We start from the raw sequence: 144,179 nt of genomic DNA, 5'->3' as shown, positions 1-144,179 counted from the left end.
AAAGGAATAAGACATACTTCCAAACGTACCACTGCTTTTCTTAAAAAAATGAAGACTGATGCAGGTATTGCAAACATACTTTTCCGATGCATTCCTGAAAGTTTCTTGACTTTTGTATGTCTATTCTGTTTCTGGATCTTGAAAGACTTCTTTCTAAGCGCAGTCCCACCACGATAAGCCAATAAAAATAGGGGTAATTTCTTGTCCCAGGCTTGTTTGTTTTTGGAAACCACTAACGAGAGGTGGTTCCAGACTTTGCAATGTAGTAGAAGAGGCATGGAAATCAATACCTCTGGAAATGTTACCAAAAGATATCTGTCATGGGTAATCACGATGCGAAGTTTTTGTCCAGAAAATACGCTATCAGGTCGATTATTTAAAAGAAAATAACTTTTACATTTAAAACATTAATTAAACGGCCCCGAAATCATTTTTAAAATGTGTAAACAACTTATGTAGAAATCCCTTCAAGTTGTTGATATTAATCGAAATTCCTCGCTGTTCAGAAAAGAAAAATGTTAAGATAAGAATTTCATTAAAAGATAAATTTAAGTTTTTTTTTATATTTTTCATTTATTTTCTCATTTTATAGAACATCGTTGAAATCATCTTCTATTATTAAGCAGAAGTGAGATCAAATTAAAATTCATTTTACATAAATAAGAACTGTTAATATTCTTTCACATAACGGAAGTTATATAATAAAAACATCAGGTGAGAAAGCGTAGGTTTCCCCTAAACTTAATTTCTTAAAGGTAAGATACTTCTAATATAATCAACCCCATTATTAAAATTCCATTATTTTCATTACGCTTAACTACTAATATAGATGTGTTTACCGCCATTTCTTTAACATTTTGTTTTTTTAATTTAGCGAAACTTTCATTTTCTGTAATATTAATACTTAGAATTTTGAAGAATCCTAATTTATTTCCTCATTGAAAAATATGATCTTTTTTCGAAAAATATAGAGATTAATATAACTAAAGACCAGTTTTTGATTAATACGCAGAGGAGCCTTTGATAACGATTCTGTTAATAACGAAATTTTTCTGTCTTATAAAGACATATATAAGACATATTAACTCAAGAAGAGCCTGCAGCTGCGATTTTTACGAAACGCCATTAATTCAAAAAATAACTAACTTCTGGAAGACAAACTCAACAGTATAAATTTAAAATAAGATTTAAAAGCAAATTTAAATTTATTAGTACAATTTTTTAATAAAATTTCATTGATTTCTAGGGTGATCGGACATAGCTAAACCCTTCTTCAGCAACATAAATGTTTGGAAAAATGGGTTGATACGCTAGAGCATATGCTTATTTAGTCTTTTGATACGGTAAAAAGCTTACAGCGGACAGTCAAGTCACAATCCAAACTCCAAAGCCATATGGCTATGTCGTTAAGTTGTGTGAGATGACAAATAAGTAATTAACTTTTTCACAATAATACAAATATATCACAACTTCACGATCAGTATCAGATAATTGTAGAGATTTGCCCTGAGCCTTGTCATCAAATCGTTTAGACTTCTGAGGTCTGACTAACTAGTGATTTTGAAGTCTTCAGATATCATCTGCAACTATAACGAATCAGAGAAAAACTAAAAGGGTACGACTAATTCAGTCTTAAAATGTACCAAATGGAGCATGTACAGAAGAAAGCTGCTCTGAAACTTTGAACTACATAAACTTTTGCTGCTAGCTAGATCCTCACATATTGAGGAGAATAAATATTTTGGAAGCTTAAGATATTTAAGTAATTGCTTCTGTGCATTTTCCAAATATTGATTATCAGTTTGTTGGACATATTTTAGTAGTGTTGTTATCATATTAAACTTGGAGTAGATTTATTAAAAAATTTTTAATTTCTATGTTGTAATTATACACGCAACCTAATCAAAATGCAACCAAATAACCAGTCACTGCAATGGAGTCGCCGCGTTATCACCTCAAGTTAACTAAAATGATTTAGCTCGTATAGGCACATTGCAATTGAAACAGCATGAAACTTTTCTGTGAGGAAAGTAAGAAATAACGATGAAAAAGCAGAATGAGTGACAACCATGTTTATAAAGAATGCAACCTGGAGGTAAAAACAAAGAAATGTAGCGCTATCTACCTAAAAAAACAGTAATAAAACAGGAAGCTACAGGCGCAATATTGCCTCCCAGCCACAATGAATTTCATGGGCTTGTTTGGATATTAGACAAGTGAGGTTAGTCACAACAACAACATGAAACAGCTCAGACTATAGAATTTTGAGAAAGCTGGGATTGGGATTGATATAACTAACTAAAGGAAGATTATTATGAACGCGATAGACTTTAAAGATTGGATTTGCCTGGATTATTTAGATTGCGACAGAGTTATGACGATTTATCTGCCTAAGAGGATAAAGAATTCGTAGAAGACGTTTCCTACGAACTCCTTTATCGCCAGAAATTTAATCTTAGACGAACTACCAGGTTTCAGCGTCATCTGTGTGGGTCGGAGAAGCAACTACTGAAACTTAGTGAATATTTTTCTCAGAAACAACACTAAAATTGTGGATAAGTGTCTAACTATGACCAATTATAAAGAATTGTTTCTCTTTCTTTTCCAAATAAAGGCTTTGTGCTCTTGTATACCAAAATTTAAAGCTGTTATAGTTTGACCAATTAATGTCAAACCTTCTTTACAAGATTTGCTATAAGTTACGGAATAATTCAAATCAGAGATGGAATGTTTAAGAATCGAACAGCGAATGTTCCTGATGGCTGAGAAAATCCCTTAAACATTCACTTTGTGGAGATATAAAGCCATTCTTTAACTAACAGAAGAGTGCCAACAAAGTTATTATGAATATTTGTAGTACCTAAATGTCTATTATGATTGCAAGAATAATTTGTTTTATTTACTTTTAAAATAATTTTTCCTCTCACCATTTTCAAGATATTCCCACTACTAGAACTGAACATAATAACTTTGTTGCTATCTTATTTATCCTTTCACCAATTGAAAATTTCGTCATATTCTCCAGAAGTTATTCTGAACATTTTTTCATATATCAATGTATTTTGTTGACATTTCACTATTAGGAATAAAATAACAATCTTGTGGTCATTCATTTTATTATTTTATCATTTACAAAATTGGTCCTATTCTCCAGAAGTTCATCTTCCGTCATTTTCGCACCTATTAATATATTTTGTTGCTCTACTTTAAAATTTCACTTCTGATTTTAATTCTTAATTTGATATATTTTGGCAAAACTAAAAACGTGTTAACATTTCCATCGAAGAACTCCAATTTTATTCTTGAAAAGAGAAATAAATAAACTTCAAAGGTTAATCTTAGTTAATCGCTTAACTACAGCTTTGTTTTTCGCTTTCAAAAAATTGTATATAGAGCTTCTTAATTTGGTTAATTGGATTTCCGTGAAATCTTTCACATTCACACAAATTTCTGGTCTTTAAATTACATTACATTAATATAAATTTAGTTGTTTTCGATACTTCTTGGCTTATATCTTAGCTTGTTGGTGCTTCATTACTATTTTCCTCGAAAGACAGCTCTACGTTCGATTTTGCTTTGTTCCGCCCTTTAATTTTGGTATAAATTTAATCGGTGCTCCTATAAAATTTTGCAAACGTTTTGCTTTCAAAGAAGAGGAACCTATGTCTGACAGCTTTCGAAATCGATGTAATTTTATTCAGAATTTACGCAAGGTTAATTCATGGTTGTCGTTTTACCTAATTTTAAAGTACTAGTAAATTATTTGAATAATCATTCAAAACTCTACAGATAAATTCACGGATTACGGCAAGAATCAGATTGCTTAAGTCAAAGTGTTTCGTTAAACATTTTTATTGAAATTACGCATAAACTCAAATAATTATCATTGGGATACGCGTATTAGATACTTAAGTGCTATTGCTAGACTGTAGTTAAAACATATGCCTTTCTAATTAGCCAGATTAGTCTATTTTTCTTCAGAAATGGTTTAAATATTCAGCTACTTCATTTTCATTAATAACTTAGTTGTTCAAATAATATTTTGGCCACACCACGACGTATCTCATTGCTCTTCGTCAGAAGATGGTCTCATTGTTTATTAACAGTAGTATAAACCACATGATTAAGCTTAGACCAGTCAAACCATTGTAGCCATGAAAATTTATTCTACATTATTCTACTTATAAAAGTTTCTTTGATATTCGAAATTTCTAGTCAAGATTGTTGTACTAAGCTAGAAAAGTTAAAATTAATTTTAATGCTTCAAAATGAGGGGCGTTCACCTACTAGATAACTAAGAAAAGCAGATTTAATCTTCATTTATGAATAAAGGATTATATATTCTAAGAAGAGCAGAGTAACTAAGTTTTTCAAATGAAAACGAAAACTTAAACATGTTTTAAAATTATTTTTGTGAAGTTTCTCTGATCTCCTTACAAAACCAGCCCAAGATTAATCTTCCCTACTTATATTTCAGTAAAGTTATTTATTTTGATAAGCGGAACATACAGGAGCTCTAAATTAGAAGTTGTCAGGTTGCTATGTAGTAACTTCTTTTTTATCATCTCCGTAATATTTTGTGGTGCGTGTTGGTAGAAGAAATTTGTAGCATTGTTTTTCTGCTCTCAAATATGTAACGCTGTTTCTCGGCTGTCACATAGGTAGCACTGTTTCTTGGTTGTCACAATTAAAAAGTCTCCTACGAAGGTATCCCTCCCCCTAAGTTAGTTATCGTTTGTTTTGCCATATTCAAAGAATCTAGCCTTCGATTTTATTTAGATGTGTCTAGTGGCTGGTCCTCCAAACTGTAACCTCAAAAATAGGTAGCGCCCTCTAGGCGGGAAAAGGGTAAGTTGGAGACCGACTTTCGGACCAAGGACCAAGGCGTTTGGTTACGGAGTACCTTTTGCAATTAGTTGTAATTACCTCCACATCATCATTAATGAAAATTGAAAAAAATGATAGAAGAAGCATTCGCTAAAGGTGAAAGGAAAAGCTGATAAGCTGAAGTCAAAAAGTCGCTAAGGAGTCCTTATTGTTAAGGACGCAGGCAGAGAGTACGAGAATTTATCACAAAGAGGAGCGTTTAGTCCCCTCCCCGTTGTGATTCAACTGCAGGTAATTCAGATACAACAGGAGAGAACAACCAATACGCATTCAGCGTGAGTGGTTGTTATGGAGACAAAACAGCTGATGGAGTGGGATGCGATTTTGAAAGAACCGGTGTCCAGGGAAAGGTAAGAGACCGACTTTCGGTGGGAGAGGTCGAATGCTCAGAATGCTGAGTGAGGTAATTTTATACATTTAAACAGTTATATCAACCGATATATGTATGTTTGTACAACGTGTATATAATTTACCTTGCGTGTGTGAATGAATTTATAAGGTTAATCCGAATCCATTTATTGCGTATGAGACTGCACACCAGCCACGGCTGGGTCTTACAATGTGTTTCCGCAATATCTAATATGCGCAACGTTCTATACTTCTAGAAAAAGAAAATGCTACAGAAAAACGGAGAAAAGGAAACTATACTTTTGAGTTATAAAGAATAGATGAATAGAGACCATCTCCGTTGATGTGCGCCACTTTTTGGCGACTCTTAAACAGAGCTTTACTGGCTAGATTACTGTTGAGGCAAGGCTTAAAGCGTTCAATGCCACAGAAATCTAATCGCTAGTAAATGAAAGATATCAAAGTGGCCTTCAAGCAGGCATAACACGCTATAAAATGACCTTACAAAATCTTTCCTTATCAGGCTCAGTGTTTCTCCTTACTTTCTTTGGGAACATTCAAAAACCTGACTCGGAACAGGGAGCTTACTAAAGCTATGTTCAATAAATGTGGGAAGTAGACAAGATACACAGGAAGGGTATACGGAACCCTTTATTTTTCACTCTTTACAATGATTTCCGGACTTCGGAATACAGAGACCAACCACTTGTGGTCTGAACGTAAGAATATAAAAATATTAACTAAACTCTAACTTAACTTTGGAATAATAAACAAGGGCCTACGTGGAAGATTGGCCGTATATTAACAGGAAGCCGTATGTAGTACAGAGAACTGTTAACACTACAATACGTTTAAAATTATTAAGAGGATTAAACCTCTGGCCTGGAAGGCAACCAGCAACCGAGTAAAACTGCTAAGGTAAGCGGCCTGCTTCTACTAACTCCTTCCTCTCTCTTGCTTGGCAAAAAGCCACAACTTAAGTACTTGGCGTTCGCCAGACAAATTTGCATAAATAAGTTAAAGCTTTTAATTCTGGCCGGAAGTAGAAAATAAGAAGTGATAGTAAAGATTTAAAATAAAATAAACGTTAGTAAAACTTAAGATCCTTACATCCTTAAGTACTACTTCTTTCTACCTCATTTGAATATAAGCGCGCTAAGTCGCTAACAATCTGGCAAGAAAGCGTGGGTTGAAAACGAGAATAAAAGAAAGTTGCTTTAAAATGAAATTAACTGTTAGACAAATCAAATGAATTCCCACAATTTGTATTTTTATACTCTTGTATTTGACTTGACATTGCATATAAAAAAATAAAGAATAGCCCTTCTGCCTTTGATTTTATAAGGGTCATGTTAATTTTATTAACAGTTAAAGTTTGAGTTAAACTTCTTTTCCTGTCGATTCTTAACTTCAACTTACCACTTCCGGCCAGAACGTAATTTTAGAATCCCATCTGAATACATAATGAAGATAAGCGAAATTTAACCGCGAACTTCTTCGGTCTTAGTGAGAGAGATACCAGGTATGCTAGGTGCATGCGTCCGCTTTTTTTAGGCTACTCTCTTGTAAGCTGTTATTACGCTCGGCCGTACTTTTGGGCCTTGATAGCTTCGCAGTCTATTAACGTTAAGGGGCCAACTCTGTTAGAATCTTGATAGCTTCGGCTATATCTCTTTAGTTAAGTTTAGTTTAGTTTAATTCTTAGTTTCTTAAGTTCAAGCCCATGTGTCGGCTCTATTGTACACTCCAAGACGAAGTTTTGTTAAGCTTTAGTTGGAATAATAAAGGGTTAGTTTACCCTTCTATCTTGTTGTTTCCTGTCACACGGAATCAAGCAATTATTCGCTTACCTGTTCTTAAGATTCTTCACTTCCAACAGTAACTTATAATTACAAAGTGAAGAACTCTACAATTTGTTAATTACAGGTAGTAGATTTTAGTAAATGTTGCGTGAATCTATTTCTTGCTGTTCTTATTTTGCCCAAAACTCAAAGAATAGATAGGTACTAGGGACCTATACAAGCAATGTAACTATTGGACACTTACACCGTTAACTGAGAAGTGTGACGTGTTTTATAATAGGCTAAGTTGCACTTAGGATTTTATTAAAAATAATTTAAACCAGTAAAAACCTTAGCATAATAGTTTGTTCCAATCTACATATTGCGAATCAAAATGTTTCAAAACACACTTCAGCAAATTTGAATATATCGCTAGTTTTGATCATGATATTGATCAACTTGAATTTGATTCAGTAAAATATATTATAGTAATAAAACATTTTAGATGAAACTTTTAATTCATTAAGTTGAACATTTTAGCTTAATAAGCAACTCAGTTGAAAGATATTGCTTTTTTTTATTACTATACCAGTATTACTACCAAAGATTTCTAAAGTAAAAGAAGTCCATTAGTGATAAAGGGAAAAGTTAGTGTTTTATATACCAAATATTGAAAAGAAAATGTTCGGGCCCGTGGTAAAAGACGTTTCTTTGACCTCTTGGACTTCTTTCAAAACTGTTTCGCATCAAGAAAGGTTAATGTACTTATAAAGTTGTTTTGGTTCTCTATTATGTATGGAAATCCGGGATCTAAATCATCCCTTTCTCTTTTAAAGCTAAATGACAGACTTCTAAAAAGCTAACCTTTCACAGAATTTCTTATTTTTTGTCCATAAAAAAGTTTTCCTTTTAAAAACCAGTCCCCAAAACTATTTTTTTTTTACTTTTTTAGGCTGATTTATACTTCTAACATTACCATTTAACAAGTCAAAAAATGCACTTAGTAGTTCTTTAAAGTCTTGAATTAGAAATAAAAGTATTAATGGTAAAAAACTATAAGATATGCAGAAACTTCTGGCGATAAATGAAACATGCAAATGTTTGTTTCGTAAAGTGATTCTTGAAAACTTTTTAAACTGCGTGTTTCGTTTTCATTCTGACTTGTCCAAAATGTTTTTAAAGAATGAATATATACAGATAATTATTCCTCTGCTAAACTAAAACTGGAGTTTTAATGAAAGATAAAAATACTTTTTTGATTCAAATTGCTTGTTAGACATTAGATATTTAGATATCCTTAAATTATAAGACAGTTAATTTGAGATCATTGAGGATGTAAACTGCTAAGTTTTACACTGTAAAAAATTAACCGCTACCGTTCTGCAGAACTGAAATATTTGTTAGCGTCACGTTGTATAGCGTCACCTTACACAGGAAAAAATTATTTTGTTCTCCCTTGCTTCTTATAAGAAAATTAACAAAGACGGTCTTCTAAAGACACGCTTCCAAACGAGTAATAGTTTCCATTGCAATGCCAGCTGAAAGGGGAGTGGAAATGCATTCCTATTTCACGTCTTTTTAAGTGACTTCGTTTCGTATGATCTCGACAGAGCACAGCTCTGGAAAGAGCGTTACAACTTAGGCCATACCTCTCCTCTTTTCATTTTACACACATTTTGGGAGTTCGAAAACACGGAGCAACGAGTCTCCTTCGGGAGTAACGATCCACGCAACATTCAACTCTGGTGATACTTTCCAAATAGACGACTCCTCTCGGGGAAAACGATAAAATGGTTAAAAGCACTTCTGTCGTGTCTTCATCGAGTGTAGTGGCTAATAAATTAAGTTAATATTTGGAAAATCTTGGATTCGATTCCTTGTGAGGTTATGGCTAATATATACAGCCAAAAGTCTGATAACTTTATTATTCGTGGAATTTTGCATTAAATCTATTTCAGAAATTTACGGAATCAAAAATTTGCAAATGAATCCTGCATTCTGGAAACATCAAATAATAAGAGTACTTTGTGTAGGAATATATGTAGTAGTTTAGGTACGTAATAGTGTACTTCACTATTTATTGTTAAAATTATTCACAAATCTATAATAGAAAATTTTAATTTTCAGAAATAATACTTTTATAGTCTTATTTTATTAATCAATTATTTTATGTTAATTCTTTTTTCACTTTTATTTTTTTATTTTTTATTTTTATTTATTTATTAATTTTTTTTTTTTTGGACCAGAATGCAAATTAGTAGTTTCGAAAAAAAGGGGGTGTTATCAAAATTGAAATATCACTGCACGTCAACAAGCTTAAGCCGTGTGCCATGAATGGAGCGATTTTTAAGTTGATGAATAATATTATTTATCTGTCACATTTACCTGTGTGGATCAAAATGAAACCTATCGAGCTCATTTTGATTTGTGAATTAAATGCCTTGAGTTAGTCTGAAATCCTGCCAGCAGCTGGGAATAGTTTTGTTATTTTAATCTTTAATAATACTAAGTAGTAGCAAACAAATGTATAGTTGAATTTCTTTTAATCTTGCATTATTAAAAATAGTTCACATGTTCTAATTGTTATCAATTTCACTTGCCTGACGATGGTGAACAAAATCCTTCGGCATTTATCGCGGCAAGGAGTCAAATGCGTGTGTCGTTGACAAGTTTCTTGAGCACCATACAGGTGACAGCCCGACTTTAGATGAAGTTCGTCCAAAATTTTGAAAACCTGCACTCTGGGGATATGGATCCGAGGGTCTGCCACCCCTTTTTTCCTAAAAATAAACTCTTGAATTGAGAGGACTTTCGGTTCGCGCCATATTTAAAGTGTCCCATATCACACGGACACTATACATTTACAATTATCTATGCGCTCTCTGGGATTTAAACCTCGATCCTTCAGTACGGCTGTCAGAGTCCACCACTATTTCAATTTGGCGGCGATATTGCACTTTGCATGGATGATAATTCATCTAAACAAAGAAACGTTCAGCAAGTAAGAAAGCTAAACTAGCCTAAACTTTAAAGATTTTTTTATAATGCGAGACAAAACTGATGTAAGCAGAGGCAAACAGATGATTAATCCTTCAGCTAAAAGATGTAAAGTTAATAGAAGTAAATACACTAAAGTATTTTAAATCGTCCTTATTTTCTTATTACTATTTTGTAGGGAATACAGAATCTAATGCATGCCATAAACTTATACATCATATGTTTAACGTTATTTATAATGTTTGTTTTCAACAGTAAGTTCTGGAAACCCCCTGAGTGACATGACCATCTTCACCCGGTCATGAGACACTTTGTCACTTGGTATGTATTAAATTTCAATTTAAAATATTCTGATTTCTTTAATACTGTAAATATCATCTTAATTAATGGAAGTTTATGAAAACAGACAATAAAATAAGTAATTATAAAAATTTAGCTAATAGAAGCTGATTTTCATGAGCTGATCCAAAAAGGCTTGCTTCTCAAAAGGTCAAAACTTAAAGTTTCTGAGATTCAAATATTATGCGTAGCTTCCGTTAGTGCTATGCATAATATTTGAATATCATAATAATTTGAGTCAGATATTTCCATGGATGTTGCCCTGACCCATTTGTGATATAAGATTAGTTGTATACGCTGCATTCCATTATTGTAGGACAAACCTTTTGTTAATTAAGAACTCGGAAATGCCTCGACTGTCAAATATCACTTTCATAGTGAATGAGTCATATGTAGACATAAGTATCGCAATTAGGATCAGACATCCAATTGAGCTAGGGCTGTAAACTCTAAGCCATATTACATAGATTCTGCTCTAACTTACTTCCGCTATGCAACGTTGCTTTGGAGATTTCATGTAGTTTTAAACTGTGGTCAAAGAGCTCGCCATTTGTAATTCGCCAGGAAGCTCACCAATGGAGATCAAAATCTCCGTTTTTAACACTTTTTTAACTATCTACTGAACTTAAGTAGCTGATTATTTTAGTACATGTCTCCCTGTGGAGAGGAACATATACAAAAAAACGTATACATAAATCCTCTTCACGTGGAGAGGATTTATGTATGCGTTTTTAAAAAATTAAGAGTTTAAGGTATGGAAGACCTTCCTTATTGACTTAAAGGCGGATTTATAATCTTCTGACTAGATTCTTTCTAGTTTAAAAAAACTATAACTATAGCGCATTTCATAGCAAGAGAATAACAGTTTTGAAGCTAAATCATAGATACATGTTGCAAAACTGTGTTTCCAATTTTGTTGATTTTTGATAAAAATATAGATTATCGACTCTTGGTGGTGCGTTAAAAATTCCTACTATCAGCAGTCCTCTTTGAGTCATAAGTAGACTCAAACAGCACTGTTTTATGACTTTAAATTAATAGTAAACTGAAAGAGCACACTTTTGTAACCTTAAGTCATCGGTAATCTCAAAGAGTACTGTAAAAACTCAAAACACAAAAGCACACCAGTTTGTAATTTTAAGTCATTAGTAAACTCAGCATTATTTCCTGACTTTGAGTCATTAGTAAACTCAAAGAGCACTGCAGAGAGGCTAGATGAATAGCTAAGCAAGAAAAATGAAATACTTTTTTTAAAAGTAATTTTACAAGTAATCATTGAAATTAGTTGAATGGCTTAAATTATGTTGTATTGAGGAAATTTCATGTTCGGGTTTAAAAATAAGCATTTCAAGTTGAAAATATTCATTTAAAATATAATTAATTAATCAAATTTATTTTAAAAAGCTCTTTTATTTATCTACCTACAAGACAATTATAAAAGGAAAAAATTATATGTTTTTAATCAAATCAAATTTCCTTTTCTTTTCTCTCTCAAAAGAGTTCCTATTATCGTATTTCACCACATGTTTTACTAATTTTATCGTCCGAAAACTGAGAGGGGAAAGTTATGCGAATAATTGTGAGAGGGAAATACGCGAGGAAAATACAGCATTCCATTATGTCCATATTTACTTATGAATTGTTTAATGATGATGATATTTATGATTTGATGATTAAAATCATATTATTCACATCGATCTCTCTTCTAAAAAACTTCCGTTCTAAAAACTCTTCTAAAAAACAAGCATTAGTTTTAATTAGTTATGGGTTGCTATTACATTAGTATATATTAAATAAATGTTATTATAAATGAAGTTACGCACAATCTTTCCGGAAAAATGCTGCTCTCCTAAATTAAGGAGATTCGAGATTTGTATGATTTTTCAGTTATTGGCGTTAGATGCTTGGTTTATGTGCCGATATTTAATATTCAGTGCTGCGAGAATAAATTATTGCTGGGTATTACTTTGAAAATTGCATTCTTAAAATCCAAAAAGCATATTCATTTCCGAAAAGCGAAAGCGATCGTTTGGCGAAATTTTATTGCATATTCATACATAAATCAACATTTCCGCAACAAATGAGGTGCATCCGACGAGAAAAGAAAACGGATTGCGGAAATAGATTGAAAGTATGATTGCATAGAAAAAAATAGGTGCTCCTGATATAGAAGCTGTAACCGTGACCACTGGAGTGAACTTGATAAATTACTAGGTGCTGTAACTTGATCCAGAGAGGATTGAGATGTCACGTCATGACTGTACCCGTCGTTGCTATGGCTACCAGATCTGACCTTGATCAACTTGCTTCTTCATCGTATGAATCATTTGTAACTTTTTATTCTTAGGTTTTGATTTGTGGACGGAAGAACCAATCTCGAGGCTAATATTGTTCTGTTTTTCCGGAAAAGCTGTTCAAAAGCTTAATCAATGAAACGTATCTACTACAAATATAAAGATAGAAAAAATAAGTAAGCACATAAAAGGCAATGGCAACCAATTTTGGGTCAATCATTCTGAGTATTATTTTCTGACATGAGGGGAGAAAAAGTAAAGAAAACATTGCTTGAAGAGTTTAATCTGGTTAGAAATGAATTACTTTCTGTGATTGAATTAAGATAAAAGTAAATGTAACATTTGTTGTTCCAGATTTCAACATGGCACAACATTGAAAGGCAAAACAGAAATACGGTCTTTGAATTCTGTAGCATTGATTCCTTAATTAATAAAACATTACTATGCCGTTATCTAGTTCTAAACTTAGCCATCCTAGACTGGTAGCTTAAATACCTCATTTTTATCTATCTTTATGTTATATTATTAACCAAATTTTAATTCAATATCTTGTAAGAACACCATCGAAACGAAATAACAATTTCTGTAGTTGTTTCAATCAAAGTCAGTAGCATACAGTCATCTACTGAGTTTGATTAAAAAATTTGATACTCAGCCAGCATACAATAGAAAACCGACTTTTCTCCCTAAAAGAATGTGTATTGAAAAAGGCGAAAAATCTGTTGAATGAATTGTGAGATTATTATATATACAAGAAGAAACTCTAAAAGTTTGGTTGTTATACGAAGCAGGAATTCGTTAGCTTCCTGAATAAAAAGAAAATTTCTTCTTGAAGTCTACTTGAACAGTTATTAAACATAGTTAGTATTAGTCCATACTATGAAATATTTGAATTGATTTGTCTTTATTTTTCCCTTGAGATAACAAATAAACTTGTGCATAAGTTAATATCTATACAGAGATTCGCTTAAGCGTGTACAAATTTCATGAAGGGTAGGTTACTCGAAGATGATTCCGAAATACATAGCAATGTATGTATGGAAGCACATTCTAGCGCGCTAGAGGGCATTATTGTGGAACAGGTAAAATCACCAAGCACGAGCAGCGAGTATAGCAACTGCTTCTTGCTGAGTACGAACCATGAGTTACATCTTGAATAGAAAGTGTACAACGGAATCCTATTTTTCGGCTGGTATCCTGTTCACTGACAAGACATACGTTAGTACAGAAAGATGCTACAATGCACATAACACACATGTATGGGCAGTGGACAATGACAGGAGTATCCGATCATGTTGCACAGCACCGGTTTTTCGTCAATGTTTCGTTGGACATTGTTCGCGAGCATCTAAAAAAGTCCATAGCTCATGACTTTCTCATGCTTCGTTCGGCAGCACTTGAATTCAACATTTGGTGAGTATTGAATTGATCTTATTGGTTCTATTCATTGGCCTGCATGTTCACTGAACCTCTCGGGGTTACTTGAAAAGCCTGGTCTACACCGGTGGTCAGAGGAGGATCTTGTCGCGCGTATTAGAGGTAGCTATTTTTTATCTGCTCCGTTAACGTAGATAACACAATCATCCCTGAGACTCTCGGTATATTCCCAAACGTCCATAATTCCTTGCTGAGCGGGTGTCACGCTTGTATCGCAACTGGGTGTAACTTCGAGCACTTACTGTGATCTCTGAATATCGCAACAGCTGTAAAGATTTGCTGATTAAAATCACATTATTCATATCAATGTCTCTTTAGTTGTGTTTTCTTCTCTCCATACTGGCACAAGAACTTCCGAATAATTCTTTGAATAACCTACCTCTCCCTGAAGTTTTTAAACGCTTAAGCTGAAGTTTTTATCACTTTGTATAAACGTTAGTAGTATTCAAAACATTATAACTTAAATATTAGGAATAATTAATTATATGAACTCTAGCACCAACTGTACCAGGTTCAGGTACAGGTGGGCGAGTGATTGGGATTCCACCATTTGTTGTACAGATATAGCCCCACCGTTCTAACAGTGCAGCTCCACTCCAATGTTGATTGAGACCTTGAGAGATAGTCTGACGTTTTTCTATCCCCTTTTTCCTACCATTAAAACCCTCGAGAGGCATTTCGGCTCGGCAGCCGTGCTCCACAGACACTATACACTTATAAACTACCCTCCCCCGGGATTTGAATCCTCAATAACCGATACGGCAGCCAGTGTCGCTAACCGCTATACCCATCACTTCCGCGACATCATCAAATCCACCAACGGAGAGATTTTTTTCGGCAAATCAACAACTTACTAACATAACTGACTAATTTATTTCATCCGGACATATACTAAAACGCGAATTTCTTAAACCAAGCACGATATGAACATTGAGCTAAATGATTTTAAAATTTGTAAAGGTTTCCTTTTCAGACTTGAAAACTGGTAATTTTTAGCACCAGAGGTACTTTTCGTATCGCCCATCACATTTTTGCTCGCTTTACTCCAAATAAAAGAATGGGCTAAGGATCTAAATGACCCTTTTATTAAGAACTCAGTAAGCTAAACAGAATGCACTTCTGGTGCTTACAAATCAGCCAGCACTTATAGAGCGAACTCAAAATGTAGAATTTAAAAATTAGAGCTAAGTCTAGTCTTTATGATCCAAAGACTATGCTGAAATATTTAGACACGCAAGTTGGCTCCTTATTTACATCGACGTGACAGCACTATCTACAAGAATAAAGCAGTGTTGTAGAAAGGAATGCTTGTTGTAGAATAACAATTAGAAACGTGGCTTTAGCGGGCAGAACACGCTCTGCCTAAAACAGTCTCAAATCCTCGCTTAACTACACGCCAGCTAATTTGCATTCTAGCAGGAAAACGGAAAGAGAGCGGTAACAGTACAGATTCGCAGGATAAAATACCTGGATAATTAACATAAATACCTTACAAATGTTTAATACTTCTATGTAGCGTAACATATTAAAAATTCATTATACTTATTTAATTTAACGAGAAAGAGATCATGTTAAATTGTCAACTGAAATTTTGAATTCTTAATATAGTTTCTGAAACATAAGCACAGTTCTTTGAAGGAAAACGGACTGCACCATGCTGCAAATATTTTCACTTTTAAAATAATAATATTCAATATTGATTTTGAAATAAATTATCGCAAAGTTATATATTTATAATAGAAAATGAAATGTATAGCATATAAATGAAACATAAATCTAAATAGAATGCAAGTAAAAATTAAATCAAAATATATATAACTAGTCATTTTTATCATTATCATAAATTTTAGACTTTAAGAAATTATAATTATGCAAATGAATGACACATTTTTCTATTACTATATTAGCAATATTTAGAAACTCAATCAATTCATCAATAAAAATACTTTATTACCTGCACATCTGAGCTTTTCAGTAAAAAACATTGTCATACACTTATACCTTGTTTTTGTGGGATGAAACACAATGCAGACCTGGCAATTTAAAATTTTCATTACTACTGACGGTAATTCCATTTTAATTGCACTGAGCAGTTAGCTCTCTTAAAAGATTGGCATCATATGTTGCATTTCTCGGTCACTACATATAACGATAAAACCACAGTGAAAAGATTTTAAAAGGAATGCTTTTATTACATCTGGGACAAGTTTTTCACTTTTTCTAAAATTTCAAAATCTATTTTCACAAAAGGATTTAATTATTAATTAATAATTTAATTAATTTAAATGAGTTTATATCATAACCGAATAGTTGCAATATGCACTCACCTTCTTTATTGGTAACTAAACATTCACTGTTGCAGATAATACTTGCATTTTTATAGATGACACTAAATATCATTAGCGTCATCTATAAAAACCTTCATTGAGTTTAGATGAAAAATCTTGCCATCACAACACCTCGCGTCATGGAGTAATAAGTTGTTCTGCTCTACGTATTTTCTAATATGAACATGTAAATGACTCTCAAAATACTAGATGGTCATTTTATATCCTCATCCTGGGATCCATTGCTTGATGCGCTCTGGAACGTAAAACTGAAGTGTGCAGAGTTTGAGGGATAAGTCTTCGCATAATCTAGGAGCTAGTCATGTTCCGGGATATCACTGATGTCTTCTTACATCACTCATTTCTTATATTTTGGCATAACGCTAACGACACACAATGCCTTTCACAAAATCTTAAAAATTTCACCAGAGTTTTACTTCCCTGCTGAGATCAGGATGTTTAAACAGATCAGGATGTTAAAAACAATAATTTTATTTTTCAACGTGAATCTTCTTGACAGACTTCGACTATTTATATGCCATTTGCTGATACGTAAGGAATATTCTATTCGTTAGCTCATTAGAATTGCATTCTTCTGATCCGTAATGCCTTATTAGATCTACTATAATGAGCAAATTAATTGAGACAAAGCGATGTTTTTTATAATTTATGTACATACCTTCATATACAGGGATAATAGTAAAATTAATAGGAAATATGTCCTTCTTCAGCAAAAATGACACCTAAAATAAGCTTATGCATTAAGTCCCAATCGCATTATGTTTCCGCTACGAGGGACTCGTCGAAAGGGACAATTCTCAGAACCCCCACATTTCCAGGAAATCCACTTAGATAGGTTACCAATATTACTACATAGACTTGAACGCTAAAAAGTAATCGATTATTCCTCAGATTGGGATCACGTGATCCTTCAGAATCAGAACTTTCGTCTGATTGGTTGATCTCTATGCGGGACAGAGCTGCAGCCGAAACATTTCCGGCGAGGTTTCAAAATATCCCGCGTAGCCGATACATCGTTTCCGTAGCTAGGCGGGACTTCGCTGCCAGCGGAGCTGTTTCTTCTAGGAATCCTCCGTTTTAAACCAGTGTTATCAGAATCTCGTTTCTCAGAAAAGTCCCGTCTAGCAGGGATCGTCGCTATATGTGATAAGGACATTAATCTTGTGCATTACCTTTTACTTCTTTATCAAAGAAACATACTTTCTTAGCGTTCTTAATCATGAATTTTTTGTGTTAGGATCCATTCTGATAAGATGTTCCTTGAGAATGCGCTACAAGTTTTCGGTCGGATTTCAGTCTGGTGAATTTCTAAGCCAGTCAAAAACAATAATTTTATTTTTCAACGTGAATCTTCTTGACAGACTTCGAATTGTGACGTGCAGCCAAGTCATGCTGAAATGTTCCTGCAAATGTTTTCAATAATGGTACAATCCTACGTTTTAAAAATTTCTATATATTACGGTAAATTCATCAATCCGTCAATAAGAACTAGAATTCCAGTGCCATCCGCTGGGAAAAACGACAAAATCATTTGCTTTTGAAGGTACATTTACGGTTTGTTGGATATGTCGGGACTTATTGTTTCATCCTTGCTTTGTCTCTTAAATTCGTAAATATGAGTCTCATCGCTGAATGTAATATTTTCTCAGTCATTTATAATCCAAGATTTGTATTTATTTGGCTTATCGTTTTTGCTCCATTTGACGTTTCAAAAGTTTCTATTTAATTATTTTTATCGCCTTCCGACCAACAACGAGAAGCTTACACAACACATTTGAAGAATAAATATCAATACCAATAGACAACAGATCTGGTTTAAGGTCTTTGCTGGTTTTTGTTGGATTAATAATTCGACTTCGGAGTTGGAATGGTTCAGATTTGGGAGTTGATTTTGTTGCTTTTCACAATTGATCTTCCTTTCTTGAGAAAATGTTCCAGTTTCATTGTGTCTCGTCAGAGTTTCTCGATTTTGCAACACCAACCGCGAAAGCAATGTTTCTTACTGTCATGCATGTGCGATTGCTAATTACGGTAATCTTTGCTACATTTCTAGAGACTATATCCATTTTCAGTACTTGAGTAATATAATTATACTTGATTAATAAAATGAGCGAATGAAAATCATTTTTAAAAATATACAAAAGTAACATCCTCTTCCCCATAAACAAGATTAAAAATGGTGCAATAATCCTAATTTAGTTCCTAATCCAATTCTAAGTAGTCAAAAGCAGACATACAGCCGCCATTAAGACAGATAAAAGTGCTTTAAGGAACCTGCTGGGAACTAACTCCAAATTCTGTGAATAAAACGCTTGTCCCAATTTATTTTCACACTATAGTATTTCGGTAACATCCTTTTTTCCAGGGTGATGCCAAGATACCTAAGCTTATCAGAATTGATTAAACAAATGGGTAGTTACATTATTTTAAGATGGTAAACATGCGTTTAAGGAATTGATAGTCTATTAAACTTCCATGTACATATCCTAGTAACCGTAGTAAACACACTTCTAATGTATGAGATTATTTCTTTTCACAGAAATATTTATTAGTCCGAAAGGGCTATAAATCTGAAAGCGCGATTTTGCATTTCACTTTCCATTCGAATCTGTTGCCATCTATATTTATTTTTCAGATTTAATCTGTCTATTCTTGAATAACAAAAGAAGCTACTTAAAATCAACAGATATAGATCTTATAAATATTACCTTTTTAATTATTTTGATTGATTAGAGTAAAAATGCATTTCAGTTATGATATATCGAATTAAAACCATTAAATACTTATATACAATTGAGTATTTTTCACTTTTCAAATATATAGAAGATAAATAACTTTCCTATGTTGTTCTAAACGTATATTCGTTTGGTTTGGTTTAGTTTATTATGGCAAAGCACACTAGGGCCTAAGGAAAGGGGTGCCTTCCTGGAGGACGTTCTAAGGGGAACTGGCTCGTACACAGCTACGAAAACACACATGCGGCCAGCTAGTTCGCCTGGATTCGAAACCAAGTCAGTACTACCAGCGGTCATGTATTTTACCGCTCGGCCGCTAGTGGGCCTAAATGTGTTGCTTTCCCACCTGGGCTATCTCTACTGGTAACTGTATATTATACTTTAAAAGAGATCTTGTGGGTGACCATTAAAATCTGAACACTTTCACATTATTATTTTCCACTTTTCTTATACAAAGTTAGCCTACATAGCTTAAAGTAGGAACCGTAGATATCTCAGACTAAAAATTAAGATGTGTATTTAAATCTTAATCTTTACAAAAGAAATTAAATGTTGAAACAAAATGAAGGAAAAACTAATCAGCTATTAATTGCAAAACAACCTGAGTTTAAGTAATAAAGAACAAGAAATTAATTAGAAAATGGTGTTGGCATTTAGTCAGTTCAATGTCTGAAAATAAATGTTTCCTTAAAGCTGCGAAAGACACCTTCTTTCGGGTCTGCTAAAATTTATATATTATTTTATGTGACTGACGTCTCAAGTCACACAAAACTCCATTTTGACAAGTAGTTGCTATAGGGCCATTTCTCTTCACCAATTTACATTAGCGTTAGTTTGTAACATACATATAAAATGCGGCCAAATTAAAGTAAGACTGAATACATTTCATAAAGATGTTTATAAGGATTTAATTTGACTATATGCATAGTTTCAAACTGAAGAACTATGATATTATAAGTGCATGAATATATTGATCTTGTCATTTAAAGAAATAAACAAGAGTGCACAAGTGAACTTACCTATAGGAAAGTGTCCCCTGTACATGATTATGCAACAAATCATCAGCTATTTACACATAATCACGTTGTTGGTTGAAACACGTGTCCCAGTGGGTTTGTGAAGGAAATCTTTAGTCGCTTGTGGAGCAATTCTTCAACTATTTCATGGACTTCATCGTTTTTTAACGATAAGGAAGCCTTCCAATAATTTTTAATGAGCCCAACATATAGAAATAACAGAGGAAAAGCTGCATGGAAGTGATGTACAAATTCCATGGAAAAGCTGCAGTTGCTCTTTGCAAATTCTTATCATTCGAGGATGGATATAGTCCTGCAATAAAATAGTAACACGTTTTAATAAAACTTCATCTCTACGATTCTTGATGGCTGTTTTCATTTTGCATAAGATCATACAGTACCTATTTCTATTAACTGTATCTTCCATTTCTAACAACTCCAACAGCCATATTGGGACGTATTTGGACATGCCATTAGACAAGGCATGTCGGAATATGCGGTAGTGAAATAGTGGACCAACTAGCTAAAGAGGCTGCTATAAGCCAAGGATCAGAATTTAGAGATATCCCATGGCCAACCTCTCATCTAAAAAGACATAAAAGACATCTTATATCAATTGCCATATCAAAATGGCAAGACGAATGGAATAACAGTGAAACGGGTAAAAGAACACATCAACACTTTGCGAAGGTAAACCCACAACGGATAATTACAAACCCACAACTAGTGCGCTTTGTTTCAGGCCACGGACCTTTCCCCGAATATTTCCAAAGGTTTGGTATTTCAAACACGAGTAACCGTATTTGTGGCCAGCTTGGAACGCCTGAACATTACATTACTAACAGCCCACTCACTAAAGATTTTCATATTAAAATTCCAACAACAAATATTCAAGCTTTTAGTAAATTCTTAGTAAAACAAAAATGCACAGCGCAAAAAATCACAAAAACAATGGACATTCTAACAAAATTGGGCACAGATTTATGTCAAGTAATATAATTTGATATAACAAGTTATAATAAAGATGTAAGAGTATAATAAATAAAGATATAAATTAATATGTGCAATCTATAATAGAGTAAAGCAAATAACATCAGTGCTCATAATTTGAAAAAGTGATAAATTTCTAGCAAAAAGTATCTGTCATACATAGTATATTTAAAATGTGCATGCATTTAATATGTACACGCATTCAAATTACGATAAATAAGTACTGACTTTATTATACCGTTATGACTTTATTATACCGCGATTATGAAGGCATGACGCATTGGTAGTTAAATTGTCATAAAGATATTATAAACTTGAAAATCAAGTTGCAAGAAAGCATACCCATGTTGATTCGGTGTAATGATAGGACTCAGCGAAATACAAAAGGAAGAGACGAAAAACTTTGGAAATAAAAAGGACTATTCTGGAAGACATTAGCATAATATTTAAGGTATTATATGAGGAATACAATAGAAACCTTGAAACTGAGAAACTCAAAAAACTGCAGCAAAACGAAAGGAATTTTGCAAGAGGACTTAGAAAACATTCTAGTTGGAATGGTACAAATAAAAAAAGAGAAACTGCACGATCAAAATTTCCAATCAAAATGTATGTAATAAGTTATGATAATAACGTGAATACAATTATTGTATAGACTTTATCTATGAATCAGCCACATTATATGGCAATGTAAAAATTTTAGAATTATTAATAAATACTAGACAAGAGCGGACGTGGGTAAAACCGATTAAATGGTAGAGGAATGGTGACTACGTCCTCTGCTACTACTACTACTACTACTACAGTTATTTAACATTGTTTATCATAATAATTTAGCACTGTATTTGAACATAGAAAGCAATAAAAATATTTAATTTTGGAATAATAACTGAATTTTTATCATTAAATGTTTGAAAATCTTTTTGAGTCACTTTATTATAAGGTATAAATGTATTTATTTATCGTTGAGAATTAGACAGTAAATATTTAAATGATTCACATTATACGGCAGTTAAGCAAGATTATTTGTTAATATCGAAAATAAAGAGCAGATTTTATGTAACTTTGTATAGCATGCTCTCATGACGTTTTTTGTAATAGAGATTATTTTTATCCTTAACAGACAATAATAACATCTCTTCGAGGTGTTAAAACACTTCCTAAGCTTTTAATGAAAAGAACCTCAGGTAAACTCACGAATTCCCTTGTATTCCAGGTTTAGAATAAAATGACGATGTAAGTAGATTTTTATTAAGGTGGAACTGTCACTGCTTAAGGGCATAAGGCAATCAGTCACGTGTACATTTCTAAGAAGAGAATACCCATGATGCATAGCGCCCGAGAGTTGATTCATTTACACGCTCGACCGGCACAATAAACTGTGTGTTAGGTATTCGATGTATGAATGCATTAACGAAGATGTGTCGCGGCACGTGCGGGATAACAAAGACAGATGATGGCAGAGTCCTCATTTGTTTCTCGAGAAGGGAAGATGTTGTTGTTCATGCACCGTGTGTGATACTTTGAGAAATGATACTATGAAAGTTATGGAGATAAAAAATTACGTTGCCCATAGATTTTATGAGGCATATTTCCTATTTAGGTAAACAGAAAACTGAGAATCAAACCTTTTTTCGTAATTTATGAATTTAGATTGGTACACCAGATAATTTTATAATTATGAATTAAAGGGAAATGAGGATTATCACCAACCTAGTAAAATAAAACAAGACAAATGAAAATAGATCTGATATTAAACTGATTTATTAGAAAATATATTTCAGGAAGCATAATTATTTTCATTTCCAAAAAGTCTTGTGATTAACTATAGTATATTTAGTAAATTTCAGTGTGAGCTGTGTACGTTGTACTGCAGATGTTCAGTTTACGTATGGTAGATTATTTTAGTGTCACTAGTACTGGAAACAAGTCATCATTTTGCAGCAAATGGCTGTATCCGATAGGTTCGACCAAAATTATTTTGAGATTACTTATAACAGATTTAAGTTCTGCTATAAATGTTCAGAGTAACACTCTGTTTTCTATTGCAGTGTGAAAAGGTCACATATATATTCCTTGTGTGGCATATCCCAAGGGCACGAATTCGGAATGCAATCGTGCCTCTTTCATACCAGGGGAGAAATCCAGGGCGACAAGTCATCCTCGAAGTTAACCCAAAGAGTTCCCGAGATGGAAACTCTTTCACAGGGTTTAGAATGTGGTCGCTTTTTGTTGCCTGCCAGAGCAGGAATTGTCACTGGATTCAGCAGAGGGGTAAAGACACCATAAATGTCAGTCAAGATTTTGTAGGAAGAAGTGAAAGATGTTTCAAAAGAGCATCGGCGGCTTGGACTTTCTTGCAGCACTACTTAGACAAAGGGAAGAATTTGAAATAAATTCCATTTTAGCAGAGAAATACGATAGATATGAGGCTTTGCGAAGAGATACCGGGAGGTTAGAACAGAGAGTGGGGTGCTAAGAAACCATCTGAGGAAACTAGAGAGTACTATATAAATTCCAATGGTAGTGATAATCAGAAAAGCAGTGGCCATCAAAGAATTAAGTTGAAGCAGCATAGAAAAAGGGAGACTTCTAAAAAACAGCCATCTTTCAGAAGCAGATTTCGCGAAACAGCGGAATATTAGGTGTTACCAGTGTGGGAAGGATGAGCAAATCCAACCTAAGTGTCCATCGCTGAGAAAAAATAAGGCTAATCTTGTGAATAATTTAGGACCCGAGAGTTTACTTCAGGATAGCGGTATTTAATGGGGTAGAGAGAGAGTGGGGCTAGAATAGATTTAGGTAACAGTACTTGGATTAATTCTAGTGACTTATTAGTGGAAACTGTGTGGGTTAAATAGCCTTTGGACACGGAAAATAAATGTTTACCTTTGGCGAAAGTCACCATTGAAGAAGGTTTTGGTTATGGCTACCACAAAGGCAGCGGTTATTCTAGCGGCGTTAGATAAAGAATATTATTATTTGTTAGGTTATAAAACCGTGCAGTTGACATAGGAAATTGAGAAACGACCGATTCTCTTGAACGCTGCGGAGTCAGGCGCGAGCGTGGGCGTCACCATCGAGATAGTCTATCTCGATGGTGACGGCGTGGGGAGCTCAAAGCGGGAGTAGAGAAGGTTGAGCGTAGCCAGGAGGAAGACTTGGATTCCAGATCTGAAGCGAAAGTGTTGTGAACAGTAAAGTTTTGGAAGAAGGGAAGTTAGGAAGTAATAAGGAAGAATCCATCACAGATGCACAAAAGGCATGCGAATAGGAGTAGCGATACCGTGAAGATCAGTCAAGGTTTCGGAGCAAGAAGTGAAGCTTTCAGGAGAGCACTGGGGGTTTGGACCTTCTTGCTGATGCTATGGGAGCTTGCACGAAGGGACTATGAACATTTCGGGCGTGCTGCTCTAGCACTTTCCTGTTGAAACAATTTCTGAAACTATTGGTTTCTGTGTATTCAAGTCCCGGATCTTTATTAACGGCACTTGTTAAAAGTTACGTTCTTCATTAAAATTCATGCTGTTGTTTATAACTTAAGTTGGGATTCATTTCAACACTGTATTACAACAGGGGCCTTGGTAGCGTGTTCGGCCACTACGCCACAGCACGATCACGATCTTCGTACGGACTGGTTGATTTATGGCAAAGCGTAATTGAAGTTTCCGCGCATTGTTCGATGTTATCTTGCCTACGGAAACCTATTCCTTCCTCCATCATTTTACCCTTACTATTTGGAATTGTATACAGTCGACACTTGGACACTTCTCATTATTTTGGTACGGAAGCTATATGAAAAATGATTGACGATAAAGGAAAATATAATGATTCGTGACGCATCAGTTCAGAGAAAGAAGGAGGGAGTCCAAAGTTTCAGATGTAAATTTTGGTTTACAATTTGGTGATTGGTCAAGAGGCATCTGCATTAAGGGTTACGTAGGATCCCATGATTAATTTGAATAACGCAGTTTAGAATTGTAGCGTTATTTTTAAGACAGAAAAAGGAAGTCTCATATTAAATAAAAAATAAAAGAGGTTATAGCCAATTAAATTTAGAAGTTTGCTTTCATATGTTATTTTTTTAATACATCTATACATATATATAGGTAGATTTTTAGTACCACCGATTGCAACCAAAACGCGAGCTGCACAACTACATATTATAGCAATCCCATATACAAAATTTCAAAGTCTAGAGACTGCTCGTTTTTGAGTTATGCGAGATGCATACATATGTATTTATGTACAGACGTCACGGAATAGCCTCTTTTGAATCTAATTTTAAATCCATTTTTGTTTTGTGACAAAAAGAACTTTATTCTGTCCGTGCATACAGACATCATGCAAAAACATCGTTTAAATGGATTCGAGAGCTGTCAAAATAGATGTTTTCGTTGAAATAGGAAACCCGAAATTTTTCACTATTACAGTACTTCCTTTACTGCATACAAGGAACTAAAAATGACAACATAACACAATCTGATAAAATTTATTATTACACGGTGTTACTTCTATGATATTTTATAATATATATTATAAGTAGAACTTCTGTAAAATCTTTTATTAATGCTTACCCCTTAAACTATCATTTAATTTTCTGCACTTCAAAACCAAAGGGAAAAACTTTATCTTTCGAGTTGGGCTAGTATTGCTGCCCATCAGCAATATATATTAAAAGATAACCTTCGTCCACAGCAATATTAATTTCGCTTTCTCAAAAGTCCCTCTCTCGAGGCGGTTAAAAATCAATGCTTTGACGAAGAATTCATAATGAAATAAAAGGAAATTTCAGCTGCGCACTCTGTAGCCCCATCTCTGAAAAGCTAATTAATGGAACATGTTTGATAACGAAAGAAAAAAATTCGACTGCAAATAAATTTATAAAAAGATCACAGGAGACATGTAAAGAAAAACTTTAACAGTTATGCCAGATATCATTAAGAAGTTTTCATGCTTCTGAACAAAGGGAAGGCAAATGTTTTCGGTAGCTTGTTAACCTCGTTGATGTTTTTGTCACAAAAAGTAAAGCTGCAGCCAGCCAATGGCAGCGAGTTTTACTATGCTTTATAAGGAAGTAGTTAAAAAGTACTGCATATATTTTATGCATGCTGTAATTAAATCTTATATGGTGAAATGTTATTTTTATTAGTCTTAGTTTAACTCGATTTTCTCAGATTTCATATGCAATTCAATATCTCGTTCTAGCTTTTGCTGTTAGAAGAAGTGAAACCAAATACGAGCTAAAAATTTAAATAACAGTCGAAGAAAGATAAACTTTAATTACGTTTATGATGTGTGCACTTATTATATCGTGAGTATCCCTAGTGATAAGAGCAGACTATCTTAGCTAGGCCACGGTTAAATCGCGGATCTGGGTATAAGATTAAGGAGTTCAAAATTTTAAACTTTATGCTCTGTAGACCAAGATCGGACATAACGTGAGAAGAACTGTTCGATTAGAGGGGAATACGTGATGTCATTTCCGATCATGGAGGAATGCTGTGTTTGGCGGTCAGCCTAAGCTAGTGGATGGGATCGTGAATAATGAAAAAATTTGAAAAGTTTCAACATTTAATTTTCTTTTCATACATAAAATATAAACTTTAATATTTTGTTATAGGAACAACACATTTTGTTTCTTGCAAACCATATCTGAAGTCGTTTATGATAGGAAATCAGAAATGGGTAATGCATAATCATTTCAAGAGCTGAAAGACTATCTGATAAACTGATGAAATGAATCATAAGTTTGGAGAAAGAAAGAGTGTTTTTTATAAAACATATTATTAAGCGTGTGATAGGAAGTCAAAAGAATAATATAAGGTGATGCAAGCAAACGATAAATGTAGTTCTGTAAGACCAAAAATGTCAATCGCAGAGACGTTATCTTTTATCATGATAATATCAAATCTCATAGTGCTTTAATTGCTTCCCAGAAATTAATGGACTTTGTTTGGCAATTTTAACTACCTCGAGAATATTCCTCTGTTCCTACGCACATTCTCCTATTATAGAATATCTCATTCTCATTTTATAGGACACAAAGCACACTACAAATTAACAGTAAGAGCTTCCTGCAAAAATAATTTTATTTTTCCATTGCTTGAGCCTTATTAACAATGTCTGTCAACAAGTGATTTACAGGAGTATGACTTCGGCTTGGAAAACATTATGGCTGAATTGGGTTGCAGGCAGATTTTGAGCACTTCGAGGATTAGAAATCTTCTGTTAGCTTTGATATTATATTGTCAAAACAATGGACTAGGAAGCTAACAATAAAATGAACTTGGAAAAAATGCAGAGGAATTACTGCAAAACCATAAAAATGAGCTCAACAAGGAAGAATGGCAGCAAATTAAGTCGCAGCAACAAAAGGCGATTGTGAAAGATATGTCTTTAGCAGAAGATGAAGAAAGAAAAATGACTGTAGTTTCTGAATCATGAAATTTGTGCTAATTGGGGTAAAGAATCAAAATTTTTACAAAACGATATCACGTTTTATAAAACTACGTCATAAACATTTTCAATAACGATGCGCTGTCTCACTAAGAAACATTTTAAAACTTAGGCAGCAACAAATTACTTTAAATTTTGAGTGAAACAGAGACTGAGTCTCAAAAAGAATCGAGAGGCGCTTAAAGAAAAAGTAAAGATGAAACAAGATTCCCCCTAAGGAAAATTATCTTATATTTTTCCTCAGCAATTACCCACTGTGAAATCTTCCGATTTACATCCATTGTTCATGATATTACTTATATCTGCTTTGTGTGCATACGTTGCAATGCTAGTTATTTCAGTATCTCAGCATGTAATACCTTTAATGCAAATTTGATGTTTTTTTGAATACCTCCTTCATGGTGCAATTTGAATGGTCAACAGTGTATTAAACGGTATAAAAATAGACGAAGTCGGTATCATGTTAGATGGTATAATATTACTCTTCAAGATACTACTGAAAGTTTAATAACAAACACTAATAGTAGTACTCACTAATAAAGTTTGAGATCTTCTCCCTTTTGCTTCATAAGTGAGATATTTTGGAGAAAACAGGCATTAATTAAAATCGGAAAATTTCGACAGAATTGTGTGATCGGTATATCAGTTCTTCAGCTAAAAATAAAATACCCTTATACAATAATTCTCTGTCACTGAATGTACTGAAGAATCATAGTATAATTTACAATAATAAAGTTTTCATAATTTAAATACAGCTAAAGCGTCTTTAAATTCTATATAGTGAGAAGATACTCTGATGATTTTGCGTTCTTAATTCTATTAAAATAACAGTAAAAAACTTATCTGTGTAAAAAAGCGTTATGTTTATAAAATAATTTTTAATTACACGCATTAATTTAAAATAAGCCTAGAGAAAAAGAGTGTTTCTTCTGGTAAAACTGTGCTTTATAAATGCCTTTTAATTTTGGTTTACAAGTGAAATGATTAGCGATATTTTCCTGAAAATGGAAGAATTAAATAATGATGTTTCTAGATTGCGCATTTTTATATACAATAACAGTTTATAAAATATTATATGTTTTTATAATCAAAATTAGCAACACGTATTGATTATACGCGAATCACTAGTTTTGTTTGATTTTTAGTTGCTTTTAACATTAGTTAAATGAAACTCAAAACTACTGTTTACAGAAGTTCTAACATTTTTAATACTCTGCAAGAATGAGCAATATCTAGTATTCAAATCGCACGTTAAAATCATGGAAAGCTTCATATTCAATATAAAAATAAATTCTTTCAATTAAATGTGAAAGAATCCACTAATGAAAACCTAATAACGCTTTTTTAAGAGAAATTTATTGCTTAAAGACCATCCCATTTCTTCTCAAAGCAAAAATCTCCATACTGGGATTTTATAAGGAGATTTATTTTTTTTAACTACTTTGATCACGCAAGAAAATGTTTTATTCAAACGCAGTTTGAACCTTCTTAATTTAGAAAAATAACTTTATTGTATAGAACTTATTAATATTCTTTTCATGTAATAAATTTATCATGATCAGCCTAGGCATAAAAATGTGAAAAGGAATAAGTCCTTCGATAATCAGTTTTCGTTTTTCCAGCTAATCAAAATCTAAGCAAATATGTATACGGAGATCTGAAACTTAATCTGATACATTTATTAAGAAAAACAAAATTTTTATTTTTGTGCTTGCTATACTTGACTAAGGTGTGTGTGTGTGATTAGGGCAAAGCCTCGAGGGCCATCTGCCGAAGGGGAGGGATGCCCTCGCGGAGGACTTTCTAAAGGAAACTAGCTCGTATACACGTTACACATGAGGAAAATTACGAAAACGCCCATGCAGCCAGCCCGTCCGAGGGATTCGAACCTCGGACCGAACGATCAGTGTTTAGCGACTTTACCGTTCGGCCGCTGGTGGGCCCCACTTAACTCAGGAATTAAATTTCAGGTACGTTTTACTTTAATATTTGGTAGCAGTTTAAATTAAAGTATTTTGTTGCTAATAAAATATACAATAACCTTTTGAAACTAAGGAACTTAATTCTCAAAGTCTGAAACCTCGGCAAAATGGCTTTTTTAATTCTTTGTCTTCTATGATACAGATTTCTGATGTTGTTTTAGATAAAATAATCTAGATATCTTATATAATGATATTTCATTATAATGTCCTTATATTTTGTTAAAATACAGTGATACAATTTTGTGAAGGCGCTTTTATCCAGTTTATTACCTTTAACAATCAAATAGATATTCGCACAGGTTTTGACTGTACGGTGGTGCGCTGAGCTCTAGAAAATAATTTTCTGTTTGAATTCCTTTTGAACCGCGTTTGTGACTATTTAAAGAGAATTCTTGCAGGAGTAGATGGGCCTTCTCCTTTTACCCAAGTGTTAATACCCCGTTATATTTAGTAGGATAAGCGAAAATATATTCTCAGTATCTTACTCAATCTCATTATACAGAATTCTTCATTACAGCTAAGGATATCAGTTTCATAGCCCCAGGAAATGAGTTCGGAATTTAAACTCTATATTTGAGATTCTTGAGATATTACAATTACCTCAGTAATTTACTGATACAAATTAAGTATGGATTTACCATTCTACATACAATTAATTTTATTTGTACAGACGAAATAATTTATTAGCACCAGAAGTGTTATTATTCTCAAAACTCATCTTTTGTCCGTATCACTTTTACGTCTGAATCATTTTTTCAAACTGTTGCCACCAAATGCTATTGCGATGTTTTATTTAGAATAGCTGTTGTTGCCACCACACGACTTCCTTGCACAGCCTATTAAATTATACACTTTTTTTGGTTGCATTTCACTTAAATTTATTTCCTTGAATTTCATTAAAGATATAATTCTTATTCAATTAATTTATTCTCACTTCGCGGCAAGGGAAAAATAATAAAAACTCAAACCATCTTCATTAAAAAAATTGTAAAATGCAGAAAAACACTAAAAACCAAATACAGGTTAACAAAATTTTTACAATTAAAATTAAAGTTTCTACACAAATAAAAGCAATTCGGGGAACGGGCAGAAAGAACAGTTTTTCGGTGCAAGAAATTGAATGTTAATTTTCCCTCCCATTGGACCAAAAGGACACTGAAGTTGGTGCAGCAACTGATTTAATTCCTTGTCCTACTAAGAGTTTAAAATGCAAAAAATTGGTGGCCTCATTAGGCCTAGCACCACTTAAAAACTGTTAATAATTCTATAATTATTGCATGGAGATTACCTAAACGCATAAAAACCTTTACTGAAACATAAGAAAAATATAATTCAATCATTTTTAAAGCAAAAAATGCAATATTTATCAACATATAACAATAAACTACTCAGTTCGACGATCCGGGTAACAAGGAAATGTATATATAAATATATCAACTTAAAGCATCTGTACGTATCCTAATGATCAGAAGGTTGTTGATGCTTGTTCCTTGATCTATAGCACCAAGATATTTTACTGTACATTTATTTACACTTTATTTACAAGTCGTATGCCACCTGGCATGTTTACAAGCGTTATGCATCCTGGCATGTACATGATAGACATATTCTGCCACCTGGCATGTGAATTGATACATCATACTAGTTTTCTGCCACCTGACAGATACGATGCAATTACCTCAATTAGCGGTAATACGCCCGACATTTTGGCGTGTCCGCTTCCCTTACGTTCTGTAACGCAACTAACTTTTTGTGCGGTGCGTCCTCTGGGCACAAATCACCGCAATCACCGAGGAGGCCAAAACAGCATCTAAACTTAAAAGTAAACTGGAATCAAAGCAAGGCGAATCCTCGACAGTATCAATAATTGCATCATTATAAAGGGGTGAAACAAAAAATCAAAACATTTCAAAATAAAAGTGATCATAGTAGTACAAACTCGCAAGCTAAGAATGCAAAAAGGGAAAATATATAAAAGATAATAAAAATATAAAAATTAATCTTCTTTTATTGAAACTTTAACTCAGAACTCATCTGAGGAAAATGAATTAAAGCTTTATAAAAGATGATTAACATGCTTCGAAAGGGGGCTTCGTTCTCCCGGTAAACTTGAGATCAAAAACCGGAAAAAGAAGCAAATTTATATTACGTAAAAACTCGTATCAAACTGTTTATGTAATATAGTATATTTGAGATTCACGTTTTTTGGTTTGATATGAGTTTTTATGCAATATAAATTTGTTTCTTTTATATATATATATGTTGAAACATGCCACATAATTTTAAGAGTCGTATGATATGATCATACAGTACTATCTTTTAATGATTTTTTCCAAATTAATATGAAAATTTACATGTAGGCTCAGTGGATAATTAGTTTTGCTATGTTAATATTTCTAAGATTAAATATTTATTTAATAATTTTAGAAGAGTAACTTTTATCTTAAATTCTATTACTTTTGATTCGAAAACTGTTCACAAAATTTAGGTTTGTGTGACTGAAAGAAAAAATTAAATTTAGTGACATTTAAACGTTTGGTTTTCCTTAATCTTTGTTTATCCTGTACACATAAATGAACTGTAATTGCAAGACTAAGTTAATAATGAAATAAGGGCGTCTCCGATAACATCGCCGCAAATACATCGCGGACGAAAACGTCGCGGAGAAAACAACGCAAGGCGAAAACGTCGTGCTACAAAACTTCGTGGGAGAAAACATCGCAAAGAGAAAACATCGTAGCCCTAAAACATCGTGGTACAAAACATTGTCGTCGAAAATAAAGCGGTTTAAAAACACCGTCGTCGAAAATATCGTGGTAAAAAATAAAGTATCTACAAATCATCGTATGACGATAACATCGCAAACATGCTTTTTTCAGGCTTTAATAACTGCAAATGGAATTATGGTTCTCATAAGGATTTGTGAGCGCAAGATGAAAAGAAGGATAATTTTTACTTTCACAGTTTTTTATTGACTAATAAATTTTTGCTGAAAAAGATTAATTGTTGCATTAATTGATTAAATGCAACTTATAGATTATACTTTTTATGAAAAATTACCAGTAAAAACTTTACAAAAATGATTTATTAATGGCCTTTGTTAGTGAACTATGTCGGTTTAAAATTCTATTGATTGCTACAAGTTGCATTAATTTTCTATGCTTAAGTTTCCTTCTTATTTTCTCAGCAAAAATTTATTAGTGAATAAAAAATATGAAAGTAAAAATTATCCCTCTTTCCATTTTGCGCTCACAAATCATTATAGGAATATCCATGTACAGTTATTAAAGCCTGAAAAAAGCATGTCTGCGATGTTATCGTCATGCGATCATTTGTGGATACTTTATTTTTTGCCACGATATTTTCGATGACGATGTTTTTAAACTGCGAAGTTTTTGAACCGCTTTATTTTCGACGACGATGTTTTGTACCACGATGTTTTAGGACTGCGATGTTTTCTCCGCGACGTTTTCGTCCGCGATGTTTTTGCCGCGATGTTTTTGGCTGTAACCTGAAATAAGCATAGAAAATACTTAACATAATACACATGTCTTTGTATTATCACATTGCCTTTAAAAATTACGAATACCTATTACTTCATTTTAATTTATCTCAAATAATAGTATTTTGAAAAGGTTGCTGATCGAAAACTTAATTAAAGAAAAAGCCAAGAAAAAGAAATCATAACCTTTCTCCCAATCACTAAAGAAAATGTTGCATTTCCAAGGTCACTGCTCTTAACCAATACTATTTTAGTAGATAGTACAAATGGAAATTTGATTTTCGAATCCACTCTCCATGTGCATTTCGAACAATAGGAAGAAACAAAACTATTGGTATTTTCAGAGCACTCCCTCGAAGCGAATTAAACTTCGCTTTGTTATCCGCGCAACATCTATCTAAGAACATTGTTTGCTTGTCAAAACGATCCGCTACAGAAAGCGACACAATGTAAAGTACGTGGGAGTTTGTAGCATCTCCCTCGAGCATTTGCTTTCAGAAGTAACTTCGAAACAAATATGAGAATATTCTTTTCTCTAGGAACTCTCTGTTGCGTTCCGTCATTTGGTTACATTTGTGAGGAAAGCTGAAGTAACAGCTGTTGTAAAATAAAAAGTACCGATTAATTTCACAAAGAAATGAAGGATTTGGGAAATATAAAATAAATTGGAATTTAGTTTGCATTTTCAAGTTTTATATCTGTTTAAGTTACTAAATTCTTATTTAGTAATTGACTAATAAAAAAGTAGCACGTATGAAAATAGTGTTACGGATTTGGTATTTAAATAGCTAACGTTAGTTGAATTATAAATTAAATTGTTTCGTTCCTTGTGCAGTGCAGCGCGTGACGAATATTAAAGGAAGCTAAGCCGGAAAGTTAAAAAACACAAGAGCACGTGCATTTAATATTTAATAAATAAATATATCTTTTTGATTTCGAGAAAATGCTATAAAATTCTCGCGCATTTAAAAAAAGCTTATATAAGCGGCAAGAAAATCTCTCAATTCGTGATTGTGATTTTAGTTAGTTTTTTGTTGTTTTAAGAGTTTGTTTAGAAAACTGCTCTTGTTGACTGTGGCGAACTTTCGCAGCATTTTGAAAAACTAGATACGAACAATGTTCTTCAGAAATAACTTAAACATAGCCATCCATCCATCCTTTGGTTCTTTAAAAACGTCATTTTCTATGAAAACAAAACTGTCAAGGAGCGCATGATAATTTATACTTTCATAAATTTAGTTGCATTAAAAAGTTTCCAAAAAGAAGTTTTTCGTATAGCAAATCGTTTAAAAAATATGTGAACAGACTCGGTTGAAAGTTTCTCCACGTGAAATGGTAACATGAATCTACACTTTGAATAAAATCCTCCACGAAAGTAGCATTAGGTTTATTAGGCAAAGTAATTTGTTTGGTCACAACCAATTAGGCAAATGAACAAGTAGCAAATCTCGCATTATTGTAGAAAAAGTGAAAGTAATTCCTTAGAGAAATGGAACAGAGCAACAGTAAATAATTCTTAAGAATATTAGAGGGATATTTTTAAAAATATCTTGTTGTAAACAGTGCTCTGAAATCACAGAAAAAAAATGCTGCAAAAAGTAGTCTTGTAAGCTATCATTAAAAAAAAAATGCAGTGGCTTTCTTTTTTGTTTTAACACTTTTCTTATCAAAGTCAGTTTTTGAAGGAGCAACGTAGCTTTTTTAACTATACCTTTTTTAAAGAAGATTTATCTTCCGTTTGGTGGTTAAATTTTTAATTTTCCTCGCTTTCTTTCCTGAGATTTATGGTACTTTCTCCTTCTGTCTACTTGATGAACTTTTTTAATACTTTTTGCGCACTTCTAATTTACAGCTCCTATTTGTCCATGAAAAACGGTTTCACGTTCTTTTATTGAGCATAAGCAATGATTCTCCAGCGATAAACTATGGTCCGCGCTTATAGGGAAAAAAACCGTTACGGGTCCTATGAACGTATTAGGTTTTCTTTAAATTAAATAACTAGTTATTTTATGTTTTGAAACTTTACTGATATTTAATCGAGACTTGTAACTAATTTTAATACTTTGGAGCGCTACTTTACATTATTTTTAGTACCAAAAATGAACGCAAATCTATAAAGGGAGGTAATTAATTGACAGAATGATATAAATTTTATAGAAAATTTGAAGATTCCTATTTTCATTAGGACTCGTCAGAAGATAAATATTCTCACTTATGAATTTTTGCAATAAAGATAATCGCTTTGTTTCGGAGTGCATTTTTTATTTCATATATTTACGTGCTTCATTCTTAGGCACTACACGGAAGGAATGGATGCGTTTGGGGAGGATTTTCTAAGAGAAACTGGCTGGTATACATGTTACACATGGGGAAAACCACGAAAACCCCCATGCAGCCAGCTTGTTTGAGAAATTCAAACCTTGGACCGAACTACCAGTATTCAGAGACTTTTACCGCTCGGCCGCTGGTGTGTGCGCGTGTATATTTGAATCTTTTCCCCCCGGTAGCTGAAAATTAATAAATCTACGAAAAGAACCAGACTGTGGATGATTATTTCCAATTTGCGGGGAAGATACTTTCCAGTAATTTCCTTCAAAATTACAAATTTTAGAAAACTTAAAACGCCATGAGGAGTTGTAGCTGAAAAGTCTAGCGAAAAACAAACATAGATATTTTTTGCTTTAAAAAATATTGAATTATGTTGAATTATGTGGGTTTTTTTTTCCTTCCGGTTAACGTTTTTATGCCTTTAGTTAATCGGCTTGCAATAGTTGTAGAATTATCAACAATTTAAAAGTGGCGACTTAAGCCTAATAACGAACCTCCATGTGTTTACATTTGAAACTCGGCAGAATAGTTAATTCAGTTTTTGCAACTTTAATGTCTTTTTGCCGCGTGGTGCCAGAAGTAAACTTTCAGTTTTGTGACCGAAAAATCTGCTTTCTTGTCTGCCAACCGAATTGCTTGCTTTTGCGTAGAAACTCTAATTCGAATTGCAAAAAAAAAAATGTTTTTTTTAAATGTTTTAACTATATTTGGTGTTTTATGCTTTTCTATATTTTTCAGGTTTTGAGGTTTTATCTATTTTTGCCTTGCCGCGAAGTGAGAAAGGAATTAATTGAATGGGAAATATATGTATAAATAATTTCGAGAAAATGAGTTTAAATGAAATGCTGCAAAAAATGCGTATAATTTAATATTCCGTACAAGGAAATCATGTGGTGTCCGCATCAGAATTTTTTAATAGTCCCAAGTGTACTATTTTCAGATCGTGCATTTGATCCTCATGAAGAATAGGCATATAAAGGTCAAGACATTACGCATACTAATATTGCACGTAATAATAAATTTGTACGAAAATCTATATCGTATAAATACCAATAATATTCGTAATATGATGAGTGAAACCTATAAGATTGGGCTGCAGATTTTGCTAATGTCGGCATTAACAGTACTACTGTTCAAATTTTGTCAATAATTACTGTAAACGTTTATCAATAATTAATGTAATTCATTTGCAAATTACACTTGGAAATGTATAATAGTGTGATTTCCGCAAATGAAGCAAACTCAATTATGTAAACTGTCTGCGCACCTTACCTGAAAACTTTCCTTTTCAGACCTCAAATCTGAGGAATTTAAAATTTGTATTATTTTTCATATTATGCAAAGGTTTACAGCATATTTATCCACAAATACTACGTTCAACTTTCAAATACATTTAATACTTATTTCCATTTTTGCTTCCTTGTCCGAAAAGTTAAAAGGAAGTATTGTAATCACGAAAAGTTTCAGGCAGCATATTTCAACAATATCCATTATGACCGTTAGCGAATACAATTTAACGATGATTTTGCATGATGTCTGTACATAAGGACAGAAGAAAATAATCTTTTCCTCCAAAAAAAAAAAAAAAAAAAAAAAAAAAAAATATATATATATATATATATATATATATAAATGCTTTAAAATGAATTCTGAAGAGAATTTTTCGTGGCGTCTGTACGAACGTATGTACGTACGTATCTCGCATAACTCAAAAACGAGTAGACTCAGAACGTTGATATTTTGCATATAGGACTGCTATAACATGTAGATGTACACCTCGTATTTTGGTTGCAATCGGACGCACCAAACGTATATAAATATATATATATATATATATATATATATATATATAGTAATAGGAAGAAATATTGTACCGAGCTTGCTAAAAAGTTAGCAAGAGCTGTAGCTCCATGAAATAGTTCAACGCAGTATTACCAAAATATTAACATAGAAGAAATGAATTAAAAATTAGTAACATGGAAAAATGCAAAAACAGCTTATACGCGAAATAAAACTGTTAAAATCAATGTTAGAAAACATGTGAATGCATGAATAAACTAATCTGATCGTTGAGATATGTGAAAATTAATACATATAAAAATAGATCGACGGAACAAGTTAAAACAAAATAAAATTAAAAAATAATTAAAACATAAATTGCAAATTCATAATTAAAACATAAATTGCAAAATTACAAAAATTATAAAAATTACAAAGCGGAAAATGGTAAATTAGCCCAATTGGACCCTCAACCAGGCTTTTCAAGGGAAAAATAGTTGAATGTCAAACTAGGCCAAATACCATTACCCGTTTCGCCGAAACAGACAATTGAAGCTCTTGTTTGACGAAAAAATTTAAAAAAATAATATGAATTGTCCCGAAAAATCTTTTTGGAGCCTTTTGGAGAAAAAATCTTCATGGAGCTACAGCTCCTGGTAACGTTTTAGCAAGCTCGCTACAATATTTCTTCCTATTACTTCGTATTTTTGCAGCATTTTGCGCAAAAAATTTTTAAGACCAAATAGGTCTTACTTCACATTACTTGTTAGCTTTTCAATTTCTATTTCGATTATATATATGTATATATATCCACTCTGTTACCCGGCTCAGTGATCTCAGTTTCTTTACTCTTATATGTTTGTAAATTGTACATTTTTTGCTTTAAAATTGATTGAATTATGTTGTTTTTATCTTCCGGTTAAGGTTTTTATGCCTTTAGTAAATCTGTAGGCAATAGTTTTAGGATTATCAACAATTTTAAAGTTGTTTAAGTGCCGCTAAGCCTAATAATTTTTTTGATGGCGGCCATTGCTTGTTTACGTTTGAAACAGCAGGATAGTGGATTTGTTGCCAATCTAGAGAAACTTAGTTTCCAACAACAAAGATAACGCCTTCATTTATTATTGCGAATTAAATCATGCTTAATCCTTTCTGAAATTTTTCCGAGGAAATAAGTGTTTCAAATTTACTTCGTAATTTTTAATACAGATATTTTGAGTTTTTAAGTAATTTTGCCTTGCCGCGAAGAGAGAACTGAATTAATTGAATGAGAAATACTCAATCGTCTGTGAAAAACTGTTTCTTTTTTGTTTTGTTTGCTTAATTTCTTTTATACATCGTTCTAGTTTTATTATAGTATATGAATAGAACATGTGGCAACGATTATATAATTCTTTAAATGATATAAATTTTGTGCATTCTGAGTTATAATGTGAACGAAATATAATACTGTTAATTGAACCTAGCGCCAGACTGTCGCTATGTAAAGAAATAGAGGAAATTTTAAGGAATGCCTTTATTTTATTGTGGTTTATGCGCTGTTGGCGAAGTGGATTTAATTCAATCCAATAAGTTTAAATGAAATGCAAGAAAAAATGCGTATAATTTAATATTCCGTACAAGGAAGTCATGTGGTGCAGAGTTCAGATTTTTTAATATAATGATCGAAATATTTGGAGATCAGCAGCAAGCCCTTTACGGAAATTCCTCTGATATATATACTTTCTTTGGTTATTGCCCATTGCAAAAAGGGAAATGAACAATTAGATGTTATAGCAGTCATATAATACAAAATTTCAACGTTCTGAGAGCTTTCTTTTTGAGTTATACGATACATGCTTATTTGAGTTTTACGCGATACATGTTTCTTGCTATCCGTAAGCAAGAAAAATTCCTTTCGAATGCATTTTAAATCCGTTTTACAAACCATTTTGAAACAAAGAGTACTTTACTCTGTAGTATGTATAGACGTCACCGCCAACAAATAGTCACAATCAATTCGGAAACGGTCAAAATGGATATTTCCGTTGAAATATAGTACTCGAAATTCTTCGTGATTACAACACTTCCTTTACTTCGTACAAAGAAGCAACACGTTCTTGGTACGTAGTTTATAATGTACATAATGCTGCTTCTTTGAAGCCAGTTGTTTATGTAACTTGTAAAATTGATGACAACGGAAAGATCCCTGATTGAGCTGACTTTCGTATATTGTAGTCTCTTAACCCTTCCTTTTAATTTTGCTATTTTCACTTTCTCTTCTAAAAATAGTAACAGTTTATAATAATTCTCTCTAAACTGCGTCATTTCAAAATTAATCCGTGTCATAGTAGTCTATTGTTAAGTTGAGATCCAACGGAGATTTGTAAAGTGTTGAAATATATTGAACCTATTACTAGTGCCACAATGAGTATAAAGCTATAAAAGATCGAAATGATCTTGGTTTCCTTGTTTCCAAAATTTGCTTTTGCTTGTGCTCATGTCTTTTTCCGCACAGTCAGAACTTTGCATTTTGTGAAAATTTCTTTTTATATATACACCTAACCGACGTTCCTATTTATTATAATATATTTATTTTACTGATACAAGTGATTGATGAGACGCTTCAGTATTGAAAGATGTCAAAAGATCAGGAAGTAATATTAGTGTTTGAAAAGAGGAATAAAAGTAACTTCTTTAAAACCTTAAACGTCATCATTCTCAATTACGGAGGCTATAAAATATAATATTAGAAGACGAGCATTTAGAGATGTACGACTCTCAAATCTGTTAACTGCATTATACAAAAGGATACGAAAAGCATTAAAGCAAAATAGTTATTATATCTGGCTATTCAAAGAATAAAATTTTTATTAAAAGAAACATTTCGTTGGGCATGGGTGTCGGGTTGTCATTTGGATAACTGGAAAATTTCCAAGCTTTCCAGACGTCGAGTTTAGCGGGACTTTGTAAGTCTGATTTATGTGTCGAGTGTCTGTAAATTTTATTTTTATTATTGGTATGGGAAAAGCCAAATATAGACGAAATGCGTATTTACAGTGAGTCAACTCAATGTCATTCTTGCTTTTCATCTAGAGTTTCGACTTATACTCTTCAAGAGTATGAAGAATATTCTTTGCACAATAATATTGCGAATGTAGAACTGCGTTGAATGTTTCTTAATGATACTAAAGATATTTGTTTCTTTTACCCTTCAGTAAAAATAGTGAACTATATTTTTAAGTAGGAAGTTCTGTTGGTGATATATCTACTAATTTCCTAATCCATTTCTAAATACTTTAAGAAAAGAATTGTTACAAAAGAAATACAGGTACAGGTACAGGTAGAAGCTAGGCCAGCACCTCCGTAGTACCACATGTAATTGAGGTATTGCTGAACCTAGCTAACTGTTAAACTTTCCACCCCAATTTTGAGGGAGAACACCCCGGGGGGTGGTCGAGGTTCTCCCGCCCCTCTTTTTTTTACCATCAACCACTTGAGAGGACTTTCTGAGATAAATGAGTTCTGGTATTAATAGTGTACACAAATCATATTGAGAAAAGACTGTCCTTGAAAAGTTCAACAACCGATGCTTCCAAAAGCAGAAATATAAGAATAAATGTCTTTTCTAAAGTGGAAGGTGTAATAAGCAAGTCTTTGGAGCTCCCGTCCATCAGCATTGCGTAGAAAAATGAAACTGTTGGAACATTAAAATGAAATAAAAAAAATAAAAAATAATAAATTAAAAAAATAAAATAAACAATGAAAGTAAAAAAAAAATAAAAATATATAAATAAAATAAAATAAAAAAGACAAATATGGTATAGTAACATATGGAGATGAATAAGCATTAGATATGACAAATATCCAGTCCGAGTCTTTGGATATGTATAAGAACGTCTCTGATTTTGGCCCTAAGGTGTCTGTTCTTTATTGCATATTTCTTAAATGGTATTAGATTGTTGTTAGGCTTGATCAGATGTTTGCCGTCTGTTAGATTACAGTCAAAAATGTAATGATCAGGGTCACCCATTTCGCCACATATGCAGAGATCCGTGGGGCACATGCCTCTGTCATGGAAGTAGGTGGGGAAAGGACCGTGCCCTGTAATATACTGATTCAGAACATGGTCATAGTGTAGGGCCTCTTTGTTAGTTTTTGAGAAAAAATTGTGGACTAAATAACTGTTCTTCTGTAACAGAGCACAGGAGTAGTTAAAGAAAATACACATCCGAGGGGAACATACACTAAAACGAAACACCTAACATTTAGAGTTAATATTTAAAATTACAAGTTAGAAGTTAGGGGATACAAAGCGCATAACCTAGTCTGAACGTAGCTGGAGATCAACTCAATGACGTCGTTTTTGTCGCCTCCAGATGGCGTTCCAAAAAATAGTTCGGTTACAGCTAAATAATTCTGTTACACAATATAGATGATCTGTTTCTAAAGATTTGTAATAGTTAATATTTTTTATTATTCTATGAATGTTTTATTCTGAATCATACGAAATATTTAACAGCTTAATGAAAATACATTTCATTTAACAAGAGTACGTTTTAAATAATAAGTTTGAGTGACATTACGCTTAAAATAATGGGTTTCAGTTATTATCATTACTTTTAAAATAATATGTTTGAGTTATTATCATGATTTATATATGCATTATTACACAATGCATCATTAAAGAAACTAACTAATATCTGGATTGTGGAGTGATTTTCGAAATTTGAAAGAATTTACCTTTTGATACAAGTTTAGAATTGATTTGATAGTTTAGGATTTAAAGACTCAGCTAATGATTCCAATAATATAGTAGTTTCTTTATATAACAGAGAATAATCAGGTGATTCAGATGTATTTTTATAGCACCAGTATACTAAATAATGTTTCAGCTTTTATTGAATTAGGACAGAACAAACAATGCAGTGGATTCCTGCTGCATCAGTCTTAACATCACTTGTTCTCCCCCCCCCCCGTGATTTTTTAATGAATGCAAGAAAATTACATGGAAAAAATGATTTAAAAGAATCTAATATCATATAAACTTCGGAAAATCGTACGTGCATACTGCAAAATAAAAACGGACTTATAAATGTTTTAGATGTATTTCAGTCATTAGTTCTAATGTGTTTTGGAATAAATAAGAAATATGTTACCTTAAAAGTTGAAATTTTCTGTTGTAATGTAGTAGAACATCTATTAAATAAGGCCTCTATCATCCGAGAAATCTGTTAAAAATCATTTCGAACTTTTCTTTTACTATTTTGTTTTAATAAAAATGAGATTTGATGTTTGCCTCCCCCCCCAACTTTAGTGGTGTAATTTGTCAACTATAAGAATGAAGTCGTAGTACATCAAGCAGTATTTTTCTCTTTAATATATAAATAATATTTATAAATCAAAAAAGTGTTGTGTTTGGAAGAATTTTAATCGTATAAATTAATCGGTGCATTCAAACCTCATTAAGTATCAGGACAAAAAGGCAGTTTGGTTTGTGAAAATACTTTCAAATGTAACGTAACTTATGAAATCGCCCTATTGGAATTCGTAAGAAAATTAATGGAAAAAATTATTTAGAACTTGCCATATTGGAATTCGCCATCGCCATTTAATGGAAAAATAAGAAAAGCATCAGATGAGATGCTTTTCTTATTTTTAATATATAACGTCTGCAGAGAAAAAAAAAATTCTTATTAAAATGAACAGCTGTTGAAAACATTTAAGGCACAAAACTCTTTAAATACAATAGTCCACTTTTTAAAGGATTCATTTAAAGATTTTATTTAAAGAGCGATAATTTTCTTTTCATTTCACCTATTTTCATATTAAATCTACAAAGTCTGCATACTGCACACAACTACCAATTCAATAGTGTTACGAAATGTACAGGCGCGGTAAGATGGCTTCCCCGCAAAGCAGGTTTAGGGTTACCATAAAATGGCAAGGAAAGGCAGGGTTGCTACATTTGGGGACAAAATTGGCGATATCCATGAACGGAAGGAGAATCTTCTGGAACGAATTCTTACCGGTTTAGACCAGAATGTTCTCGAACACAAGCCAACAGCTATATAAACCCTGCTGGTTCCGCAGTCAGTTAGTGTGTGTGTGCCTCGTCTAGCGAGCTGATAGTCAGGCATTGAGCGAGTGTCTCGAAGTCTAGCGCCGAGTTGGTCGTCGAGTGCATCGAGAGAGTCTTTTAGTGCATCGCGAATTAGTGCATCGTCGAATTTTGTCTTAGACTGTGCTGAGTCGAGAGCTATACTCTTGTGTATCGTCGAGTGCATCGCGTGGAGTCTTGAGAGTACGTGGAGTTCCTAGAACGATCAAGCAGAGTCGAAAGCTGTACTTTAGTGCTTTGCCGTGAAGCTGTCTCCACCGTGATAGCCTGATAACCTGAAGGCTTTGTCGCTGATCGTGTCAGCGTGTTTATAGTAGTTCATCGACGACTGTAAAACGTATTTTGGAGCTGTCCTGAAAATACTGGTAAATAAAGTGTTTTTCGATACTTCATCAAGTGTTGTCGTGATTCATCCCAAATCTACGAACCCCATACGAACGTGAAGGAAGAAAATAACGTAACAACTGGTGTCAGGAAGAGAAAAACGCAACAGCAGTTTTTTCATGCTGAATGCATTTGAAATAAATGAATTGACAGTTGCCATCATATTCTGAAAAATTGTCTGCTGCGTTTAAATTTCAAAGGTCTTGATATTTTATTGCAAAAAGAACCACCTTCGATTTCTTGCAAAGAGTCATTAAGAGCTGGGAAGAAACCTGTACTTTCTCTTTCCACTTTCAATTGCCTCCTGAAATATTGGTGACTAGATACAAAGTTAACACGTAACACAAAAATGAGGGAAAGTTCAAACATATTACATTTCATCTCAGCATTTAATTAAAAATTTAGTACTTGAGATGATTTAATTACATTAATTCACGTATGACTGAAAAGAAATTCCTTTATATAAACATTGCACAAAAAAGAAACAAAATTTAAAAAAAAAAAAAAAAAAGTGAAAGCTTTCAGATTTTATATTACGTCTAAAGAGGCTTTTTTTAACGTTTTATGTGTTACCTTTATTTATTAAACATCATGTTCTTCGCACTTAACCATAAAATTCAATTCAACAGCAATATCACAAAATAATTTAAAAAGAGAGTATCTTTAGAATTTCTTTCCGATGCACAGTCTCGCGCGTTAAAGATAAAATTGTTTTTTAGTTCGTACAAGACTGCGTTATTCAAAATTTGAGGTTTATAGGTACCGTTGTTTTATCACAATGTGAAATCATACATACATTCATACAGATTCTTCATTATTTAATTCTGTAATTGTAATGCAGGGTTCTAATATTTGGTGGCAACAATGTGAAAAGTGAAACGTCATTTATAGTGAACCAACTCAAAGTGCCAAAACGAACTTAATAGCCCTTCTAGGCTTACACTCTTTAAAATAATAATTACAGAGCTTTAAATGAAAATAATTATTTTGAATAAAAGTATTTCTTCCTTTTCATATTATTATACTAATTGTCATCATGGAATCTTACATTATACTTTGTGCAATCTTAAAGCACGAATGGGAATCTTGTTCAGCATATTTCTTAGATATTAAGAGATTCTAAGATGCATTCTAAGATATCGATGCTGAAGATCTCTAATTTAAACTAGTATTCTAATTTGAAAGTACATATACTTGAAAGCGAAACTGTGTAAATAGATTGAATATTATACGAATATTATCATGGCCGTGATTAACCCTGCAGAGAAACAAAGATTCAAATTCGAGTGAATACTTCAATAAATAAGTGAATACAAATAGAAGAACTACTGTAATAGTATGACATTCAAGCAATAATACCATCAAATAAGAAATACTCATGTACTAGTAATATCGACTAAACCTACATAATGGATTCCAATATCGTAACTATTTGCTCATTCTTAATGGTTGGCAATTTGGGGAATGTACAGTGCCAGAAATGTTCTCTCGAGACAATTCTATCTAACAGAAAATCGTTTATTCGGATTTCAGGACTGCTATGGAGACTGTGGATAAAATCTTCAAAAGTAGTTGTTCCGACAAGAGCAAAACGTTTCCTAACGTTTTGTAGTAGTTCCTAACTTGCTAAAGTGTTTCGTGTTTCGTCACCAAAGCACTTTAGTAGTTTCGATAAGAGTAGAACTTTCTGTCATCAAAACATTTCGTAGACATCTTCACTTCTAACCCAAATTCTAGATTCTGCTCAAAACATGTCTGTTAATGATAATACAATATATAACTGAATATTTTGATGCGTATTGCATTCGCATAAATTATATTAAAAGCTTTATATGAAGCTTTTTCTCAACCTATTTTCTTTAAACTCCTAATCCAGCCCATTTTTTTGTGGTTCGTGCCACTATTTTTAAGTTATAATTACTGAGTAAAGCATGATGATACAGCGGTTTCATAATACTACTATGAGTAACTAAGGCAGAGTTACACACGATATCTGTTAGAAAAAGGAAAAAGGTTTATTTCAAATTATTGAGTTGAATTCACCACATAAAAATTGTATTACAGTATCTCATGTTTTAAGGGACTGTCAACTAAACATAAGCTTTGGACTTGGTATTTGCCCACAAACATTAAATCTATGGCCATTAGGTCGGGTTTTCGAGTTGGTAATTTATTGTTTGCGAGGTCATTTATTGTTTCCGAGTCATGAAACGAAACAGGCAAGGATAATTGAAGAATATTGTTGTTTACATTAGCAGTTAAAAATAGAAAATTGAAGACTGTTGTTGCTGACCTTGGCGTTATATGTTTTAGCAACATTCTACTGAAAGCAAAGTTTGGCATTAGGCACGATCGGCGTAGATCGAATATTCGTCTAAATAATTCCAACATGTAGCAAAGGATTATGCATAAGCAGGGCCGGGACGAGGGTGAGGCAGGTGAGGCACTTGCCTCAGGTGAACAAATATCGGTCAGTCCGTAAGTTCGTGTGCATTAACAGTATGCGTGGAATTCACTATGACGTATTTACTAAAAAAACACAATTTTAAACCTGTTGAAACTTGTCATCGTTTGACTAACATATTATTCAGTTCACCACCAACTTTCGTAAATATCAAACGCATTTTAGTACCCATAGAAGATGAATATAGATAATCAGTACAAACGTGCTGTGCTATATTTTTTAGGAGGAATTTACTCTAGGGAACTTTAAATTCCTTCCTATCTTTACCTTCTCACCTTTATATCACAATCTGGAATATATAGTACGTTTACCTCCCCGCGAGAAGAACATATAACCTTGGTTTTGGTAATATTTAATTTCAATTTTCTTTTCAAACACCATTTTTCTATAATATCCGAAATTTTCACAAAAGTTCTTTCAATCTTCTCAAAACGGTACCTATATATGATTGCCGTAAAAATATATTTTTTTATTTAAACGGTACCTATATATGATTGCTGTAAAAATCAACAGAATGGAACACAAAATTTGGCAAGTATAAAGAAGAATTTTTTTGCCTAATTTTAAGTTGTATGTGGGCGTGACTTTCTTCGAATTAGATGTTATTAGCATGTTATATGATTTTTATTTTTAAAGATATTTATTTTCTGGTTATTATACATACAAATTTACCAAACAAAAATATTTTACCATAAAAATTATACTATCCTGTAAAGTTTACGAAACTTTTAAGTGTAAATTTAGACTAAGAAAGTAATTGGTGGTGGTGTGGTGTATTTAATTACGGCAAAGCACACTAGGGCTATCTGCCAAAGGGGAGGGATGCCTTTCGTGGAGGACTTTCTAAGGGAAACTGGCTCGTATACACGTTACACATGGGGAAAACCACGAAAACACCCATGCAGCCAGCCCGTTCGCGAGATTCGAACCTCGGACCGAACTACCAGTGTTCAGCGACTTTACCGCTCGGCCGCTGGTGGGCCTAAGAAAGTAATTAAAACGCTACTAAACATTCTGAACAAGGAATTAAACATTTTGGAAACTTGATGAATCAACTACAGCATAGCCAGGGTTCTAATATTTTATCTTATATTTACTAACTGACTGTACGAAATACGTGAAACATGACAGCACGTAAAGGAGAGAAAATTGGATATTTACACTTACTAGCTGACTGTAAGAAACACGTGTATCACGACAGCACATAAAAGAGAGAAAATGGGATAACATCTTATATTCTTGTCTACATAAAGAGAGGCACGAGATCAAATCGAGTCCTCGCGGGGTCTGGTTTTTGTTCTCCACGTTTTAGTTCGGGTACAATTCTAGAGATAATAAGGTTTTTCATAACTAGGACATATGAGACATTAAGCGTGCCCTTGCTAGGACTGAAGTTACGCATCTTTTGCTTCCTATTGGACTGTTACCGTACGAAATTATTATGTTAATTACCGTACGAAAGCACGGACGTAGGTTTGCGATAATTCCTTTCAAGTTGTTAAAAAGTGCAAAATACATTGAATATATAGCACTTTTTAAGTTAATAGACAGAAATGAAAAGGAATTCATGCCTCTCATTACTTATGCAATGCATCATCAGTATCGTCATGTTTTAGAAAAAAGGCTTGATAAGAACACAAAGAAATGGAAAGATTTTATGTAAAAATAACCAACTTTTTTCATAGTAATTATTTCTAACTTTTCTATCTTTGAGAATGTCTTCACTAGAATAAAAATTTGGCAGAGTTTAAAAGTACAAGTAGTTATCTTTTGACAGTAAGGATAGAATTACTTATTTAACGATCCAGTCAAACACTTTGAGCTTTTCTAATTTGTTATTCAACCGAAAATCGTTATAAATTTGGCAAAACTTCCTTTGATAAGTGAAGAGACGTAACCTTTAAGAATAGTACTTAAAGTGTTTGGTTCTCGTATCTAATGATTATAAATATACCTAACCTTTCTGTTAACTTAAATTTATATTTGATTAAATTTAGTCTCTCAGTTTTTATAATTCTACTAGTTATACAGTAAACAACTTAAAGCTTTTATTTACATCCGAAGTATTATTTGAAGTAACACTGCATAAAGTTTAGTTCTGACGGATATAATTACTTTTCAATAAGCACAACATTCAACAGTAAACATTTATAATTCTAGAAATATGGGGAGATTTTCCCACTTCCGATGAGACATCGCGTCCGCTTTTCAAAAGTTTTTTCAAACAACTGCCATTTCCTCCCTTTCACAGAAATACAGTTAAAAGAATTATTTATCTTTTTAAAAAGCGCTGCCATTTTTTTGATAAATATTGCAGTCATATATAGCACGATCATGTCCTTATACAAATTCTTCGAATAAATATTATTTTTTACAGCCCTTGAGAATTCCTGATAAACCGTCATTATTTGTAAGTCTTGTAATGGAAATAATAAAAAAATATAGTTTGATCTCATTCGATTAGCTTTTTGACTGGATGTCCACGCTATAAAATGTGAAGGGCATAAAATGTCCGGTTTGGTTTAGTTTGTTTAATTATGGCAAAGAAATCGAGGGCTATCTGCCTAAAGGCAGGGATGCCTTCCTGGAGGACTAGTTAAGGGAAAACTCTCATATGCACGTTATATACCTGAGGAAAATCTCGAAAACGCCCATGTATACAGCCTGTTCGCTTTGATTCGAACACTGACAGAATTACCAGTGTTCAGCGGCTTTACCGCTCTGCCGCTGGTAGGCCCTGTAGTGTGCGGACAAATATGAGGAATATAAAAGGAAGTAATTCACATTTTTGTAAACGAAATCTGGAATATTTTCCTGAACTACAGGAAATAACAAAATTATATTTCCGCGGTAAAATATGTTAAATTTAATATGCATTACGTTTTCGAATTTACTATTTTCCAAATAGTAGGAATAGAAATTTATATAAAGCTTCGGTTTATGAGAACTATTCACGCTGTTAATTATTGCAAAATAAATGTTTCGTTAATTGTTCTAAGACACTCAGAATAACACAATACAATATCAATAAAAATATTCTATTCTTTTTAAAAGAACTTCAAACTGGAAAAGTAAGATTTCTTTTCACTCCCTCACTGCTGTTTTTTCAGATAAAATATTCAGAGTATTTTTCTTTCTTTAATTTTTACTGCTTTTTCCATATTTATTATCTACAGTTGCCCTTTTTCTGTGCATTCATTTGATTAATCATTCTATCATGAAAATACTTTGTCTTCTAACTATCAATCTGTCTCCATTTACAAAATGGAATTCGCAGAAACAAAATGAAAATGTGCAAAATAAACTTCCACTTTTCCTTCTAAGAGAATTGTTTTGAGAATTAATGAGCTGGCATTGATTGATTGATGTTCTAAATTTTCATTGTTTAATTTTTCGGAGGTGTTATTTATGTCTGTGCTGAAGTCGTTCCGATACTTCAAGATGTCGCTATTAATTTTTGAAACAATGTTGTAAATTATTGAAACATAGATTACAACTTAGAATGTTGGAATCTATGTTTCAACAGTCGGAGACAGAAGAGTGAGATCTGGTCAGGTTTGAATAACAGATTTCTAATGAAATCGATTTTCGTATTGAAATAATATAAGCAAACTCTTTACTTACAAAAATATGTAATTTACTTCTCATTTATGTTTCATCAAGCAATACTTGAAATCGCAGCAATAATTTAAAATTGCTGATTTCGATTACTTGCGTACTTTACTCTATAATGGTCTGATGGGGGGAAAAATTAAACCTATATTTATTTGGGTGGTGTTTGCTGTATTTTATTTTATTTCACCAAAAATAATTAATAATAATGAATTCAAAAAAAGGAAAAATTAAGGCAATAAAATTAAGCCGCTTAAGGCAAAAAGAAGCAGAACGAAATAAACGATACGACAATGTGCAACAAACAAAGGAAGAATAAAAGAAACATGTTCAAAAGGATCGTAATATGAGATCGTACTATGAGACAGCTAAATCCAGGATCGATGACAATGTCTAATTGCTTTGTTGTGGGAAAATGGAGCATCGACTTTGTCAGATCACTCTTGGGTTGCCGCTTGTGAATACTTTCAGTAGTAATTAAACTAAATCCAAGATCACTGACACTCTCTAATTACTGTGTTGTGGAAAATGGAGCATCGGCTTGGTCAAGCAGCAACCCGAGCAAGCAAGCAACCCGCAAGCAATTCACAAGCAGCAACCCGACAGTCAGATCACTCTCGGGTTGCTGCTTGTGAATACTTTCAGTAATAATTAAACTAAATACAAGTTCATCGACAGTCTTTAATTGCTTTGCTGTGGAAAACGGAGCATCGACTTTGTCAGATCAATCTTGGGTTGCCGCTTATGAATACTTTCAGTAATAATTTTCAGAAAAAAAAAGATGGGAACGTAGTACTGTTGCCTGCGTGCGGGGTCGTTATACGTTGAATGTACATAGGTCCAATTGTAGATTAATAAAATTTATTTGTATCAAAAGAAGTATTTAAGAGTTCTGCAATTTTCCCAGAAATATTTTTACAAGTGTTCACAACATCAAGCAGTGTAATCACTAGTTAACTTCAGACTACTAAGAATGTTAAGTACAACGCAAAGCGCATCTAAAGAGAAAGCTAATCCAATCTCACCCTGAATTAACAATTGGCAATAATAAAGACAATAATAACTAAACAATTGAGTGTTGATGCTCGCTCTTAGGCTTTATATATAGTTTCCACCCGGCCGCTGAGATATTTCTAGTTCGCCAAGATTTTGCTTCTCGAAATTACTGGAAGACAATATTAGTGTCGAATTACAGTTGCAGCTGATATAGTGATCAATTGCATTTATTCAATTACAATACCTATTACGGTAATACAGGGACCAGACCTAAATGTTGCCAAATGGTCGCCAAGTGTGTCGACATTTTGCCAAATTTAGCTACAAAATAAGTCGCCAAATACGTTTTCAGCTTGGCTATATCTCGCCAAATTACCGAGATACCTCTTTACTCAATGTTAAATAGACTCGCACCTGTATTCTTAATTTTTCGGCATAGCTACTCTCTTTAAATTTTTCATGTTACATTATGGAGCAAAATAAAAGAATTTCACAAATGATTGCATTAAAATCATCTATGCACAAAATTCGTAACAGTATAATAAATGCTTCAAGAAACGATTTCTTGATAATGCATTTAGATATGCAGTGTTTGCGATTGTTTGTGGTTTAAAAAGTAAACATTTTGCGGATGTTTTACGTGAAGAATTTCCTGATGATAGTGTCTCTAAATGCATGTTATGTGGTTCATGTAAATGATGTTTCTATAAGAAGAAAATTCTGTTTATGCTAAAAACAAATGGTTTTGCTTATCTGTCCTGATTTGTCGTCAATGGATCCGATAAGTGAGAGAGAGCTTAATATCTCCTCGTTTACCATTTATTAAAATACAAAGATTCAGAGCAGAGGGTTATGCAGTATGTGTAAAATCTTTTATTTGTTTTATTTGTTCTATAACATCCTCATACTTCCCTTAACACTCCTACGCATTAACACCAGCGGCTCTTTAAACTAAAAGACAAAGCACGTCGTCTATTTTTATTTTGTATCTTTTCAAATATGTACAAAATCGCATAAAGCGTTTCTATGAATGTAGGAATCTGGAGATTTTTGTCGCTATCATCTATTTGTTAATCTTAATTAACTTAAATTTCAGTATTATTCAAAGATTAAATTTGTTTCGTCATCCGTCAGTAATTGTAAACCACAGACAGATTAATCGTTTTTTCATTTGCCACTTAAAACCATCTTCGGCACACTTAGTAAATTTTGGAATTTGCTTAAAAACTTTCTCCCCGTTATACATATTCTTAGTTCGCAATCCATAAGACGGTCATTATTATTTCTTGTCAATCCTGGCGGCGATTATATCATGGCTATTAGATCCTCATTTTAGTATTATATTTATTAGATCCTTGGTTTGGAATTTTCCACATCACAATTAACATCTATTTTGCTTGGTATAACCTCTTCTTTTGAACGAATGGTAATTATTAACTTACCTTTAATTGAAAGAAGTCTTCCTCTCAGATGCTTTTGTATTTATGTGCTGTAATTCAGAACAACATTTTTCCGAAAAACGTAATCCATACTCAGATACATATATCCATTAAAAGGAGTCTAAAATGAAAATGTGGAAACGATAACGTAGTAAGTTAAATGAATTTACGTATAATAGTTATTAGATGTCTAAGATCTAAAACCTTACGACAAGAGAAATTTGAAGATTTCGAAGAATTTCGACTTGCATCTTATTTCCTGAACATTACCCTTAGGTCTCAACCGATAACTTTCTGAATATATTTCGTCAGTTTCGGATAAACTATTGTTTAAGTAATTGGTTTAAACAATTGATACTATGCTGTAATGATGGGCATATTTTTTAAGAAATATTTTATTGCTGGTATACAGAAAATTATGAATTAATTATAAATTTTGAGTAGCAATAATCAAGAGTTATTTTTGAATTAGGATCTATTCTTGCTTAAAAAATGCATTATCCTTTACTGTATTATATTAGCATTACTATTGTATATGTACGAGAATTATACAGAATTATTTGGAATTTATTAGTAAAGTAGTTTTGCAACGTTTAGTAAGATAAGAGTTTAGTAAATATTTAGAAGGGACGTTTTTAAACGCACCAAGTGAGTAACATCAACTATGTATAGTAGTCTGCAGAATCTTATTTAGGAACAGTAATGAAATTATCATTATCATTATTATTATTTATTATCAATAGTTATTAAGTATAATTAATCATCATAAAGTATCAATACATATTAATAATGATTAATTATTGCTGAAATCAATTATTAATAATTATTAGTAACACACCACAATGCATTATTGATTAATTATTCATAATTATTATTAACAATTAATAATTCTTATTTGTCATTGATTATTATTTATCATTAATTCTTATTTACTATTAATTATTTTTTACTCGTTTTAATTATTTTCATGTCATGGTATATGCGTGGTGGAATCAACTAGACCAATTTAAATGTGGGACATCGGAATTTTTCATAAGGGCCAATTTCTGTTTCTTGTTACTTCTGCGACATCCGAAGATTGTGGTATTAAGTGTAACAAATACTATAAAATAGACTTTGCGTTTGATTATTTTGAGAACATTTAAAGTAAGCTATTGTGACGTCCGATATGTTAACGGTATGAGATGTTTCCAGCTTATGATGTTCATAAGTAACAGTGTAGCACCTTCACTTAAAAAATAGTCTCCTTCCAAAATTCAAATATCATTTTTGATATCTCTTTCGGACTGATCGAATATATGCGGTTCTTTCAAAATACATTATTCTAAATAGACTAATTACCTATTTTTGCATGAGATGATTTCGGTTCTCAGAAATATTTACTTGAAAAATTTTTATGGCATTATTTATGGCAAAATATCCTATTTCGTGACATTATCTTCATATAATATTTCATTAACTTTTAGTTGCTGCTAAACTGCGTCATATTCTACTAATATGGAAACAAATTTTTATTTCATGTATAAGAATAAAATTTCTTAAATTTAAATTCAATGCTATTGAACAATATGTTTTAGGCTTTTTTTGATAAAAATATGACACATTTTCCAAAGGCATTTGTATTCATAATTCTAGAATATCTTTCATTATAGATCATAATCGACGAAAACACAACGTTTCGCACGGGCAGACAGGCTAGAAGATAGGCAATGTTTTCAATTGTTTCTAGTTATTAGCTGAATGTTAATAAAATAGCTATAAAAGACTTTTAGGTAGTCATAGTATAAAAAATAATTTTTATTTGGCTAATGGTTTCAGAAGACCTGACATTATATTTTAATACTTTATCTTCAGGAATACCAGTCATCTCTTGAGTAACGTATCGCTGCTTCATACCAACAGCAACCCTTAAGAACTTATAAAATTTTAAAAACCATAGCGTTTCACATGTTATTATACTGATCATTGCCTATGAGGCCATTTTCAATCCTCGAAAGACATCATTATAAACTCAGAAGGTAACGAAAGGTCAAACAATTTTAAAATGCTTGTTTCTTGAATATACATTTCACCATTTAATACAGTTACCATACCTCTATACGTGCTTTTGTCAAAACTTTCATTATTACTTTTCAACTTTGTGAAGCCAGGAAGAGCAATATTAAATAGTTTTAGCATAATCTTAAACTATGTTAACATGTTTTCTATACAATATACTCGGCAGCAGTCACATTTTTCTTATCTCCTACGTAAGAAATATATCCGAGATTTGACCGGTTACGAATGAGAGCCTTGTGTATGAGATCTTCGTCTGCTGCACGGAATCCGCAAAATCGAATATCCAGTTGCAATATGGTCTGATTTACATCCATGGCCTGAGAAAATGCTGGGCCTACTTCCTGAAAAAAAGAGAGAAAACATTTTTTAAAAAAAAAAAAAAAAAAAAAAAAAAAACTCGCGGCCGGCAAGAGAGCTTTACTTATTTTTCTGCAGTCCTTTATTCACACCCAGAAAATAAAACTGCATACATAATTATAATATATTAACAAAAACTCTAATTCCACGGGATATAATAACATACATAGAACTTTAATGCTAAACAGGATATCTGAGATTTTCAAAAATCTGAGACTTTTAAAAATATTTCCTCAGCCGACTGTAAACTCTGCTAACACATTTGCAATTTTACCAGAAACTCTTTGGACTTAACACTAAAATAAAACTTCAGTAAAGTGGATATCTCAGAATTTTACTAATAGTATCCGTACAGGTCCCAGAAAGCCATATAGCTTGCATGGTGCATGATTTCAGTATTGGATGGTCCGTATCACAGGTGGCTAGCTTTTATCAGCTATTTAGAAAGAGCAAGCTTCTAGCGACATCCAGTTGACGGGCATTCGCCTGACCTCTGTTCTGAAAACTGTAATGCAAAAAGTTGTAGGAAAAAGGCGTCAGGTGTCGGGTAAAGAAACAATGGGTGTCTGTTAACAATCGTTTATTTCTTTATGTTCTTTCATTTCTTTTAAAGTATTCGGTAGCAATATATGTAGTTACTCCCTTATAATGTATGTTATATGTAGTTAACATTTATCACATTTTTAAGTATGAAAACGGGCTTTTATTTCTTACAGCCCGCACTATTTTACAGTGATGAATCTTTGGTCCACTTTAGACGCTGAGTTTTACAGGCCTCACATATCTCCTCTAGTTCAGCGGTTCTCAACCTTTTGCCTAACGTGTATCATCTAAACAAAAATTGAAAACCTTTAGTACCACCACTACATTTTACAATGACTATTTTTTTAATTTCTGAATAGAAACATTAAGAAAAGAAGCCTGAAAGCTTTTAGATTTTATATTACACCCAAAGAAGCGTTTCTTTAACGTATTGTGTGTTATCTTTATTTATTAAATATCATATTCTTCGCATTTAAACCCTAAAATTCAGTTCAACAGCAATGCCGCAAAATAACTTTAAAATGAGCATATCTTTAGAATTTCCGATACACAGTCTCGCACGATGGAGATAATCCCCCTTCCCCGTACAATATTACCATTTCTCGCTTAGAAATCGCTGAGTTTGTCAATAAAAAATTCGTTAAAGTATAACAAAATATGAAATTGACAATACAACGAATTCCAAATTAAAGCTTCCAGACGCCCATATTCGGTGGAGGATTCGTTATTCAAAATTGGATGGCTTTAGGTAAGGCTCTTTTATCACAATGCGAGAAACATACCTACATTTATGCAGATTCTTCATTATTTAATTTCTTTAAATACACTGACTACCAATAAGTATTTGGACACCTTTGCAAATGACGATATCTGCGGTCCTAAGGTACGTCACGGCCTCCGCCGGTATATATCGTGTAGGAAACAGCATTGGGTTTAGTCGCATGCAAGATGCCTAGCAGTTCGGAGCTCTCTGATTTCGAGAAAGGTATAATTATCGGGTATCACAAATGTGGCCGAATCCTTTTCAACAGGCATCCGGGAGCATTGTTTCAATGAATACCATCCGTAAGGAAGCACATCTGCTTGGTTTTCATGGTCGTGCTGCTGCCAATAAGCCTTTCATCACAAAGTCCAACCGCGCTGCTCAGTTAATGTGGTGCAAAGCACATCGAAATTTGACCGTAGATTAGTGGAAACGGGTTCTTTGGAGTGACGAATCAAGGTTCACCTTTTACCGTTCGGATGGCAGAGTATGGGTCTGGCGTCTACCTGGAGAACGTCTCCTGCCAGAATGCATTGTGCCAACAGTCGTCAAGTTCGGTGGAGTTGGAATTATGGTCTGGGGGTGTTTCTCCTGGTATGGGCTGGGACCCTTGGTCCCCATTCATGGTAAGCTCAACTCCGATGCCTACTGCACTATTTTGGATGACAATGTGCTTCCTACGTTGTGGCAGTTTTACGGGTTGGACTCCTGTTACTTTCAGGACGACAATGTCAGTTGTCATGTTTCGACGTTAACCAAGGCTTGGTATGGTGCCAATGGAGTTCATCGAATGGACTGGCCTGCCCAGACTCCAGACATGAACCCTATCGAGAACCTCTGGACGAGTTGCATCGCCGAATTCAGGGCTGCACTACCCGTGCAAAATCGGTGAAGGAACTTCTATGTCTTCTCCAAGCTGAGTGGAAAAAAATACCACTAGCTGTCATACAAAGACTTGTGGAAAGTATGCCCCGGAGGATCCACGCTGTAATTACCTCTCGTGGATGCTCTACCAACTATTGATTTTCAATAAAGTTAGTTTTTCTTTTCTATCACAGGTGTCCAAATACTTATTGTTAGTCAGTGTATAATGCAGGTCTCTAATATTCGGTGGCTAGAATTTAAAAAGAGCTTCGCCGTTTATAGTGAATCAACGCAAAATACCAAAGCGAAATTGATAGCCCTTGCATGTGAGCAAAACTGCCCCTTTGGGCTAATAACTTTGTTCTTCTTGATGCTTCTTTTATATACACACCAAAGATCAGTGCTGTAATTGTCGCTTAGCACGATTTTCCCGTAATAACTTGAATATGCATGCAATATTTCTATGTACGGAAGTTCAGAAATGATTATTTTTTATATAGGAAATGACCCATATATAAAGAAAATAAAAGCATTAATGTTCTGCTTAAATTAATGAATGGTTGGATACACTTTTGCTTTACTTTTTTCCCGATCTTAAATATACTTCCCTAACAAAAATCCTAGTAAGTAAAGTACTCCTTCAACTCTTACGCCATCACTAATTCGACTGATACCAGTTTCCTGAGAATTCTGTAACAACTTTGGCAAAATATTTGAGGTTATTCTGGGATTGAAGTTATTGAATATTGAAATATAATACAGAACGATAAAATTCGGCGGCAACAATTTGAAAAGTGATACAACCTTTTAAAGTTTTCGACGCAAAATGCCAAAACGAAGTTAATAGCCCTTCTGGGCTAACGCCGTTTGGGTTAAAAAGAAAGAAAATGCTTTCAGATTTTACATAATGGCCAAAAGGGCGTTTCTTTAAAGTTTGATGTGTTACCTTTATTTATTAAACATCATGTTCTTCCCAATTAAAACACATAATATCATGTTCTTCGCAATTAAAACACATAAAATCCAATTCAACAGCAATATCATAAAATATTTAAAAACAGCAAAACAGCATACCTTTAGACTTTTTGATACACATTCTCACGGCTGGAGATTAGAATACTTTTTCTTTTCGTACAGGGTTGCCATTGCTAGCTTCGAAATCGTTGAGTTTGTTAATCAAAAATTAAAGTTTAAAATAAAAAGAATTTGAGGTTAAGGGTTAATCAAAAGCTTTAAGTTTTTTAAAATTTGAAATAGATAATAAAACAAATTCGAAATTTGAAATTCGGGCTTCCAATTGGCCGTGCTCGGTTGGAAGATTACCTTATTCAAAATTTAATGGCTCTAGGAACCGTTGTTACTTCCTTGTACGAAATAAAAAGGAAGTATTGTAAACGCGAAAAGTTTCAGGCAGCATATTTCAACGAAAATATCCATTTTGACCGCTATCGAATGCAATTTAACGATGTTTTTGCGTGATATCTGTACGTAAGGACAGAATAAAATACTCTTCTCCTTCAAAAAAATTATAAAACTGCTTTAAAATTAATTCTGAAGAGAATTTTTCGTGGCGTCTGTACGAACGTATGTACGTACGTATCTCGCATAACTCAAAAACGAGTAGCCTCAAAACGTTGAAATTTTGTATATGGGACTGCTATAACATGCAGAAACATGCAGATGTGCACCTCGTATTTTGTTTGCAATCGGCCGCACCAAACGTATATAAATACATTCATTTATATATATATCCACTCTGTTACCCGGCTCAGTGATCTCTGTTTCTTTACTCTTATATGTTTGTAAATTGTACATTTTTTCTTTAAAAATGATTGAATTATGTTGTTTTTATCTTCCGGTTAAGGAAGGATTTTATGCATTTAGTAAATCTGTGTGCAATATTTTTAGAATTATCAGCAATTTTAAAGTTGTTTAATTGCTGCTAACCCTGTTTTTAATGGCGGCCATTGATGTTTACATTTGAAACAGGAGACTAGTGGATTCGTTGCCAATCTAGAGAAATTTAGCTTCGCAACAACAAAGATAACGCATTCATTTATTATTGCCAATTAAATCATGCATAATTCTTTCTGGAATTTTTTCGAGGAAATAAGTGTTTGAGATTTACTTACTAATTTTTAATATAGATATTTTGAGTTTTTATGTATTTTTGCCTTCTCGCGAAGTGAGAACTGAATTAATTAAATGAGAAATACTCAATCGTCTGTGAAAAACTGTTTCTTTTTTGTTTTGTTTGCTTAATTTCTTTTATGCATCATTCTAGCTTTATTATAGTATTTTAATAGAACATGTGGCAACGATTATATAATTCTGTTCTTTAAATGATTTAAATTTTGTGCATTATGAGTTATACTATGAACGAAATATATACGTTAACTGTTATATAATTATTGGATTATATAACAGTTAACTTAGTTATATAATTATTATATATGTTAACTGTTATATAATTATTAATACTGTTAAGTGAATCTAGCGCCAGAGTGTCGCTATGATAAACGAATACTAGAGTGAATTTTAAAGAATGCGTTTATTCTATTGTGGTTTATGCGCTGTCGGCGAAGTAGATGTAATTCAATCCAATAATTTGAAATGAAATGCAAGAAAAAATGCGTATAATTTAATATTCCAATACAAGGAAGTCATGTGGTGTACACATCAGATTTGTTTTTCACAATGCGAGAATCATTCATGCATTCATGCAGATTTTTCATTATTTAGTTTTTTTTTAAATATAGTACACGGCGATAATATTTGGTGGCTACAGTTTGAAAAGTGAATCGACGCAAAATGCTGTTTTAAAATTAACAGCCCTTCTGGGCTAACGCTCTTAGGACTAAAAAATATTTTGGCATTTGCAAGAACTATGTCTATTTGAATTACATATGCACACATAAAAATATTAGATTAAAAATTGGTTACTATTTTAATTATCAAAATTTAAGTTATAATACTTTAATTCTAAAATTTCATGCGAAATTTGAGCCGTTTAAGAGAAATCAATTTCTAATTTCTTTATGTCTGGTCTTATTTCACTTAGTTTTAAGCGTAAATTAGAATCCAGTTTTAATTTTGTTCTGTATTTATTTTTTAAATATAACATGGAAGAACATTCTTGCGCACACATATAGGTTGTCCAAAAAGGCAATACAAATTTAATAGCTTTGTTTGAAATGCTTCTAAATTATTTTTTTCGGTTAACAAGTGTGTTATTTTTTAAAATCTTCAGTTAGATTTCTATCACAGGAAATTTCTGTCAATTGTTCCTTTTCTTCATGACATAACATTTCAGGTATATTTGAACAAAATGGATATCTAAACTAATTTTCTTTTTCATAATCCTCGGGCAAATATAGGTTGGAATTATTTATCAATGAAAAACAATGATTTTTAATGTCGGATGCTAGTTGTTCTTCTATTTTAAAATTGTTTTTGGTTAGAAAACTTTCTAAAAGTGGCAAAAAGCTTAAAATATTATCCAATTCTTTGAAACTTAGCTGGAGTTTTATCATTGCCTTTACATTATCTCTAACGGTAAACAAATTGACATTTTGTCCTTGTAATACTAAATTTAATTCATTTAAATTTCCAAAAATATCAGCTCAAAATGCTAAACTCGCCAACCATCATTCACTAAATAGACATTTTTGCAATTCAAATTTTGAATCACACAGAAAAATTTGAATTTCCGATCGAATTTAAAAAGACGATTTAAATCTTTGCCTCTGAATAACCACCTTACTTCGGAATATAACAAAAGCGTTTCATGTTCACTGCCCATCTCTTCACATAAAATCGTAAATATTCTTGAATTTAAAGCTCGGCTTTTAATAAAATTGGGATTTCTTTGGTTACTAAAGCTTCACGATGTATGGAGCAGTGAGTAAATTTAGTTTCAGGTGCGACTTTCTTTATTTGCGAAATCACTCCGGAATGTTTTACTGTTAAAGCCCGAGCTCTGTCACGACAATGCACTTATTCGAAGGAATATCATTCTCAGACATAAAATTATCAATTACTCTAAAATTTTCGTTTGCAGTTGCTCTACCATGATAAGATTCACAAAATAAATATTAATGGGCCCCTTTTGCTTCAAAAAAGAAACCTAATAACTCTACATGAAATATTCCGTAAAGTATTGCAAATAAAAAATGAAACCACTTGAAATAAAGTAAACATTCGTCCAGCTTTAGTTGTGGTACTATAAATGTTGTGCCCTGAATTTAGATACTCAGGCAAGACTCAAACCCAACTTTCAGGCGTTATAACACGTTCTTACTGATAATCATCAAAAAAGTTAAGTGCGGTTTTTGGAGCTCCTTCATTGTGCTATAGAAGCACGTAAGTATTGTCTTTAATATGTCATCAAAGTTACACATCACAAAACGTAAACATCTGGCGACTTTGGGAGACATCCGGGAAAATGCTAGAAAGTATTCCATAGGATGATACGTAATTAAATAAGCCATGAAAACTTTCTTGATGTTTACGCAAATTTTTGATAACTGATGTTATACATCACGTTACAGCATAGTAATTCGCTACGGCAAACGGATGCTGCAAAGAGATGGCCCTCGCATCATCTTTTCCAAAGCCCATTTGATTGTAATTGTTTTCTTATGAATGATAACATTTCAAGACATTCTATTCTCGCTTTAGATTTTGTTTTTTGAAAAATAAGGGCACCTCTCATATTAACTGACCTGCAAGGTCGCCAGATCTTTATTTTATGAGATATGTGCAGACTTTGAGTAGATGTTTTGCTGCACACCCACATAGAGTGCCTAATGCCCAACAACTGGAAAGAAAATTTACTAGAATAATGGAAAACGTTGCCCCAACAATTTATTAACCGCCTCATATTAACAGAAACTCAAGTAATAATTTCGCTTAAGAGACATCATATCCCTATTATATATAAACTTTTACTTTTATTCCATGCATGTATCTGTACTAAGGCCAGTAATTCTTTACAACTTTTAGTTGTTAAACGTACCGTTTATGTGTTCTATTTTGCGCGTGTGGTTTACACGTGTAGACCACACGAGCAAACGTGTTTAAGTTTTGCACGTGTGTGTGCAAAACTTAAAGGCGAAAGTGCCTTAAATTTTGCACTCCAATATAAGTCTCCTTAATTAATACACAATAACACTCCGAACAAATACTAGTTCAGAAGTCAAACAACAAAAATCAGCGTTATATTTTCAAAGTTTCACAAGACTAGTTTCGATGGTTTTACCGAACCACCATCCTCAGCTGCAAAACTGCAAACCGCTGCAAAACCGCAGCAGCAGCAAACCGCATTTGCAGCTGCTGCGGTTTTTGTTGTTTGACTTCTGAATTAGTATAAGTCTCCTTCCCTATGCCGACAATCCAAAAATGTGAAAGCTCATCAATAAGGTTTCTGGACTGCGGATTTCTAGATTATTCTATGCCACAGAGCTTGCGTAAAGCTGATGACGTAGCTTATTCTAAACTTGAACTCAAAATTTCAGGAACTCTTCTAATCAAGCCAAAAACTTCTCTTGATGATTCTCCGTATTGGATAACAACGAGCTTTTAGCTTCAGCTCTCCTGCACTCGCTTGCTTCAACCTATCTGGACTGCAGTCTGCTGCTCTCTTCTTATTGCAAATCTACCAAAAATGTAAGCATCTTGAAATAAACTAGTGTGCCAAGTTGTTTGTGGCCGCAGCATGTTTTCACTGAAATAAAATGAAGATTTAATCTGCCTTGGCTGCCACGTTCCTATTCATTGTGGATCGGCATTTCAGCATTCTTTATGCCACCAAATTTCTTGCTCTTTATTACGGATTCAACGTAATGAAGTTCAGTTTACTTCTACGTTCTACACCATCAATATTGCAAAGTCTTTGTCTCTTTTTTATTACACACACACATACATATATATATACGTAGTTATATATGTATATCTATCTATAGATAGATAGATAGATATACATACACACACTCACTCTGTTATGTGGCTCGGTAAGCTGAGGTTTAGTCCAAAGGGGCAATTTGGCCTGAAGGACTATTAATTTCGTTTTGGCAATTTGCTTTGAAAACTTTAAAAGGCTGTATCACTTTTCAAATTGCTGCCACCAAACATTATCGCCCTGTCTTTTATTTAAAGAAATTAAATAATGAAGAATCTGCATAAATGTATGTTTCTCGCATGTTGATAAAACAATGGTACCTAGAGTCATCAAAATTTGAATAACGTAATCTTCCATAGAATATGGGCATGTGGAAGCCCTAATTTGAGTATGAAATTTGTTTTTTCACCGATTTCATATTTTGTAACATTTCAACGAATTTTTGATTAAAAAACTAAACAAAGCGAGCAATGGCAATACTTTACGGGAAAAAAAAAAATTATCTCCAGCGCGCGAGACTCTGTATCGGAAATTCTAAAGGTATTCTCATTTTAAAATTAATTTGCGATATTGCTGTTGAACTGAATTTTGTAGTTTGAGTACGTAGAATATGATATTTAATAAATAAAGGTAACACACAAAACGTTAAAAAAACGCCCCTTTGGACGTAATTTAAAATCTGAAACCTTTCAGTTTTTTTTTATATGTCGGTAAACTGTACATTTTTTGCTTTAAAAGTTATTACGTTTTTCTTATGATCCGGTTGAGGTTTTTATGCCTTTAGTTAATTTGAACGCAGTAGTTGTGGAATTATCAACAATTTAAAAGTTTAAGTAGTGCTAACCCCAACAAGAACGCTAATTATTTACATTTGAAATTCTTAGTAGAATAATGAATTAAGTCAATTTGTGCATCAACTTCAGTATCTTTTTGCCGAAATTTACTCCCAATTTTGTGCACTGACTTCGTTCCCGCTGTGCGAATTGCTTGTTTTTGAGTACAAACTCTATTTTTAATTGCAAAAATTTTTAAACTGTATTTGGTGTTTTATATTTTTCTCTAGAGTACAATTTTTAATAAAGATGTTTTGCCGCGAAGGGAGAACTGAATTAATTGAATGAGAAACATATCTCTGATAAAACTCGAGGAAATAAACGCTTAAATGAAGTGCAAGAAAAACTGTGTGTAATTTGAGAAGCCGTCCAAGCAGCAACCGAGCGGTAAAAGCCTCTGAACACTAATAGTTCTTCTCGGGATTCGAGTCCGGACGAAAGGGCTGGCTGCATGGGCGATTTCGGTGGTTTTCACCATATGTAACGTGAATACTAGCTAGTTTCCCTTAAAAAGAACTGCACGGGGCATCCCGCTTTCCGAGTAGCGCTTAAGCACGTAATAAGTAAAAAACGTTAATAGGCCGTACAAGGAAATCCTGCAGTTTCCATGTCAGTTATTTTTTTCCCTTTTTCTAAATCTGATTTCAGAATTTTAAACAGGGAAGAATCAGTAAATTCTGTAACTCCAATATTAATTTACAACAAATATTATGTTAATGTTCAATTTCAAGGAAAACGGTACAAAATTAATACTTACTGGACTTAGGTAATTCTCTGCTATGTTCAGATTTCTCAAAGATTTTGAAATTTTGACAACATCCGCGAATGCCAAGCCAGTTCCACTTCTCACTTTGTTTTTCGAAATATCCAAGTCATCAATTGTGCTATTATTTTCTATAACTTTAGCGAGAAATATACCACCTTTGTCTCCAATCAAATTGAGGGATAAATCCAGTTTCTTCAATGTCGTATTTTCTGACAGTCCTGAAGCAATAGCTTTGAGCCCCTCATCAGTTATGCTGTTATATTTAAGGATTAGTGTTTCAAGAGGACATTTTGAGATTAATATTTTTCCTATCCATTGGCACATGGCATCATTTACAAAATTGTACGAAAGATTAATTTCTTTCATACATGTGTGATCGACAAATAGCTTACACAGAATCTCAATTTGAAAATTTGGAACAAAGCCATTAGAACATCTAAATTTTTCAAGCTTTTGCAGCTTTCGGAGTCCTCGCAGCAGAGAATTAAAATCAGCGATTGATAATTGCAGAGTTTCAAAGTCTAATGATTTTGGAGGAAGAATGAAAGTGAATTCTCTAAGCTGGTGCAAACTGCCAAGTACCAAATCTAAGTTCAAATATATTGGCCTTTCGGGTGCGGCTACAAAATCATCCAAAAGTTCGTCAAAGTTCTCAGGGAAAAGATCTACATTTAGAATACTTTCAGGGATTTTGTTCAATTTCGTTATTTTCAAGCGGTAAACGTAATCTGAGAATGTCTTTAAATGTTTCTCCAGCTCAGAAATATCAGACTGATCAGGTATAAAATTTTCAATTAACTCTTGAACAGACTTTTCCACAAACATGGCCTTCCACTTGTCATCGAAACGCCAAACATCGTATGCCGGCCATTTTAGCAAACATTGTCTTTTCCAGTAAGGGCCTTCTTCTAGATTGGGCAAAATATACTTGACAGGAATATCCAAAGGCAAGAGATCTATCATCCTTCTTTTCTGCTCCTCAGTAGCGCTTTTTATCAAACTTGCCAGTTCAGGACCTGGATTTATAAATGATTGGTTATGATTTGATCTGCGGTATAATTTCGCATTTAAGGAGAAACACTTTAACCCATTTAGTGCTACTCCCGAGTTAACTCGTAAACAGTTATATCGGGTTAAGGTATCCGACTACAGGATATAACTGTTACCTGAAGGTTAAGATATGAACTGATTAAGCTATCCGACTACGTTCTAATCGTCAATTTTGGCGAAATGTTTAAAAAAAAATAATTACTTTATTTTAAAGCTTATACATTCAGCTTCCCAAAATTACGTTTCTTTTGTCTCTCCAGTCTTCAGAAGAAGAATTATGGCGCCGTGAACCAGAAGTTTCCGTTTAAGAATTCAGAAGTTGTTGTCTAAAGGTACTCAGACTAATCTGATTAACTTTAAAATGAGAATACTTCATTTGAATACTTTTGGTGATGCTCAAAAAGATGATTTTGAACCTTGCTGTTTGTTATTAAGTGCTCGGGAACTAAATGTAATTTTCATACTTGGCAACATTTTCTTAACCTTGAGTTTGTATTTTCATTAAGTTAAACATTTTTTGAAAATCTTTTTTCAGTTTTTCTGCTACGAAAGAAAACTTAGCGTAAAATATTACAATAGTAATTTTATCAAAATTTCCACAAGTATTTTGTGAATTAAATAGGCAAATTTCTCTAAATATAATAAATTTAAAGTTTTTTCAGACAATTTTATAAATAAAAAGAAAGAAATTTCGCGAAAAATAGCTAGTGCATGTACTCAAACAGGTATATGTAATACACATTTTAATTTACCATTTAGAATTCAGCTCATTTAATTCCTTATACCGAAATAAATTTTTATAGGAATATATCTATTAATCGGGACATTTAACACACTTTTTTAAACTCAAAATGTAACAAAAATTCATACTTTGTTAATATATTTTCACATATTTCTACCTTAATGTAAATAACTGTCACTGAATTTTGAAGTTGTTTTTCTTATTTCCTTGTCACCTAATCTTGTTTGTGTAAGATTCGTACTGTAAACATTCGAAGTTTGCGAATTTCTAAGCTGCTTGTTTGTGTGTGGCATGTGAGAGCGCGCATTTGAAATATGCAGTTGCTGATTTGTTTTCTCATGACTTGATATTAAAGTACTATAATATCACGCGTCAGACCGCAAAGTTTCCCTCTCCCAGAAAATCCATCCTAAGCAGAAATTTATCATCTCTTGCTTTAACATCATCGACAAAGTAATGCTGCCTGGATTTTCTAGGATGGTAAACAATAAATAAAGCATCTGAGTTTGATAAAAAAAAATACTTACGTATGAGCTTAAGTCAGCAGTCTTCTAGACCGCGCAATAAGAAAAGTATAAATTTTTTTTCGAACATCAGTGGCTAAGGATTAATTTTTCATTTGGTAGCTAGCATTTTATTATTTATTATACTTTTACAAAATATTATGCGAATAAAGGTCGGGGTAAAACAAATTACGCACTCGCTTTAGATGAATTCTTAGGAGAGGAGTCAAATTAATCACCAAATAAATAAATAAATAAATAAAAATAAAAATAGTTATAAAATGTAAAAAAAAATATTTTGATATGAATTTAGCAATTAAGATATTACCTTGTAGAGACATAAGGTATTTTTTAAGCAGGAGAAGTGAAAAATGAGCAACGCCCTCGCCGGGAATTGAACCACGGACCTCTCGAATACGCGCCCAGCGTGCAGACCTATACACTAGAGGGTATGCTAAGAAGGCGGGAGAAATAGCTTATAACCTATCATTACAAATATGTTGTCATCCACAATCTGTCTTTTCAATATATAACTTTCTATTGTATAACCCTAATTGAATTCTGAGAAAAAACTAAATACAATCTACTTTTCATAATGAATAATGCTCATTGTGATGCAATAAGTATGCTTCAATAAGTTTATAACAATTACAGAATACACATGATGTGTAACTACAATAAATAATGTGGCAAATACAGAAGTATAACAAACGACATACTGAAACAAGTGCAAACAAAAGAGACTAGATGTTTCTCTCTGATGAGAAGCAACATCACTTTTGGGAATTAATGAAAACTACAGACTCAAGTGAAACTTGTTAATGGGTTTATCGTGAATGTAAATGCTAAACCAACTGTATCTAAATGAATACCATCCTTCTTATGTATATATGAAGTTAACTATTTTTAAAATTACAAAAGCAGAGTGTCATAACTGGCTTGAGATGACAACGATTGTGAACGTTTATAGCAACTGAGCGTAAAGCGATTAATGCAACTCATATATTTTTATTATACATTTAATGCATAACAGGCAAATTTTGTGTATATTTACTCGTATCTTATGTAGATGGATTGAATATATTTGTCTTATTCTAATATTAAGGATAATTTATTTTATTTTAGCTGCTAATTTACTATTATATTGGATGGTTTCATATATAATATATTATTACACTTCTTTAGTTTAAATTTCGTTACATGGCTATGGACTTATATTTAACTAAGTATTTAAATTTTGTAACTGTATGCTAAAGAAACAACTTTTAAAATTAGAAACATAGCCATATTTTCATTTCTTTGAATGTAATAATTCAATGAACCATGTAAAATGTCAAAAGTAATTATTAATAATATCTGATTGAACCAGATAATCATTATTCTACGAGACAAATATTCTCTGCAATAACAATGCTGCATCAAACTTGGAGTAAAGGAGTTGGTGTTTCATTACTGGAAACAGAGCATCACTTTTGCAAGCTAATGAAATCGCTACTCTTGATTGAGATTTAATAAGGAATCTATTATAATGCGAAATATTAACCAAATTATGCATAACGAAAAATACGTTTTTGAGTACATTATGTAAATAAACTTAACTTTTTATTACAGTTAAGAAAGCAGATATTCAAGCTTGAGACATCCAATTACACATGCACTGCGAAACTCATCGCAGCAAGAATGTACAAACGAGAAAATGCAACATGAAGCCTTAAATGAGTCTAATGATGACTTGTGGCTAAACACACTGTTCACATAGCGAGTTATCATACTATTATTATCAACATAGCTGATGAGGCTTTGATGTAATTGTACCCATCTTGTGTAAAGCAGTTTTTAAATCCTGGATGATTTTCGATGGCGGCAAGCGAATTGAAGTTGCCTTTTATAGTACACCTCAGACAATTTCAAATCTGGAAAACTAACTGGCCAAATATTCTCACTTGTCAAATATTTTTGTCTCTTAGCTATTGTCCTTAACTGTTGTTGAGAGGTATAGTCCATGAAAAGGCCCATGTTGAGAATCAAGTCAAGATGTATAGTCAAGTATAGTCAAGTTGAGAATCAACTGCGCTTCTATAAAGACATACATGGGGCTTTGAGATCGCCTATGTGTACCTATGAGGACTTGAGAAACCTTTATCAAAGGTATGAAGTACAGCCATCCACTGTGGATCCTGGCCATACCACGATATTTCTGTCACATTAGTGATCTTATTAGTGGTTAGAAACGTTTTCTAGCTTTTGAGTGAGAATTGAAAAATCTTGATTTTCTTAAGCACCATTGGGCGCTATTGTCAAGACTTTCTGGGTATCAGCCAATCATCTGAAATTATCTCCATTCTCAGATGGCACTAGGCATTACACTGAGTTCACTTACAACTTCAAACTGGGATTATGAGACTGCCTTGCCTTTAGTATACCAATAATTCTGCACCTCATTCTGCCATTTAAATGTTAGTGATTGGTCATTCTGCCCTGCTTTTGATAACGTTTAACAACGTTTTTTGCCCTACTTTTGATAACATTTAATAACAGACACTGTGATTACTGCTGATGTGTACGAAAGGAGAATGAACGAAGAAAAAGATACCGTTTTACCTTTACCATTATCGAAAAAACTGAAACTTATATTTGTACGTTTGCATAGTCAGCACAACTGTTACTGCAATATTATTCGACCGGATAATATTTCCAGTTTTGGTTTAGTGTGTTTTGAGAAGTAAAAAAAAAAGTGTTTATTTCCTTATCATTAATCATTAGTATATATGCAAAGCCTTTCTGGGGTCCATTATGATATATTTATTTAATTCGGCCCAATGTAAGACATTTTATCTCATGCCAATTTCTTTCTGGAAATTCTTGCATACTAGCTAGCCGCAGGTTTTTTAAATTCTGTGTAGTAAAACTATCATGTTCAGTGTGCCTGTCTGCTTATTGGTAAAGGTATAAGCTGACCTTTACCAATAAGCAGTTAGGTTTGTTATTGGTAAAGATATAAGTAGAGAATAAAATAACGTATTTTATATTATAAATTTATGATACTAATTTAGAATAATACTAATTTAGTTGAAAATTTTTACTAACCTCGTACTGACTGAGATCCATCCACGATGATATCCCTTAAATTTGGGACAGGGCAACGACACCAGTTTGGGTCCTCAGATTTTATATGACGTCCTTTCTGACACAAAATATCTTCTGGTAGAAGGTATTTCCGTTCGGTCTCTTGAGGTTCGCTTTTTGTTGAAGGAGTTCTCGTAGAAGTCAGATCCGTTCCAGAATCTGTCCGTTCCGTTACGGTTTCAAATTCCGTGTCTTGGGTCGTTGAAACTGAAATTCCATTGTCAGATGTGCGTTCGGTTGTATCATCCCAAGTACTATAGAAAAATAATCATGTGATTCATAAAAGAATAAATTTCTTACTTTAGTTTGTTTCCAACACTTTAAAACTACTTGCAAATTTTGAATGTTAAACCTCTATACGAGAATTAAAAAACTAATATACCCTTTGATATTCTGTTCGGAATGCGAGTTTTTTTATGCAGTTGAGAATTGCATTGCATATGTGAATGTATTTAGATGTTTCTTTGTTTCGTTCTGCTCTTTCATAAAATATTCTGATTTCGCAAATTTCATAAGAAAAGCCTTGAAACTCTCTTAAGCTAAAAATCTTAAAATCTTATCAGAGACTAGTAAAATGAGCATGCGAAATTTAATGAAATCTGTAACTGTCATTACGTCTTGGGAAAAAATCAATATTTACAAAACGACGTATAATTATGTGAGGATTTCCAATGACATGAACCGAATGTGTTTGGAACATAAGCCAAAGAAAAGTTTCATCTACTGCTTCAAAATAAAACAACATCGTTATTCGTCATCTTATTAAACCGAGTATTTAACGCTTGATAAAAATTAAAAATAAACAAAGACTTGAAATTATTGCATGCGATGTATGCTGCTGTAGCCTGGTAGCACATATTATTTCATTTTTCAGTGATTGAATGTAGATTGTGGAAATCCATTGATGATTAAGTTTGGTGTGATTTATTTTGATTGTGAGGTCACACGAGGGCTGTTTGATAATGCAATGACTATCTGTATGTAAGTTTTATGGCCTTTCATTATGTGTAACGTGCGTCATTTAAAGTTCAAATTAACGATTTCTATTGGTAATGTTTATAAAACGAATTCAGGTTCCTCAAAATATAGAAAATAAACCAAAGTAATAAAAAAGCACATCTTTAAGGGTATAATTGACTTTTAGTAACTTACGTCTCCGTTTCCCCAGTGTCACTTTCTTCATCTGACATGGTAATATATAATTAATGCGAAACTAATTTTATGTTCAGTCAATTTTTAGAGGCAGCTAATTCTCCTAGAAAAAAACATACGATAAAAGCAAATAGAGTTTGCAGATGACAATACAAACATAAGTTATTAGCATATAATGATTCCCGATAAGTAATGATAATAATTGATTAAATGGAAATTTCCATTACTAATGTTTATTACATATTTCCGGAAAATTTTTTATATTCCAGAAGGAAATATTTTACATATAATGTAGCTAGCAAGGATTTTTTATTCCTTTTAAATTTTAGATGAATAAAAAATGCGATTTTTTGGTAAACGTATCCTCAGTTACTGACCACATCTTCATGGCAGCTTTCTCGAAATACCGTTGGATAAGAAAAGACGCCTACCAGTAACTGAACGTATAAGTACTCTAAAGAATGGTAGTTCGATCTCCACAGCTGCAAGATGTCAAATAAGTCGACAGCCAATCACCAGTCTGCATATCATACTCAGTAGCCAATTTTCGAACTGTGCTTTGATTAACTATTATGTCTCAACGAAACCTAATTTCAATAAATTTAAATTAGTTTAATTTCCTCTACAAACTGATATGTCATTTAGATTTCCTTTACTGTGTCTCGAACATGATGGACTTTGAAACTGAAATATTAGTGAAATTCACGATTGACGTTATGTAATCGTAAAGAAGCTCCAGATTTGATGCAGACTTTGATAACCAGTTTTCTGTATTCTCATCTCAGAGTAAAATCTCAGAGGTAAAGTGCCTTGCGTACTAATTCATATGATCTCATCTTTAGTGATACAATTGTGAAGAACCTTTAAGAGTGAGGCCCCGAGCGGGATTCATTGATTGACCTGGTAAGAGCAGGATAATTTCCTTCTGTGAACTAGAATATGTGACCAAAGCATCAAAGTTCGACCCAAGTTCGGATCTCAAGAAACAGGTTCACTACAAAAGCGTTTTCATGGTTTTGTCAATGTGTAAACCGAATATGAGCTAATTTCATTGAGAAAAATCCTTTGCAAAGGCATTCCTTGTCTTAAGCAACTAACACTCGCAAACTTTACTACTTTCGAACGATCAAAGTCGCATGCAAAAATAATTTTTTTTTAACCTAGTGTGTACATAAGAAATAAGTGTTGCAGCAAACTAAATTGGAAATTGAATCCAACAGATACTTCTTGTGAAATGGTGTTCCTGCTGAAAAAGTTCTCCAGTATTCATAATCTTTTATTTCTAAAATTATGATACAAAATATTTAAGTTCGGATTTAATTTTTAGTCTTTATTATTAGAAGGAATTAGTAAAAAATACACATAACTCTCTTTTTTCTATTCTTTTCCATTTATATACACGTATAAAGCAGTTCAGCTGTTATGGTGGTTAGTGACCTTGATTGCCATAGCGATGGAACCGTGTTCGAATCCCGGAGAAGTAGGGTTGAAACTGTCCGTCCCTTCATAAGAGGCGACGGTGGCCACATATTAGGTGCTCGGCCATTAAAAATATGTAGAGAGTGGGATATATAAATACCTCTTACCTTACCTGTTTTTTTTTTTTTTTTTTTTTTTTGTTTTTGTAATTATAACAATTTTCGGTACGTTTCCGTTATGCACCCGGCACCCTTTTTCATGCCTACGAAAGAGAAGCCAAACATACTTCGAGACATATCGATAGTGTCATCGTTGCGTGTTTTTTTTTTTTTTGTGTGTGTGTGTGTGTGTGTGTATCTATTAGCTATTTTTACAATTAAAAACCTGGCTAAAGTGCGTTGCAGATGCTTGGCGGCAAAGTACGAATACCCGATTTTCAATTAAGTACAATGACAAGATCATAAAAATAAGATTAAAAACAAATTTGTGATAATCTATTAAACATTTGGCTTTATAACAGATTAAAATTTCCTTTATCTTCGGAATACACCAGAATTTAATCATCAGTAAGCGGCAAAATCTATGAAACGTTTGAAATGTAATGGATTCATTGTTAAAAAGTTTTCTTTCAAAAAATATAACTTACTTGTATAATGGTAAATTCCTTATTTGCATAATGTTGCTGCATACATTAAAAAACAATCTCAAGTTTAGCGCACTGAAGCAATTAATTTCAAAATTGCCCTAATACTTTTGTGCAAATTTCATATGAACATTTATAATTTTGATTAGTGTTAACATTTTGTAATTTCATCTGAACGTTACTGCATGCGAAATTTTGCAAATATGATTTCCACATATCAAAACTCGTGCCAAGTGCTAACACTTTAATGCTCATTTTATTGCCTTGATATCTGAAAATAAATGAATAAAATTTAAAGCTTTGTAGTTTCAGAAACAGTATCTTTTACGTTTTGAACAAAATTTCACTTATGCGTTTCCTATTCAAAACGTTTCTTATGTTTTTTAATTACTCAGAAGTTTAACACTTTTCAAATTGGGCTTAAGTTATAAAACCAGACAATGGTTTACGTGTTCGAAATCTATATATTAATTAATCATGGCATATGCACTGTATATATATACAATGTACATATGAATGGACACTGTATATATGACTGGCGCGTGATATAGCAAGAAGATTGACTTTATATGTTAGAAAACAAACATTCAAACTCATCTTAAAACTTGTTTTTTCCATATGAAATCGCTTTCTGCACTTTATTTCTGCTCGAAAACGATTCGTTGATTGGTTTCTAAATGGTAAAGCACATTTTCAAGGCTCCTAGTGACAGGTACTAAGAACTTAAGCGTCAGTAAAAGCGATGCATTTCCTTTTAAATTCTTTGAGCAGTCCAATTGTTTTTTATTTTGTTCTTATAACTTTTCATTTTTAACGTAAATATTCAACACCTAAATTTTAAAATATTTCCAGCTAATGATCTCTTTTCAACAAAATATTCATTCTTTTAGCCCCAGCTCCTTTTTGTCTTTTTATATCATACATGCATAGTTTCATCTCATCTGCCATTTAGTTAAAGCTGAAATTAAATTAATATCATTGCGTAAATCCGCATTAAATTTATAGTGGTTTTGATCTTCTAAAGCAAAGACTTTTAGAAGTGGAACTGATACTGAGTGATTTCTTAGAATGTGAAATAGTATGCATGACTCGACATTGCAACCTCTATGTTCTTTTAATTCACATTTATATATCACTTATAAGCATACTTATTATGTAGCAATGAAGGATCTGTGAGTAAAGTGTATGTTGATATATTTACGTAATCTTGGTTGTTAAACACTAGTATTTCTGTACTTTACTTCGTTACATAGACTTGCGACTGTTTAGGGATTTCTTTGCTCCTGATGATGAAGGAGCTGTTCTTGTTTACATTCGAAATTGATTGGGATCTTAACTAAACTACACAAGATTGCTGATTTAAGCGTAAGTCCAAATATTTGTTTTCCAAACATTGAAGTTTGAAAAAATATGTTTTATCCTATTATTTTTAATTCATTGTAAATTATTTAACTTAGCTCATCAATTCATTTTAAATTGTGCAATTGATATCAGTTGAATATTTTATAAGACATAATTCGTCAAACATGCCAGAACGTATCTCGAGGCGGTGCGGAAATGTTTCGTTTTCTAGTCTCTGTTTAACAATCGGTTTATTTTGAAATTATAAATTTGCATTAAATATTTATATTTTCAAGAAACTTTCAAAGCATGCAACTGTTTAAGAAAAATATAGATTTAAAAAAATTCTTATGTAATTCTACGGATTGGTTGAAAATCTCTCAAGTTTAATTCTTCTCGAAACAAGTAGCATGTAATTCTTCCTAAAGCATAAAATCTAATTGAGAAGGAAAACAACATGGCAAAAGACAATCTTATAGTTTTACGATACTGAGCAATTTCGTTCGCGTCCTAATGTTATCGATTAATTAGTTTGAGGATAAATAGCTGTGGTGTTATCCTTGATCTGGTAAAAGTTAAATAGTTCCAAACTACTAACATACGTGAAGCGATTTATCACTATATCTGAAAGTAACTACAGAATCAGACAAAATTTTAAATAAATCTTTTCATTAAAAAAAAATCTGAAAGCTTTCAGATTGTATATTAAGCCCAAAGGGGCGTTTTTTTAACGTTTTGCGTGTTACCTTTATTTATTAAATATCATGTTCTTCGCGCTTAAAGCATAAAATTCAATTTAACAGCAGTATCGCAAAATAATTTTAAAAGAGCTTATATTTAGAATTTTCGATGTAGTCTCGTGCGCTGGGCATAAAAATGTTTTTTTTTTTTTTTTTCGTACAATGTTGCTATTCCTCGCTTTGAAATCGTTGAGTTTGTTAACCAAAAATTCGTTAAAGGTTTACAATGTATGAAACAGACGATAAAAAAAATTACAAATTACAAATTTGAGAGGCCCGTATTCGAGTGGAGGTCTATGTTATTGAAAATGTGATGTCTCTAGGTACCGTTGGCTTTTACTAGTGTGAGAAACATACACACATCCATTCAGATTCTTAATTATTTAATTTCTTTTAATAGTGTTACGAATTTGGTATTTAAAAAGCTAATGTTAGTTCAATTATAAATTAAATGGTTTTATTTCTCGCGCAGTGCAGCGCGTGACGAATATTAAAAGAAAGCTAAGCCGGAAAAATTAAAAATACAAGAGCGCGTGCGTTAAATAAATAAATATCTCTTTTTGATTTCGAGAAAGTACTGGAAAATTCTAGCGCGTGATTTTAAAATCTTATAAAAAGGAGGAAAACATCTCAGTTTGTGAGTAGTTGCTTAGTTTGTTGTTGTTTAGAAAACTGCTCCTGTTGATTGTAGCGAATTCACGGATTAGCGTTCTTTAGCTGTTTTGAATTACGTTTTATTGGATATTTGAGTAGTTAAAAGATAACTACTGTGAGATATTGTAATACTGCATGATAATTTGAGAAAATTTAAGCATTTTTGTTGTGATAATAATAAATTTTTGTTCATTTTTCATCGGACTTGTGCATTCATTTCATAACGAACCCGTACGCACGCAACAATTTTTGGTGTCAGGAGTGGGGTTTGAATGCCAATAACAAGAGCGATGGAAGAACAATTCAGGCAAATGATGACTGCATTTGCTGCTTTCCAAGAAAAGATGGAAGGGGCCGTCAACTCCGTTAAGGAAGAAATGAAATTGGGCCAGGAATCCGTTAAGGAAGAAATGAAATTGGGCCAGGAATCCGTTAAGGAAGATATGAAATTGTGCCAAGATTCCGTTAAAGGAGAGATGAGATCCGTTAAAAAGGAAATGGAAGCCGTTCACGAAAAGTTGGAAGCTGGTCAAGTAACTCTTAAAGAAGACATAAAAGCTGTACAAGAAAAGATTGAAGCAGGTCAAGTCGAAATGAAAAGAGAAATAACTTGCGTAATAGAAAGTAAATTTGAGGCTATGGAAGACAGAATAGGAGCTGTCGAAAATAAAGTCGGGCAAATTGAAGAAAAGGTTTCTTCTGTCAAAGATGAAATAGAAGATAGAGTGTCGGCTGTGGAGCAACGAGTCGAAGGAAGAGTTTCGGCCTTCCAACAACAAATTGAAGAAAGAGTTTCTGCCGTCGAACAACAAATTGATGATAGGGTTTCTGCTGCCGTCGCCAAAGAAGTTGACAGCCTAAAGAAGTGCATAGCGACGGTAGGAAACAATTCTGAAGGTTTCAAATTTTTATCGATGCCTGCTCGTTCTGTTCTGAAACTATCTACATATGATGGGAAGACCTCCTGGCAGGTGTATAGGACACAATTTTCTATCGTTGCGGATGCGAATGGATGGGATTCCCAAGCTAAGGCCTGTCATCTCGCCGCTTCTCTGAGAGCAGACGCAGCGGATATCCTGCAGACGCTTCCCGAAAATCAAAGGCTAGATTTCGAAGCTCTATCCGGCGCTTTGGACCTGCGCTTCGGCGAGAAATGTTTAAAAGACTACAGCAGGCTCCAATTAAAATCTCGTCAACAGAAGCTCACCGAAACGCTTCAGGAGCTCGCGACGGATGTTGAAAGGCTGTCACATCACGCCTTTTCGGAGTGCCCGATAGAAACAAGGGAAATCCTGTCCCTGCAATATTTCATCGATGGCATCCGGGACCCTGAAATACAGAAAGCACTGCGAATGGCGGATGTAAAAGATTTGAAAAGCGCTCTGTTGTACGCCATGAAGTTCGAGGCAGCCCAGGAAGCAACTAATAGAGATCGCTACCCAGTTAGAGCTGTGCGAGTCCATGAGCCAGTGGATCAACTGATGGCTCGTTTAGATGATTTAGCCAGACAAGTCGAAGCTTTGATACGAAGTAGGAGCGAGAAGAAAGTGGCTCCAAGGTGTTGGAGATGTGGTAGTGAAGGTCACCTAAGACGGAATTGCAGAACGCCCCAGGGTACGGAATATAAAGCAGATGATTTTACCAGACAAGTCAGTGGCTTGAGACGGAACAGAAGTGAAAAGAAACTAGTTCTAAAGTGCTGGAACTGCGGAGTTGAAGGCCACATACGAAGAAACTGCAAAACATCCCGAGGTACGGAAAATAAGACCATTTCCCAGCAACGACGCAGTAAACAAATCAGTGACCATATCGAGGAACGGAGGTTGCCAGATAATGAAAAACCTTGTTTTAAAGCGCTTAAAATTTATACAGTGAGTGGCAACAGTAACGGAATGTCCATTAATGGGAATATCGATGGAGTTCCTTGCGATATGATCATTGACACAGGAGCTAATGTTACCATCATTAGGAAAGACTTAGCTGAACAGTTTAAAGATAAACTTATTTGGACGCCATCCTGTGTTACCCTTCAGACTGCGTCTGGTGATAAGATCGACATAACTGGGAAGTTAAACGTAAACATCACGTTTGGAAGTGCCGCCTACCATCACACGGCTTATGTGGCGGATATCACAGATCCATGCATACTCGGATTGGACTTTTTAAGGAAATACAATTTTTCCTTAGACTTCAAAAACAACAAACTGCTTTCAGCATCTGGTGACATGACTATCCATCCTCAGAAGAGATCCTCACTTGGAAATGCCGACGCCTTGTCCGAAAGACCCAGCTCGGGAAGCCGCCGAAATCATGCTAGGGTCGAAAAGAAACGCAAGACTACCAGCTATTCTCCATCTCAGAAGCTCTTCGGTCGAGACCTTCGTCAGCCTTGTGACCGCCTGTTTGATCGCCGTACGGATGCGCCTTCATCGCCTGAGGAACACATCCAAGATGTCCAGGCCCGTTTTGAAGTGATGCCCCGTTTCGCACGAAAGCGAGTGAACTTGGCGACGGAGAAAGTGAAGACCAGATACAACACGAGAGCTACTGGACATAGATCCAACAAAGGAGACAAGGTGAGGTTGTGGAACCCGATTCAACGAAAAGGACTCAGTCCTAAACTACAGTCACCTTCGGATGGTCCATGTACAGTGCGGAACAGACTGAATGACGTCTCCGTGAGTCTTCGAACTCTTACGACAGGTTAGCTCATTACTATGGCCATAGTACGTAATGTAAATAATTGTAAATAGTATCAGACCATGGTCCTTTTTGTTTATAAATGTGTATTTGATTTGATTTGTATTTAGTATTTGATTTGCATTTAGTATTTGATTTGTATTTAGTATTTGATTTGCATTTAGTATTTGTTTTGTATTTAGTATTTGATAGCATTTGATTTGTTTAAGTTAGTTATTGCATTTATTGTTTATATTGTTTGATATTGTAATGTAATGTTTATGCCACAGTTGCATTTATGCCACAGTTGTAAGTTTAGCTTCCTGTCCAGGGATTGTACTGCCCGGGACGTGCGGTCCTTGGGAAGGGGGCAGTGTTACGAATTTGGTATTTAAAAAGCTAATGTTAGTTCAATTATAAATTAAATGGTTTTATTTCTCGCGCAGTTCAGCGCGTGACGAATATTAAAAGAAAGCTAAGCCGGAAAAATTAAAAATACAAGAGCGCGTGCGTTAAATAAATAAATATCTCTTTTTGATTTCGAGAAAGTACTGGAAAATTCTAGCGCGTGATTTTAAAATCTTATAAAAAGGAGGAAAACATCTCAGTTTGTGAGTAGTTGCTTAGTTTGTTGTTGTTTAGAAAACTGCTCCTGTTGTTTGTAGCGAATTCGCGGATTAGCGCTCTTTAGCTGTTTTGAATTACGTTCTATTGGATATTTGAGTAGTTAAAAGATAACTACTGTGAGATATTGTAATACTGCATGATAATTTGAGAAAATTTAAGCATTTTTGTTGTGATAATAATAAATTTTTGTTCATTTTTCATCGGACTTGTGCATTCATTTCATAACGAACCCGTACGCACGCAACAATATAATGAAGGGCTCTAATAATTGGTGGCAACAATTTGAAAAGTGAAATGCCGTTTATAGTGAACCAGTGCAAAATGCCAAAATGAAATTAATAGCCCTTCTGGGAAAATAAGCCCTTCGTCTAAAAAACATAGAAAATAAACACATGTTCTTGTGCTAAACAAAATAAATCACAGTTCATAGAGATGAACTAAATAATAGTCAAATTCAGTTTAAAACGTAAACTTGTAGGGTTTATATTTATTTTAACTAACATTTATTTTAAGTTTAAACTATCTTTCCTGTCAAGCCTTACTTTCCCCTGGAACTGCCAATGCCAGAATATGTAAATTTGAGTAGAACGCGCAAGGATTCAAATTATCAGCGGAAGTATTCTGATTTAAATCGAAGGAAACAAGTTCGGTATGAGAGATTCTCTTACTTAGCGAGCGCGGAGGTAGTTAGCGAGAATTGAAGAACCCCGCGTTGCGGCCTATGTGCTTGGCGGGAAGGAGTGGTCATCGTTCCAGTGAGCTTCAAGTCTGCTGAATTAGCAGCGGTATTGTAAAACGCGGTGAGTTAGTTATTTTAGAGAGCCTCGTAGTTAGAATCTTGTCTTTATTTTCTTTTCAGGTTATTATTTTTATTTGACTGCCAAGTTGGCACCGTCTGTAAGCGTCAAGAGAACGCAATTGTAATTTATTACGCTGAATAAAAAGGGACTTAAACCCTTCACAAGCTTCTATCTTTTACACAAGTTTTCACAGTCACCTCTTGGTTGCTTGCAAGTTAGAGGCGCGCAACGTTATATTGGCGCCCAACACTTATCGAACTGAAATGGCCGAAAACTGGATGGAAGCCGCTGGACAACACCAAGAAATGACAACGCAGTTAGAAGGATTTGGATACCTGGTCCAGACGTTGAGAGCGTCTATCAAGCCAAACGTCTATTTCGACGGAAAAAATTCGGTGTCCGTATTTTTAGAAGGTATAGAAAACCACTTTCAGCTCTACCCTGTGCCTGAAAGACAAAAAGTTGCCATCGCCACATCAGCACTAAGAGGACAGGCCGCGCTATGGTGGAAAAATATAAGCAAATTTCTTCTAGGTGAATTTGGAAGCCCGACGTATACATTTGAAAATTTCAAAAAATCGTTAGTAAAGGCCTTCCCCATAGTGAAAGATCGCGCACGGCTGGAAGCCGAACTATATAGTTTCTATCAACGGGATACAGCAGAATTGACGGACTTTATTTTACGAAAAATCAAGCTAACGGATATGCTGTATGGGAAAAAACCCGATGCGGAGATAATTGAAATAATATTACCAAGATTGTTACCCGCTGTCCAAGACTACTTTGAAATTAGAAACCCAAGAACATTGCAGGAACTCTTCGAATTGGCGGTGAAGTTTCAAAATCGCAGAATCGCGGAAAGAGCGAGAGGGGAAACATATTCTCAAAGTACCCGAAGGAAGGAGGAAACCAGAAATGGAAATCACTCGTATGGGGGAAAGAACTATCAAGCTAACGCATCGAAACTCGAAGGTCAAGGCCCAAAAAGAAAATTTGAAAATAAGCATCCGCGTACCCAGAAGACACAGATTGAAAGGAAAGCTTTAAACGACTAGAGGGGCCTGTGAAAGGGAGGGTCCAGAACCCGGAAGTTTAAAAAAAACCCTCAAATAGACATTTAAATACAGTCATCGTAAAAAACTCACAGCTACCAATTATACAAGTCCTGGTTGGCGATGTACCAGTAGAAGCCCTCATCGATACAGGAGCAGAAGGAAATTTCATGAGTGAAAAGTTCTTCAAAAAGAATTTTTATAGGATACGACTCTTTAAAACCAGAAATACGGAAATTATAGCGGCGCAAGGAAAAACATGTCACTGCATCGGGAAAGTATCATTAAACGTACAGGTAAAAGAGGAAAATCTCAAATTATTAATTTTTGTGGTGAAACACCTCCAACACTCTCTTATTTTAGGTATGGACTTTTTAAGGGCCGCGAGGGCCTAATTAAATTTTCAAGATAGTTCCGTGGTGCTGGAGATGGACCAGAGGGTGGTGGAACCTGTGGAGACACCTGAATTGGACCTTAGCCATTTGAATGACCAGGAAAGTAAAGCAATACAGCAAGTGGTGAGTAATTTTTCTCATTTGTTTTCAGAAAAACCAGGAAACTGTCAAATCGTGACTCACAAGATTCAATTAAATGCCGAAAAACCTTGTAGGACTAAACCGTATCGCTATGATAAACAAAAAGACTTAATCATCGAAGAACATATTCAGGAGATGTTAAAGAATAAAATAATAACGCCCATAAATAGTGAGTACGCGAGTCCAGTCGTACTATGTAGGAAAAAGAACGAGTTTCCTCCTTCAGATAAAAGGGCTTGGAGGTTTGCTATCGATTATAGAAAACTAAATAGTATCACTAAATTTCCAGTTTACCCTTTGCCGGTTATAGACGAGATCATTAGACAGATAAAATCGACAAGATATATGTCTACTTTGGACTTAACATCTGGCTACTATCAAATAGCTATGAGACCCGAAGATATACACAAAACCGCGTTTATAACAAAATCGGGCACTTATGCATTTTTACGCATGCCCTTTGTGTTGTGTGGGGCCCCATCAACATTCCAGAGAGCTATGGACATTGTTCTAAAGCCTGTCCCAGGAAAATCAACTTTAATTTATCTAGATGATATAATTATAACGAGTAGTACGTTGGAACAACACATTAATGACCTCGAACAAGTTTTTAAATTATTAAAAGAGGCCGGTCTTACAATTAACGCCTCAAAATGCAAGTTCGCAACTAAAGAACTTAAATATCTCGGTTATAAAATTTCGCAAAAGGGTATAGAAACGCAAGATTCAAAAATAAAAGCTATTAAGAATTTCCCACCGCCCAACACCGCCAAGAAACTTTCGTCTTTCCTTGGATTATGTTCTTACTATCGATCTTTCATAAAAGATTTCGCTAATATTGTTGAACCACTCTTAGTAATCAAAAGAAAAAAGAGTAAATTTACGTGGACAGCGGAAGCTAACACAGCTTTTGAAAGATTAAAAGAAGCGCTTATTAATGCCCCTGTTTTAAAATTCCCTGAGGGGGACGAAAACCTGGAAATTGCGGCAGATGCGTCAGACTATGCGGTGGGTGCGGTTCTTATGCAAAATAACCATCCGCTGGCATTTTTTAGTAAAACATTGAATCAGACACAAAGGAATTATACAGCTACAGAAAGAGAAACATTAGCCGTATTAATGGCTGTACACAAATTTCGAGTTTATTTCGGCAAATCGCCAGTAACAGTCTTTTCGGATCATGCGGCTGTTGGTAGACTTTACTCGGGAAAAAACCTAACGCCCAGGTTAATAAGATGGGCTTTAAAACTCCAAGAATATAATATCACAATAAAATATAAACCGGGTAAGGAAAACAATGTAGCTGACAAACTTTCTCGTATAAAACTGGACGACGAAGGAAATGAACTTAAATGCGCTGTGTTGACTTCAAAAATTTTAGATTCTAGAGATACGGTTATTACTGAACTGAAAGCTGATCCTGAATTTGGAAATATCTATGCTTATTTGAAAGACTCTGAAAGCTTTGAGCATACAGATATCGATGCGATAAGAAATAGAGCAAAAAACTATGAAATAATAGATAATTTATTATTCTATACGAAAACAACAAACGAAAATCTTGAGTATAAGCCAGTCATCCCAGCCTCGCTTCGATTAAGCATTTTGAAGGAGTTGCACGAAAAAAAAACAGCGGGCCACCTAGGGGTCAGAAAGACTTTAAAAAGGGTACGCGAGGCGGTATATTTCCCGCAATTATACAAAATAGTAACGGCGTATGTCAGGTCCTGCAATCAATGTCAGTTAATAAATGATATTAATTACAGCCCGGCCGGGTACTTAAATAGCATTCGCGCTACATTTCCCAATGAAATTTTAGGCATAGATCTCCTTGGTCCCTTCCCCCAGAGCGAGTTAAATAAAAATCGTTTTCTTTTAGTAATAGTAGATCATTTTTCAAAATGGATAGAAATTGTTCCACTTAAACTCGCGTCAGCCAAAACAGTCGCAGAAGCATTCTTACACAGATACATTTTAAAATACGGTGCACCGATAAAAGTCATTAGCGATAACGGAAAACAATTCATTAGTCAAATATTTAAAAACATATGCAATGGACTTGGCATACGCCATATCAAAATGGTTCCGTATAGACCACAGGCTAACATAGCAGAAAGAGTTAATAAAAACATAGTAAAAATAATTCGCAGTTACGTGAGCACACATCACAAGCGCTGGGATGGCTACATAAATGAATTAGCTTATGCTTTAAGAACGGCACATCATGATACTACGGGAAAAACTCCAGCAGAATTATTTTTAGTGAGAAAGTTAATTACGCCTTTAGATAAATTATTCTTTGTGCAACAAAGAGAGCAGGAGTTTAAACAACAAGATGTGCAAAAGTTGATTGATCAGGCGCTTAAAACCTCGGATACGACAAGAAATAGACAAAAGTTATATTATGATAGAAAACGCCGTGAAGCGGATTTTAAAGTTGGGGATAAAGTATTGAAGCGGAAATTTTCTTTATCAAGTGCCCCAGACAATTTTATGGCAAAGCTAGCTCCAAAGTTTGAAGGCCCCTATGTAATTCAGGAAATCAAAGGGGTAGTATTATATCTTAAGAACGACAGAGGGGAAATCTGTAAAGCAAGTCCCGACCAGGTGAAAAAATACTATAATCCAAATGATTTTGAAATCCTTAAAAGTTTCTTGCAGGACTCAAGTCTAAACGAAATAGAAGGGCCAGAGACTGCAACAACTATTCCACCACCCAAGAAACGGAGAACTGAAGAGAGACCTAGCACTTCTACAACCCGGACGTCGGTATCAAAAAGAAAAAATGATTTTCAAACTCCGGCGTTTAAGAAAAACAAAAATACAGATGAACCGGGTAAAGAAACCGTGGTAAAGACGAAAACACCACCTACAAATGATGGCAGGAGAAATTACACATCAAGGAGAACGCGCACACGGTCACAGAGTCAGGTGCCAGCAAGGCCGCCGTTCCGGAAACTGAAACGCCAGCAGGAGGCACAAAAATACGAGGAACAGAAGAAATTCAAGAAGGACTCCAGACCGGAGGACGTCAAGACCACCCGTCCCAGGCAGAAACGCAAAGGCCAACAACCAGACGATTACTCCGTCAAGAGGCCAGCATGTAGAGGACGCAAAAGAAAGAGCAACGTGGACGACACTCGGAGATCAATAAGGAGAAGATTGACATCCATGAAACCTCTAACTTGGGATCAATTTTGCCAAAAACGGATGACGGAGTTTCAAGCATCGAAAACTCAAAGATAAGTTAAAACCTTCTATAAATTTTTTTTCTCTTTTGTTCCGAAATGTTATGCATAAGTACGAAGTTCTATGTTTTGACGAAAGTCAATATGTCTCGGTTGAGACTTAGTTTTGTTTTACTTTATTTAGCTAAGGCAAAAGTATTATTTTCTTTAAGTGTAAAAGCTAAAAACAAGCATTTTCTGTTGGTCGAAAGACTAATTCTGTTATGTTAAAGCCAAAATTTGGCCGAAGATAAAAATAACTTCGTATTCTTGTATTAATGAGAATTTTAGTTTCAGTGCCGCCAGCTTGGCGAAGAATGAGTAAAGTAAAAATTTATTTTCTCTTATTCATTTTATGGTAAATTGTAAAAAGCATATGTATAAAATTTTGTAAATGTATGTAAATACTTGAAGGTTATGTAAAAGTAGAATTTAGTCTAGAAGCATAAAATTGTAGATGCTAAAAGTGAATGCTTAAAAGCAATGAAGTCAAAATTTAAGTAGTAAATTGTAGATAATGTCATGCTTTAGAGCGAAAGCCTGCATGTTTAAAGATGAATGAGGGGGAAGTTAGAATGAATGTGTTTTGTAGGGTTCTCCACCTACATTTGAATTTTTAAGACTATTAAAGTAGCTCATTGAGTTGTAGAATGTCGAGTAAGGTGTGTCTATTTGGTTGTTGAATTCTAACAAATCATGGTGGTTAGGGGAAGTGTTGTAAGACTAAAACACGAATATTCCCGTTTGACACCACACACGGTGGAGAGCCAGGGTAAAGTTAAATTAATGCTTGAAAAATTGAATGAATGTGAATTAAGCAATAACTAAGAAAAATGAATCGTTTAAAAACAAAAATTTATTGTGTCAAGAAAGTGTAAATTATAATGTATGTAGAAAGATACTGATACTTATTCCTTCCAGATGCTGGAAGGAAAGACCAAGATTGATTGATGAAGTCCAGGAAAAGTTGCTGTAAGAAGAAAGCTTTGTAACGAGTAACAGAATTTTAGTATATAATTGTTACATAAGATTTTTTTTTTTTTTTTTTTTTTTTTTTTTTTTGTGTAAACGAGGCTTTCGCCAGTTAGTTCAGAATTAGATAAACTTACAACAGGTCGTTTGTAGGACCTGCTTCCAAGTTTTCCAAATTCTGGCAGCGGCAAATGTAGGGTTTATATTTATTTTAACTAACATTTATTTTAAGTTTAAACTATCTTTCCTGTCAAGCCTTACTTTCCCCTGGAACTGCCAATGCCAGAATATGTAAATTTGAGTAGAACGCGCAAGGATTCAAATTATCAGCGGAAGTATTCTGATTTAAATCGAAGGAAACAAGTTCGGTATGAGAGATTCTCTTACTTAGCGAGCGCGGAGGTAGTGAATTGAAGAACCCCGCGTTGCGGCCTATGTGCTTGGCGGGAAGGAGTGGTCATCGTTCCAGTGAGCTTCAAGTCTGCTGAATTAGCAGCGGTATTGTAAAACGCGGTGAGTTAGTTATTTTAGAGAGCCTCGTAGTTAGAATCTTGTCTTTATTTTCTTTTCAGGTTATTATTTTTATTTGACTGCCAAGTTGGCACCGTCTGTAAGAGTCAAGAGAACGCAATTGTAATTTATTACGCTGAATAAAAAGGGACTTAAACCCTTCACAAGCTTCTATCTTTTATACAAGTTTTCACAGTCACCTCTTGGTTGCGTGCAAGTTAGAGGCGCGCATCGTTATAAACTAAGAATACACAAGTTAAATTTTAATCTAAGCTGGCTCAGTAAACTCTACCGGCGTATCAGATTCAAATGCTAGCAGCGATAACACAAAGCCGAATGGTTATATCTTATCAGGATTGGATTATTCAATCATGGCAAAGCACACGAGGGCTATCTGCCTAAAGGGAGGGATGCCTTCGTGGAGGACTATCTAATACAACTTACCAGAGCTGACAAGAGCTAAACGTAACGTGACAGCGCAGACCAGTAACACGCTCTGTCTTACAATCAAGAAACCTTAGTTTAAATGCTAGCTAACTCATTTGTATTCTGGTGAGAAAATGTAAATGAGAAGTTATAGTAAAGGCTGAAATTACAAATAATTGGTTAATTTAAATGATAACCTTACAAACTTAGCGATTCAATCTTACCCAATCCTTGGAATTGGAAATTAACTGCCTGATTGTAAGAAAATAAAAGTAGTGACAGTTTTTAAATATCTTTCATGCATAATATTAGTGAAAAATACTTAAATTACTTTCCATTTACTGAAAGAATAGGCTTTTGTGAGTCGGTCTTTTCGTCATTAGGTGTTGATGATGATGGAGATGAAGCTTCCTAATTTAATTGTTCTATTGATTTCAGTGATAGCTTTGTATGTTTATTCTGATATGAAATAGTTTTGTCTTCTTTTTAATTCCTAAAAGAAGTCTTCTTTTTTTTAATTTTTGTCTTCTTTTTTAAATTTAATTCTCATTTTCTTGTATGCTTAATTCTTATTTTCAAGGCAAAAGCCTGTCTACTCCCCTCAGCGGTAAAGTCGCGGAACACTGGTAGTTCGCTCCGAGGTTCGAATCCCGTGTATGGGCTGGCTACATGTGCGTTTTCGTGGTTTTCCCCATGTGTGTATATGAGGCAGTTTTCCTTAAGACTTCCTCCATGAAGGCAGCCCTTTCCCTAGTCAGATAGCCCTCGAGCCTTTGCAAAGATAATCACTTCTCTAAGAAATCTAAGAAGTTATTTGTCTTCTCGTGATACTCTTGTCATTTCAAACACATTTTTCCGGGAAATGTTAAATAACTCAACGCTATGACCTTTCCAAATCTGCCGTTTCACATTTGCTTTATTCGTGTTTCTTGATTTATCTTTACCCAGATTTTGGTATTCTTTGTACAACTTCTGTATGCTAACACGAATATTCTCCTACATCCTAACAAGGGTATTTGCTTTCTTCTACGCTTCCTGTAGTTAAGTACTGGTAGATTTAGCAGCATCCGAAAGTTATCTTTCATTTTCTTGTATGCTTCTTCTGTGTTTGCATGTGAAGGGTGAAACAATTTCGACTATACAGCATAGACTTTCGTACATTATCTATGATTTTATTTAAAAAATGGCATAGCAGCTCCGTACGATTCAATCCTCAGACAAAAGCTATTTCGAAAACGCTAGGTCTTCATGAATTACATAGAAATATCATCCGTTCTGAAATATGTATGTTTGGAATTACATAATATTATAACATACACTAGGATCATTACATTGTAAAATTGAAAAAAAAAAAAAAAAGAAAAAAAAAAAAAAAAAGAAAGAATACGATAAACTGAAGGAAGAAGAAAGAAAAGAATTTAGAAGCTATATTTGCTATACATATATTTGCTATACACGGAAGTGTTGCCACTATGGAAAATTCAATATTTTTTATTCATTTTTCACGCAGCCTTATGTATAAACAACTATCTAAGTGTTCAAGACAGTAGAGAAATCGTTATTAGGAATATTGCATAATAATCAATATCTTACGAAAACTCACTAGATTTTCACATTGACATTAAAAATTGTAAATGCTGTAAATTATGAATTATTTAAAATTCTATAGATGTATTGAAGGTAAAAGAACTAATAAAATTGTTTCAGATCTCATGGTGTTTAGAATGATTATATACTTTATAGAAGAAATTTCCTTTCCAAGAGAAATGTATTAAACATTTTTAAAATGTATTATATTTTCTCATGCGTATGACAGATTCCCAATAATTTAGATTTCAGAATAACTGAGCTGTGTAAATGAGATTAGCAGAGATTTTTATCGTTTAGGAAAGCACCGGAGCATATAGCTGTGAACTGAATGAATAGTTTTGTCATATTATTTATGAAAAGGAAACAGCTTAGCTTATCAGTTATCATTAATTGAGAAAAGAGAAAAAAGGCCGCGATTTATTTCCGTTTTCACGGGAACTAGCCATGTGTGTGAGAGATAAAATATTACGAATGCATGAGATGTAATCATATCTTTGTAACTTTTCGAGGTTCTTTTTATAACTTAATATGCTGATTTATGATGAGATGTTAAGATGTTTATTTAATTTCAGTGATTAAGTCGAAGAATGCGTCTGTGGAGTAACGTTTTACCTCTGCATGTAATCGCACATAGAACTGAAAATGCACAAAAAGTCTTCAAGAGCTAAGAAACACCATAATGGAAAAATTCTTAAAAGTGACACTCATACTTTGTAGAAAATGCCAGTTGTAAAGGACAAGACTAGTAGATTACATAATCAGTTTTCTATGAATAGGGCATATTCGTCTCTTAAAAATGAGTTCATAAGAGTTCAGATAGTGTTATTCAAAAGATAATTTTATTTTCTAGTTCAATTACTAAGATATACTTCTAAATGCTTTAAAATGCCCAACAAAGGCTCTAAAATCCAAAAACGCTGTTAAAATTTATAAAATGCTTCTAAAAAGAATAATACTACGAGGGCTATCCAGAAAGTAGATTACGTTTTGGAATAAAAAAATAAACAAAGTATAGGAAACAAATTTTATTATATACACATGAAAGCCACACTCAAATACTACTTTTCTACATAGTCACCATACAAATTAAGGCATTTATCGTAGCGATGTACGAGCTTGGAAATTCCTTCGTCGAAAAATTCGGCCGCCTGCGCCTTCAACCACTTCGTTACCTCTTCTTGCAGCTGTGCGTCGTCATCAAAACGCTGCATAGCCAGCCACTTCTTCATTGCTGGGAATAGGTGGAAGTCGCTCGGTGCCAGGTCGGGACTGTACGGCGGATGAGGAAACAACTCCCACTTAAAAGATTCAAGAACTTTACGAGTGACATTTGCCGTGTGGGGCCGGGCGTTGTCGTGAATCAACAAGATCTTAGAGCTCAACATTCCTCTGCGCTTGTTTTGAATTGCTCTTCTGAGTTTTTGGAGAGTTTGGCAATACCTTTGAGAGTTTATTGTAGTGCCTCTTTCCAGGAAGTCCACCAAAATTACACCTTTTCTGTCCCAAAAAACAGTCGCCATCATCTTCCTTGCCGACATTGTTTGCATGCATTTCTTGGGTTTTTGGGGAGAACTTGTGTGCCCCCACTGCATTGATTGCAATTTCGTTTCACAGTTCACATGTTTCGTCACCAGTAACGATGCGATCGAGTAAAGAGTCACCATCCTTATGGTAAGCGTCCAAAAAGTTCAACGCTGCAGCCATTCGCTGATTTTTGTGGTCCTCTGTCAAGATTTTTGGAATCCATCTTGCACAAAACTTGTGGTAACCAAGCTTTTCGCTGATGATTTCGTGCAACAAACTTCGCGAAATTTGTGGAAAACTCAAAGAAAGTTCCGTTATTGTGAAATTTCGATTTTCACGGACTTTAGCATCGACTTTTTCGAGAAGTTCGGCGGTCACTATGCTGGGTCTCCCACTTCGATCTTCGTCGTGAACATTGGTTCAACCATTTTGAAATCTTATGACCCACTGACGCACTCCACCTTCAGTGATAATGTTGTCCCCATACACTTCACGAAGCTGCCGATAGATTTCTATCGGTTTACAGTTTTTTGCAGTCAGAAACCTTATTACTGAGCGCACCTCGCAGCTCGCGGGATTTTCAATTAACGCAGACATTTGAAACCGTCACAGTATCTGAACGGAGCACAGCACGAACCTCTCACTAGCACGGCTAGATGCAGACTGAGCTGCGCAACGCTCTGACCCCAAGATGGCCGCGCTAGCCCCGCCCCTAGCGGACACAGACGGAAACGTAATGTACTTCCTGGATGGCCCTCGTAAAAAGAATACAAAACCAAAATGCATATATCATAAAAATTTGGGGATTATTCCTAAATATATTTTAAAAGCAGTCTGTGAGTCTGTTTGCCTAAGCGTAATGGTGGTTTTCTTGTCTGTGTCTTCTCTGTTAAATAGATCATACATATTTTAACAAACATCAAGTTAAGTATGTTAACAGTTTTGTCAGGCTGTGAGGATCCTAAGTTTTACTAACGTTTATTTTATTTTAAAACTGTACTATCACTTCTTATTTCTACTTCCGGCCAGAATTAAATGCTTTAACTTGTTATGCAAATTTTCTTTCTAACGCCCAAGTACTTAAGTTGTGGCTTTTTGCCAAGCGAGAGAGAGAAGGAGTTTTAAGAAGCAAGCCGCTTGCCACTGTAGTTTTACGAGTTTTCACTCGGTTGCTGGTTGCCTTTAAGGCCAGAGTTTTAGCCCTCTTGATATTTGCAAACGTATTGTAATTTAAGCAGCTCGGCGTACTACATACGTACCTTTTTTAAATAAAGACCAGTCTTAGTGCTAGGCATTTGTATACTAATTCAAAGTTAGCTTTTAGTTAGAGTTTTAGTTAGTAGTTTTTATATTCTTACGTTCAGACCACAAGTGGTTGGTCTCTGTATTCCGAAGTTAGGAAGTGCCTGTAAAAGACTGAAAATAAAGGGTTTCGTATAATCTTTCTGCTTGTCTACTTCACACCTTCTTGAGCATACCTTGACTAAGCTCCCTGTTCCTATTCAGGATCATTCATGTTTCCAAAGCAAATCAAGAGAAACACGAGTCCTGACAAGGCTATTGACCGTTTAATAGGAAAAGGTACTATCAATAAATTATTTAAGTACTTGAGAGAGACTGTTTTTTTTATTATTTTATTTCATTTACTTTAATATTATATGCTTTTAAGTCTTACATATTTTAGGATTTGAGTTGTCTTATTTTTGAATTTATCTTATGAATTCATGTATCTTTATATTAATATCGTTATAGTAAAATTTAATTAATATTTCGGCTTAGATGCTTTTAAAATTTTTTGCATCATTTAATAAGAGGCAGTACTTCATCATATGTTTGGCGCATCATAACCTTATGAGTTAGGTGCCAGAACTCCAGTAGACAAGGCAAGCCTGTTTCCTGTGCGTTTTTAGTAAGTCTCATTTCAGTAGTTATCTGAATTTCCTTGTTAAATATTATTCTTCGTTGTTTTCACAATGTCGTTAGTGATTAATAACGTACTTAATTTGTTATTGTTATTAATGTCAATTATTACGACACACATATTTTAAGAAAATTTATATCAGTACAATAAGTATATTTAAAATGTTAAATTAAGAAATCTTTTTTTATATTTCTTAATTAATACTAGCGGAGGGACCACTTTAAAAGTAAAATAAGTATTTGTGGTGCCAAAAATGGATGCACTTTGAAATGCAATTTTATCAAATTAAAAGTTATGCATAGCAGTATTGTGGACGTGGTATAATATAAAGCATCTATTTTTCAAAGGCGAAACAGGTGCACTCGAAATGCTCGATCCATTAAAGACAGGAAAGCTTGAATGCTTCGAACTAAACTCATTTGTAATACCATTTAACGATGTAACGTCGTTCAAAGCTTGCATTTACATTACAAAGCGTATTTTTCTAGATATTGAATACGAAAATTCTACACTGAAGAAAATAATCCGTTTAAATAAATCTATATGCAGCTGCTTGTTATGCTATGAAGTTATACAATTTGGGATTTCGGGAATATTACAATTAAAACAATAAACAGCGTTTTCACATTTAATATTGCTTTCATGTTTCTTTAGCATATGAATTGTTTTATAAGAAGATGTTAATGCCGTTACCGTATAAATCGGAATGAATGAAATGTGGTGAAGTTTTAATCGCAATTAAATAAATACAGAAACGAGTACTAAAAGATGGCAGAGGCCACAAATGTTTAAAGGAAAACATAATCAGAACGGGATTAAAATTCTAAGCACAGGAGAAAGGGGTTCTTTTTCCTATCTCTTACCAAAATTTTCGTGCATTATGCAATATGTACGATGGAAGTTTAGCAAGTTATTGGATGATATTGTATTGACGTAATAGGTTGTAAAATTCTCTTCAATGTGTACAAATATCTACAGTAGAAAATATTTGACATCGTTGTAAACATTTGCTTGAAAATGTTGTACACGTGTACTTGTTTGTTTTCAAAATGCTTTACACTTGCAAATATTTGTTCCACAAATGCTGTTATATCAGCTTAGATTGTATATTCATCTTCTTAATGTTTGACAACTTGTTATCCAAAGCTGGGGTAACGTGATTATTTTTATGTTAATTTTATGTTTTCATGGCTATTTTGGATTATGCTTTTATACAATAATAAATTCTTGTCATCATTCTAAAATGTATTGTGAGGAAAATAAAAGTGAAGAGAAAGCTGTTTAATAAGAGTATAAGGGAAGCTGTTAAGCTTGAATTGAAGTAAAGAAAAGTCTTAGCGCTAAGCTAAGTCCGTATGACTCATATGGGAATGGGACTATTCGCAATGGCTGTTTGGCTGTTGGACGTTTCGCCGTCAATACATATTTTTCTTTACATTACTGTTTTAAATCTTGACGTATTTTATTAAGTTGATTTAGTTTAATAATTTTGATTATCTGTTGTATATTTAAGAGATATTTTTATGCCTATATTATATCTTGCCATATTATACACTGACTAACAATAAAGTGTTTGGACACCTGTGATAGAAAAGAAAAACTAACTTTATTCAAAATCAATAGTTGGTAGAGCTTCCACGAGAGGTAATTACAGCGTCGATCCTCCGGGGCATACTTTCCACAAGTCTTTGTATGACAGCTAGTGGTATTTTCTTCCACTCGGCTTGGAGAAGACATAGAAGTTCCTTCACCGATTTTGCACGGGTAGTGCACCCCTGAATTCGGCGATGCAACTCGTCCCAGAGGTTCTCGATAGGGTTCAGGTCTGGACTCTGGGCAGGCCAGTCTATTCGATGAACTCCATTGGCACCATACCAAACCTTGGTTAACATCGAAACATCACAACTGGCATTGTCGTCTTGAAATTAACAGGGGTCCAACCTGTAAAACTGCCACAACGTAGGAAGCACATTGTCATCCAAAATAGTGCAGTAGGCATCGGAGTTGAGCTTACCATGAATGGGGACCAAGGGTCCCAGCCCATACCAGGAGAAACACCCCCAGACCATAATTCCAACTCCGTCGAACTTGACTGTTGGCACAATGCATTCTGGCAGGAGACGTTCTCCGGGTAGACGCCAGACCCATACTCTGCCATCCGAACGGTAAAGGGTGAACCTTGATTCGTCACTCCAAAGAACCCGTTTCCACTAATCTACGGTCAAATTTCGATGTGCTTTGCACCACATTAACCGAGCAGCGCGGTTGGACTTTGTGATGAAAAGCTTATTGGCAGCAGCACGACCATGAAAACCAAGCAGATGTGCTTCCTTACGGATGGTATTCATTGAAACAATACTCCCGGATGCCTGTTGAAACTCCTCGCGGGTGAGAGTCATCGGTTGGGTGCGGTTCTTCGGAATTTCTCTGGACAGCACTCGTCGGTCTTTATCTCCCAGTTTCGTTGGTCTGCCGACTCGGGGCACATTCCGACAACCACCGCTCACCTTCCACTTCTTAATCACATAGGTCACTGTCGATTTTGTGTACTTCAGATCGCTAGATATTTTCCTTAAGGATCGGCCACATTTGTGATACCCGATAATTATACCTTTCTCGAAATCAGAGAGCTCCGAACTGCTAGGCATCTTGCATGCGACTAAAGCCGAAGCTGTTTCCTACACGATATATACCGGCGGAGTCCGTGACGTACCTTAGGACCGCAGATATCGTCATTTGCAAAGGTGTCCAAATACTTATTGGTAGTCAGTGTATTATAAAGCTTATATAATTTAATAGTTTTTTTACCTACTTTATACTTCTGGTTATCTTAAATTTTAAAAGGAAAAAATCTTTTGTAATTTCTTGTACAAATCGCATAGTAATCGCAAGTACTTTAAACAAATCGCATAAAAAGAACTTTCTAAATTTTTGTCATTTAAAGAACCAGATAGTTTGTTAACATTTACAGTTGAGCAAATTCCTCGTATTGAAAGTTTTTGAATAATATATGCAATGTTTTTGTAAACATCTTTTTACAAATACATCGTTAGGCATAACAGCTTTATTTTAAGAGAGTAATGTGCTGACAAGATTAAAAAATAATACGTTTTCAATACAGATTTCATGAAAATGTGAATTTCTTGCTTGCATGAGTGATTGCTCTCAACTGCCAATTAAAATTTCAAGAAATTTTGACGAATCGTGTAAAAATTGTACCTGCATAATTTTGAAATCGATAATATAACTTCTGTTACTGTATGTGTGTGTGTGTGATTCTTTTATTATGGCAAAGCCTCGAGGGCTATCTGCCTAAGAGGAGGGATGCCTTCTTGGAGGACTTTCTAAGGGAAACTGGCTCGTATACACGTTACACATGGGGAAAACCACGAAAACGCCCATGCAGCCAGCCCGTTCGCGGGATTCGAACCTCGGACCGAACTACCAGTGTTCAGCGACTTTACCGCTCGGCCGCTGGTGGGCTAACTTCTGTTACATCAGAGGTTTAGCTCCAGTTCTCTTTGACACTGACATAATTTTCTAACTAATTATGTGTAATTTCTTTATATCTTATATTTGTAAACAATTATATATATTAAAAGCAACCTTCCTTACGTATACAAAAGTTAAACACAATTATTAAACTAAATAAATTTAATACGAGTATAATACGACGATATATGATATAGTCATGTAAAGAAAAATATGCTTTGACGGTGAATCTGCCCGACAGCGAAACGGCCACGGTGAAATGGCGACGGCGGAAAACTCTAGACCAGTGATTCTCAACCACTGTGCCGCGGCAGTTTTGTCTTCCGCCAAATTCTTAAAGTGTGCCGCCAAATTTTAGAAATGTATATAGTAAAAATTATAATGGGTTTAATCCGGTACACATGAGAATAATAATAATGGGTTTAATCCGGTACACATGAGAATAATAATAATAATAGGTTTAATCCGGTACACATGAGAATAATAATAATGGGTTTAATCCGGTACACATGAGAATAATAATAATGGGTTTAATCCGGTACACATGAGAATAATAATAATGGGTTTAATCCGGTACACATGAGAATAATAATAATGGATTTAATCCGGTACACATGAGAATAATAATAATGGGCTTAATACGGTACACATGAGAATAATAATAATGGGTTTAATCCGGTACACATGAGAATAATAATAATGGGTTTAATCCGGTACACATGAGAATAATAATAATGGGCTTAATACGGTACACATGAGAATAATAATAGTGGGTTTAATACCGTACACATTAGAATTGGCGAATTCGATTTTTTAAGGCATTAATAAGCACACCAATTGTGGTATCCATGCCGATATGGTGCCGATTACTTCTGCATTTGAATTAAATTTGAACGAAGAGGAAGAACTGATTTCGCTTTCTAGTAATCGAGATTTAATTTTAAACTAACCGGAAGAATCAGTTAACTCATTTGGATTAACATTAGATGCGATTATCCCATGATGGCCAAAAAAGCTTAAAAAATATTATTACAGTTTCCTATATCTTATTTATGTGAATTACGAGATAAAGATCGAGACTGTTAAATGTAGAAGACGATATGAGAGTAGCATTGCCATTTTTACAACCAAATATAAATGAAATTATCAAAAAACATCGAGCTCAAAATTCGCATTAAAAGTATTCTTATTAACTTGTAATTCATCTCTTAATAAACGTACTGCTGTTTTTGTAGTACATATTATTTTATTTTATATTCAAAATTATTATCATAAACTATTTTACACAGTGTATTATTAGGTAAGTAAACAACTTTTAAATTTATCTTTTTCTTTGTGTGCCGCCAAATTTTGAAATCGTTAAAAGTTTGCCCGACAAAAAAAAAAAAAAAAAAAAAAAAAAAAAAAAAAAAGGTTGAGAATCACTGCTCTAGACCCTGACTCGTCTCGCTGCTATGCTCTAACCTAAATCTGTATGATTTTGAAAAATAAAGAAATTCATTAAATTGTAGTGGTTACAGCAAATGTAATGCTAACTGTGAATCCATTCTTTAACCATAGTGTTTACATTGTGTACTATGTTGGAAAACATTTCTGCGCATGTGAAGAACTTTTCCGCAGTGTTTAAGAAACATAACGGACTCTTATGTAATACCAATGTTATTATTTTATTTTGTCACAATATTTTATAGCTTTGGAGAACTTAATAATCACTGTTTGTACTCTTTAATATCGACATTTGATAAATATAGTACTGCCAAAATGTTTTGAAAATAGCAACCCTTTCTTTTAATTAGAAAATTTGACACTATGTTTTAACACAGACAATTTTAATATTTGAATGAATGAATCCAACAACTTTTAAATTAAAAAAATACAACTTTTAGGTTTCTATCTATTCTTCTTAAATTAAGTGCAAGAATTCATTTCGCTTTCATTTATGCTAATTTTAATTGTAAAAGATTTTAATTTGATGTTGTTATGTACGTACTAATAATTAACCCTGCATTTAAAAGGAAATCCGACAATAAACTTTAAAAACACTATCTGACTCTGATGTGCTTGTAATTCTATAGTGTACACGTTATGTATAGTCATTCTATTGCCGTACACGAGTTAATGTATCTTCTATCATTACCATTTCTGATGTTTTTGCATGCAATAAATGATCTGGAGGAAATGAATATTTATTATCACTTTTTCTACAACTTACTAAATACTTCATTTGTAAAAATCAGCGATACTCCTTAAAATTTCCCCATGAATGATATTTTTTTAATTTTATATATATATATTTACCCTTTGCAGTTCTTTATCTTAAAATTTTATAATCTCCTAAGCATGTATAGTCCTTTGTTATTTATCATATTTTTCAGTTTTTACGAAAAGGGAAAAAAGAAGCTAAAAATATTTAAACTTTAAGACGTTACCCAAAAGAAAACAAATAAAAAAGTATGCGCGACATATACTTTAAACAAAGCAAAACAAAAAGTTCTTATCTCCGAAAAGAATGATTGGTGTTTTTTGAGATCAAACATAAAATGTGTCGTAAAAAGAAGATACACTTTTTGCGACATTTTTTTCCTTGCGAACTTTGTACAATATCTGAGTACTTTGGCGTCATTTTATTCTAGGTTTTTTAAAAAGCGCCATCTGTAGGGACTCTAAAATTTTGAACACTTATTCCTATTGATTATTTTTTGTCTCACCCATAGGACATAAATATTAGATTTCACATGTATTTCACATTAATATTTCTTTCACTTATTTTATATATAAGTTTTTACAGACATCGAGAATACATTTAATATTAAGTTATTGAAATAATGCAAGTAAAAATATTACATGAAATACAATTTATTTTTAAAATAACTAGTGTCTAATGGTAACTAATCATTTTTTTTCATTGTATTACTTTAAATAAAAAATACATTACCACTTAAAAGGTAGAGTAATGTATAAAAAGGATGAATAACATTTAAATATTCAATATGTTTTAAAGTATTAAAAACTAGAATTGCTATTCTTTCAAGAGATATGCTCAAAGAAACATGAATAATTAATACCTTTAGAATCCAGATAAAATTTCGGTAATGTATTTTGTTTTACCTGATCTGACATTACAAAACTGAAAAATTATATATATTTATTTATATATGAGATTACTTCGTAAACCCGAGGGTACAGTCATAATTTTTCCAATATTACAAGTATTGAAAATGAATTTAATTTGTTAAATAATCTTTCGAATATTTCTACGAATTTTGCTGTGCAAGTATTACATCTTTAACCCAAACCACGCATTAGCTCACGAGGGCTATTAGTCTCAAAAGGGCATTTTGCGTCAAATCACTTTATGTCCAAAATCATTTTTCATATTGTTGCCACCAAATCTTATTGCCCTGTATTATATTTAAAGAACCAAAAAATGAAGAATGTATAAAAATGTATGCATGTTTCTCGCAATGTGAAAAAAACAACGTACCTAAAGTCATCAAATTTTGAATAACATAGTCCTTCACCCGAGCATGAGCATCTGGAAGTCGTAATTTGTAATTTGTTTGTCTATTTCATATTTTGTTAAACTTCAACGAATTTGTGATTAAAAATACTCAACGATTTAAAAGCGATCAGCAACATTGTAAGGAATAAAAGAGTTTTATTTCCAGCGCGCGAGACTGTCTATCGGAAATATTAAAGATATGCTGTTTTTAAATATTTTTAGCACTATATGTCGTTATTCCAAATGCTCTCGAAACGTGTATGTATCTGTAAATGGGCAAAAACACCCGTTTTGGGGGGTAATATAAGATCTGAAAGTTTTTTAAATATTTTTTATTTGATTTATTAGAGCATGACAAATATTTTTATTATCAAAATGTTTTTTAATTTTACGTTTACAAAAACCTGCAAATACAACGTAAAGACCATTTGTAAAAGATTAGTTTCATAAAAGTTACGTTAATACTGTATTTAAAAATTGTGTATTATTATTTAAGTAATTTTAGGTAACTTATTATTTAGTAACATTATCTAAGGAAATAAAATTTAAAGTTCCTGTATTGAATGCATTATATACGATCGAAAGATGATATAAGATTGAGAAAGCAAACTTATAATGGGAAAAATATTATCGCATAAATTGCGTTTCATTCCCCGTTTTCAAGAATTCTGTCATTTTTACTGCAAAATATTTATTTTTTACATTTAAATAGTTCGTTTTCTGTAGATTATACCAGTAACAATATACGGAAGTGACCAAAGTCTGTAATTATTAGACTTGATAACATATGATTTGGCAGACGGTCTAGCGTCTTTTTCTGAAGAATAACATCAGATTAGTATATATTGCCTGTAGAAACTTAAAACAGCGATGACGCTATGCATCTGGGTTGTTTCGGAAAAATGGCGCCTTTGATATGGCGAAGACTGTCGAACGCAAATCGAAGCTTAAAATACAGGGTGGGGCAGCGTTCATAACGTAATTTGACTTGCATAGCACAATGACGAACTGGCTGCATGAATGCGCGCCAGCTCGTGCCGCATTCGTGTACTAATGAACTGCCATTTCGAGTGTGACAGTGATATGGATTGGTGGAGTGCACAGCATCGTGCCTTTGCTCTTGAAAGTTATTTCAAGAATAATTACTCTGTTATTACTATCCAGCGTCTATTTCGGCAACATTTCAACTTGGGACGTTATGGGAAAGTTCCAGATGGAGGGACCATTGCGACAGAAATTTCCAAGTAGAGTAGTTTCCCGATTTGATGACATTTCTATGATCCGCCATGTGTACAACAAAACTTTTTTTTGTATGGTATCCTCTTTTTTTCTGTGAGATTTTGTGCTCAATCACTTTACATGGTGGCAAACTTTACCTTAGCATTACTAGTTACGCGAAGAGAACACTTTGTCCACTCCCCACTAGTAAGAACGTAAGTTAATTAATACTTTTTCTGGCCTTTATATATTCATGTACATTCACTTTTCTTATTATATTTTTATTTTTATATTATTTTTTATTTGTTTTTGCAAAGTTTGCATTATTATCATATATTTTGTAATTTTCTAATGTTTATTTCAACTACTTTGAATTCTATTTCATAATGACAATTTCCAATGTTTAATTTTTACAAATAATATTGAACTGAAAGGCATAAACACGGGGGTGTCGGGGGATGATTACTCGAGCATTTTCGAAATTTACTGCAGAAATTGCTTTTCACTCAAAATTGAATTGGCTAAAACTCTTAATAGGAATAAGTTCTTTGAATATCAGCATTGGTTCATAATCCCTTCTATTCAAGGAAATATTTGGCCTGACTTGAATTGCCGATTTGGCTTAGCCCTTTTGCTCGAGTAAAGACGAAACACCTTCGTATTTATTTATTAATTATTCTTCATTGAACGGGAGTTGGTTTGTTCCCCTTGAAAAGTCAACTAATTTCCGATCAATGACAATGATTACATGCATTTAATTTGTTCCTTTTACAATTGAAATTTTTCTATTCATGATTTAATTCCAGTCCCCGTTAAAACACTTTAACATTTTACTTTCAGGCCCACCAGCGGCCGAGCGGTAAAGTCGCTGAACACTGGTAGCTCGGTCCGAGGTTCGAATCCCGCGAACGGGCTGGCTGCATGGGCGTTTTCGTGGTTTTCCCCATGTGTAACGTGTATACGAGTCATTTTCCCTTAGAAAGCCCTCCACGAAGGCATCCCTTCCCTTAGGCAGATAGCCCTAGTGTGCTTTGCCATAATTAAATACCACACCACACCATTTTACTTTCAAGTTACTTCAAAACATCTTTCAAAATATAACTTACTAGTAGGGATTCACTCTTTTAAGATAATCCTACTATAATTAAACTTAGGAGATAATATAATCAATTAATCAATACTATTCAGTAAATAAATTATATATATTTGTAATAATAAAATTCCATAGTCAAGAATACACTTAAAATTCTAACTGTATGTTCTTTTCATTTTTAATGGCGACGTTCTCTGATTTGAAAGTACGTGGAATTAAATACACAGCCCCGCAGTCAAGTTGTTTTTCCCGCCTTTTCTACATGTACAGGTTTAGAATGTTCTGGAGGTATTTAAAGCGAACTGGATTGGCTGACGAGGCTGACATCATTTCTTGGAAGCTCCGCCTTTCCAGAGGCTATAAAAAGAGTCGCAAAAGGAATATCGGGGCTTTTTCTTAAATGTCACGATGCAGTAAACTTCATACAAAAAGTTATTAGTAATTCTTTTTATTTACTCCGGATATCTGATTTTTGTAACTGCTATTTCTCCTAAATAATAATAAATGGATCCTGTTTTTTAAACTTATCGTCTGATTATTTAAGCTACGACTAAAGCTGATACATCATATATATATATTAATGAGAATCTTACAAAGGAAAACATTTCCAGTCAATCCATAATTACTGAAGATCCGGGACACCAAAACAATCCTGATGAACAAATTTTTTCATAGACTCATTAAAAACAATCTTAACAGCAATCTTACTTTAAAACGCAAACGAGTATCCATAAATGCCATTTTCGTATATGTCTTGTGTTAAAGAATCGAGTGAAAACATAAAACATTTTCATATACATTATTAGAAACTGTCATACAGCATCGAAAAGTATGTAAAAATAAATTTATGCTTTTGGCTGCAATATGCATATTCACAATCATCGTCATTATGTGTGCGAGTAGGATGATGAGGATAAAGAAAAGATATGTTTAAAAGAAATTTTGCCTAAAAGAAGACATTCACTCCAAAAATTAAGCATAAAGTTTCGGAGTACTTTGTTGTGCCTTCGAATGTGTTCCTGTCATATCATCATTTAGAAGTAGGTTTGATAGGAAATTGCTATGATATCAAAGAATAAAAATGAAGAACATTTTCATTCACTTAAAAGTTCTCCAAGACGAATGAAATCAAAATTAAGTCTCCTTTCGTTCGTTTTGAGGAACTTAAAGGTTTTCTTCTGGGTTTGTCTTCAATCAAAGATAACTGAAGGAGTTTGCATTCGGAGGTATCCTGAATAAGACTGGATCTGAGACAAGTCCAAAATAGTGGCAAGTGGTGACGAACTTCATAGGTAATTAAAATCTAGAAAATTACAGAAGAATACATAGTTTGTTTGTTGTTGTGTGTCTATGATAAAGCCTATTCAATTAGTGCAATGGGCGAAGATGAGTTTAAGACAACTATAAAATCACAGGCCAAACAAATAATTTTGCTGCTACTCTTAGAGTCTATATGAAGGAAATATGAAACATCAGCTATGCCTTAGTCGGGATCTGAACTACGGATCTTCGAGTTGCTAGATGGACGAGATAGCTACACTTCACAATTACACCATGAAAGCGCGAACGGGAAAGTACGAAATACTTCACAAATTAAGATTTCTTTTATGGATTCTCCCATTTACTCTTCATTATAGAATAAACGAGCCACGATTTAGGACTAAGAGAATATTTTCTACTAGAATATATATAGAAAACCCACGCACTTGAAAGTGAAATGAAGGTTTATAATGTTTATTATTAACTATATTTTGATAAAAGTAAAAGCATCCATTACTAAACTCAGTGCTCGAGAGGAAAATTTAATTACAAGATTTGAAATCAGCTTGTATAATGCTATTAGCTTCAGTACTGGTAAAACTTTCAACAAAATCAAAGTAACAAAACAAAACAAAAATTTTCAGTTTTGTTATCCAGTGCAATCAGAGTTCCTCAGAATTTTCTGAGAGAGTACAACTGTTACGCAAACATGAATCTACAAAAGTTTATATTTAAATTGCCATCAATTATCAGGAACATAACTCCTAATAATCAATTATTTTATTCATTTGCTCACTTATAAAGCAACCCCAAGCTTAGATTTGCAGCTCTATCTCTTCGTCATTTTTTGTCATCGAATTCAAACTGATCTTATTTACCCTAATGGAAATCGCTTAACAATCATTAATGATTCACGCTACGTGAAATTCAAGGTACATTGGATATTCATGTTTATGAATGCATATTTTCACATGCAAATCCTATGATTTTCCATACTTTGTTCGTCGTTTTGGGAAAAATCTTTGTGCCGCGAAAGAGCAAAAGAACTGCTGTCTGGTTTCTGCTTTTAGAAATCAGGAATATTTTTTTCCTTTTTCTGCCAACATTTTCATTGTTTGCATTAAGTGAAGCATTTTTTTAAAAAACTTTTTTAAAGGTACGATAAAACGTGCATTGTGAGATTTGCGATGCAAGTCGAAGAGAACGGCATTTGTGATGCAAAGAGGCATCATTTGGAACGTTCTGGAAGTTTTAGATCACAAAATAAATGGAAAATCATTTTTTCAGTGAAGTTATTTAAATAAGCCATTCTTCTGCATCGCAAAGCAGTCTTCTAAGGTGAGGAGAAAGTATTTTATTTTACAGAATAGGTTTAGCTAATTTATTTCTAACAAAGCTCTTTAAATTTAATGAAATACGATTCTAACTTTTTTACTGTCAAATATGGTTCTGTAATCTTCACCATTTTGGGAATTTTCTATTTAATTTAGGGACTTAAAAGAGAATAAGTAAATGCTTGAAACATATCTGTCATTCAAACATTCAAACACTTCAAAAGGTACTGATGGCAATATTTGTTTTAAAGATAAAAACTTAGTTAAGATTTAAAGATCTTATTTTATTCTAACCAATGATTTTTAGTTTAAAGAAACTTTCCTGTCCTTTCTGATTTCAATTTTCTACCAGAATGTAAATTTAATGACGTGTGTGCAAATCTAAGTGAGTTGGAAATAGTACTTAAGCAGCAGTTTTAAGAGTTCGCAGAAGGAGAGTTAGTTCTGAGTTTTTGCTGCGTAGTTGATTTAGCAACCTTGTAGTTGCATAGTTCGCGCTAGATACTTCATTAAGTAATATTTGACATTCTAGACTTGGCTTTGCTGTATGCAGCCAAATTTAGCGGTAAAGATGGAGCCAGTACTATAGCCAATCTTACTTTATTGTTATTGTACATCTTATTTTCTGTTCAAGTTACTTAGCCACAAGTAGTGGCTAATTTGTGAACATCTAGTGAGTGCATTTGTTCAGTTTAGATAAAATGAAAAGGTTTTACCTAATAAAATCATTAGAAATACTAAGGTGTAAGTTTTAGCGAATTCTTTCCACAGGTTTCTTTCCGTACGTTTAAGTTACCTTAATTTAAATCATCTTATGTTTTCTAAATGTAGCACCATTATTGCGATGGCATGATGACTGAAAACATGTACGTTACAAGTGACCTAAAGTGCCTGCTCTTCGCCTGTGTTCGTACGCTCAGTAACAATCGTACATTCAATAAGGTTTAATTTCATTTTTACAGTTTATTTTCATTTACTGAATTATTCCAACCCAATGATATTAATTGATCAACTGTAATTGTAGATCACCCGACGCTCAAATTATAGGCTAGTCATGACCAAATTTTCATAATGATATGTCTATATTTACTAACTACCTCTCACCAGTAATGTGTTGGTTGATCTCTTGTTGTTGGTATCAATAAGAATGATTTGACTCTGAAATGAAGTAAAATAAGAACTATTTCAGGTAGAACCAAAATTTTTACATTTGAAGTACAATTTATGGTATTATATTTTAAGAAAAGCATTATTAAGTGTCCATCTCGAAGTGCACAGAAACGAATTTGTTGAACACAACTGTGCAACGAATTTGTTGAACACAACTGTGCAACGAATTTGTTGAATACAATTGCACCGATTACTGTGTGCAATAACTAATGTCACGAATTTAGAGTTTGATGTTTATTCTTAATGAATAAAGTGTTCATGGTTTCTTCGAACACAAATAACTCCTCCAAATCTAATATACAGAAGTTCTATACTAACTTCTGAAAGATTAATGGTATTTTATAAAATCCTTTCACCAATCATTTTTTTGTAATACATCGATAGTGGCTTTAGCAGTGTGGCATGTGACACCGACGTGTTTCAAGCACATGTCAACAAAAATTTTCCTCCAAATCTAATATACAGAAGTTCTATACTAACTTCTGAAAGATTAATGGTTTTTTATAAAATCCTTTCACCAATCATTTTTTGTAATACATCGATAGTGTCTTTAGCAGTGTGGCATGTGACACCGACGTGTTTCAAGCACATGTCAACAAAACAATTTCCTCCAAATTTGGCCGCAAAAAGAATTGTTGTTATCAATCGGCATCGCTCACTAGGCACTGTAACTGCATCTCCTCCTTTGTTTTTGAAAAAAAAATGGTGAAATGACGTAATTATGTCTTGCATCTTCCCCGTCATGATCTTCATTCTATTGAGATGAGACGAGTCTTGGTGGTTGGGTCAGCGATAGGGGCTTTGAGAGAGTCCAGTTTGCGTTCTGGGATTGAGACCTGGAATCGTAGCACTGACCAACAATCTCGATGAGAAGCGGGAAGTTCAATTAAATTTCGTTTGAATACTTGAATTAATCGGTACTAGAGAAAACACAAATTACTCTCAACTTAATGGTCACAATGACCAACGGCTTTGACGCGCCCTAATATTCTCCTACTTTAATTCTAAATATCTACTTCTATATTTACTGCTCTGCTTTACACTATCCTGTGGCCGATCTCCAATGATATCATTTGCGGTCACTGGTGTATTTCATTTTCATTTCAATTAAAAAAAATATGCAAAGCTCTTGGACACAATGACCACCAACTTGCTTTAATGTGCGGAAACACCGAAAATTAATAACTGTAAGAAAAACGTTTGAAAAGATAGCGCAGAAACTACAAGAAATCAGGAGTATGGGACAATACCTGGAATATCACCGTATGAAATAGTCACAGTGTCTCGAAGCTTATTTTAGTCTTGTTCTTCGGTAGGGTAGATTTTAAAAAAATCATCTAAATTTATTGTATTATCCTATTAGTTGACTATTAATGGTCATCGGCCTCTGATCTTGAACCGCTGATCAACAGATATGACAGACAGTAGAGTCTTTCAGTTTAAGCATCAGTGACGAAAACTGAAAATCAGCCTGTAGTTCACCGGAGACTAAGTAAACTTGACTGGGCTCCAGAATGCTTCAATTTAATTTAAATTAAAAATGTCATCTAAATTTACTCCCGTGCCTCGTACTGGCATCGTAAGGCGAGATCTCCTTAACCTGTAAGTCGTCGGCTTTCACTGTATTACTGCACTTCGGCTAGCTTTATTTAGCCAAATTTAGTGACCATCTATGATATTAACTATGGTTTGTTGACAACAAATAATTGTTTTTACCCCATTTTTTGTTCAATTCTGTCTTCATAAACTATACAAGTAATATAATTGGAGCACTTATATATTTATATTATGTCCAAATGATATTTCTTTTTTAAATTTGCGGCATTCATTGATCTTCATCAAAGAAAGTGCTCGAAATTACGACCCCAGATCCTGATGCAGGCCTCATATGGGAGATTTGATGTTCTGGAAGATAGCGATCATATCTAGGACTTTTCCAGCAGTGCCACGATGCGCGCAACAAGTTTCTTAGTACTTCTACCGGGTTTCGTATACCCATATCCTGGAATAACCCATAGAAAGTAGTCAATGCAAGTGACGTCTGGCGATCTTGTTGCCCTGCCCTGATGCAGGCCAGGGGTGGGCCGTTCGAAACATTTTAAGGATATGTTTCGAACGAAATTTAGAACACTTTCTTTGATAACGATCGCCTGTGTTTGTTTTTATTTCTTGCTTTCTGCTGCACTAAAGATAATAAAAATTCTTTCCTAAAGATCCTAAAGATTCTTAAAGATCCTAAAGATTCCTAAAGATCCTACCTTCCTTTTGCTTTATATCGTCACTACTGCGCCATGAAAGTGTTTACGACCATGCACTGGTATCTATTTTTTCATCGTCTCAGCGTACTCTATCTCTCCTAAAAGTTTGTAACCAATTTGCTCTGTATATATGAATCGATATCTTCAGCAATTGTATCAGAAACTGATACGTTGTTCCGATATATTTGAAAAAGAAAAAGCAACAGGTAGAAGCAAGCCAGAAGGACCTTAGAAGCGGAGAAAGAATGTGTACTATTCAGATAAAGAACTGGTTAATATTCATTTAGTCGTAGTTTCACTGGACTTTGATTAGTTAATTTAAGTTTTAGCTCGCAGATTTTAATATTATTCTCGCAGATTTTAATATTATGATTGCCTAAAACAGTATGTGTCCGCATCATTCACGTTATATAAAAATCATGTAAGAAGGATTCATTTTTAAGTGCCGCAGTTTAGAATGAATTATTATAAGCAGTTATTATTTTTAGAATAGGAAGGCAAATTAAGCGAATTTAATAAGGAAATGAGGAGCTAATTTCAAATCAGATCAATATTTCATCTTATATATATGTGTGCCTGTATGTGTACGTGTGCGATGGTGTGTGTGTATGCTTGTTAAATAAAAGCAATGAATAAATAATCGACTTCAATCAAGGATGAAAGGAGAAATTATCAAGAATGAGCGAAATTTTCAGAATTATTTAGTACTTATTGAAAATATTTAAATTTGCAGAATAATGAAAGTATTAAGAATTGAGAAATACCCAAAATCACAAAAATGCTAAAAATATAAAAAAGCAGAATTTACAAAGAGACCTTTTTTTTTTTTTTTTTTTTGAAATATCTGCGGCTGTTTCTGAATGATTTTCATACATTAATTAATTACTTACTACCATCTTGATTTAGTTATTACATTTCATTTTGTATTTCAATGTCTTTTTAGTTGCTTTACAGATTTACTATTATTTCTTCATAAATAACTAAAACATGTACTGGACGAAAGCTGTGTTCTTTTCCTTAGCCTTTAATTTAAAAATATAGGTCAAACGACTTACATTTTCTATTGACTTACAAACTATTTAAAAGTAAAATGACACTAATTTGAATGCGTATAACTTTCTAAAGTGATTTGAAATTATTTTTATTAAATGATGATACCCCTATACATAAAAGTGATTTCATAGGCATTTATTTCCTGACTTGATTTAAGCAGTTAAAGGTCTTAATTTTAACCTAAATGAAAATGTTCATGAAACTTAAGAAGTCTATTCTCAAATGCCTTTTCTTGCTAACACTAAGATTGGAGAAATGTCTTCCTGAACTCCGCTCATGGTCTGCTATATAAACATCAGCTATTTATGATTGTGTTTTAAATGAGCCATGCAACGGGCTACTTCTGGAAAGTGTTACTTGGATATACAGTCGCCGAAATTCATAAGCGAATTTCATCTGCCAGAGAAACGTATATATAGTACATGTCTGCGGTTATATCTCCTGGAAATAGCATCGTTATCCATAACATAACCACACTTCGTGGTGACTGAGGCACTGCAGTCGTTACAGAGATATTTGAACTAAACGTCTATGAGTAATATAACTGTTTTACATTTAACTTCATCTGAATCAATGCTAGGTTCAACTCTGGCTTGGGCGCTTGAGTTATTGTAACTGCATAATATTATAGTTTATTTGAATGCATGTATAAACTGGTCGGGAAAACCATTTCAGTTCGCAATTGAATGAAATGAATGTATATAAGGTGGATGTGTTGCTATAAATATATTCTTTTGTATCTGTCTAGCTAGATATTCGTGCAGCTATATTTCATTTAGAAATATTGAATTAAACTTCCCCATTTCAGAACGTAATATAAAGAGAAGATTTAGAATTTAGGTATAAAAATGTTTTAGTTTCAACCAATGTCCCTGTTTCTAAAATAATATCAAATAAGATTAGTATGATTAGAGACGCTTTAATAACATAAAAAGATACTGCTAGAAATATATAATATGTAATGAATACGGATTGTTCTGTACGGAGAATATGTAATATATGACTTCAGGTAAAATGTTCTTATTTACAAAGATATCAAAAATATATGTAAAATTTAACAGTTAAATATGTTATAAATAATATAAACTAAAAAATCATTATAAATTATATTAGCTAGTGATATTATTAAAAGTAAAACAAAATTGTTAAAAAGTACATATATTACTTAATGTTAAGCAATGTATACTTTTAATTTGAAATATAAATTGATGATCCTATGGTTGAAATACCAAACATTTTTAAGCTGGCAATTCCAGAAAAAACAAATGTTGCAGCGTGAAGAATAAACAAAAGCCTCGTAAAACAGCAATATTTACCAAGCCGCGTGAATGATAAAATAAAGGTATTTAAGTGAAATCTTACAGATGATTTTTAAATTAAGGGTATTGTTGAATTTCAAATCTGAATATTATTATTTATTGAAACAAAAAAAATTAAATTCAACATCTAAATTTTCTCAAATAATTTTTTTAATACACAAAAATAATGGACTTTTATATACGTTTCTAGTAAACAAATTTAAAGCTGTTTGTTCGCTATAATTTACATTAAAATGTCCAAAATTCCGTTACTACTTAATGAAGTAAAATCCAATAAAAAAAATTGGTCCACCAGCGGCCGAGCGGTAAAGTCTCTGAACACTGGTAGTTCGGTCTGAGCTTCGAATACCGGGAACGGGCTTGCTGCATGAGTGTTTTCGTGGTTTTCCTCAAGTGTAACGTGTATATGAGCCAGTTTCCCTTAGAAAGTCCTCCACGAAGGCATCCCTCCCCTTAGGCAGATAGCCCTAGTGTGCTTTACCATAATTAAATACACACACACACACAATAAAAAATTCCTTTGCTTTAGTTTAGCCTTAGCTTTTCAGTGCTTTAGTATTTTGAAATATTAACAGTATTTGTATATAAAGTTTAAGTGCTTGTACTATATGCTTTGAATAATACCTTCTAAAATAATAATGACTACCATTTGTTTTCAAGACAAAATTTATAAAGCTGCAGCTTTGTCAAAAAAAGGTTTTAAATGATTTAGATAAAGACTTCCAGAAACTTTGCAAGTTCATTGCTTTAAAATTATATCTTAGAAAATCATAATCATATCTTAGAAATATTTATACTATATCTATAGAAAAATATAATAAAGAAAATTAGCTTAGCTGACTATTTCTTAAAATATTAGCAAATTCCTCTGTTAGGAATAATAATTTTTTATACTGATATCAGATATTGAGTAACGAAGAGAATCTGCCGAAATTCTGGGACCGTAAAACTGGATAACTTCACGTTAAATTACCAGTATGTGTATCATTTCACAGCCGGACAAGGCTACCACGTTTGTAACTGCATCAGGTTTATGACAATAAATTTATCTTTGTATGACATGATAAATTAGCCAGTTCGTAGTCTTCAGACTTTCGACGTTCCACACAAGGGCTTATTTTTAGAATTACAACTGCAACTGCTTAAAAAACTCTTAATGTCGCAAAGATAATGGATTTCAAAAGGCTTGAAGAAAGAATCCCAGTATGAGGAACTGGAAGGATGGAAGAAGTTATAAACCTATTAGGCAATTTGAAGCGTATTAGATATTGTAGCATATTCCTGGTAAAATTAGGGTTTAACTTAACTCTTTAGGGTTTAACTTATCACAAATGAAAGGAAAATTTTTAGATGTCACTAATGTGCTTTTTACTGCAAACTTATGCAATATACAAGGTGTTCCATAAATTTAGACCATTTTTGAAAATATCAACAAACTAGTATCAGACTTCAGTTTATATATATAAAGACGTCTTATCACAAAAGTGAGAACCCAAAACAATAAAAGGTTAAATTTTCCCCAGATGAGTGTCTCAGGGAGTGTTAGTATCACATTGTATTTAAAATAAAAATCAGATTGCACAACATATAGTATCAATTTCCATTTGCGAACATGTAAAAATGTTTTAATAATAAAGCAATTCATCTTGAGTTGCCCATACCACAAAATCGTTTAAAGGACATAAATGTGTGTATTTTTGAGGTATTAATCAAACTATCGATCAAAATTTGAACTAAAAGTCTACTTTATGGATATGGATTGGATTTACTACATAATGACAAACCGTACTAGTTTGTCTAAAGGGAGGAATGAATGGAGAACTTTTAAGGAAAACCATGAGTTAAGTGTGATTGTAAGTTACAGAATATTATTTCTTTACAACAATGCTCTAATATAAGAGTATTATTCATCTGGTTTATTATATTCTTAGGTCGCATTGCTTCTAATTATCTTACATTTCCGAAAGAAGATATTATTTTAAAATCTGGGATGTCTAATTATAATTACTGATAGTAAGAACTAGTTTAATTAGACATGTTATAGAAATATTGAATTTAGAGTAAATGCAACTCACATTTTTTTAAGAAAATTTACAGCTTTATTACAATTAATGAAAGATGTTTCTATCATTACGTGTTACACAGATTTGCATTTTAGTTTCAGAGCACATGTTTTCCCATTTTTAAATGGCCCACCAGTGGCCGAGCGGTAAAGTCGCTGAACACTGCTAGTTCGGTCCGAGGTTCGAATGGGCGTTTTCGTGGCTTTCCCCATATGTGACGTGTATACGAGCCAGTTCCCCTTAGAAAGTCCTCCCTGAAGACATCCCTCCCCTTAGGCAGATAGCCCTCGAGGCTTTGCCATAATAACACACACACCCACACACATTTTTAAAAAACATTCATTTTAAAAATGTTAGATTAAAATAATATTGTTACGAATTTGGTATTTAAAAAGCTAATGTTAGTTCAATTATAAATTAAATGGTTTTATTTCTCGCGCAGTGCAGCGCGTGACGAATATTAAAAGAAAGCTAAGCCGGAAAATTGAAAATACAAGAGCGCGTGCATTAAATAAATAAATATCTCTTTTTGATTTCGAGAAAGTACTGGAAAATTCTAGCGCGTGATTTTAAAATCTTATAAAAGGAGGAAAACATCTCAGTTTGTTGTAGTTGCTTACTTTGTTGCTGTTTAGAAAACTGCTCTTGTCGATTATAGCGAATTCGCGGATTAGCGTTCTTTAGCTGTTTTGAATTAAGTTCTATTGGACATTTGAGTAGTTAAAAGATAACTATTGTGAGATATTGTAATACTGCATAATAATTTGAGAAAATTTAAGCATTTTTGTTGTGATAATAATAAATTTTTGTTCCTTTTTCATCGGACTTGTGCATTCATTTCATAACGAACCCGTACGCAAGCAACAAGTTTTTGTGTCAGAAGTGGGATTTGAATGCCAATAACAAGAGGGATGGAAGAACAATTGAGACAGCTCATTACTGCTTTTGCTGCGTTCCAAGAAAAGATGGAAGCTGGCCAATCATCTTTTAAAGAAGAAATTAAAGAGAAAATGGATGCTAGTCAAAAATCCGTACAGGAAAAGATTGAAGCGGGACAGGAAGAAATGAAATTGGGCCAGAAATCCAGTAAGGAAGAAATGAAAACGGCACAGGAACAAATGAAATTGGGCCAAGAATCCGTTAAGGAAAAGATGAAGGCTATTCAAACTGGTCAATTAACTTTTAAAGACGAAATAAAAGTTGTTAAGGAATCTGTTAAAGAAGAAATAAAAGCTGTACAAGTCAAGATTGAAGAAAGTCAGTGCGAAATGAAAAGAGAAATTGCCTGCATAATAGAAACCAAATTCGATGCTATGGAAGGCAGAATAGATGTGGTTGAGAATAAAGTGGGACAAATTGAGGAAAATGTTTCTTCTGTTAAAGAAGAAATAGAAGGAAGAGTTTGTTCCGTTCAGAAACAAATCAAACAACAAATTCATGACCGGGTTTCTGCTGTTGCCAAAGAACTGGAAACTTTAAAGAAATTCGTAGCGACGGCTGGGAGCAAGAGTGATGATTTTAAATTCTTACCGATGCCTGCTCGTCCATCTCTGAAGCTATCCACATATGATGGGAAGACATCCTGGCAAGTGTATAAGACCCAGTTTTCTATCGTGGAGGATGCGAATGGATGGGATTCCCAAGCTAAGGCCTGTCATCTCGCCGCTTCTCTGAGAGCAGACGCAGCGGATATCCTGCAGACGCTTCCCGAAAATCAAAGGCTAGATTTCGAAGCTCTATCCGGCGCTTTGGAGCTGCGCTTCGGCGAGAAATGTTTAAAAGACTACAGCAGGCTCCAATTAAAATCCCGTCAACAGAAGCTCACCGGAACACTTCAGGAGCTCGCCACGGATGTTGAAAGGCTGTCACATCACGCCTTTTCGGAGTGCCCGACAGAAACAAGCGAAATCCTGTCCCTGCAATATTTCATCGATGACATCCCAAACCCTGAAATACAGAAAGCACTGCGAATGGCGGATGTTAAAGATCTGAAAAGCGCTTGAGTGTACGCTAGGAAATTCGAGGCAGCCCAGCAAGCCACCCGTCGAGACCGCCATCCAGTCAGAGCTGCTCAAGTCCAGGAGCCAGGGGATCAAGTCACTGCCCGTCTAGACGATTTAACTAGACAACTGAACGCCTTGAGACGGAATATTGGTGACAAGAAACCGACTGTGAAGTGCTGGAACTGCGGTGCTGAAGGACACATACGACGAAACTGAAGAATACCGCAGGGTACGGATGTTAAGACCGCTCCTAACAAACAGCAGGGAAACTAATTAGTGGCCATCTCGCGGGGCGGAGGTTGCCAGATAATGAAAAGCCCCAGCTTAAAGCGTTTCAGATTTCTGCAGTGAGAGGCGGCAGTAATGGACTTTTCATAATAGGATATATTAATAGAGTTCCCTGCAATATGACGATAGATACAGGAGCCAACGTTACCATCATCCGAAAAGATTTGGCTCAACAACTGGGAAGCAAACTTATCTGGACGCCGCCCTGCGTTACCCTACAGACTGTGTCCGGTGAGAAGATCGACATCGACGGAAAAGTAAATGTTAAAATCACGTTTGGAAATGTCGCTTACCATCACACGGCATATGTAGCAGAGATCACTGATTCTTGCATACTCGGATTGGACTTTCTAAGGAAATACAATTTTTCCTTGGACTTTAAAAATAACGAATTGCATTCTACATCTGAGGACACAGCGTTATTTGGAGTTAATGATGAAGAAGTTAAATCTGTCCATAAAATCATAGCACAAGACAATAGCACAATACCGGCAAGAACAGAAATTTTACTTCCTGGATCCATAGACGAAAACAGAAATTTCCATTACGGCATCATAGAATATCCCAATAACTGTCTGCCCAAAAGGAGTACTAGTAGCCTCAACACTCGTCGACCTATCCAGAATGGTTATCCCGGTGAGAGTCGCCAATGTAACTGAGAAGGGGAAAATTATTAAGAAAGGTGAAGTGGTTGCAGCATGTACTCCAGTAACCACCGTTGAAAGAAAGAGTAACATCCAAGAATCCGTGTCGTCAGTGAGCATTACAGCGGAGTTATTGCAGAATGCGCAATTAAACGATAAAGAGAGGAATGCTGCCAATCGCGTCATTAAAGATCTTCAAGTTGTTTTCTCCCGCTCGTCTTCTGACGTGGGTCGAACTAGTTTGACACAACATAGAATAGATACCGGCGATCATTCCCCGATCAAGCAACATCCAAGACGTCTACCGTTTGCTAAACAGGAAGAGGTGCGAACACTGTTAAAAGATATGGAAGAAGGCGATGTCATCGAGCCTTCAGTAAGTCCATGGGCATCTCCTATCGTCCTAGTCAGAAAGAAAGACGGCTCAACAAGATTTTGCGTCGACTATCGCCGGTTGAATGAGCTTACGAGGAAAGACAGTTACCCTCTTCCTAGAACTGACGACATTCTAGACACTCTTTCTGGAAGCAAGTGGTTCTCACCATTTGATTTAAAGAGTGGGTATTGGCAGGTAGAAATACAGCCTGAAGACCGAGAAAAGACGGCATTTACTACGGGACAAGGGCTTTGGAAATTCAAGGTGATGCCGTTTGGACTGTGTAATGCGCCGGCAACATTCGAACGTCTTATGGAGACTGTTTTGAAAGGCCTTTCCTACGAAGCCTGCCTGATATACCTGGATGACATCATCATCGTCGGAAAGAGTTTTGAAGAACATTTAGAAAATCTTAGGAAGGTGCTTCAGAAACTGAAAGAAGCCAATCTGAAGCTGAGTCCCGCTAAATGCAAATTCTTCCGAAAGGAAGTGACTTACCTGGGACATGTCATCTCTGCAGAAGGTGTGCGCACGGATCCTGAAAAGGTATCAGCGGTTAAATCCTCGAAACGTCCCGAAAATGTCCATCAGCTGAGAAGCTTCCTAGGGCTTTGCACCTACTAAAGGAGATTCGTGAAGGACTTTTCTTCCATTGCAAGACCCCTTCACAAGCTGACAGAGAGCAACCAAAAGTTCTTGTGGACAAAAGAATGCGAGGATGCATTTAACAACTTAAAGGAGGCCTATAACATCTGCTCCAATCCTGACGCATCCTCAGCTCGACCGACCATTTATTCTCGACACCGATGCAAGCAATGAAAGTGTCGGTGCTGTTTTGTCCCAAGAAATAGACGGCCAAGAACGTGTAGTGGCGTATTGGAGCAAGTGCCTGTCTAAACCGGAGAGGAATTATTGTGTCACCAGGAAAGAGTTGCTCGCCATAGTTAAAGCTGTAGAACAGTTCCATCACTATCTATACGGCAGAAAATTCCTGCTCCGCACCGATCATGCATCATTGACCTTGCTTTTAAATTTCAAGAATCCTGAGGGTCAAATAGCCAGGTGGATACAGAGACTCCAAGAATATGACATCACTATCCGTCATCGTAAGGGATCATCACACGGAAATGCAAACGCCTTGTCTAGAAGACTTTGCCAAGAAAGCTGCCGATATTGTTCCTGGGTGGAAGCGAAATACGAGCTGCTGACTCCGGTCGCAAGACAAATTACAACATCAACTTCGGCTGATCGAGAGCGATGGAGTGATGATGAAGTCAGGAAAGACCAGCTGGAAGACCGCGACATTAAACCCATAATTGATTTAATGGAGTCATCAACCAGCAACCAAACAGTATTGGGCACTCTGGGATTCACTTCACATTCGAAACGGCGACTTATACCGCAAATTCGAATCGGATGATGGGAAGACGTTCCGATGGCAGCTGATACATCCAAGATCCCGCATTCCTGATGTCCTTAAAGAACTACATAACAGCCCTACGGGAGGTCACTTTGGAATAATGAAGACCTTACAGAGAGTTCGTGAGCGCTTTTACTGGAATAATGCGAAGCATGAAGAGCAAAAGTGGTGCCGATCCTGCCATGCCTGTGCAGGTCGGAAAGGACCGAAGAAACGCAGCCGAGGCAAGCTGCAACGTTACAACGTAGGTGCGACGTTTGAACGTATCGCCTTTGATATCCTGGGACCTCTGGCACAAACTGCTGATGGCAACAAATACCTACTCGTTGTCATTGATTACTTCACCAAGTGGCCTGAAGATTATCCTATTCCTGATCAAGAGGCTGTCACAGTAGCTGAGGTAATGATACAGCACTGGATTTCCAGGTTTGGAGTGCCTCTTCAGTTATATTCCGATCAGGGAAGGAATTTTGCCTCGGCAGTAATCAAAGAACTATGCAAACTACTCGGCATTGACAAAACTCAAACGACGCCATTGCATCCCCAGTCGGATGGCATGGTAGAGAGGTTCAATCGAACCATCCTTAATAACCTCTCATTAGTGGTTTCCAGAAACCAACAGGACTGGGACAAGAAATTACCACTCTTTTTACTGGCTTACCGCAGTGCTGTCCACGAGACTACCGGCTTTTCTCCATCACAGATGCTCTTCGGTCGTGACCTTCGTCTGCCTTGTGATCTATTGTTTGGCCGCCCTCCAGATGCTCCTTCATCGTCTGAGGAATATATTCAAGATCTCCAGGCCCGGTTTGAAGTGATACACAACTTTGCACGAGAGCGAGTCAACTTGGCGACGGAGAAGATGAAGAAGAGAAGATGAAGGAGACAAGGTGTGGTTGTGGAATCCGACTCTACGGAAAGGACTTTGTCCGAAATAGCAGTCACCTTGGGATGGTCCGTACACGGTCCTAAACAGGCTGAATGACGTCGTGGTTCGGATCCGTAAGTCTTCGAACTCTAAACCTAAAGTCGTTCATTACGACAGTTAGCTCATTACTATGGCCAGAGTACATAATGTAAATAATTGTAAATAGTATAAGACCATGGTCCATTTTGTTTTTAAATTTGTATTTGATTTGATTTGTATTTAGTATTTGATTTGTATTTAGTATTTGATTTGCATTTAGTATTTGATTTTGATAGCATTTGATTTGTTTTATGTATTGCATTTATTGTTCATGTTGTTTGATATTGTAATGTAATGTTTATGCCTCAGTTGCATTTATGCCACAGTTGTAAGTTTAGCTTCCTGTCCAGGGATTGTACTGCCCGGGACGTGCAGTCCTTGGGAAGGGGGCAGTGTTACGAATTTGGTATTTAAAAAGCTAATGTTAGTTCAATTATAAATTAAATGGTTTTATTTCTCGCGCAGTTCAGCGCGTGACGAATATTAAAAGAAAGCTAAGCCGGAAAATTGAAAATACAAGAGCGCGTGCATTAAATAAATAAATATCTCTTTTTGATTTCGAGAAAGTACTGGAAAATTCTAGCGCGTGATTTTAAAATCTTATAAAAGGAGGAAAACATCTCAGTTTGTTGTAGTTGCTTAGTTTGTTGTTGTTTAGAAAACTGCTCTTGTCGTTTATAGCGAATTCGCAGATTAGCGTTCTTTAGCTGTTTTGAATTAAGTTCTATTGGACATTTGAGTAGTTAAAAGATAACTATTGTGAGATATTGTAATACTGCATGATAATTTGAGAAAATTTAAGCATTTTTGTTGTGATAATAATAAATTTTTGTTCCTTTTTTATCGGACTTGTGCATTCATTTCATAACGAACCCGTACGCACGCAACAATATTAATAACTTCGAAATGAAACAAGACGTATATATCCAAAAAGTGACAGAGTTCGTTTAAATTTCAAAGTATACCTCAAAAGTTTCTTTTACATCGATAACTTTTATCAGTTGTAATTGGGGAATTTGCAAATTTACTTTTCCTCGTTATATTTTCGGAAAACTTTTATTGATTTTTCTCAATTAAAACTGAAATCTCCACTAAGAAGTCCCACGACGTTGTTTAGATCGTTGCATGTATTGATGTTTTGATAATTTGAAAACATGGAATTATAAATAATGAATGAAGAAGTTGAAATCTTTATATATGTGGTTTAAGAGTGTAACAATCTTCATTCGCGTTTTCCGATTGGTTATTAAGAGAAAAATATATATGGTTTGAAAATTCTTTTGTTAATATTCACATTCCTGTAAGTTCTTTCCGTAATGATGCCGCTGGCATCAGTTGCTCAACTTGCATTTATGATACAAATTCTCAAACATATAATTGTTGGAAACAGAATGTGCATAATTTTTAGGAGAGTTAACAGAAAAAAAATTGCCGTTTTAAAAATGAGATAAAATTCACTCTTCGACCAACATGAGTTTTATTTAAGAAAAAACTGTATTTATTCCGAGATAGGGACCTTATTTAAATAACACTAGCGGGTTGCAGCCAAAGCAAAATTTGTAAGCATACACAGCAAACCCCCCCCCCAAAAAAAATGGGACAGTTCTGTATCTCCCGTTCTACTGGATTGAATGATGAAATTCAAATTGCGCTTTTCATGTCTCAAAAGCGCGACTTAGGACTTATATATTCTAACATAGGTATTTTGACACAAAATCGGAGTTTCCTGAAATAACATATAAACGTTTTTCCATATTCCGATTCTACGACTCAAATTGCGACTAGATATTAAATTTTGTAATTTTTGGTGAGAATTGTATGGAAAAATTTTAAAGTTTATATTGCGTAATTTTTTCAGTTTGCGCAAAGAATAATTTACTTGGCGGAATTCTTAATTTATAGTAACCTATTTACTTTCCTTTATTTTCATTGATGCACGAGAGAAAGAAAGGTCCATCGTTCATTCTTCCTAACAGTTTTAACAAAGTGGGTAAACCGCTCTTTCATTATTATCGCTTATATTTAATACGCCAAATTTCAAAACGCGCCAAAATGTAAATTTACATATATCTTAGGAAATATTGAATAAAAAACTTTAATGTCTATAAAAATATTTTAAAGTATAAGTTTTAGAAATAAATAATAAAAAAATCAGATGTTTACACCACATGACTTCCTTGTACGGAATATTAAATTATACGCATTATTTCTTGCATTTCATTTAAACTTATTGGATTGAATTAAATCTACTTCATTGATAGCGCATAAACCACAATAGAATAAATTCACTCTTTAAAATTCACTTTATTTGTTTGCCATTGCGACACTCTGGCGCGTAGTTCACTTGACAGTATTATATTTCGTTTATATTATAACTCAGAATGCACAAAATTTATATCATTTAAAGAATTATCTAATCGTTGCCCCATGTTCGATTCAAATGCTATAATAAAGCTAGAACGATGTATAAAAGAAATTAAGCAAACAAAACAAAAAAGAAACTTTTCACAGACGATTCAGTATTTCTCATTCAATTAATTCAGTTCTCAATTCGCGACAAGGCAAAAATACATAAAAACTCAAAATATCTATGTTAAAAATTACAGAATTAAATCTTAAACACTTATTTCCTCGAAAAAATTCCGGAAAGGATTAAGCATGCTTTATTTCACAATAATAAATGAACGTGTTATCTTTGTTGTTGCGAAGCTTAGTCTCTCTAGATTGGCAACAAATATACTATTCTGTTGTTTCAATTGTAAACAAACATGTCCGCCATGTTATTTGAACATTAACCTTAACCGCACCTAAACAGCTTTTAAATTGTTGATAATTCTACACATATTGCTTGCAGATTTCCTAAAGGTATAAAAACCTTACCTTAACCGGAAGATATTAACAACATAATTCAATCATTTTTAAAGCAAAAAATACGCAATTTCCAAACATATAAGAGTAAAGAAGCTGAGATTACTGAGCCGGGTAAGAGAGTGGATATATATATAAAGATATTTATACACGTTTGGGTGAAGCCAATTGAAACCAAAATACTAGGTGCACATCTACATTTTATAGCAGTCCTATATACAAAATTTCACCGTTCTGAGGCTACTCGTTTTTGAGTAATGCGAGATACATACATACGTACAGACCCACGAAAAAGTCTCTTTAGAATTCAAAGCAGTTTTGTAATTTTTTTTTTAGGAAAACTGTCTTTTATTCGGTCTTTACGTACAGATGTCATGCGAAAACATCGTTAAATTGTATTGAATAGCATTTAAAATGGATATCTTCCTTGAAATATGCTGCCTGAAACTTTTCGCGATTACAATACTTCCCCTTTACTTCGTAGAAGGAAGTAAAAATGCGCGAATTATATTTAGATTAAGCCTAAATTTCGAATTATTGAAGAAGGAATCAAGTAAGTTTAATTCAATAAAGAGATAATTACAAATATATATCAAATTCATTTTACATTGAGGAGCTAAAATTTTGAGAACTAGTTAGTTCTTACAAGAAAAGTACTCGTGCGATTTTTACAAATCTTGGCAGCTTGGCATAATTTGAGTCGTAGAATCGAAATATTTAAAAAAATTGACATGTCGTTTCAAAAAAATTCCGGTTTTGTGTCAAAATACCTATATTAAAACAGTGCTATATATATATCTAATACATATCCTAAGTCGCGCTCTCGAGACATGAAAAACTCAAGTTAAATTTCGTCAATCGGCCCAGTCGAACGGATTTAGAACTGTCTATGTTTTTGGTGCAGAACTGTCTCTTTTTTTTTCCTCTGAAAAGCAAATGCATAAACAAATTTTCATATGAATGAAATCAGTTCATTCTTTCCAAGCAATAATCAATTTGTAAAAATTGTTTTTATTGCCAAACCAGGAAACAAAAGCTTTTGACACTTCAGGTTAGTAAGTATGTGTGTGTGTGTGTGTGATTATGGCAAAGCCCCGAGGGCTATCTGCCTAAGAGGAGGGATGCCTTCGTGGAGGACTTTCTAAGGGAAACTGGCTCGTATACACGTTACACATGGGGAAAACCACGAAAACGCCCATGCAGCCAGCCCGTTCGCGGGATTCGAACCTCGGACCGAACTACCAGTGTTCAGCGACTTTACCGCTCGGCCGCTGGTGGGCGGTTAGTAAGTATGACTTTGTTATTTAAATTTAATATAATATAACAGCATTTTTTCAATAACAATAAAAGAATTAAGAATAAAAGAATGTTTGGAATCCGGAGTTATATATTAAATGCTTGGCTTTATTATTTTTATCTCCAACGTGTGAGACTGTTGCTACTCCGAAAAATGGGGGCGAACATTAGCGTTTTCTGAGTTTTTAATTAATATCTCATCTGATTAAAGTTACAATAAGATGAGAATGGTCGAATAGGCTTCCCACGTATTTTTGGAATCAGGGGGTATCTCTCTCCAAACAGTTCCGAAGGAGATAATGCCGCAGACAAATAGACAAACAGACAGCACAGATTTTAACAGTATAGATTCTTCAAAAATAACTCTGGTAGGACATTTTTCTGAAGAATATTTTGGCAGAATATTTTACAAGCTACAAAATTTTCGTTTTCTGAAGATGAGGAATTCATATCAAATTTCTTGTTTACTGCTGAAAGTTTTGCAAGACACAAAAGTTAGTCGAAGTGAAATTTTGTCTAATCTTGATTCTTAATCAATCGCATAAAACCTAAAAGTCCTAAAATACTTTTATTATGCTATCGGGAAGAATGATTTGATATACCAATTTGAGATAATATAAATTTATTTAAGTAAGCAAACTTTAATTTTATAATATCTGTAAATATAAAAATATTACATGTATGTAATATAAACATTTACAAAAACGTTTGAGCTAATTAAATACCACATACCATAACGACATCTAAATTTCACGTATGTAACACTATTTATTCAATATAATTTGCAAAACATATCTAATGACTTCTGTACAGATTGTCAGAAAATATTTTCACTTTTTTTTTTCTTCTAGAGCACGAAAATAAGTAACATCGATTTTTCGGCTCTTTTTACTTTTTCTAATTTTAGAAGACCTAGATCCTTCAGATGAAAATTCTTTTGTTCCACAGCCTTATCAGTCGTTTCACCTAACTGCAAAACATAAGTGAAATGGCGAATAAACCTCGTTCGTAGCAGTTTTATGAGCTTCAAGTTGTTATGGAAAATTCTTATGTATTTTTTGTTGTGTATAATTTTTGCGTATTGTTTTACTGTGCATAATGTATTCTTAGTTTTTATATTATTTTTTGTGTTTAATGAATTTGTATTGAGCTTATTTTAAATTAATGTTTAATATTTAATTTTGTTAAACTTTACGGCAAAACTCCCTTAAGTTTGGCTGAATATGTGTTACAGTTAAAAGGGCGCGGTTGTATTTCCGTTTCTCACGCGTAGGCTTCTTTGGAGGTTAGAGGTCACTGTCCAGCTGCATTTTCCCCTTTTTTCGCGGGGGTTGAAAAAAACACGTGTTTTTCTCGTCCAGAGGAGAATAGTTCTAAGGGGCAGCGATATTTTGACAGAGTTATAGGTTGGAAACATTCTTCTGTTGCGTGGGAAAGAAAGGGTCTGTCTTCTTGTAGAAAGTTCTGAATTTCTGAGAATTTCAGTGGCGATTTATGACCTTTCTTTTAATTGGCGAAAGGGAGTCCTAGTTTTCATAAGATTGGCTAAATTTTTTAATTTTAGTGTTGTTTGAACCAATAGTGGTTTTGAGACGTTTCTTGGAGAGTTAAACCGAGGTTTCTTAAGCCGTTGCACGGAAGGCAGGAGATCTTTTTTTTGGGACTTGAAAAAATAGCGATTTGTAGAGAAGACTTTGAAGAGGTTTTTTTGGAGCCTTAGGGGTTTGCTACTTTGACGGTCAGTGAGGTGCTGAGATGGTGCGGTGGAAAACGCGGCGGTTCTGCCGTGGTCGACCGCGGTATACAGTTAAGTTTTATCTCCGAGATTTCTGGGTACGGAGGGTGACGGCGGCAATTCTTGCGGCCTATTATTTTCAATTTCGTCCCTGAGATCTCTTTTTCCCATTTGTGGAACAGTCTGAACTGCTCGTTCGTGCTGGAGTATCTATCTTGCTTTAGAAAACTTTTAAACTTTTAGAAAAGGTGGAAATATGGAAAGTCGTCATCGCCTGAGGTCTGCTTTGGTCTTTTGTCTCCAGTTTCGACCTCTTTCTCTTATCTTCAGTGGAACTTCGAAAACGGGAAGATGATTGAGTGAAAGTGCTGCTTAACGGAGGAATTTGAAAACTTTAAACTGGAACTATGAAAAGGCTCCGGTTCCGGAAAACAACGATGAAGATTTAGTAGTTATTGTTTCGGTGTTTTGAAATTGGATCAATGGATTTGGGCAGCTCCCTGATTCTCTCAAAGGTGGTACGCCGATTTCGTGAGTGACTTTTTATTTTGATACATAATCTTTTTAAATTTGGAAATGTTTAATACTAAAGCAAGAGTTGACATGTTAAGTAGATAAAAATTGAATATTTTTAGCAATTTCTAGCTGAGAAAGTAATTTTTTATTTAATGTTTAATAGTCAGAAGTCAATTGAACTAATTGGAGGAAGTGAATCTTTGTTTTTATGTTTAAGTGCTATGTTCAATATGTTTTATTCTAAATTAGTTTTTTTAAATGAGTTTAATGTTCTTGAGTTCCTGCTTAAAATGATTAAGAACTGTGACGTGTTTCCCTATGATTTTTGAGTTAATGAAATAATGTTTAAATTGAGATTGTTATGAAAAGAAAAAAAACTATGAGGACTTAAAATGATTTTGTAGGGGTAGTCTGGCCAGCTATCTTAAGTTATAATGTGTGGGAATTTTCAATAAATGTGTTTATTATCTTTAATATTGTATGTTTTTTTTGTGTGTATTAATTGTGGTCTACTGTAGGTCACCCATGTGATCCTAACGGAAACATGGTTTTTCAACCGAACCTGGGTAATTATATTGCGGTAGTAGAAAAAAAAATTTAATTTTAGTGTCGGTGACTATACGATCGGTTTGCTGAATTTATTTTGATTTATTGAGTAGACTTCTTAATTGGGAGATTGTATCTTTCCCCGGTGTTTTGAAGAGTTCTGTGTGATATTTGAAATGTTCAAGGTTTAAGCTTATCTCTAGATTTAAGATTGAAATTTATGTGTTTTCAGGTTGGAAATATAAATTAGTTTTCATTTAGTGAGAGATAGCCTGTTAAAGATTTTGTTGTGGATGTGCATAATTAATCCTGATTCTACCAAAACACCAGGGAGGATATCTTTCTTGATGTCTTTCAGATATAAAAGTTTTGATTATGTAAGTACAAAGTTTAGTAGTTTGTTTTGTTTTTTTTGTCGCGGCACCCCATTTGTTACGTAGGAAAAAAAATAATTTAATATCTTTAACAGGCTATCTCTCACTAAATGAAAACTAATTTATATCTCCAACCTGAAAACACATAAATTTCAATCTTAAATCTAGAGATAAGCTTAAACCTTGAACATTTCAAATATCACACAGAACTCTTCAAAACATCGGGGAAAGATACAATCTCCCAATTAAGAAGTCTACTCAATAAATCAAAATAAATTCAGCAAACCGATCGTATAGTCACCGACACTAAAATTAAATTTTTTTTTCTACTACCGCAATATAATTACCCAGGTTCGGTTGAAAAACCACGTTTCCGTTAGGATCACATGGGTGACCTACAGTAGACCACAATTAATACACACACAAAAAAAAAAAAACATACAATATTAAAGATAATAAACACATTTATTGAAAATTCCCACACATTATAACTTAAGATAGCTGGCCAGACTACCCCTACAAAATCTTTTTAAGTCCTCATAGTTTTTTTTTTCTTTTCATAACAATCTCAATTTAAACATTATTTCATTAACTCAAAAATCATAGGGAAACACGTCACAGTTCTTAATCATTTTAAGCAGGAACTCAAGAACATTAAACTCATTTAAAAAAACTAATTTAGAATAAAACATATTGAACATAGCACTTAAACATAAAAACAAAGATTAACTTCCTCCAATTAGTTCAATTGACTTCTGACTATTAAACATTAAATAAAAAATTACTTTCTCAGCTAGAAATTGCTAAAAATATTCAATTTTTATCTACTTAACATGTCAACTCTTGCTTTAGTGTTAAACATTTCCAAATTTAAAAAGATTATGTATCAAAATAAAAAGTCACTCACGAAATCGGCGTACCACCTTTGAGAGAATCAGGGAGCTGCCCAAATCCATTGATCCAATTTCAAAACACCGAAACAATAACTACTAAATCTTCATCGTTGTTTTCCGGAACCGGAGCCTTTTCATAGTTCATAGTTTTCAATTTGACTCACGGAGCTGCCCCGATCTAAATTTTACAAATCCCGAAACAATAACATCCAAATCTTCATCGTTGTTTTCCGGAACCGGAGCCTTTTCATAGTTCCAGTTTAAAGTTTTCAAATTCCTCCGTTAAGCAGCACTTTCACTCAATCATCTTCCCGTTTTCGAAGTTCCACTGAAGATAAGAGAAAGAGGTCGAAACTGGAGACAAAAGACCAAAGCAGACCTCAGGCGATGACGACTTTCCATATTTCCACCTTTTCTAAAGCAAAATAGATACTCCAGCACGAACGAGCAGTTCAGACTGTTCCACAAATGGGAAAAAGAGATCTCAGCGACGAAATTGAAAATAATAGGCCGCAAGAATTGCCGCCGTCACCCTCCGTACCCAGAAATCTCGGAGATAAAACTTAACTGTATACCGCGGTCGACCACGGCAGAACCGCCGCGTTTTCCACCGCACCATCTCAGCACCTCACTGACCGCGGCCGGCCCCGTAAGGGCCGCCGTCAAAGTAGCAAACCCCTAAGGCTCCAAAAAACCTCTTCAAAGTCTTCTCTACAAATCGCTATTTTTTCAAGTCCCAAAAAAAAGATCTCCTGCCTTCCGTGCAACGGCTTAAGAAACCTCGGTTTAACTCTCCAAGAAACGCCTCAAAACCACTATTGGTTCAAACAACACTAAAATTAAAAAATTTAGCCAATCTTATGAAAACTAGGACTCGCTTTCGCCAATTAAAAGAAAGGTCATAAATCGCCACTGAAATTCTCAGAAATTCAGAACTTTCTACAAGAAGACAGACCCTTTCTTTCCCACGCAACAGAAGAATGTTTCCAACCTATAACTCTGTCAAAATATCGCTGCCTCTTAGAACTATTCTCCTCTGGACGAGAAAAACACGTGTTTTCAACCCCGCGAAAAAAGGGGAAAATGCAGCTGGACAGTGACCTCTAACCTCCAAAGAAGCCTACGCGTGAGAAACGGAAATACAACCGCGCCCTTTTAACTGTAACACATATTCAGCCAAACTTAAGGGAGTTTTGCCGTAAAGTTTAACAAAATTAAATATTAAACATTAATTTAAAATAAGCTCAATACAAATTCATTAAACACAAAAAATAATATAAAAACTAAGAATACATTATGCACAGTAAAATAATACGCAAAAATTATACACAACAAAAAATACATAAGAATTTTCCATAACAATTCCCCCACGGTACGGAAAAAGAAAAATTTTGAGAAACAAAATTTTCCTACACACACCTTAATAAATACATAAGATTAAACACAACTGCAGAATATTATTAACACTTGGATGTAGTCACGGAGAACAGTGATAAGTTTATCAACTATTAAAAATTTTCCTACACTTCAACCAACAAATTAAGAAAATTCAACTAAAAAAAAATTTAAATACAAGTCAATTTGTAACTACAAAGACAGCAAGAGTGAAGTGTCACTGATACCTTTAATTACTAACTTGGTAACACCATTCTCATAACCAGAAACAACCAAACAACTAGTGAGTAAATAAATACAAGCTTTTAGTATCCTAATCAACAACAGAAGCAAGTAACATGAACCAGAAAATTTATCAGAAATAACCTCTAAACTGAAAGGAAGTACACACACGCAGAGAGAATCTCCAGAAACGGAATTCAGTAACTTGACCAAAATCTAAACCAAAAACGTCTAGCGCGTAACTAGAAACAAAAGGGGAAAAAAATTTTGAAAACTTAACTTGAACCAGGAAATGAAAATTCGGACCAGCCGAATAATTCCCTAAACGAAACCACTATGGAGTCACGAACTAAAACCGAAACTAAGAAAACTCTCAACAAGCGCATACCACCAACAGAGTGAAAACCAGCTAAATAAACTCGGAACTTTAAAAAAAAAAATTCTTCAAAGAGCCAAAGAAAATTCAAGACAAATGTAAGGAATCAAAACTCAATAATAAATCAATTACCGAAAAAAAATCTAGACAAAAATTTGTCACCAGGACTACATCAAGACCGAACCGAAGCAAGTTAAAAACACATATAAAAATCTCAAAATAACAAAAAGGTGTTCAAAATACCCTTAAAATTTAAACCGTATGAAACATAAAACTTGTCTACAAAAGCTGTTTAGGGAATGTGCACTGATTTGAGAAAATGCAGTATTGAGCAACATCTATACAAAAACGCCCAAAGTAAACAAACAAAATGAAACATACAAAACCCCAATTTAGAAAACGAGACAGCAGTCTGTTCAGGACAAAAGTGCATGATCTGCAATTGTGTGATGCAGACTTTAGCATAAACACAAAAAATCTACCAAATAGACTACCAAAATAACTGCAAGGAAATAAATGTGAATATCTCAAACAAGGAGGAAGTGTTTTAAAACTCAAAATCTCCAAAATAAACTCAAACTCAACTCAAAATCAATAACTCCACAAATGCGTACACTAAGCTCCAAGTAAAAATCCACACTGAAATCTGGCAGTGTCTCTACCCAAGTATAAAAGCAACAAGAAGTCTTGTGAGTTTAAAACAATGGCAATAAACTGAAAATGCATAGCATAATACTAATGAAAAAAAACTCGTAATATCAAATTCACACAAAAACTGCTCCAGCAATCTGAAGTCTCCCGTATAAGTATTCATTCTCATTTCACACCAATGATCCAAACCAGCACAAAACTCAAATACCGAATTAGAATTAAAACCATAAGTTTGCAACAAATTCAATCAAGAACAGAAATCCTGTGACAAAAAATTAAAAACTAATAAAAATCAAATAGATTACTCATTAACAATTTAACTCACAATTAAAAACAATATTACAACTCACTATTAATTTCCTCACCAGACTAGCATTAAAACAACCTGAACACCTACACAATGAGTATAGAAGAGTAATTATCCTAATTTCATAAATTCCACAACACAACAATATTCTACCTTGTCACACTTAATTCTCGCAAAACAAATTGCCACAAAATTCTCATAACTCGCAATTCAAAATTGTCTTAAAACACTACACTTCTACTGTTTAACCATTTCTCACCAACAGTAATCACTAATCATCAAGCTACAAAACTCAGAAATTAGGTGGAATCTCAATTACTAACTTGTACAACTCATTAAGCCAAACCACAACCACAGAATAATTGAACACACAAAAAACTAAACAACTTCACTCAAGCTGATAATCTAAACAATTCCCTAAAATCTAAAAACAAATTTCAGTCAAATTTCTAAACAGACTATCACTGGTCCCTCGCAACTTAACAAAACTAACGCGCATTAAAGTTAACAAAGCAACTCAATTACTCAAAATAAAATACACATCTGTTGTACAAATTCCCTAATCCAATAACACCATTTACGAACTTAAGAAAACTTCACTGTTGAATTAAAACAAACAATTGTTCTGACATTAAAATAATTCACAAAAAATGGAACTAACAAAATCAAACTATTAAAAAAAACGCAGTTAACACAAGCAATTCAGAAAAATTCCAATACCATACATTACTTCCAATTAAGTAAAAGGTGAGTCAGAGAGCTAGGTAAACGCAAACATAAAAATTCAGCTCTACTCAAAACACAGTATAAGCATACATAAAATAGAAATTCAATACATAATTCAAAAATACACATTTACATACAGTGGTCTACCAGTCGCGAGGTCACGGCACCATTTGTTACGTTTTTTTTTCATTTAACTTTTATCTCTTTAAAACTGACTGCTTGGTGCCGCGACAAAAAAAAAAAAAAAAAAAAAAAAAAACGAACTAAATCTAACTACTCTAATATCCTCCCTGGTGTTTTGGTAGAATCACGATTAATTATGCACAGCCACAACAAAATCTTTAACAGGCTATCTCTCACTAAATGAAAACTAATTTATATCTCCAACCTGAAAACACATAAATTTCAATCTTAAATCTAGAGATAAGCTTAAACCTTGAACATTTCAAATATCACACAGAACTCTTCAAAACACCGGGGAAAGATACAATCTCCCAATTAAGAAGTCTACTCAATAAATCAAAATAAATTCAGCAAACCGATCGTATAGTCACCGACACTAAAATTAAATTTTTTTTTCTACTACCGCAATATAATTACCCAGGTTCGGTTGAAAAACCATGTTTCCCTTAGGATCACATGGGTGACCTACAGTAGACCACAATTAATACACACACAAAAAAAAAAAAAAAAAAAAAAAAAAAAAAAAAAAAAAAAAACATACAATATTAAAGATAATAAACACATCTATTGAAAATTCCCACACATTATAACTTAAGATAGCTGGCCAGACTACCCCTACAAAATCTTTTAAGTCCTCATAGTTTTTCTTCTTTTCATAAAAATCTCAATTTAAAAATTATTTCATTAACTCAAAAATCATAGGGAAACACGTCACAGTTCTTAATCATTTTAAGCAGGAACTCAAGAACATTAAACTCATTTAAAAAAACTAATTTAGAATAAAACATATTGAACATAGCACTTAAACATAAAAACAAAGATTCACTTCCTCCAATTAGTTCAATTGACTTCTGACTATTAAACATTAAATAAAAAATTACTTTCTCAGCTAGAAATTGCTAAAAATATTCAATTTTTATCTACTTAACATGTCAACTCTTGCTTTAGTATTAAACATTTCCAAATTTAAAAAGATTATGTATCAAAATAAAAAGTCACTCACGAAATCGGCGTACCACCTTTGAGAGAATCAGGGAGCTGCCCAAATCCATTGATCCAATTTCAAAACACCGAAACAATAACTACTAAATCTTCATCGTTGTTTTCCGGAACCGGAGCCTTTTCATAGTTCATAGTTTTCAATTTGACTCACGGAGCTGCCCCGATCTAAATTTTACAAATCCCGAAACAATAACATCCAAATCTTCATCGTTGTTTTCCGGAACCGGAGCCTTTTCATAGTTCCAGTTTAAAGTTTTCAAATTCCTCCGTTAAGCAGCACTTTCACTCAATCATCTTCCCGTTTTCGAAGTTCCACTGAAGATAAGAGAAAGAGGTCGAAACTGGAGACAAAAGACCAAAGCAGACCTCAGGCGATGACGACTTTCCATATTTCCACCTTTTCTAAAGCAAAATAGATACTCCAGCACGAACGAGCAGTTCAGACTGTTCCACAAATGGGAAAAAGAGATCTCAGCGACGAAATTGAAAATAATAGGCCGCAAGAATTGCCGCCGTCACCCTCCGTACCCAGAAATCTCGGAGATAAAACTTAACTGTATACCGCGGTCGACCACGGCAGAACCGCCGCGTTTTCCACCGCACCATCTCAGCACCTCACTGACCGCGGCCGGCCCCGTAGGGGCCGCCGTCAAAGTAGCAAACCCCTAAGGCTCCAAAAAAACCTCTTCAAAGTCTTCTCTACAAATCGCTATTTTTTCAAGTCCCAAAAAAAAGATCTCCTGCCTTCCGTGCAACGGCTTAAGAAACCTCGGTTTAACTCTCCAAGAAACGCCTCAAAACCACTATTGGTTCAAACAACACTAAAATTAAAAAATTTAGCCAATCTTAAGAAAACTAGGACTCCCTTTCGCCAATTAAAAGAAAGGTCATAAATCGCCACTGAAATTCTCAGAAATTCAGCACTTTCTCAGAAATCTCAGATTCTCAGAAATTCAGCACTTCACAAGAAGACAGACCCTTTCTTTCCCACGCAACAGAAGAATGTTTCCAACCTATAACTCTGTCAAAATATCGCTGCCCCTTAGAACTATTCTCCTCTGGACGAGAAAAACACGTGTTTTCAACCCCCGCGAAAAAAGGGGAAAATGCAGCTGGACAGTGACCTCTAACGTCCAAAGAAGCCTACGCGTGAGAAACGGAAATACAACCGCGCCCTTTTAACTGTAACACATATTCAGCCAAACTTAAGGGAGTTTTGCCGTAAAGTTTAACAAAATTAAATATTAAACATTAATTTAAAATAAGCTCAATACAAATTCATTAAACACAAAAAATAATATAAAAACTAAGAATACATTATGCACAGTAAAATAATACGCAAAAATTATACACAACAAAAAATACATAAGAATTTTCCATAACAAAGTAATGTTTAGTTTTGCAAACACAGAGCAATGATGTAAACTCAGAATAGTATGAAATAATTTCTTAGGTCTTCGAAGTCCGTTAGGATGCCAGTACATTATTTACGGTTGTGCAAATGTTGTTTTTTAAGGATTTATTCGGAAATCAATCTATCATTAATGTGAACTATTCCCAAATGGTCATCTTCAGATATAGTCCTTTTCTAATCTTCATCATCATGATTTACGTTATTAAACTAGATTTTTTTCATACTATGATTGCAAAAACGACTATAATGTTTCATGAGTTACAGAAAACAAATGAAAACACACATCTGTTTATGAATGTTCTCCAAAGTGGAAACAACAAACTCAAATTATTTAAATAATTAAGGTTGTAAATACGGTCAACTCTCATTGTAAAGAATGCTTATTAGTGCGACGGTTACATCAATAATGCAAAATATTCTCAACTGGTCATTTTCAGATATAGTCATTTAATTTTCATAATTATAGTTTACGGAATTAGTTTTTTTTTTTTCATATTGTACGACTGTAATGTGTTACAAAACGTTACAGAGAGCAAATGGAAATACACATTTAGTTACGAAAGTTTTCCAAAGGGAAGATACAAATGCAGCTTATTTCAGTGATTATCGTTATTGTAAAAATGGCTTATTAGTGCGACGATTCCATCATTAATGTAAAATAATTTCAACTGATCATGCTCAGATACAGTAAATTAATCTTCATCATCATATGTTTCGGATTTTAATTAGATGTTTTCATATTATAAATACGATGTTCATTGTGAAGGCCCCATCATTAATGCAAAATATTTCAACTAATTACTGCATACTAAATAAAATTTCATTATTGACTCCATTCGTTAAAATGCTTCTTTCGCTTAGGTTGATAGGGATCATATAATGAGAGTCAATTATATAAAAACTGCCTTTAAACAATGTTATACTACTCCTGTTTCATCACTGTAATAACGATATTATCTTGGATAATAAAACATTTGATTTGAATGGAGTTTTATTTTATACAGCATTTTGAAGTTTCAATATTCAAAATAAAATGTAAAATATAAGTACTTATAATAGCAGGTAAAGTTTTTTGAAACTGGAATATTTTTCCTGTTAGAAAAAACTATGTTTATTTATTTTCTGGATGTTAAATGGCATTGGGGCACTTGTGATTGTGTATAATGATTTAAGAATGGAATACATACTTAAACGAATTGAGGAGGGGGTCTTCCTGTATACTATCTACAGTATTAAAACAAATAGTATTGTAAATGTAAAATCGAACTGAAATGACATTTGTATACTTACGATCTGGTATTATTATTTAAGAATAGAAAAGGTATTTAAAAGAACTGGAAGAAGCTTCCTGTATACTACCTCTCAGTACTAAAATGAAAAGCACTGGGAAATTATATAGTATACCTTTAAAAGATTGTTCTTTTAATAGCAGATTATCGATAATTGGTTTCATAAAATTTTTTCGAATATAACTGTGGATAATTAATACTTTAAATATTTTTGAATGTAAACTTTGATGAAACTTTATTAAATTTCCTAAGTTGTAGAGACACATTTACATTTTCTCGAAGTTTATGAATGATATATATAAGATAAAACTATGGAAGAAATTCCAAGATGCAGTCTTTGCTATCTTATTCGCAAAGTGTAAATATTTTCAATTTATTTGCAACTCTAATTTTAAATATTCTGAATTTTTGATAGGTAACAGATTTTTAGAACGCCTGTTTTTAGTTCTTTGCATAGAATTACATTTTAAATTAAATTTTACCTTTTAATATATCTGCGGGCGTTAACTATTTACATTTATAGAAGATAATGGTTATTAGATATATTAATATTTATTAGATAATACTAACAGACTCATGTAAGTATTTTTTTCCTTCGAATCTTCGAATAAAAAAGCCACTTGTTTACTCTTCCTGAAGGACAAAAGATATTATGAGGAATTTTGATTATTTGTTAGAACACTTTTGCATTTTAAAGATTTTGGTTTGGTTTTATTTAATTATGACAAAGCACTCGAGAACTGCATGAGGGGATATGGCGTGGGGAACTTTCTAAGAGACTTTGGTTATTATATACGTTACACATGGGGAAAAGCCACAAAAACGCCCATGCAGTTAGGCGTTAACCGGGATTCGGGCTTTGGACAGAACTACCAGTGTTCAGCTACTTTACCGCTCGTCCGCTCGTGGGCCTTTTTTAGTCTTTAAAGGAGAATGAGCACTATTACTACCATCCCTTGAAATCGACAGAGTTCTCCTCTAAATTGGAGCATTAGTCTGAGGTTGAATTGCTACTACTGGGTTGTGGAGTATTATGCAGCTCCCACGTACCTAACACTCCACAACCAGTACTGACTCTAGTATTCGAGAAATATCATTTTACCATCATATTGTGCGTTACTTCTTACTGTAATGTGTATTATATACAAGTACGCTGTGTATTAGTGTATATATGTATCCAAAAACTGCGCTAGGTTTAAATATGTAGGTGTTTTCAATTATCGTAACGTATTTATGAATGTACATTACAAAGTCCGTAATCCGAACGTCCACTATCCATAATGATTTATAATCCCCACCTCAAAGCCACAAACTTACGCATGCGCGTAATGCGAGTAAAGCGCTTACAAATGCGCGCTTCCGCTAGTGAAGAGAGTAACAGAGAACGTTATTGAAAACGAAAAAATTTCGATTGACAAGTTAGTCGGTATTCTCGACACAGGAATTACAGGACTTGAACAGTGGAACTTTTTAACTGAACAAGAAATTATGTCTGTTTATAGAATTAAAGAGAAAGTATTAGCACATAAAACGAAGCAACTTAAACAACTTACATTGAAAGAAATGCTTACTAAAGTAAACAAATATTAAGCCTCTTTTTTTTTTAGAAATTTTGATACCCTTTAGATCATAATTGCTCTTTATTTCATAAATTACGGTTTAATATTTTCAATTGTATAATTTCTGCATGCCATTTTACCAGATTTAGATTGATGATCTATAATCCGGAAAAACCCCTAATCCGGAATCGCCGAAGTCCCGACGAGTCCGGATTACGGACTTTGTACTGTATTTTGTGTATTTATAATGGAGATGAATTTTGACTTATCTTTTGTACCTACGGTCATGAGCAATCTTTACCTTTACTGCAATAAACTCCCGATGCAGTCCCTGCGAGGCACCAGAAGGGTATTGCTCTGGACAGTTGCGGGTATCAGGCGACAGCCGGTTAGTCATATAGCTGTACGGGTAACTAATATATTTTATACATACTGATGTATATTTTCTACATATACCTTTTCTTTATATCCGTATTATTCATTGACGCAAAATAATTGTTCTACCAAGGTGAATATTTATGTTAATAATTAAGTTTAAACTTTAGAGCGATATCGTGAGAATATGAGATAAATGCGTTTAAGATACAACGAACATTTATAAATTAATGTAACTGAACAATTACTAGTTTTGAAATGTTACATAATTGGGAACCGATAATAATATTCAACTTATAAATACTGCCAATACTTCCAATACAGTAATGGTAAAGATATATGTTCTCATCTCTTGCGAATGCAATCTATATCCATCATATTTATACTAAATACAGCTTAGTAACTTGTATTTCCTCTAATTAAAAGACTGCATATGATCTTTGTTAGAAAAAATACAGAATACAAAACTTTATTTAGCTTTTATTTATCTTTTCACAGAAGTAACTAGTAGAACTATATAGAAGAGTTCATCTTGTCTATTTAGAATCACGCACAATAATTTTTAGAGGTGACTATATTATACGCACACTGAAAGCAAACATGCTTAATGTTTTTAATTATAATTTCTTTAATATGTGGTAAGTTCAGATGTTCAGGAGCTGAATGCATAAGACGTTTATACGCATGTTAAATGTTATTTAAAGAGTCACAAACCATTCCTCCTCTTTATGAAGCAGTTTCCTGCAATTAGTAAACCGTTAGATGCTGTTGGTACATTTGTATGTTCCGAGTCAAGAATTTTGTGTCTGGTTTTATGTGAAAAATCCCTTTTGTTGAACAATGAATAAATATTATGTTCTGTGTACGTCTAAGAAAAAGATTAACCGAAACTTATTAAATATTGCTGCAAGTTTACAAAGCTGACATTTTGTTCCATTTGAAAGTCTTGAAAGGGGATCGATATTTGCGACAATTTCAAAGGAAACAGCACATATCCCTAGCACGAAAAAATGCGGGATTTTCGTAACTGACACAGGTTTTGAGCAAACACCAAATCTTAGCATATTGTTTTACTCCTGGTGATGGGATATCATTGTTAGGATGACTGTTTTATAGTCGCTGCAGGTGAAGTCCCCCAGCTGGCTGCCAAGCAAAATTGTAACAAATAAAATGTATGCTTTTTTATTGATTCGAAGCAGCAAGTGGACATCGGCTATGTGACGGTCATCAAAATATCCATGCAATCAGATATTTCCAACGAAGGCAAATTCATACTGGAGACATTATGGAACAAGGATATTGTCTCTCTCTAATCTCAATTTAATAAATCGTGACAATTCCTCAGCCTTAGGTAACTTATCAAGTTCGCAATTTCTCTCCAAAAGACGGACTCTTTTACATTCACAGCTACTTTACTCACCTGATCTCAGTTCATGTGATCTTTTGGCTGGCCCCTCTCGAGTTAAAGACGAAAGATTTTTCTGGGCAAGAAAGTTCGGATACTATATATGCTTCAGGACAATACATCATCTTTGGTAAAAGAGTCTACATACAAGGGTATATTTTCGTTTAAATTCCATAATGTTTTTGAAGCTTTAGTCTACAGTGAAGCTTATTACTACTGCCAATTCTCTTAAACGCTTTCTACCAGAAACTGAGAGAAAAATCGTCCACCGCTAGCCATATAATTTTTTTCTGTTTAATATGAAATCAGTTCACCCCACTAGGGACCGAGCAGTTAACGACTGCTAACAGTTCATTCTGCATTCAAAATCAGATAAACGGGCTGGTTCTATGGTTGGGGTTTCGTAGTTTTTCCTATGTGTAATATGAGTAAGAGTCAGTTTTTCTTAGAAAGTATTCCACAAAAGCATCCTTTTCCTTAGGCAGATAGCCGTCATATGTTTTGTCATAATTCAAAAAACCAACCAAATAATAGCAGATCGATTGTCATTAATTTATGCTTCATTACATTTGAATCCATTTTTAACTTTCTAAATAAATTAAACTAGCAGTTTTATAAAATGTCACACATGCATTATTTTGCATTGTAGCTGAAACATTATAAATCCTTAGCATAATCTGTTATAAATTATCATAAATAGATAAAGAAATTCAAACATCACTTATTTGTTCAGGCTAGTTTAGATAAGCAGAATGGGTGTCACATATATGTGACGCTGGTAAGGAACGTGCCAAAAATATTTTAAAAGTGGCAGGCATTTCTGTATATATAATTAAATAAACTTACTTATGGGGATATTGTTAAATAAATTGCTGGAACAGGTAACGACGAAGAGAAAAGTCCTGTCTAAATCAGAAAGCTAAAGATCTTGCGGCCTAGCTTGATAAAAAGCAGTGAATGGAGGGTTCCTTGTAGGATTGTCTTTGAAATGCTAATTTAGTTTCTCTAAGTAGACCATTATCTTCATATTTCTATCTGCACTGCTCAAGAAGAGACACATTAAAGTTTTAATTTTAAACGCTGTTAAGTCTCAGTCTGTATGCATGTTTCCATCTCTATAACTCGGGAAGGGAAGTTAGAGGCACTTTTTAATTAGGTGTCATAGAGGTATGGTATTGGTTACACTAATCCAAACGTCTTAAAGCGAACCCGAGGCAAAAAGGTGCCGTAAATTACAAACATATTTTTTCCATAGAAAATAAATTTTGCGGAACTCAATTTTGTCGCTCTCGCTGTGTATTAATGACTGAATCTTCGTGATCGGCAAAAGTTTACTGCATGTAAATAAAGTTACACTTTATTGCCTTGTTGTAACTTCTAACGGTAGTTTTTTTCAATTTAATTCAGACTGCGCAAAACAGATAATGAATCGCATAGACTTCTTTTTTATAATTCGCGGTGATGATTTATGTTCCTAACAAAAAAACTTTGTTTATTAATTCAGACTATATTTAGACTAGAATGTTGAATTACTTAAAATAAAGCATTTTTTAATCTTGGCTATAAATTAAAGAGTTGGGCGTTGCCTAAAATGTTGCTTTATTCCATTAGTTCTGTGGCGAATAACTGAGGATTAGGAGCTCGGTTTTAACATAACTAAATCTAATCATTTCAAATCTCGAGGTTACGGTGTTACAGTAGTATCAGTGTTCAGCGTATAGAGTTCTTTCCACATAGTTAATTCTACACAGTGATGTGTTGTCACAGTTAGAGATTTTCAGAGAGAGAATTTCGCTTTGGTACGAAGATTCTATCCTTTATTATCTATCAATATCTCTTTCTAAAAATACATAAACAGAGATTGTAAATCCGCTGTTACTGTATTCTTTTGAAGTGGATCAACAATTGATAATATTTCCCTCAGTGGGGAAATTTAAAAATGCCAGCTATATGTCTTTTTTGTCCTTGATGGAAAGGATGCATAAATCTTAGAAGGTGCGCTTGGATTAAGCTTTATGACATTAAAGCAAAAATCTTTCTCTCATCATCGCATTCAACCGTTTCAGTCTGGAATTTTAGAATTGAATAGACCCTATAATAACTTAATATAATATTATGGAATTGGTTGATAGTGCTGTAAACTTAGATTGGTAAAAAAGCCCTTTCTGACAGTATCGTTTTAAATGCATTAGGAGTTTTAAGGAGTGAATCAGAGGATGTTGTCAACTGCTTTGAAACAACGGGATGAAAGCTTTGCAGAGCAGCTGAAGGATTCCAAAGACCCTAGGATGTGCAACATTATATATATCCGCACTGTGCACAATTTTTAGACATGAAGCAAAAACCTGGACGTGAATCGCTTTAGATAAATCGATCCATAGATAAATGCATCGAATGTATATAGTATGTACTAATGGCAAGCAGTTAGAGCCGCATATTATCTGCTTATGGAAAAACCTTTTGGTGAAATAAAATGTCATTCATAGCATGCTGAATATAAGGCGATGTCTCTCCAATCGGCTATGCACGCCCTTCTTTTCATCTCGGACGTTCTTCATTCATGCGCCCCATCCTGGAAAATGCTGGGAACAATTTTCTGAAAAGGGCATTTTATACATACTCCATCAGCTGTTCTAAAGCACACTTACTGAGCTCCTTGACAGAAGGAAATTTCCGTATTGCTTTTTATGTAAATAAAGTTGAACCAGCATTTAATGGAAAGTTCATTCACTTCCGTAGAAGAGCTCAGAAGTTCTCAGTAGACGCCATGTCGTTGGTTTAAACCTATCTTACCACGTTTGGCCGTAGTCTTATGTGTCTGTTAGTATTCGCCGGTGAGATTTAATTACGGGTCATATCGGTTAGTTACATATACACAGCTTCCGTAGAGGGACCGTCTGTAATATTTCTTTGAGTGAATGAAATGTATTTTAACCCTTCTTTGCACTTATGTTTTACAATTGTTACGAAGACCAGCGAATAGTCGCTAGACACTTCACTAAAGTTCTAGTTGCCAAAGGCTCGTAAATTAGTTAGAGCTTTATATATTAAAATATTATCTTTCGACATTTGCATTCACAGTGACCTGTTGCAAGTTCTTGCAAATTTTTCAGATACAATGAGTTATGTTTTTAATATTATCCTTTCTATTGCATTTAATACACTCAATAATTCTACATTTTTAATACGTTACTACACTGTATAATGTTCACCTAATTAAATATTTCGTTATAACTATTTAACCTTTCCTTTTACTAATGAGTTTTTGTCTTAATATATGAAGTCATATTAATATATGAAGTAACTTCAAAAATATAAGCTAGTTATAAAACTTTACTAAAAGATCTATTAAAGTAGCATCTTGTAATAAAATTTTAAAAATATTAGCCACTGCTATTTACAAAGTCCCAGTAATTCAGGTATTTAATGCATACACAACATAAGCTAATGTGGTTCCAGCTAATGAATACCAATTTATCTCACCGAATGCGCAGGTCAGTGATAAGTCAGCAAGATGAGGGAGAACAGCTTTAATGGTGGCTGTTGCAGTACTCTTTCTAAATTACAAATTCGTTCGCTATTTAAATTCAGCTTAATATGCATCTTTTCTGATGGCTGATGAAAGAAATAGAAGGCATTAAAAATAATTAACATAACATCTGAAATGTTTCAAATTTTAAATTACGTCCAAAGGGGCGTTTTTTTTAACGTTTCGTGTGTTACCTTTATTTATTAAATATCATGATCTTTGAACTGAAACCATAAAATTCAGTTCAACAGCAATGTTGCAAAATAATTTTAATATGAGCATATCTTTAGAATTTCCGATACACAGTTCGACGCGCTGGAGATAAAAAGGTTCCCCCCCCCCGTAGAGTGCTGCCATTGCTCGCTTTTAAATCGTTGAGTTTGTTACTCAAAAATTCATTAAACGTTTACAAAATATGAAATCGATAAAAAACAAATTCCAAATTTCAAATTTGGAATTTCAGATGCCCATATTCGCAGTAGGATTACGTCATTCAAAATTAGATGGCTCTAGATACCGTTGTTTTCTCACAACGCGAGAAATATACATACATTTATGCAGATTTTTCATTATTTAACTTTACTAAAAGTTAAATAATGAAACTTTACTTTCATTATTTAACTTTACTTTTTCAAATATAATGCAAAATGCCAAAACGAAAGTAATAGTCCTTCGGGGACTTAAATCCCTTTGGACTAAAAATATCATGTTAGCTGAAATAACACATACGGCTTTGGATATCAGTTTTTTGAACTGACTGGGTGCTTGCTTAAAATTTTTGTGCATGTACTATATCTTATACGTAGTTTCTGTTTGCAGAAAATTGCTGCTATTGGCACTTAGTACTATATTATTGTATTTGTACACTTAACTGTTCACATAATTTACACTAATTGGTACTTGTTTGTGAATGTGTCCTGACTACCATGATATGGAAGCACATGAAACCAGTGTGCTTAACCTTAACCTTAGCTGAATAATATTTCTTTCTTGCATCTTGTTTTAGAATGTTACTTAAAGGAACTGCGAGAACTTGTAACTTATTCACACTTTTACAAGGTAAGAGTTATTAGCACTTGGAATGATTTTTACGGAGTGCAGTATCGTAGATAAATCCTTTAATGGAATTTAATGACGGTTGACACTGCATGACTAAGGTATTATTTGTTTATATATACAAGCAAATAATGTAAGATCTGACGCATGGCTATAAATAATTTAAAATTAGAATCTCGTGACCTATCATCTGCAGACAAATTCGAAACTCATCATTTTTGCTACATTGCGAACATTAGCCAAAAACACTTGGATTCTTAGTCACGTCTTAAAGCCGAAAATAATGAAGTTATGCTGTGCAATTAATATCGGTAAAGATTTCTTGGCGGAATATAATTCTCTTACATAATTTGGTTTGGAAATGATTTTAATCTCTTCTCTCTTTGACTGTAATATTCTATTTTAAGTATACTCGTGTGATGTATTAACTTCCGTGAAGAGTGAAGTGGCATAGAAGAGTAAATGAGCTTAAATTAAACGTTGCCTCCCAGGAGATATGTATAATTATAAAATTGATGATGATAGTCTTGTATTTGGGAACCTGGGAACAAGCTTCTTGCGATGATTCTCTGCGTGGAATATTTAACCTAAACTATCCTCTTCGTAAAATAACATGAAAGGACAAGTTAAAGCTCAAGTGATGGATTCCTGTTAAGCAAATGCATTCATTAAAGATATATTATAATACAAGAAACATTTACCAGAAACTTCGTAAAAGAAAAAGCAACGAATAAATTAAAATATTTGTATTATTTATTCAGTATTATACCATTTTTTGAAAGTGTTCTTTAATTTTACAACCTTTATTTAAATTACAATAACGAAAGATAGAAATGTTTGCTCATATGAAGCAAATTCTAAAAACTATAAAATAAATGTCTATGTTTATATTTGAAATAAGACGTTATCACCTCTTACAGTCCCTGCTAGACGGGACTTCTGAGAAACGAGATTCTGTAAGCACTGGTTTAAACGGGAGGATTCCTAGAAAAAAATAGTCCCATTAGAACCGAGGTCCCGCCTAGCTACAGAAAAGATGTTGCGGCTACGCGGGATTTTTTTCAAACCTCACCGAAAATGTCTCGGCTTGACTTCTGTCCCTGGTAGAGATCAACTAATCAGACGAACGTTCTACTTCTGAAGAATCACGTGATCCCAGTCTGAGCGATAATCGATTATCTTATATTTTCAAAATTTGCAGTTTTCATTTGTTCTTGTACACTTTCTGTTAATCTGTAGAGACATTAGTTATTTTTTTAAGCAGAAGACGTGGAAAATGTGAAATGCCCTCGCCGGAACTCTCGAACCACGGATGTCTCGAATACGCGTCGAGTGTGCTCACCACTACACCACGAAGGTTAGCTAAAAAGGCGAAAGAAATACCTTATATACTCTCCCCTTTTAAATATCGACTGGGGTTTTCCCACCTTTTAGTTCGGGAGCCACTGTAGATTCATTACAATTTTTTGGAAGCCGAAGACGTTAAAAATGAGCAATGCCCTCACCGGGACTCGAACGACTGCCCTCTCGAATACGCTTCGAGTGTGCTGACCCGTACATCCCGAAGGCATGCTTAGAAGGCGGGAGAAATACCTTATAGATTTACATTCAAACACGAAGAGCCCTGCGGAGACAGGTGAATTACAAGCTAAGCATAATGAATTTTCCTGTATACCAAATCGACTGAGATACTCCGAAAATCTACCATGATTTGTTACAAACTGATTTGCATCTATATCATTATATATTGGCAGTTTTTTGAGTTATTTTTATATTTTGCAATAAGCCCTTGTTTATTTTTGAACTATTCCCTTGTTGCGATCATTTATCAAGATAATATTTTTGCATTACTTTAATTGCATTGCATATTTCTTTGAACCGGATATTTCTATAAAATTTGCATTTTCCATCTCAGCCGCCTTCTTAGCCTGCCTATCCTCTCTCTCGTTGCCGGCAAAGTTTACATGAGCTTCAACCCAATGCAACAAAATACAATGTTTCTTCTTTATATTTAAAAAATTTTCTTTGATTTCATTAATTAATGGATTTTTAGAAACCGGACTAGACAATGACTGTAACAAAGAAAAGCAATCGTATATATATTAACGTGAGTAGGAACACTTAAACTCCTTTTAATCCATATCATAATCCATATCCATTTATTGAATGCACTTCGAGACTAATAGCACCTTTTAGGCTAATAATTCATAATAAGTAACATAGTATTTTAATAAAAATGCTTACTTAGGAGATATTCATTAAACAAAGATGGTAGTGCATCAAAGATAAAAAGAAATAAATTCCTTTCACTGACGACCTTTTGAAGGACAAAAAAAAAAAAAAAAAAAAAAAAAAAAAAAAAACTTGTATCCATTTGTTAAAAAAGAAATGACAAACAAACACCTACCAGAATGCTGCAAAAGAGCTCAGAATTATATATTAATATTCTCTCTTACTAAGAATGCCATCATTCGTGGGCGAAAACATTTGTATTATATGTCGGAGAATGCTTAATATAAGTACTTCTATTTCTAATTAATGTAATTGCCTTGATAACATAATATGTACGTGCACAAGCGGATATTTTATAACAGTTAAACTGAAAATGATTGATAATTTAGGTAGGTACCAATATCTATGTTTATCTGCGTATATCAATACTTTGCAAACGAGCGTGATTTTGACACTAAATTGTATAGCAGACAAATCAAGTTATTGTCCATGTTAATCAACTTGAAAATTTACGAAAGTTATTGACTGGAAGAAACTTGTAGGCAGAAAACCTAGCTATGCGGAGAATATTTTACGGTATTCGATGATAATACTGTTGCACTCGCTTAAAAATGGTTCCAAATTTTAGATTACGATTTGTTCAATGGGGTTTTCATCAACTTCAATCCAGTACAATTTATACTCATTGTTCGAATTATTTTTACTATCTCCTGTTTTACCGCTAGGAAAAATAATATATGAAAGATTGCGTTTTTTCATAAATGCATCAGCCCACTAGCGGCCGAGCGGTAAAGTCGCTGAAGGATCCAACCTGTAGTTGAAAGTAAAAGAGCAAGGGAGGCTATTATCCGCTTGCTCAAATGTACGTAATCACATGGCTTATAAACAAGCCTCGAAACAAAATTACTTTAGAAGAAACACCTTAAAAGTTAAGGAATAATTAAGAGGATCTCAAGCTACGACATAGTTTGAAAATAAAATAGGAAACAATGTATATAGAGAGTTATTCCAGAAAAATGAAGAAGTTTTGAGGGAACAGTTAAAAGAAACGGTTAACGAAGAATGTCAATTTCATAGACCTGATAATTCCTGTTATTAGTTTCCTCATCCCAAGTTGTTAGAGAGTAAAAATCCACAACTAAATTACGCATTGTTTACGATGTAATTTTTAGAAGCAGAAACGAAATATCCTTTAATAATTGTCTTGAGTATAACGTTACACTTCTATCAGACTTT

The 144,179-nt window shown here is 33.8% G+C and overlaps 1 protein-coding gene across 3 annotated transcripts; it reads right to left on the bottom strand.

Annotated features, from left to right (window-relative positions):
* Window positions 1–53,999: 53,999 nt before the first annotated feature.
* On the bottom strand, window positions 54,000–125,870 carry LOC118189325 (dynein regulatory complex subunit 5-like). Of its 3 annotated transcripts, none has more exons than XM_085822913.1 (4): window positions 125,237–125,870; window positions 70,874–70,976; window positions 69,683–69,975; window positions 54,000–54,616 (listed from the first exon to the last, which is right to left on the bottom strand). In XM_085822913.1, the coding sequence occupies exons 2-4, from the start codon at window positions 70,909–70,911 to the stop codon at window positions 54,495–54,497; spliced, it is 453 nt and encodes a 150-aa protein (XP_085679039.1). In that variant the 5' UTR covers window positions 70,912–70,976; window positions 125,237–125,870; the 3' UTR covers window positions 54,000–54,494. The 3 variants fall into 3 exon arrangements, with proteins under 3 accessions (XP_085679039.1, XP_085679038.1, XP_035215801.2); XM_085822912.1 differs by lacking the exon at window positions 125,237–125,870 and adding an exon at window positions 72,939–73,076; XM_035359910.2 differs by lacking the exons at window positions 69,683–69,975; window positions 70,874–70,976; window positions 125,237–125,870 and adding an exon at window positions 64,292–65,306.
* Between the last annotated feature and the right edge of the window lie 18,309 nt (window positions 125,871–144,179).

The sequence above is a fragment of the Stegodyphus dumicola genome, chromosome 8 (genome assembly GCF_044657685.1).
Source record: "Stegodyphus dumicola isolate Sdum_Otavi_A_Nest chromosome 8, ASM4465768v1".
Taxonomy (NCBI): Eukaryota; Metazoa; Arthropoda; class Arachnida; order Araneae; family Eresidae; genus Stegodyphus; species Stegodyphus dumicola.
Note: the sequence above shows the minus strand (reverse complement) of the source record. Positions and strands in the feature narration are given on the sequence as shown.

Bases quoted from the DNA above. Each gene is read 5' to 3' on its own strand.
- LOC118189325 (XM_035359910.2), bottom strand. From the start codon at position 65,263: ATGATAGATCTCTTGCCTTTGGATATTCCTGTCAAGTATATTTTGCCC. The intron at 54,617-64,291 runs GTAAGTATTAAT...TCTTTTTTTCAG, and splicing joins CAGAGAATTACCTAAGTCCA to GAAGTAGGCCCAGCATTTTC.